The 144,179-nt window shown below is 38.4% G+C and overlaps 1 protein-coding gene and 1 pseudogene across 8 annotated transcripts; one reads left to right on the top strand and one right to left on the bottom strand.

The window, feature by feature from the left end:
* The first annotated feature begins 36,944 nt into the window (after positions 1–36,944).
* On the top strand, positions 36,945–117,441 carry LOC101432025 (zinc finger protein 596-like). Of its 8 annotated transcripts, XM_058299332.1 has the most exons (8): positions 37,438–37,571; positions 66,369–66,505; positions 101,244–101,335; positions 102,848–103,036; positions 103,865–103,941; positions 108,554–108,680; positions 110,424–110,515; positions 110,957–117,441. In XM_058299332.1, the coding sequence occupies exons 5-8, from the start codon at positions 103,930–103,932 to the stop codon at positions 112,448–112,450; spliced, it is 1,725 nt and encodes a 574-aa protein (XP_058155315.1). In that variant the 5' UTR covers positions 37,438–37,571; positions 66,369–66,505; positions 101,244–101,335; positions 102,848–103,036; positions 103,865–103,929; the 3' UTR covers positions 112,451–117,441. The 8 variants fall into 8 exon arrangements, 7 of the variants coding, with proteins under 7 accessions (XP_058155318.1, XP_058155317.1, XP_058155316.1 ...); XM_058299334.1 differs by lacking the exon at positions 102,848–103,036 and having other exon boundaries at positions 37,414–37,571; XM_058299333.1 differs by lacking the exon at positions 66,369–66,505 and having other exon boundaries at positions 37,431–37,571.
* Positions 81,486–82,462, bottom strand: LOC101437629 (zinc finger and BTB domain-containing protein 44 pseudogene; annotated as a pseudogene).
* Positions 117,442–144,179: the final 26,738 nt, after the last annotated feature.

Here is a 144,179-nt window from a genome sequence, read left to right as displayed (position 1 = left end):
CATTCAATGCAATCCCAATAAAAATCAACGCAGCCTTCTTTAAGGAACTAGAAAAACTAACTATGAAATTTATTTGGAAAGGAAAGAGACCCCGAATAGCCAAAGACATACTGAAAAAGAAAAACGAAATTGGAGGAATCACACTACCTGACTTCAAAACATACTATAAAGCTATGGTGGTGAAAACAGGATGGTATTGGCATAAGGAAAGACACATAGACCAATGGAATCGAATTGAAAGCTCTGATATAGAACCTCACATATATAGCCACATAATATTTGATAAAGCCACCAAACCCTCTCAATTGGGAGACAGTGGCCTATTCAACAAATGGTGTCTGGAGAACTAGATAGCCATATGTAGAAAAATGAAAGAGGATTACCATCTCACACCTTATACAAAGATCAACTCAAGATGGATCAAAGACCTAAATATAAGAGCCAAGACCAGAAAAACCTTAGAAAGCAGTGTAGGGAAACATCTACAGGACCTTGTAATAGGAAATGGATTTATGAATATCTCACCAAAAGCACGAGCAGCAAAAGAACTAATAGATAAATGGGACTTCCTCAAAATTAAAGCCTTCTGCACCTCAAAGGAGTTTGTCAAGAAAGTAAAAAGGGAGCCCACACAGTGGGAGAAAATATTTGGCAATCATATATCTGATAAGAAACTTATAACTTGCATATATAAAGAACTCCTATATCTTGAAAATATAAAGATAAACAACCCATTTAAAAAATGGGAAAAAGACTTAAACAGACACTTCTCCGAAGAAATACAAATGGCAAGAAAGCACATGAAAAAATTTTCCAAATCTCTAGCTATCAGGGAAATGCAAATCAAAACTACAATGAGATACCATCTTACATCCATAAGATTGGCAGCTATGAAAAAAACAGAAGAATACAAGTGCTGGAGAGGATGTGAAGGAAGGGGAACACTCATCCACTGCTGGTGGGAATGCAGAAGGATCCAACCATTCTGGAGGACAGTATGGCGGTTTCTCAAAAAACTAGCCATAGATTTGCCATATGACCCAGCAATACCACTGCTGGGTATATACCCAGCAGAACTGAAAACAAGGACACAAACCGATATATGTACACCAATGTTCATAGCAGCATTGTTCACTATTGCCAAAAGTTGGAATCAACCCAAATGCCCATCAACAGATGAGTGGATCAATAAAATGTGGTATATACACACAATGGAATACTACTCGGCTGTAAGAACAAACACACTACAAACACATGTGATAACATGGATGAATCTTGAGAACCTTATGTTGAGTGAAGCAACCCAGGCATTGAAGGACAAATACTACATGACCTCAATGATATGAAATAAACAAGCTGCCCTAGATAGCAAGAGACTGAGCGATAGGCTTACAGGAAATCGGAGGGTGGAGGAAGGATATGAGCCGATGTCTGCAGGGGTGGAACTTAAGACGAGATGGTGGTAAGTATGAACACAAAGAAGAGATAAAATGGGGGCAAGGGGTTGCCTTTGGTTGGGGCTTTATGGGTTTGAGGGTGGCTGGGGAGGGACGGTTGGGTAATGTTGCCCAAAAGTGGGGGGAGGGAGGGGTAGCATACGAACACAGGAGAGGGTTAGGAGGTGGTGGATAGTAAAATGCTGAGAGAATAATATCAAAATATAATAAAGAGGGTTACCTGTTTAGAATGCTCGGAGGGGAGGGTCTGATGCAGGACGGGCTCCTGGGGAATGTCTAAATTCTCATTCTGCCAGAGTGGGTGACACCATGGGGTAGAATCCCAAGTAGTGAGAGTGGGGGTGGACCCACATCCTGGGGAGGACTAATGCCACCAAATAGAGGGAACTCTATCCCTCGAGAGAAAGGGTGGCTCCCAGGGCATTGGGGCAGATGAGCAAGTTAGGCCCTAAACACTATTCCATCTATCTCTGGAAGTGGCTCCTCAGGAAACGGAGGTTGACTGTCACTGTGGGCACCAAGGTGGAAGGGAAAATGGACGTTAAATGTGTGGAACCAAAGTAAATGGGGGGCAAGGGAGGAGTTTCTTGAGAGTACACAAGGATGGATATAAAACATGTAATATTACACCATAACATATAGGAGACGACAGACTGATAATGTAAACCATAATGTAAAACATAGGAGAACTAAAAATGTAAAAAACTGTGTATCCTAAAGTATGCACCATAATGTAAGCACAGATATTACCATGTTAGAAAGCTAATATCTCAGACTCTGTACATCACCTTAAGTAAATATGATGTGAATAGGGTGTAAGAGTATCGCTGTGGAAGGAAAAAGGTGTTGTGGTGGATGTATGGGAGTGCTGTATATTATATATATGTATTGCTGTGGTCTAGGACTCCTACGAAGAAACGCTGAATAATTAGGGGGGGGGGGAAAGGATAGGATGTGGAATTTTTTCAAGTCAACATTCTTTATCTAAGTTCTTTATCTAACTTTATCCAAGTTCTTTATCTATCCTTTAAACCCATCGCTATATGCCATTCCCTAGTAAGGGACCATGACATTATATTGGGCTTCAAATTTTGGGGAGTTCTGGATCACAGAGTGTTTCAACAATGGCAATGGAGGGATACTGGTATGGGATACCAATGACAGGTGATATATGGCTGACAGGGAGCTGTACAGAACATATGTCCAGGGTGCATGGTAATGATTGGATATACTCATAGTGGCAACAATTAAAAACCCAGCAGGGGGGGTACTGGGTTCCTGGCCAGTGGTGCTCTGTCGTGGTCCCTAGGGGAGCAGCGATAGTCTCCCAGGTACAGCGGCGGGGACCGGGAGGGAGTGAGGGTTCAACAGTGAGCCCCTGATGCTAATGACTATGCTTGTGAGCTGATAAACCTAAAACAAGAACAAGGCCTAGAGCAACATTGTGCCTGGGAATTTCCTCCTGTCAGCCTTCATGTTACTCAAATGTGGCCAGTCTCGAAGCCAAACTCAGCATGTAAATGCAATGCCTTCCCTCCAGCGTGGGACATGACACCCGGGGATGAGCCTCCCTGGCAACGAGGGACCACTATCAAATACCAACTGATGATGCAACTGGAAAAGGACCTTATATGGAAGGTTCAATGCGGATCAACAGAATATCCATGTCTACATAAAACAACATGACTTTAAAATGCTGTTTGACCTAAAGTAAGGGGGAAATGGAAAGGAGAAATGAGTTTATATGGCTACGAGTTTCTAAAAAAGAGTCTGGAGGCTGGCAGAAGGATTGCCCTCATGCACAACTGAGCAGAGTCAGAGAGACAGATAAAGCAGATACAACCCCCAGATATTGGTTCCTATGAAGGCTAAAGAGACCCATGAGAGTTATGGTCATGGCCGATGGGGTTTACTACCAGGGCAGATGGCCCCTCTCTGGAAATGGTGTTTATGTGTGATGAATCTGGACTCAGATGGGATCTCCCTTCATAAGACTTTCATACTAATCTGCTGGAGGTGCAGTTAACGTTGGGGTTTAAGATATAGTTAGGGGATTTGAATCTCTGGACTGATAATGTGATAGCCAGGTCCTGAGCCTCAACAGACTCCAGCACCTACAATCTGATTTATTGGACTTACCACACTCAGCTAAGATGGAGTTGAAGAAGGACAATCACCACACCATGGAGCCTAGAGTGATTACAACTGAAAATGGGAGGATGGCAGCCAGCATCCATGTGGAATCTGAGCCTCCTCTCAACATAGAGGTGCAATGGACACAACCAATCCAATGTCCACATAGAAGAGGTGGCATTGGATTGGGAAAAGTGGACATGGTGGACGATGGGTATGGGGAAGGGCAGGAAGAGATGAGAGGTGGGGGCGTATTTGGGACGTGGAGCTGCCCTGGATGGCGCCTCGGGGGTGATCACCGGACATCGTGGATCCTCACAGGGCTCACTGGATGGAATGGAGGAGAGTATGGGCCATGATGTGGACCATTGTCTATGAGGTGCAGAGGTGCCCAAAGATGTACTTACCAAATCCAATGGATGTGTCATAATGATGGGAACGAGTGTTGTTGGGGGGGGGAAGAGGGGGGGTGGGGGGGTGGGGTTGAATGGGACCTCACATATATATTTTTAATGTAATATTCTTACAACGTCAATTAAAAAAAAAAAGAAGAGAAAAAAAAACACACAAAAAAAACCCAACTCAGCATGTAAATGCAATGCCTTCCCCCCAGCGTGGGACATGACACCCGGGGATGAGCCTCCCTAGCACCGAGGGATCACTATCAACTACCAACTGATGATGCAACTGGAGAATGACCGACCTTGAATGGAAGGTTCAATGCAGATCAGCAGAATATCCCTGTCTACATAAAATAACATGACTTTAAGATGCTGTTTGACCTAATCTAAGGGGGAAATGGAAAGGAGAAATGAGTTTATATGGCTACGAGTCTCTAAAAAAAGAGTCTGGAGGCTGTCAGAAGGATTGCCCTTATGCACAACTGAGCAGAGTCTAAGAGACAGATAAAGTAGATACAACCCCCAGATATTGGTTCCTTTGAGGGCTAAAGAGGCCCTTGGGTGCTATGGTCATGGCAGATATGGGGTTAACTGCCATGTCAGGTGGCCCTTCTTTGGAGCTGGTGTTTATGCGTGATGAATCTGGACTCAGATGGGATCTCTCTTCTTAAGACTTTCATGCTACTGTGCTGGAATTGTAGTTGGTGTCGGGGTTTAAGATATATGTAGGGGATCTGAATCTCTGGACTGACAATGTGATAGCCAGGCCCTGAGCCTCAACAGACTCCAGCACCTACAATCTGATTTATTGGACTCACCTCACTCAGCTAAGATGGAGTTGAAGAAGGACAACCACCACACCACGGAGCCTAGAGTGCCTGCAACTGAAAGCGAGAGGATTGCAACCAGTATCCATGAGGAATCTGAGCCTCCTCTTGACATAGAGGTGCAATGGACACAACCAATCCAGTGTCCACAGAGAAAAGGTGGCATTGGAGTGGGAAAAGTTGACATGGTGGCTAATGGGTATGGGGAATGGCAGGAAGAGATGAGATGTGGAGATGTCTTAGGGACTTGGAGCTGTCCTGGATGGTGCTTCAGGGGCAATCACCGGACACTGTAAATCCTCACAGGGCCCACTGGATGGAATGGGGGAGAGTATGGGCCATGATGTGGACCATTGACCATGAGGTGCAGAGGTGCCCAGAGACGTACTTACCAAGTGCAATGGATGTGTCATGATGATGGGACTGACTGTTGCTGGGGGGGGGGGGGGGGAGTGGTGGGGTGGGGGGGGTGGGGTTGAAGGGGTCCTCATATATATTTTTTTAATGTAATATTTTTACAAAATCAATTTAAAAAAAAAAGAATATGAGGTTCCTGTATACCCCCCACCCCCTCACCCCACTCCTCCCACACCAACAACCTCCTATACCATTGTGGCACACTCATCGCACTCAGTTAAGTTTATATTTTAAGGGTACTATTATCTTAACTTTCTTACCTCTGTAATCCATGTCACTTTTTTTCTTTTTAAATAAAGGCATTTGTATATATTAAAAAAACATTTATTACAATGTCAATAACTATTTAAGGTAGGTGTTGTTTTATATGCTATCTCATTCTTTTAATCCTTTGATGGAGGTACAAACTCCCTTTACAGGAAAAGCCCATATTTGAGGCGGATTATTGCTTCTGAGAGCTGACTGGTAGCATCCATGTGAGATTTTTAGGACAAAAACATAATTCTTCTTCACAAACATTAATATGCATGTGAATCCAATGGGGAACCCTGTTAAAATGTTTATGATACAGATATTCTGGGGTGAGGCATTTAGAACTAGCTCTCAAAAACTTGGTGAGCAGAGAAGTGGACTTGGCCCAGTGCTTAGGGCATCCTTCTACCACATGGGAGGTCTGTGGTTCAAACCCCGGACCTCCTTGACCTGTGTGGAGCTGGCCCATGTGCAGTGCTGATGTGCACAAGGAGCACTGTGCCATGCAGGGGTGTCCCCCACATAGGGGAGCCCCACGTGCAAGGAGTGCATCCCACAAGGGAGCCACCCAGCGCGAAAGAAAGTGTAGCCTGCCCAGGAATGGCTCCACACACATGGAGAGCTGACACAGGATGACGCAACAAAAAGTAACAGAGATCCCCCTACTGCTGACAACAACAGAAGTGGACAAAGAAGAACATGCAGTAAATAGACACAGAGAACAGACAACTGGGGTGGGGGGAAGGGGAGAGAAATAAATAATAAAAATTAATAAAATCTTTAAAAAAACAAAAACAAAACCTGGTGAGGCTGCTCATCTACGGAAAATATTTTGATAGCAAAGATCGACAGGTTATAATAGGCCACTAATCACACATGCAAAAATTCTTTTAAAAAACTAAACTTTTTTTTTGCTTAATTCACTAATTGATATTCTTGTGTTGAACCACCCTTGCATATCTGCATAAAACCCTCTTGATCATGGTGTATAATTTTTAAAATGTGTTTTTGGATTCAATTGCAAGTATTTTTTTGAAGATTTTTACATCTATATTAATTTAGTATATTGGTCTGCAATTTTCTTTTTTCATAGTATCATTATCTGGTTTTGATTTTAGGACAATGTTGGCTTGGTAAAATGAGTTTGGTAGCATTCTTTCCTGGACAATTTTTTGGAAGAGCTTGAGCAATATTATTAGGTCATCATTGAATGATTGGTAGAATTCACCTGTGAAGCTATCTGGTCCTGGGCTCTTCATCTTTTGGAGGTTTATGACAACTGTTTCAATCTCTTCACTTGTGATTGATTTGTTGAGGTCTTCTGTTTTTTCTAAGGTCAATGAAAGTGAATCATGTGTGTTTAAGAATATGTCCATCTCATCTACAATGCCTAGTTTTTTATCATACAGTTCTTCATAGTATCCTCTTATGATTTATCTTATTTCTGCAGGGTCAGTGGAAAAGTCCTCCCCGCCATACTTCTGATTTATTTATTTGCGTCTTCTCTCTTTTTTTGTCAGTCTAGCTAAGGGTTTGCCAATTTAGCTGGTCTTCTCAAAGAAACAACTTTTCATTCTCTCTACTTTTTTTTTTTGTTCTTGATTTCATTTATTTCTGCTCTGATCTTTACTATTTCTTTCCTTCAGCTTGGTTTGGGATTAGTTTGCCTTTTTAATAGTTTCTCCATGTGTGCAGTTAGATGTTCAATTTTAGCTTCTTCTTATTTTTAAATGTAAGCATTCAGGGCTATATATTTCCCTTTCAGTACTGACTTTGTTGTGTTCCGTAGGTTTTGATATATTTTGTCTTCATTTTCATTCATCTCAAGATATTTCCTTGCAATTTTTTCTTTGGCCTACTGAGTATTTAAGAGTATGTTGTTTACTCTCCATATATTTAAGAATTTCCCTTTTTCTGTCCATTATTGAGTTTCAACTACATTCTGCTATGATAAGAGAAAGTGTTTTGTATAATTTCAATCTTCTTAAATTTATTGAATCTTGCTTTTTGACCCAACATATGGACTAACTTGGAGAAGAATCCATAAGCACTTGAAAGAATGTATATCCTGCTCTTTGGGGATGCAACTTTCTACAGATGTCTTTTACTTCTAGTTCATTTATCATATTATTCAAGTTCTCAGTTTATTTATTTATCTCTGTCCAGATGTTCTACCCAATACTTAGAGTGGTGTATTGAACTTTCCAACTATTTTCATAGAGACATCAATTTCTTTCTTCATTTTTGCCAGTGATTGCCTCATATTTCATGGGGCATTCGGGTTAGGTGTTCCAAATGACATTACAAGGACAGATGCAAGCCATTATATAATCTTATCAGAACTTACAAAATTGTGTGGGAGAGAGCTTAAACTATAATGTAAATGATCATCCACATGTAGTTGCAATGCTCCCATCAGTGTTCATGAATTGCAAAAAAATTAGCACAGGAAATAATGATGTTGTTAATGTGGGAATGTGTGGGATTGGGAGTGAATCAGTGGGGCAAATGGTAATCCCCTAACTTTTTCATGTAACATTTTCGTGATGTAAGTATTTTTTTAAATAAATAAAAAGCAACAACAAAAAATAGATACATCATTCATTCACATCATTACAAAAACTAATTCAAAATTGCATAATTCCATTTATTTAATATGCAAATATAAATCAATTTATAAGGAAAATAGATTAGTAATGTTGGGTTATGACAGTATAGAGGGATTGTGAGTGAATGCTAAGGGATGTGGAGTTTTTCTTTATGGAGTAGTGAAATTGTTCTAAAACTATTTTGGTGATGAAGGCACAATATTTTCATTATACTAAGACCCACTGACTATACACTTGGGATCAATTGTAAGGTATATGTCTATATCTCAATCAGACTTGTCTAAATTAAATAACTAGGCAAAAACAAAAAAGCCAAATAAAGCAGCTATGGACATCAGGGAAATCATAGAGAGATTGAGAGGTGATGAATTTTTTTTCTTTTTGTTTTTTTAATTATTATTAAAATTATGAAAATGTCCTAACAATGATAGAAGTGATGAATACACAAGTATGTGATTATGCCAAATACCACTGACAGTACACTTTGGATGGACTGTATTCTCTCCTAATATACATCAATAAAATTGATTTTAAAAAACTTAACTGTAAATATTCAATATTTTCATGCTCTGGAACTTAATATTACAATAATTAATGTGAAGGACAGTATTTCCAAATGCCAACTATCATAATGCTATTGCCTATGGGACATGGAATATTTTGTAATCTATTAGATATTTTATTAAGAAGGTGATTATTGCAGTGCATTTTTCCTGGATACTACTGGGAAATTAATGACGGGCAGTGTGAATCATCTGGACCATTGCTTGGCATAGCGTATGACTGTGTGTATGAATCTCACACCAACTGAAAAAGATTCTAGTCACAGAGATGAAATATTGTTTCCTCTAATATTAGGAACAAAGTATCCAGATCTGTTTCTCCCCTTCAGATATTTAATCACTGACCCAGGGAAGGCAAACAGAAATCTAAATTTATTTATGTGGAAAAGACTCCAAAATACAGACTTCACACATTCCCCTATCCCCAGGCCTATAAAATTTCCAGTTGATATCCACAAAATCAGCCATCAGATACCCAATTATTTGCCCAAACCACTCAAATGATATCCAGCATAAAAACAAAATTGCTGATGCACAGATGCCCAATCTGTGAATAAATGATTTCCCATGATTTTTCATTGCACTCCACAATGAATTTTCTGGAAATCCCTCAAGGTTTCATCCTCTTAATGAAATCTTTTTCCTCTTATTTAATGTTTTGTGGTTATTCTTAAACTCATTTTTCCTTTAGTAGAATAACTTAGCTTTGACTGAAAGATAGTGCCGGGAAACGGACTTGGCCCAGTGGTTAGGGCATCTGTCTACCACATGGGAGGTCCGCGGTTCAAACCCCAGGCCTCCTTGACCCGTGTGGAGCTGGCCCATGCGCAGTGCTGATGCGTGCAAGGAGTGCCGCGCCACGCAGGGGTTTCCCCCGCGTATGGGAGCCCCATGCGCAAGGAGTGTACCCCGTAAGGAGAGCCGCCCAGCATGAAAGAAAGTACAGCCTGCCCAGGAATGGTGCTGCCCACACTTCCCGTGCCACTGACGACAACAGAAGCGGACAAAGAAACAAGACACAGCAAATAGACACAGAGAACAGACAACCGAGGGAGGGGGGAATTAAATAAATAAATAAATCTTAAAAAAAAAAAGTTGACTTAAAAAAAAAACAAAAGAAAGATAGTGCCAGTGATTAGAGACTTAGTGTTTCACTCTTTTGGAATTCACTTAATTTCAAGGCTAAATTTGGAATTAAGGGAATTCAACATTGAATACAAGTGTGGAATTCCTTACATGTGACTTTTCTGATTAGTTTATTACTTAGAATGGTGGGAGAGGACTCTCCAGTCCCATTATATTTACATCATGTGTTTTCTCACACAGGATACTATTTATCTATTAAAGGCTTTGCTACATAAATGACATGCATATTATTTCTCACCAATACGAATGTCATTAGGTTGTCTGAAGTAGTGTGGATGACTATAGGAACTTCTGAACACATTAAAAACAATTTCTTCAGAATGTGAATTTTCTGATATGTTTAAAGGTTAAAGCTATGGCTGAAGTCTCTTCAATATACAAAAGATTTATAGTGTAAGTTGTTATATTTAAAATAAGAATATTGACTGATGACATTCTCAAATTAAGTGTTCTTAAAATACAATGTTTTCCCACAGCACAAAGTCAAAACAATTAATGACCTTTCTGAGACACTTCATCCTTCATTTAGCTCAGATAATAAAACCATTTTAAGTGTTAAATCAGGAAAGGGCATGTATAGGAATGGGAGGGCAATAGCACACAGTCTCAAGCAATGAGGGCAATTGTTCTCTGAAATACCCTGTAAATTTGATGAGCCGGCACTGATGATAATCGGATTTGGGTGTGGCAAAGACAACTTCTAAACAAATACTTCTTTGGTTTTAGTCACAATTGTGAGAAGGGGCAAAATTATGAAATAGTCTCTTAAGGAAGCAACTATGTAGAGCACACCTTCCCCTGTTCCAAGGAAAGGGCTTAACCTAGGAGTGCCTGTTCACTCTGAATATTGTTGTCCTTATCCAGGGGTGAATTTCAGATTACTAGAAACAAGAGAGGAAAAATGGACTGCTGTGAGCTGCCCTCTGTGGGGGAGAGATCTGTGAAAGTACATCTGCTATTCCTGCCAATAGCAAAAAGTGTCTATCACATCCCTGCCCACTCTAACACCCCTCTTTGGAATGTTGAGGCAGATGCCTTCAAGAAGATCTGGAGCCATACCACTGAGATCTGAGAAAGAGGAGAGTGGGTCCACAGGAAAAGCAGACATCATGACTACCAGACCCTGTGGTGCCTAGCCCAGCAGTTCCAGGTGTCTGTCACTTACCAGCAACTTGTAGAGATCACCCACAAGTGTTCATCATGCTCACACCAATGGCTGCCACAATTATCTCACCAGATGGGACATATTGGCTGTACAGAGACTCCGGTAACATGAGAGGACATGCATTACATCAATCCCTTTCTTCTCTTGAATGGGGCAAGGCATGATTTCACTGCCACAGATACTGCCATGGATATCTTGAAACCAACATGCTAGCATTCATTGCCTAGAATATGTGTCCTATATGGGGTGTCAGCCCAAATTGACAGTGACCAAAGAACTCCTTTTACCAGTCAACTCATGCAGTCTTGGGCTATGGACCAGGTTATTGTTTGGATGTTTTGTGGAAAGGATGAATGGCCTTTTAAAGGAACAAATAAAAGACAACAAGGGACCTTTACAAGGAAATAAGAGGCCTTATCCAACCTTGGTCCTTTTAATTCAGCATGGCCTCTGCTTCAGTTTAAATGCTAATAGAAGGACCAATGTAGTCATTGAGATTACAAGTAAAAGGGTCAGCCAGCCTGCAGCCCAAAAAGGGAATTAATAATCTGTTGTTGCCTTTGCCTCAAACCAGACAAACTGGGGAAAATGAGGTCATTTTGCTATGGTACTGGCATATGCAGCATCATGGGTTGGAAATTATAAGCCCATGGGAAACAGGTTTAACATTTTAATAAGAAAATAGTTTATTTTTAAAATGCCAGTAAAAATCTTTATTAGTAATCTGAGGTCTTCTATTCCCACTAGAACCCTATGTGTATCTATGTGGACTCTCCTTATGCTTAAACTAGTGTTTAATGTCATTATAGAAAACTCAGAGTATTTAGAAGGGTAAAATATACAATATTGGAAGCCTCCTAATAAGACCTGGTACTTTGTTATCTACTTATGGAAATGTTGCTTGTATAGTCTTAGATGAGCATGAACTTCTCCTTATTTTTTACCCATAGACATCTTTCTGTCACCCTAGATCAGGTGGCCCTCTCCATAAGGAACAACCAAAAACAATCTGTAATATGGTGTGGTTACGCCCCCCCCCCAAATTATGTAATTTCACTGTCAAGCACTAATGTTCAATATTATGTATTATGCCAATTATTCTGTTGTCTTTTATACTGTTGCATCTGGATTTAATGTTCCAATGCCTTAAATACCCAGGTAATACCTTGGAAGATGGGTACATAAAATGGAAGGTGGAAGAGGCATTGAGGCATTGGGGTGAAGTGTGGGGAGACAGAATGTTCACTTTCTCCTCCTACCAGTTATCTGTGTAGATTGCTGTGAATGAAGTTGTTGAACTGGCCAGCAACCTGACACTCTCATGTGGAATGACAGTAAATGGGTGACAAGATATCTAACCTGTATTTATGCACATAGGGTATAAAAAAGTTTATTTTTAACATTACCTATTAAATTATATCCATTACCTATGCCCACTGTTCTCTATATGAGCACTCCCCCTCCATTGCATTTCCCTATATAAATCTGTAGCCCCCAAGAAGTGGCATGCTATCTCCCAACTGGCCACCATTGGATCCTGTAAATATTAAAGGCATGTCTATTCCTGCTGGCCTCCTGTGTGGTTTCTTTGAAATAGTGAAACATTTGGTCAGGCCGATAAATCTCCCTGGGCTTGACCTTCTGTGTTACAACATCTTATATCATTTTTGAGAAAAATGTATTTTATTTTTGTGTGTTTGGAAAACAAGAAGGGTAAAACATGGTTGTATAATGTGAAACTACACAATTAAGTACTGTGAACTTTTACAGAATATATTTTAAGATTCATTCTTTGCTGAAAGTTATGTGAAATAACAAAACACAATAAGAGGAAAAGTAATTTGGTGTTGCATAATTGGAACAAATTTTGATAGCCATTATGGGGGAAGTACTGCAATTATTTCTTATGTAATTTTTATTAATAGTAATGTTATTGTAGCTGTTTTATATTCACTTTTAAAAAAATTAAAGTTAATAGATCACAAGGAATGTTACATTAAAAACCATAAAAAAAACCATAAGAGGTTCCCATATAACACACTCCCCACCCCTCACCCCATCATTTTTGTAAACTGTATTTTTTGAAGATATATACATCACAAAAAATGTTACATTAAAAAATATAAGAGGTTCCTGGATACCCCCCCACCCCACTCCTCGCACACCAACAACCTCCTCTCATCATTGTGGCACACTCATCGCACTTGGTGAACACATTTTGGGGTGCTGCTGCACTATATAGATAATAGTTTACCCTGTAGCTTGTACTCTCTCCCAGTACATTCAGTGGGTTATTGCAGGATATATAAAGCCCAGCATCTGACCCTGCAATATCATTTAGGACAACTCAAAATCCCCAAAATGCCCCCATATCACCTCTCTTCTACCCTCTCCCAGCCCTCAGCAGCTACTGTGGCCACTTTCTCCACCTTGATGCTAAAATTTCTTCAATTACTTGTCACAACAGTTTTATAGTAGAAGATCAGTAAGTCCACTCTAGTCCATATTTTATTCCTCCATTCTGTGGACCTTGGGATGATGATGTCCTCTCCACCTCTAATCAAGAGGGGCTTAGATTCTACATGGATGATGGATGCAATTCCTCTGCTTGCAGTTGTAGGCACTCTTGGTTCCCTGGTGTTGTCATTGACCATCTTCACCTCCCTGTTAGCTGACCTGCGTAAGACCAACAAACCGGAGTCACCACTCTGCTGAGGCTCAGGGCCCAGCTGGCACATGGGCAGTCCAGAGATTCAAGTCTCCTGAGTATGGACCATCCCTAGCGCCAACCACAGGTGCAGTAAATGTGACAGAAGAGGCATGTGTAGAAAAGTCACATCTGAGTCCAGCTCCATCACACTCAGAAGAACAAACTCCAAAGTAGGGCCCTCTGACATGGCACAGAGCTCCAAATACATCTGCCATGACCATATACCCTGTGGATCTCTATAGCCTTCAGGAGAACCAGTACTTAGGGTTGTATCTACTTGGACTTTTTTTGGGGTTTTTGTATTCACTTTTAAAGGTTTTCTAGTATCATAAACATCCTACTTCAGTAAGACCCATTTAAATTCAGTTGAGTTTTAGAAGAGATCTTTTACTGCAAACATATATTGCCTTAGAAAATTGCTAATTGGCTATACATGTTTTCAAAAGCAGTTAATTGGCTTTCAATTCTTGTCCTCTTTATTTACAACAAAATATATTCTGTACAATTTTGTACCATATTTTTTAGAGAGGTGTGTGTGTTTGTTTAGAAGTTAGGAACTTTAAATACTGGTCTTACATTCCATTTGGAGTCTTTATTGCATCGTCTCCTGTTATCAAAAAGAAATTTTGCCAAGAATTTTACCCTATATATCCAACATAATTTTATTTTATTTTATTTTTTTCCAGGCCACAGCTTTTATCATTGGATTAATTGGGCAGAAAAGTACATTTCAACACATATATTCAGAACAAGCATAGGAAAAAAGAAAAATTCCGGAAACCATTCACTGAAAGTGAACAAACAGGCAATAAATACAGAGTCATTACACTCATAACTCATTCTGCAGTTTTAACCAGGTTATTCTTACTGTTTTTTTTTCTTTTTTTCTTTTTTTAAAAATATTTATTTATTATTATTATTATTTTTTAATTACATTAAAAAAAAATATATGAGGTCCCATTCAACCCCACCGCCCCCGCCCCCCACTCCCCCCACAGCAACACTCTCTCCCATCATCGTGATACATCCATTGCACCTGGTAAGTTCATCTCTGAGCATCACTGCACCCCATAGTCAATGGTCCACATCATAGCCCAGACTCTCTCACGTTCCATCCACTGGGCCCTGGGGGGATCTACAGTGTCCCGTAATTGTCCGTGAAGCACTATCCAGGACAACTCCACGTCCTGAAAACGCCTCCACATCTCATCTCTTCCTCCCGTTCCCCACACCCAGCAGCCCCCATGGCTACCGTTCCCACACCCATTCCACATTTTCTCTGTGGACATTGGATTGGTTGTGTCCATTGCACATCTATGTCAAGTGAGGGCTTAGATTCCACATGGGTACTGGATGCACTCTTCCCGCTTCTAGTTGTAGACACTCTAGGCTCCATGTTGTGGTGGTTGACCTTCTTCAACTCCATGTTAGCTGAGTGGAGTAAGTCCAATAAGTCAAAGTGTAGGAGCTGAAGTCTGTTGAGGCTCTGGGCCTGGGTGTCATATTATCAGTCCAGAGATTCAAATCCCCTACATATATCTTAAACCCAGCACCAACTACAATTCCAATAAAGTAGCATGCAAGTCTTGTGAAAAGAGATCCCCTCTGAGTCCATTTCCATCACGCAGAAACACCAGCTCCAAAGAAGGGCCATCTGTCATGGCAGTGAACCCCTTCTGCCATGACCATAGAACCCGTGGGTCTCTTTATCCCTCAAAAGAACCAATACCTGGGGTTGTATCTACCTTATCTGTCTCTTAGACTCTGTTCAGTTGTACATAGGGCTATTCCTTCTGACAACCTCCAGACTCTTTTTTAGAGACTCACAGCCTTATAATCTCATTTCTCCTTTCCATTTCCCCCTTACATTAGGTCAAACCGCTTCCCGAAGTCATGTTATTATATGTAGATAGGTATATTCTGCTGTTCCGTATTAAATCTTTAATTCAAGGTCATTTTCTAGTTGCTTCTTCAGCTGGTATGTGGTAGTGATCCCTCGGTGCCAGGGAGGCTCATCCCCGGGTGTCGTGTCCCACGCTGGGGGGAATGCATCACATCTACACGCTGAGTTTGGCTGTGAGAGTGGCCACATTTGAGTAACATGAAGGCTGTCAGGAGGAAACCCCCAGGCACAATGCTACTCTAGGCCTTGTTCTTATTGCAGGTGCATAGGCTCAAAAGTGTAGCCCAACATAATTTTATTAAAAAATTCAAAAAATCATTTGTTTTTATTTTTTTAATTTTGTTTTATTTTTTTTCAAAGGTTTATTTATTTATTTATTTCTCTCCCCTCTCCCCGCCCCACCCCGGTTGTGTGTTCTCTGTGTCTATTTGCTGCATCTTCTTTGTCTGCTTCTGTTGTTGTCAGCGGCATGGGAATCTGTGTTTCTTTTTGTTTTGTCAGCTCTCCGTGTGTGTGGTGCCATTCTTGGGCAGGCTGCACTTTCTTTCACACTGGGCGGCTCTCCTTTTGGGGCGCACTCCTTGCGCGTGGGGCTCCCCTACGCAGGGACACCTCTGCATGGTGCGGCACTCCTTGCCGCGCATCAGTCAAGGACCAGCTCCACACGGGTCAAGGAGGCCCGGTGTTTGAACCGCGGACCTCCCATGTGGTAGACAGATGCCCTAACCACTGGGCCAAGTCTTTTTAGATATATAGTAAACTTTTCTTGTATGCACAATATTTAACTCATAAAGTTGCAAACTCAGAATATGAGGAGGGCATTATATTTTTATACTCTCAAGATGGTTAACTTTACCTTTGTCATGGATTTTAGCTAAAACTTATGTCATTTATAACCTGGTTAAGTAAATTAGTAGGTAATTGAAATTTCATAGAATCAAGACAAATATAAATTTTTAAAACTTCTTGAGTTTCAAACTTACAGTTATTGAACATAAAGCACACTAAAAATGCATGATATCATCTACAATAAAAATAAGTAAAAAGATGAAGACAAATATTTAGTCTGACACAGAATTTTCATTTTAATAAGCCCCTCCTGATTTTTAGTTTCTAGATGTTTTGTAGACATTTTCTCTTTGCAGTTGAGACTGGAAACACTTGAATGAAGATCTGGTCTTACAGGGAAGTGGGAAACTTGGTCCTATATCAGAAATGCTTGCCTCTGAGTTAAAGAGTTTCCTTGATATGGGCTATAGAAAGGCCATGTTTTTACTCAGCCTTTCTCCTACAGAGTAATCAGCAGGTCTTACTTGGTTTTACAACTTTGTTCCCCATGTTTTCAATCATTTCCTTATAACTTAGAAATTGTAAGGAGCTGCGTTTAGTTTTTTTTAAATGTGGGAAGATAAATCAGATTTAACATGCATGTAAGGTCAGTTCTCTAAGAGTAAAAATATGCAAAATAACAAAAGTGGGACCAGGTAAAACATGTAGTCCTTATTTTTTTCAAAACATGACCTTGGGAAGTGGCTGTGGCTCAATCAGTTGGGCTCCCATCTACCATATGGGAGGCCCTGGGTTCATGTCCTGGGGCCTCCTTGTGAAGGCAGGCTCACCCGCATGCTGTGGAGAGCCACTGGCCTGCAAGCACCACAGAGCGCCACCTGGCCTGCAAGTGTCATGGAGTGCAATACAGCCCACAAGTGCCACGGAGAGCCACCCAGCCTGCAAGTGCTACAGAGCGCCGCCCAGCCCACAAGCACCATGGAGAGCTCACTCAGCAAGGTGATACAACAACAAAAAAAGGAGACAAGTAAAAACACAGAAGAGCAGACAGCAAATGGACACAGAGAGCAGACAGCAAGCAAGCCACAAGGGGGGAAGGAATAAAATAATAAAAATAAACAAACATATCCTTTGTCTTCTTTCTATCTCTTTTATGCTATTAAAGTAAATATGTCCTTTATGTAAACACAAAGTATTTCTTCTTGATTAAATTGTAGATGTAGTAGTTAAGACTTCAGATTATAATTCAATAATGAAAAGGTAATTAGTATCTAAAAACTTTATGCTAATTTCCTAAGTGATGAGTCTTAGTATATCAGATTGAGCCAAGTTTCCAGCCCAAGGATTCCCTCACCGATTCTAAAGTTTCACTGATGCAAACTTGCTTTAATGCTGATGCCCCATGTGCAGTCTTTTTTGCCTCCTAGAATTGCCCAGAAACAAAACGTGTAATGAAAATCTGTGGAAAGAGCATGCTGGCAGTGTGTGTTCCTCTCTTTATGCACATAGTGTTTCTTTTCTACCCCTCCCTCCTTCCACCTTGCCACCTCCCTACCCCAACCTCCAAGGCTACTTGCCAATGGCAGTTAAGGCATATATGCTTGCAGAGGATTTTTCTATTCTTTTTGCTAACCTTCTAACACCTACAGTAGGCACATCGGGTTTCATTCTTTTGAAATACTAGGGAAATTCATATTCCTAATCTGGAGCTTCTGTAAGCCTTCAAGATTACTAGTAAAGCTCTCGCAAGTGCCACAGCTGCTTGGTGGGTTCCTAACAGCTGACCTTTCAGGAGGCCACAACATATGGAAGAATTGGAGTTTCTCCAAATAATAGCTACACTACCCTTGGACATCCAGGTCATTTTTTCAGCTCCTTTAAATATATTTTTCCAAAGGTCTCTTGTTTCTGTTGAAGTATACACATATTAGGTAAATACTATCAGCTATAGCTCTCATCTGGGTGAAAAGATTGTGAATGTTGATGTGAAGTAGTAAATCTTAAGCTGTTAATTGTGCCATTACATGCCAGATGGCTTTCACTGTGTTTAAAAATACATTGAGGAGAGTAGATACAGCTCAGTGGTTTGTGTGACTGCTTCTCAAGTATGAGGCCTTGGTTCAATCCCCTGTACCTCCTTCAAAAAAGTAACTACACAGCTTATTAGGGAGATAATGTGGCTCAGTGGTTGAGCACTGGCTTCAAACATATGAGGTCCCAGGTTCAACCCCTGGTCCCAGTACCTCAAAGAATACATTGAATTCCAAAAAGAAAAGAAAACTTACTATAAAGCTATTGTGATTAAAACAGTATGGTAATGGTGAAACAATGGAAAAGAAGATAATTGGAAAGAATAAAGAGAAAAGAAGTATATTCACATGTATATAGTTAACAGTCAACTAATCTATGACAAAGGAGCAAAGGCAATTTCAAAATGTAAGGACAGTCTTTGCAACAAATTGTGCTAGAAATAGTGGACAACCAAATGCAGAAAGAATATAGACAAACACTATATACATTTCTCTAAAACAAGCTTAAAATGAATCATAAATCTAAAATTAAAAAAAATACAATTTTATTAGATTAAACATTGGTGAATATCTAGGTGGCATTGGGTTGAATAATGAGTATTTATGCACAATATCAAAAGCATTATTTATTGAAAGAAAAAATGATATATTGGAATTCATTAAAAATTGTAAGAACTATATTCAGCAAATGTCACTATTAAGTAAATGACAAGATAAAGTTTGCAAGGAAGTAAAAGAAAACCACATATCTGATAAAGTGTATCCAAAATATACTAGGAATTCTTAAAACTCAACAATAAGAAAACAAACAATCCAATAAAAAATGGGCAAAGGATCAGCACAAAAACCTCACCAAAATAGACATACAGGTGGAATAGAGGCATATGAAAGGATTTGCAATATCATGTCATTAGGGAAATACAAAATTTTGAAAATGAGATGCCACTATGCAGCTATTTGAAGAATTGGAAACTCAAAAACTGACAACTTCAAATGCTGGTGAAGTTGCTGAGAACAAAACATTCAATTCACTGCTTGTTGGAAACCAAAATAGTACAGTCATTTTGAAAGAGAGACTCAGTTATTAAAAAGCTAAACATAGGCTTGCCACAAAATCCAGCATTAATATAGCTTATTTACACAAATTACTTGAAAATGTGTATCAACACAAAAACCTGCATAAAGTGTTAATAGCAATCTATTCAAAATTGCCAAATATTGGTAGTAATCAATACATCATTCGAGAGTGTGGGCTATGGTGTGGACCACAGGCCATGGGGTGCAGTGATGCCCAGAGATGTACTCACCAGATGCAATGGATGTGTCATGATGATGGGGGAAAGTGTTACTGTGGAGGGAGTGGTGGGGTGGGGAGGGTGGGGGTGAATGGGGACCTCATATTTTTTGAGTGTAATATTTAAAAATAAATGAATAAATTGAGTAGAAGTTGAAAAAAATAAATAAATATTTTAATGACATTCAAAAATATATATACCATTCAACAGATGAAAGGAGAAACAGTGTGTGATACATGCACAGAATGGATTGTTTTGCAGTGATCAAAAAATATTAATTATCAAATCATGAAAAAGCATAGAGAAATCTTAAATGCATACAAATATGTGAAAGAAGCTGCTCTAGAAAAGCCTACATATCATGCATGCTATTCTGGAAAAGGCAATACTACAGCATCAATAAAATATTCAAGGTTGCCAGGGTTTCAGGGGGAGGGAGGGAAGGGTACATTGGTAGAGCACTGGTATGTTTAGGTGAGTGAAACCATTCTGTAAGGTACAGTAATGGACATAAAACTTAACAATTTTTTCAAAACCCATAGAACTATACAACACAAAGAGTAATTGCTAATATAACTTAGGAACTTTCACTGATAAAAATGCATCAATATTGATTCATCAAATGGTAAAAATGTATCAAATTAATGCAAGATGTTATTAAAAAGACAACTGTGGGCAGAGGGTGTAGAGGGGTGATATCAAAAGTAATTAAATTTTCTAAAAACTTTTTCCATAGAACCAAAATTGCTCTGAAAAAAAAATTCTATTGTGAGAAACTAGAATCTAGGTTACCTAGGTCAGGGTGAGTGGAGGGAATGGAGATAATTTAAAATTGTATACAGTTTATATTTGGGGTGATAGAAAAATTTGGGTTGTGCATGGTAGTGACAATATTGTGACTATAAATAACACCATTGAATTTATATTGTAAAATGTTTAAAATTAACATTTTAGGTTATATATATGCTACCAGAAGAATCATAGACTTGTACAACAAAAACTGAATCCTACCGTAAACTATAGACTACAATTAACCATTAATTCTCATAACAGGTTCTCATCAAATTTAATGAAATTACCACATTAATGCAAAGTGTTAATAGGGAAATCTGTGTGTCAAAGAAAGATGTATGGGAATTCTGTACTTTATGTGTGATGTATCTGTAAGTTGAAACTTCTTTAATAAAATAATTTTTTAAACTTTACTAAAAATACAAAGTAATGCACCATTAATTCAATAAAGAAAAAAAATTGGATCATAATGAAAACTATTTGAAAAAATTAAATAACCATGTATGATTAAAAACAAACAAAAAAGCAAACCAAAGTAGGAATATATATTAAGCATCTTAGTTGGGAAAGACTGAAAGCTTTTCTAATATGTTTAGAAACAAACCAAAGATGACATCTTTTATCACTGTTCTTCATCATTGTTCTCAATAAACCAGACAGAAGAATTAATCTATGAAAATAGAATAGGCATCCAAATGAGAAAGGAAGAAGTAAAACTACTGCTACTTGAAGATAACATGATTTATATATTAAAAATCCTGTAGCATTCAAAAAAACACTTTTAGAGCTAATAAACATTATCAGCAAAGTTGCACAAAATTTTATTATATTTCTGTACAATAGCAACAAATAATATAAAAAGGAAAATTGAAAAGCAATTTATTGTACAAGAGCATCAAAAAGAAAAAAATACTTAGGAAGAAATTCAACCAAGGAGGTGGAAGATTTATAACTTGAAAACTACAAACCATTTATGAAATGCATTAAAAAGGGGAGCCTGGGAAAATCATTTTAGGAAGGTAACTCTAATGAAAAGTTAATAGATATGTGTTAGAGGTAAAAAAGTAAACTTATTTAACACCGTCACTGATTCATGAGAAATTGTTATACACTGCAATCATGCCAACTGAAAATGAAATGAGCCTTGAGAACCGGCAAGATGGCAGCTGAGTAAGGAGCTCCTAGAGTCAGTTCCTGCTACAGGGCAGTTAACAAACACCCAGAGCTCTCTGAAACTAGCTGAAGGACCTGTTTGTGGGCTCCAGGAGACCAGAAGAGCATCCTGCAATGTCCTTGAAGGGGTGGGAGGAGATTGCCCATCTGCAGAGAAGACTCATAAGTAGAGTATTCCACGATGTGGAGGCCAGTGCCCATCCTCCACTGGAGGGACAAGCCGCCTTGGGAGGAGCCCCGTGACTGGAATTGAAAGCTCCATTTCCCCAAAATGGGGAGAGGAAGAGATGGTTGGCATCAATTTCAGCTACTGATGAGTAAATTCAGCAGGCTACAATATAATCCTGAGAACAGCTAAAGTTTGAGCCTGTCTAAGTCAGAAAGAGGCCAGGAGCTCCTATCTAAACTCCATACCTGGCACAAGGGGAAATGGGGGGACTGGAAATCCCAGTGCTGTTGGGGACCAGCTTCTTTCCATCCAGATTATATTGCAATTCTAGCCTAGGCTCCAGTGCCACCTCCAGCAGGGAGGAAGCTGTGGTGATCTGCACCAGCCTCTTCGGGAAACTGCCAGCCAAGACACAGAGGTCGGTGATCATCATACTATGGTTGCATGAGTCACCCCAGGAGCTGTTCTGTGGCTGGAATTGGAAGCTCCATTTCCCAGGAACAGGGGAGGAGGAGACGGTTGGCTGCCGATTTCAGCTACTGATTGGTAGGCTTGGCTGGTTAAGACATAACCCTGGGAACAGCTGGGATGTGAACTAGCCAAAGTCAGAAAGAGGCCAGTATTCACCATTCTGACTCCACCCCCAGACTGCGGGGAATCCGGGCTGACGGAAAATCTCAGTGTCAGCAAGAACCAGTTTCTTTCACACAGATCAGCCTGCAGCCCTAGCCTAGGCTTCAGCCTTGCCTCTGGTGGGGAGGAAGCTGAGAAGCCCTGCACCAGCCTATACAGGTAACTGCAGGTAACTTTGGCTGGCATAGACTGAAAAATCAGAAGTCTACCAGGGCAACTGTGGTCATCTTGGACTCACACTGCATAGATTGCTGCCCACGCTTGCAGCTCCATCTGTACCCCAGGCAGAGAAGAAAGGGATGTGAATCTTCATCAGTCTCTCTGGGCAACTACAATCTAGGCCTGCACTTGGATTATTCCACATAGCTATGACTCTGTCCCTACCCTAAGCAAAGGAGAAAGTTGGAAGAAGCTTCACTGGTCCCTGGCACAATGAGTGCAGCTTGAGCCTAAACAGCTTACAGAGCCAACTACATGTTTGGCTCCTACTGCACAACCAGCAAGGGAGAAAAGATAGGAAGCCCTAAACTAAAGAGAAATACTGTACCCAGAAAAAATATTCCAGTAAGCCAGATGTGAAGATACCCACGAAAAATTGCAATCCATACCAAGAATCAGGATGCTATGGCCCAGTTAAAGGAACAAGATAAGCCTCCAGATGACATAAAGGGGTGGAGACAACTAATCACATATGTTCAAACAAATCTCCTTAATAAATTCAAAGAGATGGCTAAAGAAATTAAGGATATCAAGAAGACATTGGAGGAGCACAAAGAAGAATTTGAAAGCATACATAGAAAAATAGATCTAATGGGAATGAAAGGTGCAATAAATGAAAATAAGAAACATTGCAATCATATAATAGCAGATTTGAGGAGGCAGAAAAAAGGACTGGTGAGCTTGAAGAAATGGCCTCTGAAAGTGAAGATACAAAAGAACAGATGAAGAAAAGAATGGAAAAAAATTGAACAAGGTCTCAGGGAACTAAATGACAGCAAAAGGCATGCAAACATACATGTCATGGGTGTCCCAGAAGGAGAAAAGAAGGGAAAAGGGGCAGAAGGAATATTTGAAGAAATAATGGTAGAAAATTTCCCAACCCTATTGAAGGACAAGGATATCCATGTCCAAGAAATACAACATACTCTCATCTGAAAAAATCCAAATAGACCAACCCCAAGACACATACTCATCAGAATGTCAAAGGCCAAAGACAAAGAGAGAATTCTGAGAGCAGCAAGATAAAAGCAATGAATAACATATAAGGGATATCTAATAACATTAAGTGCTGATTTATCACCAGAAACCATGGAAGCAAGAAGCAGCGGTCTGACACATTTAAGATACTACAAGAGAAAAACTTACAGCCAAGAATCTCATATCCAGCAAGACTGTCTTTCAAAAATGAGGGTGAAATTAGAATATTCACAGATAAACAGAAACTGAGAGAGAGAATTTCTAAGCAAGAGACCAGATTTTCAGGAAATACTAAAGGGTGTACTAGAGGCTGAAAAGAAAAGACAGGAGAGAGGGGCCTGGAAGAGAGTCTAGAAATGAAGATTATTTCAATAAAAGTAACTAAAAGAGTGGCAAAAATAAAATATAACCGATAAAAATCAAATAGTCAGGAATAAACTTAACCAATGGTATAATGTACTTGTATTCAGAAAACTGCAACTACATGTTAAAACAAATCAAAAGAGCACTGAATAACTGGAAGAACATTCCATGCTTATGGATTGGAGGACTAAATATCATAAAGATGTCAATTCTACTCAAATTGATATACAGATTTAATGCAATCCTGATAAAAATTCCACCAGCATTAAAGAAAAAAAATGAAAACATGATCATTAAGGGTAAGGCATCCTGAATAGCCAGAAACATCATAAAAAGGAAAAATGAACCCTCATCTCCAGACTTTAAATCATAATACCTACCTGTAGTAGTAAAAACAGCATGGTACTGGCCTAAAGACAGACACAATAGGCCAATGGAACCATAAGACCCTCACAGGTATGGTCAAGTGATTTTTGACTAGCCTGTCAAACTCGCATAGCCCAGGCAGTACAATCCATTCAACAAATGGTGCTGAAAGAATTGGATATCCATAGCCAAAAGAAGGAAAGATGACCCCTATCTCACACCTTATCCAAAATTTAACTCAAAATGGATCAAAAACTAAAAACAAAAGCAAGAACCATAAAACTTTTAGAAGAAATTATTGGAAAATATCTTCAAGATCTGGTGGTAGGCGGTGGATTCTTAAAGATAAGAGGACTAAATTGACTACTGATGTTTAATGTATGTTGGAGTTTTAATTAGCTTTACTATAAAAGTGTGGAAATGTATAGAGTGGATGGTAACATACAATGAGTAACAGCTAGCTTATTCATGAGGATGTGACTGAAAATGACAGTCTAGTTACATAAATGCCAATGGACAGAATGCTAGAGAATAATCTAGGAACTGGATAGTACAGTAAACGAAGAGGTGGATGAGACTTGTGGTTGATGGTACAGATGCAAGCATGTCCTTTGTTACCTAGAACAAATGTATATCACTGCCACAGGGTGTTGGGAATGTGGAGAAGCATGGGAAAAATACAGCTGGAGTGACCTGTGGACTGTGGTTAGTAGTAATAATATAATATGTGAAAGATGTACAGTGTTGATACTGAGGCAGTATGGAAAATGTGAGCCAAATGTATACTATGGGCATGGTAACAATCAGATGATATTATTTTATCTGTAGCAAATGGAACACCACATTGTGGTGTGTTGATGGAGAGGTGTTGTTTGGGAATTCTGCACATGTGCATGATTGTTTCATAAGTTTACAACTTCTGTCATAAAAAACATATATTTAAAAAATAATAATACGGTGGGTTGCAGGAAAAACATATCAAATGTAAGATAAGAACTATGATTAGTAGTAAGATTTTGACAATATTCTTTCATAATTTGTAACAAACATCTCATGACAATGCAAGGTGTTGGTGGAGGGTTGATGTATGGGATCCCTGTATGATGTTATGCATGTTTGCTTTGTAGGTTCACAACTTTCACTATACACTTAATTGTTTATGTATGTTCATATATAAATGATATAAAAATAATAATAGAATTGGTTAGGGGAAAAATACTCTGTTTAGTAATAATATTTTGACAATGCTCTTTAATCATTAGTTAAAAAGGTTAAAAATAATGGAAGTTATTAGTGGTAGGATGAGATGTTATATATGTTTGTTTGATGTTATATATGTTTGTTTTGTAAGTTCACAATTATTATACACTTGTTTATGTATGTTTATGTATGAGTGATATATTTCAATAAATTAAAAAAAAGAAATAAGCCTCATAATAATATATGAAAATACTTTTGAAAGGTTCATTTTTACTAAATTCATGAAATAAAATGTAAAATATTCTATTCTTATATATAAAATTTTACACTTAAAATATTGTTTTATTTTAAATTCCATATACTTCTCAGTTTTAAATGGTTTTCCCTATTTTAATTTTCCAGGAATTTTTGCCATTAAAACTCAATAAAACCATCCAGGGAATCAGATATGGTTTAAGCCCTTGGATGCCCACCTACCACATGGGAGGTCCTGGGTTTGGTTCCCAGTGCATCCTAAAGAAGACAAGCTAGAAAGCAAGCTGAAGTGATTGACTGCCATGGTGAGCTGACAATGCAACAAGAAAACCATGCAATAAGATGACAACAGAAGAAGATAATGTTGCAACCAGATGATAATGTAACAAGAAAACACAAAAAACACAAGCAGGGAGCAGAAGTGTTTCAAGCAACTGGGCACCTCATTCTCATATGAGAGGTCACTGGTTCAGTTCCTGGTGCCTCCTTTGAAAAATGAACACAAGCAGAGAGTGAGTTCAAAACAACAAGTGGGGGAGAGATAAAATCTATCTTTTTGAAAAACATTTAATAAAGGGCACCCATGTTCCCCTTCTCCCTGGGCTCCAATGTGGCTCATCTGGTCCCAGTACGTCCCCAATATACCTTACTGAAAGATTCCAATGATTTGTATATTTGAGTTTCGACTGTATATGCTTTCCCTTTCTCTTTGAATCTATATGAATTTTACATAAAAACAGCCTAATTCAGCAAAAGATACTGCAGAATACCTTGACTGGAATCTTGCATAAGTCTTGCTAAAGTATTCAATGACAAACTAAAGAATAAATTCCAGGGAAACACTCCAGAAAATGAAATGTTTTGTTCTCCTGTCTAAGAACAATCTTCTCAGAAACCACATGAAAAAGCCCCCTCATCATGAACAGAGTATCTTTTACTCACTGAGGAAATATCTAGGAATAAATCTAACCAAGGATTAAAGGACTTATATACAGAAAAATGTAAAACGTTGCTAAAAGATATCAAAGACGACCTAAATAAATGGAAGGACTTTCTGTGTTCATGCATTGGAAGACAAAATATTGTTAAGTTGTTAATCCTGCCCAGAGCAATATATAGAATAATACATTCTCAATCAACACCAACAACCTTCTTTTCAAAAATGGAAGAGCCAATCAACAATTTTATGGAAGGATGAGAGTTTCCAAATAGGCAAGACCATCTTGAAATAGATCAATGCAGTTGGAGGAGTCACATTTCCCAATCTTAAAACTTATTAGAGGGAAACAGATGTAGCTCAAGCAATTGGGCTCCTCTTTACCATATGGGAGGTACAGGGTTTGCTTTCTGGGGCCTCCTGGTGATGGCAAGCTAGACCACATAGAGACCTGACCCATGTGGAATGCTGGCCTATGTGGAATGATGACCCATGCAAAAAGCTGGCCCATGCAACAAGCTGGCTGGAGTGGAGAACTAGCACAGCAAGATGATGCAACAAAAAGAGACATAGAGGAGAGACAATAGGAGATGCAGCAGAACAGGGAGCTGAGGTGGCACAAGAGAATGAGCACCTCTCTCCCACTCCAGAAGGTCCCAGGGTCAGTTCCTGGCACCACCTAAAGTAAAGACAAGCAGACACAGTAGAACATAGCATGAATGGACATAGGGAGCAGACAAAAAGGCGGAGAAATAAATAAATAAATCTTAAAATAACTTATTAGAAATTCACTGTAATTAAAAAAGCATGGGGAAGTGGATTTGGCTCAACTGCTAAAGCATCTTCCTACCATATAAGAGGTCCAGAGTTCAAACCCAGGGCCACCTGGCCCTTGTGGTGAGCTGGCCCACACACAGTGTTGATGTACACAAGGAGTGCCCTGCCATGCAGAGGTGATGCCACATAGGGGATCCCCATGTGCAAGGAGTGTGCCCTGCATGGGGAGCCACCCCATGCAAAAAAGGCACCACCTGCCCAGGAGTGGCACTGCAAACATGGAGAGCTGACGCAGCAAGATGACGCAACAAAAAGAGATGCAGATTCCCAGGGCTGCTGACAAGAATGCAAGTGTACACAGAAGAACACATAGCGAATGGACACAGAAAGCAGAGTATGGGGGGGTGGGGTGGGGAAGGAGAGATATAAGTAATGTACATCTTTGAAAAAAAACCAGCTTAGGCATCTTTGCCTAGAGAAGCCTGTACCAAATCTTGGTTTGTATTTCCTTTTTTCTCTCCCATTTCTTAGCATGTTCTGTTCTTTTCCCAATAAATTCCCCAATACATTTATTTTACTGGCCGAACTAAACTGGTGTGCTCCTATATTCATTTAGGCAAAACAGCCAAGAACCTAGAGGAACCCAATGTTTCTCCATCTTCATTTGGATAACTATACTCTGGAGAAAATTAATGAGTGTGGCTCCCTGATCCCCATCAGAGAATGCTGGTAAAGTTAAAGGAATTTCCCAGCTGGGGGCACTTAACCTGAGTGAAGCCAGTTTGCCAGGGAAGTGCCAACTCACCAGAAGCACCTGATGGGACATATGAGTGCCAGAAATACATCACCAAGAGACAAAACTATGTAGTGTCTACGTTAAATCCAGCTGTTCCCCCTAACTCTAGCCCAAACACCTATTGCTACAGGAAGGCAAGCCAGACACCCCTTAAGAAATCTTACCTGTTTTCATTTCCTATAGTTTCTCACTATATAGTTACTAAAGAGGAAATGTCTCTTCTTTCCCCCCTCTTAACTGTCTTAAACATAACCATCACCATGGAAAACTGGGCCTGGCAATTTAAACCAAACCCTTTATCTATTACAAACTCTCTAGAGCTAACTAACAGAATAGCAGAAATTGGCACCCCTTTGCCAGACTATTACGACTCCCCAATCAAATGATGTAGAATGACAGAATGGATAAAAATATGAGTCATCTGTTTGTTGTCTATAAGAGACTCACCTTTGGCATAAGGGCACAATCAAGCTGAAAGTACAAGTATGGAAAGAAATATTCCATGCAAATAGTAATGAAAAAAGATCTGGAGAAGCAATGCTAATATTAGAAAAATATATTTAAAAAGCAAAACTTAAAAGAGATTAAGAAGTGGCTATATATAATAAAAGGGACAATTACCAAGAAGAAATAGCAATAATAGATATTAGACATCTAACTTATGTGCCCCCAAATGAGGTACACACTGACAAAACTGAAGGGAGGGATATATATATCTACAATAATTGTTGGAGAGGTCACACTACTATCAGCAATGGGTAGAACATCTGACCAGAGAAAAAGTAAGGAAATAGAGAGCTTGACAAATATGATAAATGAATTAGACCTAGCAGACATTTGTATTACATTCCACCCCCAAACATTTGGATGTATATATATACTCCATTCAAGTGCTCATGGATTTCTCTTCCTGATAGGCATTATGTTGGCAATTAAGTCAGATCTCTATAAATATGGAAAGAGTGAAATTATAGAAAGCACTCCTTGATCATAATAGAATAAAGTTGGAAGTTAGTAATGGGAGGAAAAAGTAGAAATTCATAAAAATATGGAGATTAAACAATACTGTTAAATACTTAGTGTTTCAAGGGAAAAATTGCAAGAGATATCATAAATATCTCAAGATGATTGAAAACAGGAAGACAGCATATCAAAACATGTAGATACCAAAGGCAGTGCTGAGAGGGAAATTGATAGCTCTCAATGCTTACATTAAAAATGAGAAAGAGTTATAATCAAAGATCTAACTGGAAATCTAGAGGAACTAGGAAAAGAACAGTAAACTAATCCAAAAGCAAGCAGAAGGAAAGAAACAATAATGATTAGAGCAGAAATAAATAAAATGTAGAATTAAAATCAATACAGAAAATCAATAGAACCAAAAGCACATTCTTTGAGAAGATCAACAAAATTGACAAATCCTCAGCTAGACTAAAAGTAAAAAAGAGAGAAAATGCAAATAAATAAAATCAGAAATGAGAAAGGGGACATGACCACTGAGCCAGCAAAAATAAACAGGATGCTAAAAGGATACTATTAAGAGCTGGACACCAAAAAAGTAGACAATACTGATGAAATGGACAAATTCCTGGAAACACATGAGCAACCCACACTGATCCCAGAAGAAACTGAAGACTTCAAGAAAGTAACCAAAAGCAAAGAAATTGATAGAATCAACAACCTCCCCAAAATGAAAGCCCATTACCAGATGGCTTCTCAAGTGATTTCTATGAATTATTTAAAGACACTCTAATACCATTCTCCCTAAAACTCTTCCTAAAAATTGAAAATGGAATGCTAGCAAACTCAATCAATGAAGCCAACATCACTTTAATGCCAAAGTCAAATAGAGATATTATGAAAAAAGAAAATTATAGACCAGTTTCTCTAATAAATAAAGATGAAAAATCCTCAACAAAAATATTTTCTAACTGAATTCCAAAGCATACTGGAAAATTATTCATCATGATGAAATGGGTTTTATACCTGGAATGCAAGTGTAGTTGAACATAAGATAGTCAATCAGTGCAATATACCAATAAAAAATAAAATGAAGATGAAAAAAATCACAGGATCATCTCATTTGATGTAGAAAGGCAGAAACAAAATGCCACATCCCTTCTTTATGAAAACACTCTGAAAGATAGGAATAGCAGAAAAATTACTCCATATGAGAAAGTGCATATTGGAAAGAATCCATGAAAATATCGTAATCAGTATTGAATGACTGAAAGCTTTCCCATTGAGATTGGAAAAAAAAGACAAGGATGCCCACTCTCTCCTCTGTTATTCACTATTGTGCTAGAAGTTCTATCTAGATTAATTAGGCAAGAGAAAGAAATAAAAGTCACAAAATACTAAAGGAAGAAGTAAAACTTTTGCTTTTCATGGACGATGTAATCCTTTTTATAGAAAATCCCTTAAAATCTACAACAAAACAACTAGAAATAATAGACTATTTCAGCCTTGATGCTTAATACGCAAAGAATCAATAGATTTACTATACACTGCTAATGAGAAAAACTGAAGAGAAAGAACAAAATTCTTTTTAAAATAGCAACTGAATGAATCAAATATTTAGGAATAAACTTATACAAGGACATAAAGGGCCTGTATTCAGTGACTTACAAAATATTGGGAAAAGAAACTAAAGAAGACTTAAGTAAACTGAAAGACATTTTTTATTACTGGGTTGGAAGACTGAATATCATTAACATGTTAATAGTACTCATACTAATCTAAGGATTTAATATAATCCAATAAAATTTCCAACAACTTTCTTTGTAGAATTGGCAATGCCAATTATCAAAATTATCTGGAAAGGAAAGGGGTCCTGAAGAGCCAAAAATATCTATTAAAAAAAAGAATGAATTTGAGAGACATACACTCCAAGTCTTGAAGGTATATTATTATTTAGGTACAGTGGTAAAAAAATAGTGTGTCTTTGCATAAAGATTGACAGACAAAATCAAAACAAGAGTTCAAAAACAGACCTTCACATCTATGGCTAAGTGTGTTTTTTTACAAGACTATCAAAAAACTTAGTTGTGTCAGTATAGCCCATTTAAAAAATTGTGCAGCGAAAAATGGGTATTCATATCTAAAAGAAAGAAAGAGGACCCTTATTCTAAATCTTATACAAAAATTATCTCAAACATAGGTCAAGAAACCAATTCTAAAATCTATAACCATAAAATACCTAGAAGAAAATGTAGTAAAACATTTTCAATTTCTTGTGGTAGGTGATGGCTTTTTGGATTCCACCAAAAGGATAAAGAAAGAAAGAAAAATAGTTTTATTGTACTTCCTCAAAATTAAACACTTTTGCTTTTCAGATGATTTTTGTTAAGGGGAAAAGGCATCCTACACAACAGAAGAAAATCTTTAGAAACCACATAGACAACAAAGGTTTTGTCTGCATGTTATAAAAGGAGAGAAAGACAAGCAACCTAACTAAAATACTGCCAAAAGTCATGAATAGACATTTTACCAAAGAGGAAATACAAATAATCTAAAAGCAAATGATAAGATGCTCAACATCACTAGTTATTAGGGTAATACAGATCAAAACTCAAATGAAATACCATTCCATAACTTACACAATGACAACCTGAAAGAAACAGAACTATGGATGTTAGAGAGTTGTGGAGAAATAGTATCACTCCTTCACTGTTTGTGGGATTGTAAAATGGTATATCCTCTGTGGAGGCAGTTTACTGGATGCTCAAGAATCTAAATGTAATACTGCCTTATGACTTAGAAATCCTGCTAGTAGCTATATATCCAGAAGGACTGAAAGCATGAATGCTAATAGGTATTTCCACGACAATTTTCATAGCTGCATTACTTATGTTTGCTAAAAGACAGAAATAACCTAAGTGATCAACATCTTACCATGGATAAAGAAATGTGATATATAACTATGAAGGAATACTATTCAACTGTAAGTAGAAAGAACTGGGAAAGTATGTGACAACATGGATGAACCTTGAGGATATTATGTTGAGTGAAATAAAGCAAACAAAAGGATGAATATTTTATGTTCTCATTGATATGATCTAAATACCTTTAGTAAGTTTAAGGAATTAAACTATAGATTATAGGTTACCAGGAGACAGAATGTTGGTCATAAAGGGGGAGATGATACTAAATGTATGTAGAATGTGTAACAAGGTTGAATGTAAATACGTTGTAATGAATAGAGTTGAGAGTGACATATTATAATGAGTATAACAAACATTCATTATTTATAAATGGAATTACGGCTTAAAGGAGTAGTTTATGGAGGTTAATGTTAACTGAAAGACACCTAGAATATAATCTTTATGATGTATAACAATGATTTTGGTGGTAAAAAAGGATTGTGATTAGTAATATAAACACAAGAATGTTTTTCTAATAAATGGTGCTAAGGATATGGCAACACATGGGAAAAATGTCACTAATATAACCTAGAGACTATAGTTACCAATAATATTGAAGCAACAGCAAAGAACGTATAACATGAAAAATATTATACGGGGTTTAAAAATCAAAACAAGAATTTAAAAATAGACCTCCATATTTATAGGTCAAGTGTTTTTGACAAGACTGTCAAACCAAGCCAGCTGTGTCAGAACAGTCCATTCAATAAATAGTGCTGGGAAAACTGGATATTCCTACATAAAAGAAAGTGGGTCATTATAACACACCTTATACAAAAATTACCTCAAAGAAAGTCAAGGAACTAATTCTAAAATCTATAACCATAAATTTTCTAGAAGAAAATAGATTTTAGAATATGATATTAATATGATTAAGCATTTTTTTCTTCATTAACAAGGGGACCTTGGTCTTGTCAACCAATCTGTGCTCATTTATTTTTTTTGGAAATCTGGAGAAACAATTGTTTGTTTTTAGAATTAAATAAATTAAATGAGCCCGGATAGAATATTTTTAGAGTAGTGCTTCCATAATTTGTTAACCTGCTTTTTGTCTCTTTTAATTTTGAAGATGAAATGAAGTTAAAAAAATCAGTGGTGGAGGGTGTTAGGCCCAGGGCCCCCATCCTGCCCCTGTTCATTTCCCCTCTCCCAGTAGCTGTGAAGCACTAATTGATATGAAACCAAATCTCCTCTTCTTGATCCCTCCCAGGTCCCTCCATAAACATTCAGGTCTGAGAGTAGCAACCCATGTCTCAGGGATGCAGATGAAACTACAAAGTCTATATGAGTTATCTTGCCCTGACATTAAAAATGCAAAGCTATCATAAACCATCACAAACTAGTCCCTCTGTAGTACAGCCCCCAAAAGAGTTATAAATACACCCCTCCCCCTCCCCCTCCTTGGCTTCTGCAGTCTGTACTAACTCAGTCCTGCCACAGGAATGAAAGACTCATACACCAAAACTCATATGAATGGAGGGCCCCTTCTGGTTTATTTCTCTTGCTAATATATCACATATTTTTGGATTCAGCCAAGGGCTGTGGTTAAAGTTAAATTTCTCAAGGACATTTCGTCTTGGAACAAGAAACCTGGTCCCTAGACTCACATCCTAGCTAGTGGCAGAAATGTAAAGAAAAGCCATTTTCAGACTTCAAGTGAAAAGAGATAGCTTGTGCAGAAATAGCAAGGAGAGAGCTGTTTTTGCTCTGAAGTAAGAACAAATAAGCTTTAATAAATTATTTAACCATGCCTGTGCTGAGGTGGTGGAATTAATCCCCACAACTTCCCCCTTTCTCTTATGAGCAGGTGGTTTTATTGAATACCTGCGTAGACGGTGGCCAGGTACTCAAAGAGTTATGTGGTACTCTGCTTTAGTTGGAAGAAGCATGGGCATCCTATAAATAAAACAAGACAGAGCAAATTAATCTTCCTATTGTTGCTCATCATTTAAAATTTAGATTGGAAAACCATGTTGAAGGGTCCAGCCATGAACTGTTCAGCTAAGATTTTTAGTGTGGCTTGTTGAGTTTGATTTTTAAGTTCCATAATTGCCACCCCAATTGGAGATGGAGAGCTTCTACTTCATCTGATAAATGAGGAGAATGTACATTGAAGGTGTGTTTTTATTTCGTTCCAATTATAACGGGTGTCATTCCATTTTAAAGGAGTGACACAAATGTTAGAATGCCTCCAATCAATTTCATTTATTTGTGGTCCTGCAGGACAGTACCCCCCTGTCCATGTTGAATTATTTGAGGATAACAGGGACTCAGGATTACACCAGAAGGTGACAGAAAATAGGGGTGGATCTGTTATATGGGCCCAATAGGTGTGATTCGGTTAAAAGACATAAGGATAAGCAAGATACTCATTTTCCATATTCCTACTTTATCAGAAGCAGTAGTGACTACTGCCAAGTAAACTAAAGAAGTATTTTCAGACACTTTAGGGCACCCAACTCACGCCATAAGAGTTTGTGCTTGTTTTCCCAATTTTTTAAGACTCCCCCATGTAACAGGTTCAGCTCCTTGGGGAGTCTTTACGGAGATGTTAGTAATTGCAGCTTGAAAGCTTCCAGCCTCAGTTTTGGGTTCTGCAGCAGATTCCAACAGGCCAAGGTCTGGTTTTACATGCTTTGCTGGAAGCCAAAGAGGTCTTCCTTGCGAGAGAACACTTGCATACCCTTGTCCCCAAGTTAATAAATTTACTGAACCATTAGCTTCTTGTCCATCCAGGAGTTTGTATAACACTTTAGGATAAATTTTTACAATCGGTATCTAAAAATGTTCTGCTGATATATAACCATCCTCATTGTGATTTTAAAAATTTGAAGTATATAAACTTATTTGTACAACATCCTTTGGACTGGTTAGACCTAATACCTTATTCCCCTTTTTTGTTTTATAAGCATAGTTTTAAGGTGGAATGAGATAATTCTGTAAAAAGAAAAAATTTGTTAACATAATATTATTAATATAGCATACTTTTTAATACACTGATTAGTCAGGAGAAAAGCTCCTTGTAAACTTTTGGTAAAACAGGCTAATGGTTTAAGAAACTTTGAGAAAGAACAAAATTTAACTTTGCATTAGTATACTATTTGATACTAAAGCTTTTAAAATTAGATCCATCAAATTTTTATTCAACTTTAAACATAAAAATTCCTTTCCTGCAGACCTTCTGCACTTTCTGTATTTATTCAGGTTTTGTCCTAAATTTTACTCTTTCTTAATAACTAGTAATTTTATCTTAGGGCAAAATTATTTTCTCTTTCCTTAATAATAAAAAAACAAATTCTATATACTTTACAGATATAAGTTACCAAATGATTTTGGAAACTGTCTTTAAGCAAACTTTTTAAAACAAACGGTTACTATCAACACTAAACAAACTTGTCAAAATAATGATTAATTTGGTTATATGCAAATATAACCTTTTCTTAATTTCAAATACTAAGTAGCATGCAATACTAGAAATAGTTTTTAGAGGCAAGATGGCAGGGGGATGCTGGCTGCTAATAACTTTTCCAGTTATGAAATTACTTTTTTGTTATTATTATCAATTCAGTTTCTGTGTCATAATGACTTTTTGGAATTAGCTATTTAAAAACATCAATTCAAACAATGCTTCTACAAACTCCTTATGATTATTCATAACCACATACAGTATAATCATTTATCTTCTGTCAAATTTTACCGTCACAGTACACATTCTCTCATTGAATGCCTCCACAATACTTTTTACAACTTGCCATATGCACTTAAGTTTTGTCCTGCATATTTCATTTCGATTTTATGAAAACTAGACATTTTATTTTAGGACAAAACACACTTTTTTAAAGAAACTTATCAAATTCCAGTTAGCATTTCCACAAGATAAAAATCTTTTATCTTTTTTAATATTCATTTAAGTTTTACATCCTTCATTTTATCCTGTGAAGAAAAATAAACTATTTATTTCAATTTCAGTAAAAATTATGTTTTATGAAGAGACTTGCAGTAATTTCATTAATCAAGACTTACAATTTTTATCATTATAGAGATATTGTTGGCATTTATACTTATGTATTAATATAAGCACTTATTTTTTTATTGGCTATTTGAATAGAGCTCCCCTAGAAACTTCTATCCCTTAATTTACAATTACCATCCGGAGGCACGAAAATACACACTGACATTGAACAAACAGACAAACACAAAAACAATTATAACACACCAACAGAAACAAAGTTTATAATTTGACCCATAATTCTAGGTCTAGAGTTGTTATAATTCAAATCATTGGGGAAGTATGGACAAACGATCTATACTCTGAGCAATGTAATGCTTTGTTCTTTTTTCACTTTACAATTAGCTGCTTTCAAGTTGTTGTAAGGTGCAGAGAGAGATCTCCTGTTGCCTGGATAATGTATCTCCTATGTTATATTAGCGTCTGCCGCCAGCTTTCCTCTCAGGGCAGTTGATGTCCGGTCTCTGCGGGATGCATGGTCCAGACTGATCTCACTAGGCAGACATGTTTCTTTGAATGAACCCAGTGAGCAGCTTACCTCAAGGGCGGCTGTGATCGCTGGCAGTGACGAACGTCCGGACTGTAGTTACACTGGGGGTCGTCCAGAAAAATTCCCCTAAACTAGGGAGAAAATCAGCTACCCCGTGTTTGGGCTCCAATTGCCATGGAAACGAAAGACTCACATACCAAAAGTCATATGTAGGGAGGGCCTCATCTGGCTTATTTCTTTTGCTTATATATCATGTGTTTTTGGATTCGGCCAAGGGCTGTGGGAAAAGTTAAATTTCTCAAGGATGTTTTGTCTTGAAACAAGAAGCCTTGTCCCTAGACTCGCATCTTATCTACTGGCAGAAATGCAAGTAAGAAGCCGTTTCCAAACTTCAAGCGAAAGGAGATAGCTTGTGCAGAGACAGCAAGGACAGAGCTATTCTTGCGCTGAAGTAAGAACAGATGAGCTTTAATTAATCATTTAAGCATGCTCCTGCAGAGCGGGTGGAACTAATGCCCAGAAGTCCTACTGCTAAGCCCTCTCTCTCTCAGTAAAGACTTGGCTTAAACTGATTCCAGCTCCTTGTCTGATTAGTAAGACAGCTCCCTCCCTCCACTTCCCCCCGAACCTAAAAGAGGGTTGACGTCATCAACACTGCGACGGAAGACATCCCGTGAAAAAAATTCAGAGAGATCATTCAGTGACTATAGGGGCAGATTCTAGAGCTCTGGAGGATGGTAGAAGCTGGAGAAGGACTCCACAAATACTGAATTGAAGAAAGAGAAAAATATCAGGTGGGAAAATTCCATCCATGACCTGCCGGTCCTCTTCCCTTCCCTCTCAATATGTCTCTTGTAATGCTTGGGAGTTCTCCAGAGGCGGGCAGCAGCATGAGTTCCCTCTCACTGAAGAAAAAGATTTTAGAAGAACTCACAGCAGTGAGTTAGAACCCCATGCATATCCAGGCACATAGACCCGAGTCCATCCACAGAGACTCAGGGTGGAAAACAAGCCTCTGAGGAGTATTGAAAATAAAAGTGTCCGTGGGTGGAGGAGGGGAAGTGAAAACATGGCAGAATGCTGGTAGCTAAGTGGTGCAATCATGCAATCTAGTTACTGCTGGTGGGATTCTAAATGCAGAATTGACTTTTCTGGAGGGACCACCTTACTGGAATAACTCCATCTGACTCCCAGGGTCAGTGTTTTCCTAGCAGGCAAGAAACCTGAGGCAGAAAAGCCTAATGAAGAAAATAGTGGGGAGGGTTTAACTGAACTGCTGTGTGATGAGACGGTGTCAGAAATAAAATGTGTAAGGAAAGTGGGGTACTGAGTGAGGAAGAGAATTTAAACAAATCACAGGAACTGGTGACAGAACGCTGCACAAAAATAAACAGAACTGATCAAGTTTCCTGCTGAAGGCAGGGAGGAAAGAAGTTGGAAGTTTAAGTAGGTTGTTCTCACGTTTCAGGCTCTAGGAAAATGAGAACTTACAAGAGATAGGACCTTAGTTAAGTTTCAGTTTGCTGGAAGAGGGCTTAGTATGAGGGAAACCAGCTAGGGCATAAATTAATTTATTTAACAACTTCCCCCATTTTGATCTGGCTTTCAGCTATTGATCAAAATTTAAGGTATTGAACTCATTTTCAGTTACTGCCTAAGCTCTTGGAGTATTCCTTACAGGTTGTTTTCATATTAGGCACATAATCATGATGTAAATGTTTCCTTGATCATCATTTTTATGTCACTTCAGACATAAAGAAATAATTTGCTGTTTCACAAGTGACTGGTGACATGCATTCAAAACTCTTGAGGGAAAACTGCACCAGGGAGACTGAAACAAGAACTATGAATAAAAAATGCCCAAATGCCCACCTCATAATATGCACCTAAGCCCAAAGCCCATGTTTTTAACCAACTGAAAGCAAAGTAATCAAATCATGGCCTTGAGGAAGGTCTTACCTGTTTAAACCATGAGGCATGTTTTAATTTTTTCATAGTATTGTGGTATGTGTGGAAAAACTTCTCCAGAAGTGTTTACTCAAGTAGAGCAGGTGGTATTGGCAATGGCAAAATACTCCCTTGTTCAGATAAGTAATCAAGTTTGGCAATGTATTGTCTAAAACAAGTTAAGCAGAAAATTCTAATGACTTGCTAGGCTGTGATAGCTCTAGTAGTAGATTTAATATTTTCTCCTATTGTGATTGATAAATCCTGTTTTTATTTGTTTTAGCCACAGGGCAAGGTAGCAAATATCTGCCAAAAGAGGCCAAACCAGAATTATTACCTCCCTATGTTTATCCTGTTTTGCTTGAGAATATAGATTGAAGGAAGTAATCCAGTTAGAAGTTTCAGATTGATTATAAAACCCTAAGGGGCTGTGAGGAGATCAAGTGCACATTGCCCAGAATTTACCAGCTATTAAGGCAATTTACTGCCCAGGCAAATATCCTATAAAATTTCCACAATAAAAGTTTCCACAATAAAAGAACATCCAAAGTGATTTTGTTTAAAGATCCATTACTAGGAATACTTTCACTTGTCAGTTGGATCCAAGGTTCTGTGGTATTCAGAGTATAAATGAGCAGCTGACCAAAATTTACTTCTGTTGTGAATCTTCTGCAGATCCAGTACCTTAACCCTGAAAGTGGACATGAGTTTTTAAGGTAACTTGTAGTTCAGGAGGCATACAGTCTATTTTGTAAGGTTTCCATGCTCTTTTATGATATTTTTAATCATCTAGACCAGTTGTGTCTATAGAGTGATTGATACTGAGCAAAAGCAGTCTCTTTCTTCCCAATTCACTTTATTTTTATTTATTTTTAATTTTATTTTTTGTAGATACCTAGATCACGAAAAATGTTACATTAAAAAAAAAAGAGGTTCCCATATATCCCAAGTCCCACCCCCCACCCACCCCCTACATCAACAACCTCTTTCATCATTGTGGCACATTCATTGCATTTGGTGAATACATTGTGGAGCACTGCTGTACTGCATGGATAATAGTTTACATGATAGTGTACACTCTCCCCCAGTTCATTCAGTAGATTATGGCAGGGTGTATAATGTCTAGCAGCTGTCCCTGCAATATCATTTAGGAAAACTCTATGTCCTGAAAATGCCCCACATAACATCTCTTCTCACCTCTCCCTGTCCTCAGCAACTACCGTGGCCACTTTCTCCAGATCAATGCTACAATTTCTTCTGTTACTAGTCACAATACTTCTATAGTATAATATCAGTAAGTCCATTCTAATCCATATTTTATTCCTCCATCCTGTGGACCCTGGGATGGTGATGTCCACTCCACCTCTATATTGAGAGGGAGCTTTGATCACACATGGCTGATGGATTCAATTCTCCTGCTTGCAGTTGTAGGTGCTCTTGGTTCCCTGGTGTGATGGTTGACCATCTTCACCTCCCTATTTGTTGACCTGGGTAAGTTCAATGAACCGCAGAGAAGGAGTTGCAACTCTGCTGAGTCTCAGGGCCAGTCCAGAGATTCAAGTCTCCTGAGTATACACCAACCCCAGTGCCAACCACTGGTTCAGTAATGGTGACAGAAGAAGCCTGTGTAGAGAGGTCACATCTGAGTCCAACTTCAACACCCTCAGGAACAAATTCCAAAGTAGGACCCTTTAACAAGGTGCTGAACTCCAGAGCCATCTGCCATTACCATAAACCTGTGTGTCTCCATAGCCATCAGGAATACCAGTACCTGGAGTTGTATCTTCTTGGCTGTCTGTGCAGTCCTCCTGAGGCATGCATAAGTGTAACTCCTGTAATGACCTCTGGGTTCTTTTCTTTTTTTAAGATTCATTATTTATTTTTCTCCCTCCCTGCTATTTTCTGCTCTCTGTGTCCATTTGCTGTGTGTTTTTCTGTGTCTGCTTGCATTCTTGGCAGCACTAGGAATCTGTGTCTCTTTTTTTTTGTTGCGTCATCTTGCTGTGTCAGCTCTCCATGTGTGAGGTGCCACACCTGGACAGCTGCATTTTTTTCATGTGGGGCAACTCAGTGCGGTGTGCACTCCTTGTACATGGGGCTTCCCTATGCGGGGGACACCCCTGCTTGGCAAGGAACTCCTTGCATCCATCAGCACTGCATGTGGGCCAGCTCACCACACAGGCCAGGAGGTCCTGGCTTTGAACCCTGGACCACCCATATGGTAGGTGGACACTCTATCACTTGAGCCAAATCCACTTCTCCCGATCTTTTTTGAAGACTTTTTTTTTTTAAGATTCATTTTTATTTATTTCTCTCCCCTTTCCCCCCGCCCTGCCCCAGTTGTCTGTTCTCTGTGTCCATTTGCTGCATGTTCTTCTTTTGTCTGCTTCTGTTGTCAGCGGCACAGGAATCTGTGTCTCTTTTTGTTGTGTCATCTTGCTGTGTCAGCTCTCCGTGTATGTGGCGCCATTCCTGGGCAGGCTGAACTTTCTTTTGCTCTGGGTGGCTCTCCTTACGGGGCACGCTCCTTGTGCGTGGGGCTTCCCTACGCGGGGGACACCCCTGCATGGCACAGCACTCCTTGCGCGCATCAGCACTGCACGTGGGCCAGCTCCACACGGGTCAAGGAGGCCCGGGGTTTGAACTGTGAACCTCCCATGTAGTAGACGGACACCCTATCCATTGGGCTAGATCCACTTCCCTTGAAGACTCTTAAGCATATTAACTCATTTGTCTTTACCAATTCCCCTTTCCTTTATGATCTTTTTCTAGTTGCATCACAAGTTCATGATTGGTAGTAATCATTGACACCAGGGAGGTTCATCCCCAAGTGTCATGTCCCACACTGGGGGGAAGGTAATGCATATACATACTGAGTTTGACCATATTTGAGAAACATGGAGGCTCTCAGGATATAACTCTTAGGCACTCTGCCTCTCTAGGCCTAGTTCAAATTTCAGGCACACAGGCTTAAAAGCATAATCATCAGTATCAAGGGCTCATCATTGGACCTTCCTTTTTCACTGGTCTTTGCCCTTGCACTTGGGGGATTGTTGCTGTTCTGTTGTGGAATGTGACAGAGTTCCCCTGGTTAGGAACTTAGCACTCCCTCTATTGTCATTTGTAACTGTAACTACTATGAAAATACCCAATGAATATCTGAACATTTTTATATACCTTGTATACATGCTGTGAGAACTCCCTCACAAGCATGTGTCCCCCTTCAACAATACCCCACAGCAGCGTTCCTCCCCTGACATAGTTGAATCCCTCTGTGCTCCAAACTCTTCAAAAATGAAGTCTAATATATTGCCAAATTCAATTAGTAGGAAAATGAAATAGTAATGGTAGAATGAAAGATTCGAAATAGAATACATACTAATTTAGAAAAACTAAAATAAATTGGGGTATTCAAAAATGAAAAATAGCATAAAACTTTGTTTTTGCAATTTCAACACTGTGATAGGTGTTGCCCTGTATGTGCAGTGGTAAGGCAATTTCTTTCATTCTTTCTCAGGGACTTTATCCTACTTTTAAATATTTAATATTGTCTTCAAAAAGTTTTAGATGACAAAAAAGTCACATATACAATATAGGGGACTCCCATATATCCAACATCAAACCCTTTTCCCCCTTCCCCAGAAATGATCTTTTTTTTAAAAAAAAAATTTTATTAAAGTTAATAGATCACAAGGAATGTTATATTAAAAAACATAAAAAAACAAGATACATAAGAGGTTCCCATATAACCCACTTCCTACCTCCCACCACATCATTTTTTTGTAAATTGTAATTTTTTGAAGATATATACATCACAAAAAAAATGTTACACTAAAAAATATAAGAGGTTCCTATATACCCCCCACCCTCCACCCAACTCCTCCCACGCCAACAACCTCCCTGATCATCGCGACACACTCATCACACTCAGTGAACACATTTTGGGGTACTGCTGCACTACACAGATAATAGTTTACCCTGTAGTTCACACTCTACCTGAGTACATTCAGTGGGTTATGGCAGGATATATAAAGTCCAGCACCTGACCATGCAATATCATTAAAGACAACTCAAAATCCCCAAAATTCCCCCACATCACATCTCTTCTATCCTCTCCCTACCCTCAGCAACTACTGTGGCCACTTTCTCCACCTCTATTACTCATCACAATAGTTTTATAGTAGAATATCAGTAAATCCACTCTAATTCATATTTTATTCCTCCATTCTGTGGACCCTGGGATGGCGATGTCCCCTCCACCTCTAGATCAAGATGGGACTTAGAGGAGGAAGAGATGAGATGTGGAGCCATCTCGGGACTTGGAGTTGTCATGGGTGGTGCTGCAGGGACAATTACCAGACACCGTATGTCCTCCCATGCCCCACTGGATGGAACATGGGAGAGTGTGGACTATGATGTGGACCATTGACCATGAGGTGCAGCGGTGCTCAGACATGTATTCACCAAATGCAATGAATGTCTCATGATGATAGAGGAGATTGTTGCTATGGGGAGAGGAGTGGGGTGAGGGGGGTGGGGGGTATATGGGGAACTCATATTTTCTGAATGTAATAAAAAAATAAATTAATTAAAAAAAAAAAAACGATGGGGCTTAGATTCCACATGGATGATGGATGCAATTCCTCTGCTTATAGTTGTAGGCACTCTTGATTCCCTGGTGTGGTGGTTGACCATCTTCACCTCCCTGTTAGCTGGCCTGGGTCAGACCAATGAACCAGAGAGTAGGAGTCACCACTCTGCTGAGGCTCAGGACCCTTTTTACATGTTCATATTTTATTTGCTATAGCTGATGTACAGATATTGATACATAGGGACCATACATGGGTCCATTTTGGTTTACATTATGGTTTATATATTAGACTATCCAATTTTCTAAAATTAGGTACATTATGGTTTAAATTATGGTTTACATTTTAGCCTATATATTTTATACATTTTTGTTGAAATTTAACATGTTCTGTATCCATCACTGCACGATCTTGTGGAACACTTCCATTATCCACCATTTACCCTGCTTCCTTGTACTCTATTCCTCTGTACCCCTCCCCTTAGGGCCCACAGTAATAACCAAGCTTCACTGCTTAAAGTACTAGATTCACAGATATTTGCAACAATGCTGAGAGCTTGGCACACTAGACTGTCCTACCCCATTGGGAGCCACCAATTCTCTCAAGAGACACAATTGCCTATGTTTAAGAACATCAGGCCTCCCCAGGATGGGGGTACACCTTCCCATACATTGTATAGGTTTCCACCCTATGTTATAACACAATATGACAAGATAAAGACTCACACACTAGTTAGAAGCCTGCCCCTGAGACAGATGCCCCTCATTAAGCACCTTAAACAGTTAACACTTCCTTATTATATTTTCTAAAGAGTTTTATCAACATTATAGTTTCAACCACATGCCTGACAATCTCCCATGTTCATCTGTTCCCCCCAACCCTACCCCCAATTCTTTGGGCCATCTGAACCTTCCTCCCAACACTAGCCCCTCTCAAGCCTGCAAAGCCCCACCCAATAGTACCCCATGCCCTCATTCTATCCCTTCTCTGTACAACTACTTACTTCCACTTTATCATAGATTTCACTCATGTAGGCATCAGCTCACAACCTTTCTTTTGCCCCCAATTTCCTATAAGCCCATTATCCAGTCTCTAGCTCTCTAAGACAGCTTGGTTTGCTTATTTCGTATCAGACAGGTCATGTAGTATTTGTCCTTAAGTGCTTGGGCTTGCTTCACTCAACATAAGCTCACAACGTCCATCAAGATTCATCCATGTTATCCCATGTGTTTGTACTGTATTCCTTCTTATAGTTGAGTAGTATTACATTGAATGTATATTCCATATTTTGTTTATACATTCATCTGTTGATGGCCATTTGGATTGATTACACCTTTTTGCAAAAGTGAATAATAATGCCGCTATGAACATTGGTGTGCATATACTGATTTGTGTCTCTGTTTTCAGTTATTCTGGGTATATACCCAGGAGTAGATGCCTGGGTTATATGGCAAATCTATAGCTAGTTTTTTGAGAAACTGCCACTGTTATCCAGAAAGACTTGATGCTCCTGCATTACCAGTGGATGAGTGTTCCCATTCCTCTACAACCTCTCCAACACTTGTAGTCTTGTGTTTTTTTTAAGGCTGCCAGTCTTATGGGAGTAAGATGGTCTTTCACTGTAGTTTTGATTTGCATTTCCCTAATAGCTAGTAATTTTGAGTATCTTTTCATGTGCTTTTTAGCCATTTGTATTTCTTCTTTGGAGAAGCTTCTGTTCAAATCTCTTCCCATTTTTTAAATGTGTTGTTTGTCTTTTTAATTTTGAGATATAGGATTTCTTTATATATGCAGGATATTAGTTTTCTGTCAGATATGTGGTTACCAAATATTTCTCCCATTGCTTATACTGTCTTTTCACATTCTTGACAAACTCCTTTGAGGTGCAGAAGGCTTTAATTTTGAGGAGTTCCCATTTATCTATTTGTTCTTTTGCTGCTTGTGCTATGGGTGTGAAATGAAGTCATTTCCTAATACAAGGTAATGTAGATATTTCCCTACATTGTTTTCCAAGATCCTTATGGTCTTGGCTCCTATATTTAGGTCTTTGATCCATTTTGAGTTAAATTTTGTATATGGTGTGAGATGGTAATCCTTTCATTCTTTTGCATATGGATATCCAGTTCTCCAGGTAACATTTGTTGAAGAGGCCATTCTCTCCAATTGAGTGGTCTTGGTGGCCTTATCGAATATCAAGTGACTGTATATGTGAGAATTTATATCAGAACTCTCAATTCGGTTCCATTGTTCAGTTATGTCTATCCTTGTGTCAATACCATGCCATTTTCAACACTGGAGCTTTGTAGTATGTTTTGAAGTCAGGTAGTGTGATTCCTCCAATTTCGTTTTTCTCTTTCAATATGCCATTGTCTGTTTGGGGCCTCTTTTCCAACTGATTTCATAGTTAGATTTTCTTCTTCATTAAAAAATGTTGTGCTGATTTTTATTGGGATTGCATTGAATATGTAGATCAGTTTGGGTAGGATAGACATCTTAATGATATTTAGTCTTCCTGTCCACGAACAGGGAATATTTTTCCATTTATTTAAGTCTTCTTTGATTTCCTTGAACAGTGTTGTGTAGTTTTCTGTGTATAAGTCTTTTACTTCTTTAGTTAAATTTATTCCTAGGCATTTGATTATTTATTTACTATTGTATATGGTATTTGTTTCTTGATTTCCTCCTGAGACATTATTGAGCAATCTCAAGAGGAAATACTACTGATTTTTGCACATTGATTTTATATCCCGCAACTTTACTGAACTCATTCATAATTTCTAGAAGCTTTGTTGTAGACTTCTCAGGGTTTTCTATATATAGGATCATGGTGTCTGCAAATAGTGAATTTAGACTTCTTCCTTCACAGTTTGGATGTCTTTTATATCTGGTTCCAGACTAGAATAACCCTCACAACAGTAAGTATACACAAAGCAGAGTCGAGTTTTAAATAACCGTAAGTAAGGGTAAGGTTGAGCTAGCCAAATTCAGTAATTTCAGGTATTAATTTTTGGATATTCTGTATTATACCAAAAAAGGAAAAAATACATTTATGTAACAATTCATTAACCATAAACATTTATTATTATAATTCTTAATTCTTAGTTACAAAGTTTTAGTTCCAAGAAAGCTTAAAGCAGAATAAAGAGGTCCTTGGTTCTAGTATTTATATTTGATATAAAACAAAAGTGCAGTATGATCCAAAGAGACATGTGATGCTTAGTCTAATGCCCTAATAGTTTATTTGGGACAAGAAAGAAATTTGTTATGAGTAGAACGATGAGGTCTCCTGTGATGTGTGTAGATCAGCATTTTTGGTGACAAATCCAACAGCCTTGTGATGTTACTTCCCTTTGAAATGTCCTTAGAGAAGCATAAAATGGCATTGTCTTTCCAGGCCAGTGAAGGAAAAAGCACATGAAAACATATGCATTATAAGTGTTATTTAATGTCTTTTTGAGATCTCATTTATGTGAGCACTTGATCTGCCACCTTGGGAATGAGTAGTCTACCACATTACATTGTCTACTTCATTTCCTGGCCAGTTTGATTTTAAAGTTTCCAGAGCTAGAACAGTTCCAGGAGTCTGATGGAACTTTTTTTAGTTGAGAGATATGGACCCATGACTCAACACCCTGTCATTAAGATGCAGTGTCAGAAATTAGGAGTAAATGGCAAGGTTCATTTTAATGAGGATCTGGGCTGCCTTTTTTCTGTGTCATTTCCAGTATCCATTATTCTGGTGTCATATTAGGATTAATGGGGTGTCTGTCATGTGGGACAGGAAAGGTGTCCTTTATCCATTGAAGATAATCTTTGGCATAATGTCTTCAGAATTTACAAATTGTGTTATATCTCGATGTGACAAGGTATCACTTCTCAATTTTATTCACAGGAACAGGTCTGTTAGGAACAATCTCATATGGGAAGAGTTTGTGTTCAACAGCGGGAATTGTATGATTAAATATGATGGCCAAAGGTAAAATTTTGACCCAGGGAAAGCCATATTGTTCAGTTCATTCACAGACAATTTTAATTTAAGTTTATACTAACAGGCTTTTAGTACTGGCTATTTTCACATGAAAGTATGCAAGAATGTTTGAAGAAATAATCAGACTCATTCTTTTTTTATGTGTATCTATCTTAATGATGGCAACCATATTTGGCAATAAATTGGCAGAAAGGAGATAATTGTCCTCAATTTTCAACTGGCATTCCAGAAAAATTTGGAACCCTCTTTGTTTTTATTGCATGCTGAAATCATGAATTGAAGCAAAAGTATATCTGTTAACCTACAGATGTTAGAATTTCCTTCACATAGAAGGCAGGTTTCAGTAAGAGCATAGAGTTCATCCTTTTTGGCAGAAAAAAATTGTGTAAGTCTACATTATTGAGTCAGTAAGTGGTAACCACATATGCAGCTTGGAATGTATCATGAAATTTCTAGCATAAGAAGCATTAACAACAAAATGACATCTGGATTGATCATAACAGCATTAATGGGGTTGTTAATTTTGAAGTTACCAGTTTACAGTTAGGGGAACACCCTCACCAGATAAATGTAGCAGAGTAGCAGGGTTAAAAACATTGCAACATTTTAGATGAAGGTTAAGAGGCAAAGTAAAAGGATTTCAGGAGTCAGTTTTATAGAGGGAAAATGTTAGGTATACTCAGAGTTTAGCTTGCTGAGGCTTTAACTAATTTGGCAGCTTCTGCTATAGCCTTAACACGATTGGGGTAATCACGGGCAACGAAATCAAGGTGCAGGCTCTAAAAAGCAATGTATTTGCAATTTCCTCTGTGTTCCTGAGTTAACATTCCTAGCACTTGGCTACATAACCATTAACTCCAATTATTTCCTGATAACAAGGACAGGGAAGCGGTTGTGGCTCAACTGATAGAGCATCTGCCTGTCATATGGAGGGTCCAGGGTTCAATACCCAGGGCCTCCTGGCCCATGTGGTGAGCTGGGCCATGCACACTGCTGCTGCATGCAAGGAGTGCTGTGCTATGCAGGGGTGTCCCCTACGTAGGGGAACCCCATGTGCAAGGAGTGTGCTCTGCAAGGAGAGCCGCCCCATGCGAAAAAAGTGCAACCCGCCCAGGAGTGGTGCCACACACACACAAAGCTGACACAGTAAAATGACACAACAAAAAAAGCAACACAGTTTCCTGGTGACAGGAATGCAAGCAGACACAGAAGAACATACCGTGAATGAACACAGAGCAGACAATGGGGGAGGAAGGAGGGAGAAATATAAATAAATAAACAAACAAATAAGGTGGACAGATCCTGATATAACTATGCAACTATTTGTATTACCATAATACAATTATTATTATGATGTATTACATAAAACCATAAATATAAGAATATACTATGAGTTTTGAAAATCTGGTAGAGTCTGCATAAAGATAGAATAAAATATGCATGTTTTATGAATTATAGATAGCTTAATCCTTTGTATCTAGAAAATAGAACAATAAAATATCAGCAATAATCCAAGCAAAACTGTAATTATTATTTATCAGTTCATTTAGCCTTAGGCAATTAATCCTTCTTTCATTTGATCTGTTATCAATCTCATGAATTTATCAACTTTTTCACCAGAATTCTGGAGATCTTGACTCAGTATAGTGGTATGCTCTCATAGTTATTTAAAATGTCATTAAAATTTGGTGTCCCAGAAAAGTTGACGTAGACTTTTCTGTAGGTCTCTGAGACAATATTTTTTGTTCATAGCACACTGGCCTGTAGCTAATTGTGTTTTCATGGATGCATCTGAGCAAAAATTATTAGTAGATGACTGAAAGTCCTAAAATGTCCATAGTTAATTTATTGCTGTTTTAGAAAAGTGAACAACGAGATGAGAGTTCATGAAATATTATTTTAAGAACAACAGAACTTATGAATAATAATACTGTTGTCAATATCAGATATATCAATACTTAGACAACTCCTGGACATTGAGGTTATTGACAAGGCACTAAGAACTTTATATATAATTTCTAAAATGTTTATATTAACAATTTATCTTATAAATGTAACCAACAGAATGTTACAAAATCCTTTTTAATTTGGTAACACTTCCTATGCAACTAACATATCAAATAAAACTAGTTTTAACACTTCTCTTTTTACAATGTAAAAGAAAACATCATTTTGACATTTTCCAATTGGCCTCTGGAAAATCCCAAGAGTTTGAGTTCAAGAAGTTATCACTTATCTTCAATTTTTGTAAGGAACATGTCAAAAGTTGTCAGATTTTAACGTTTTATTAAATAGGATTATGTTAAATTGTGAAACAGTATTTAACTACCAAATTAATGAAAGTAACAACAAAAGATTTTAAAATGAAGGGAAGATTTAGCATGATGGTAAAAAAAATAATTTCAAAAGTAAAAAGACTTGTTCTCTTAAACAATAAAGGATAAGATCAATATAAAACACAGATTTTTTTGATAAAATACAAAATCTTTACTTTCTAACAAGTTACTCAGACATTTTAGAAAAGCCTTTTTTAAATTCTTATTATGAGCAGACCAATTATCCAAGAATACTTTGTAATTTTAACAGAAAGAAAACAGAATAGTTTTGCAAGGAGACACTGTCTGAAAAGAAAACTCTTAAAAATCTTACAAGCCTATCAAATCTTAAACATCCATGACCATGACAAATAAAACCTCTTTTCTGTTAACTTTCTGTAACTTTCTATATTCAGGATTGTCCTACATATTATTGCTTCTCATTTGGTAACAGCAGTCATTTTAACTTAAGACAAAATTCTTCTCCTTTCTTTTAACAAAATACATCCTACATACCTTACATGTTTAAGTTATAGAAACTCTTGCAAACTATCTTTAACACAACATCCTTTTGAACACAATTTACTCTTTTGATCAGGTTAAGGTTCTAGTGGATATAATGCTTTATTATTTGATTAGAAAACTAAAAATTTAGGGAGAACAAATCAAATTAGAATAAAATTATGCTTGTTCTTAGTATTAATAATTACAAAGACATAGTTATTTTTATTTAAGTAACAACATTAAAGCAGTCTTCTTTGCCTAGGTTTTACCTGAATTGTGTAATCTTCAATTTTCTTCAAAAATTTGAATTCATGTCTAATAATATTCTGTTTTCACTGAAAATATTATTAGATTGTTTCCTTAATTTCAGAACAATAGAATTAATTTATTTGTATAAGTGCTTATTTTTTCTGCCAACTTGAATAAAGATTCTTTGAAGGAATTTCAGAAGTTAATTTGGTAATACCATTTAGAGGTAGGAAAATATCATACACCAAACATACAGACAGACACTAATAGAGAGCTTATAAGTTCAATTAAAAATAAATTTGGGGGAAGCGGACTTGGCCCAATGGATAGGGTGTCTGCCTACCACATGGGAGGTCTGCGGTTCAAACCCCGGGCCTCCTTGACTGGTATGGAGCTGGCTCATCTGCAGTGCTGATGCGCGCAAGAAGTGCCATGCTATGCAGGGGTGTCCCCTGCATAGGGGAGCCCACGTGCAAGGAGTGCACCTGTAAGGAGAGCCGCCCATCACGAAAGAAAGTGCAACCTGCCCAAGAATGGTGCCGCATACATGGAGAGCTGACACAATAAGATGACACAACAAAAAGAAACACAGATTCATGGTGCCACTGATAAGGATAGCAGCGGTCACAGAAGAACACACAGTGAATGGACACAGAGAGCAGACAACTGGGGGGGGGGGAGAAATAAAAATAATCTTTAAAAAATAAATAAATAAATTTGGTGGGAAGCAGATTTGGCTCAATGGATAGAGTGTCTGCCTACCACATGGGAGGTCCGGGTTCAAACCCAGGACCTCCTGACCCATGTGATGAGCTGGCCCATGTGCAGTACTGATGCATGCAAGGAATGCCGTGCCATGCAGGGTGTCCCCAGCATAGGGGAGCCCCACATGCAAGGAGTGCATCCCATAAGGAGAGCTGCCCTGCACACAAAAAGTGCAGCCTGCCCAGTAGTGGCACCACACACAAGGAGAGGTGATGCAGAAGATGATGCAACGAAAAGAGACACAGATTCCCGGTGCTGCTGACAAGAATACAAGCAGACACAGAAAGAAAAACACACAGCAAACGAACACAGAGAGCAGACAACTGGGGGGGAGGGGGCAGGGAAGAGGAGAGTAATAAATTAAAAATAAAACTTAAAAAAGTAATAAGTTTGGCATTTGTCAAACACAAAATTATAGAAGTAAAGAAATATAGAAATCCTATTAGCTAATAATTTCTCATTTCTTTTTACAAAGACTCCTTTAATGAAACTATTGTCAAGTCTTGTGATATCTGAGTAAACTCTGACTACTAATTAAAGTGGACATTTAATTCAGGTTTTCCGTTTTAGAGCTTTTCTTCTGTAGTGATGAGTAATTTTGTCTAATTGGACGATCCCCAGAACAGACCCTGAAAATCCGGCTTGTCTGTCTTTCAAGAGATTTTTCCTATTTGTTAGATTGGCACAGCTTCCAGCCCCATAAACTTTGAATATGTAATATGCCAGAGTATAGGGAATCAAAGTTCTTAGATAAAGATAAGGATCTCCCTTTATCATTTTACTTATCTTGTGCACAGGACAAAGAAACCAATTGTGGAAGGTATGAATCTGGCATACCAAAATGCTAGGAACTCAGTCCAACCTCAAAATTTGGACTTTCTCATCAATAAGATTGACCCATTAGCCTTTGGACTGAGAGCTAGCAAGTCAGAGAGCTAAAATGCAAAAATAGTGGAGCTCAGATCTAGAGAAACTCATCCATGAACCTTGGAAATGGCGGGGAGAAAAGAAAACACAAAGGATTCAACAAGCATTTTTGTCTCTTTCTTCTTGTCTCCAATGTCCTTAGCAGTCACCATTGGATCCTGTCCTCCTATCCAAAGTTTCCAAAAGTAAAACCACTAAAAATCCCAAGGAAATGAACTTTTTTTGTCTGACAGCCTTTAAAGCTTTTCACGAATCAGATAAATACAAGCTATAAAATGGAAGGGGTTCTGAAGTGTGAGAGCTAGAAGGATTCTATAGGCAGAAAAGTTAGTGTTAAAGAAAATGATCTTATTGATTGGCACAGGATAGTTTTCATACCTTGGCTTAACCTTCACTATGAGGAAGGAACTAACCTACAGAAGAAGAAGGCAGCTGTTGCATTATGATTGGTTCTTCCCAAGATTCAGGTTCTGGGACAGAAGCACTTACATAGATAGGAACTTAGTTAAGCCTTGGTTTCCTGACATGCGGCTTAGCACGGGGGAACACTATCTCAGTCTAATGTACTCTATTTAGCATCATGTAAGCCTCTATCTCCTCTTGTTTTGACAATAAAAATCCTTACTACTTTCTCAAAAGTACAATAATTTGCACAATTATTCAACAAAGTATACATTAAGGAACGGCACACCAAAAGAAAAAAAATTTACCTTTAAAGAACTCTTGGACCCATGATATAAATGTTTTGTACAATAGGATGGTTGCAAACCTCAAAACTTTGAAAGGAATGAACAATATTCCCTATTCAAAAGAAAATCCAGAAAATAAATGGTAAACATGGAAATTATAATCTATGAATTGAAAAAATTGAGGGTGAAAATTCTTCTGAATAACATTGCACAAATAGTAAACATACATTAGGAAAAATAAAAATAATTGTTGAATATTTTACATATTACCAGAGTCACAAACCTAGACCAATAATTCTGAGGTAATTATTGGTCTTGTATTGGGTCAAATACTTATATAAATTAAAATGCATAAATGATATAAATACCTACCATAAACGTTAAATAAAGGTAATCATTACTGGAGTGTACATATGGAATGGAATTAATAGAGAAGCAAAAAATAAATCATTTATACCTTGAGAAAATAGAAGAAATATCTAGTTGCAGATCAATGTGCCTATTATTTCTGCAATGAAGATAGTGTTCTATATCTGTATACTCCATTACAGCAGCTGATAGCCATGTACAGTTAGTTATTGGGCATGAAATTTAGCTAGTACTATTAAAGCACTGAAGTTTTAGTGTTATTTAAATTTAATTAATTAATTTTAGTAACCATGTATGGCTATTGCTTACAGTATAGAAATGTAAAGACCTAGAATCTTGGACAATGTAATTAAAAGTAATGAAATAGATTTAAAACAAAAATGAATATGGGACAAAAGTAGTACAAAACTGGCAATGTGAATGGTGAGAGAAAAGTTGATACAATAAAATGGAAGACAGTTTTTTGGTATTAAAAAATTCTAAATATAGTCAGGACTTATAAAAGTATAAGTAAATGAGGCCTGCTCCCATTTACTGTTTGGAGAATTTACCAGAACAACAAAATTGGGGACATGGTGAAGTTCAGCTAGGTTCTGAATCAGTTTCCAAAATGAAGCAGGACTTTTATTATTTGTTGATGTTCAATTGTTCATAGTATCATCTTACAATCTTTTAATTCTTATAGTCAGTAGTTATGTACAATTTCATTTCTGAATTTAGTTATTCATGTTTTCTCTTTCTTTTTCCTGGTTAGTGGAGCTTAAGTTTTGGTAATTTTACTGTCAAAGAACCAACGTTTGGTTTTGCTGATTTTTTTCTGTATTATTTTCTCTCTTCCCTGTTCCATTCATTTCCATTTTAATCCTTATTATTTCTTCTCATAACATTGGGCTTAGTTTGCTTTTCTTTTCATAGTTTCTCAAGATATAAGGTTAGGTTTTTGGTTACTGATTTAATGTTTTTCTCCTTATTAAAGTAACTGTTTATACATAAAATTTATCCTGTGAACACTTCTTTAATTTCATCCCATAAATTTTAGTATATTGTCATGGTTTTAGTTCATCTCAAAGTATTTTTTAATTTCCTCATGATTATTTTTGAATCGTTGGTTGCTTAAAAATGTTAATTTTTGTGTATTTGTGAGTTTTCCAGGTTTCTTTCTGAAACTGAATTTTACTTTTATTCCATTATTGTTCAAGAATATATTTAATATTTAAAGTTTTTTTTAGATTTTTTTTTGACCAGATATATGGTCTACCCTGTAGAATAACCCAGGTACACTTGAGAAAAATGTGCATTCTGGTACTGTTGTTTGGCATGACTTGTAAAGATCTTCCAGGGTTAAAGTGGTTTATAGTGTTGTTCATTTCCATTGCTTTAGGGTTTGTGAGGCAACATAGGTGTTTCTTTCCTCTAAAAAGATCATTAGTGACTTGTCTATGATGTTTTTATTGTTGGTATACTTTACAGCAACATCCAGGATGGCTTTCTTCCCAGTTCTGACCTATATATAACAATTTTGAAAACTTCCTTGAATAGTCAGTTCTAAGACTAGTGCCAGTCTAAAGCTTAACAGAACCTCTGTGTTCTACCAAAGTCTGTATCACTATAAAAATACACTTCTTGACTACATCTTCCAGTAGGCAATGAACACCAAGTGGTCAGGAGTCTAGCCTATCTGTTTTATTTTCACCATCAAAGTATGGTATATGAAGAAGCTCAGAAATGTTGAGGACGGAATGATAGACACTGAATTGGGTATTTGTTATTTATTAAAGCCCAAGTATTGGGATTAATTTTGATGGAAACCACTTGGGACAGAAGTAATTTAAGAGCTGTGAAGAAGTTAGTAACCAACCAAAGAATGTTGGGCATTAATGTGGATGTATATAGGGGATACCCATGTACATAAATTGAGTCAGTTTCAAGGATGATTGAATAAAAGCCATCAATGTTAATTAACCCAAAACCTTTCACATAAACCCGAACTGAGATTGGTGATGGTCAAGTAATAAAATAGTATGTAATCCAAACTGTGTAAGTTTATAAATACTTAGGCTCCTTATTTTCAGGATAAAAATCATTTAATACAAAATTTTATCAATAACAATGTAAATTTTCATTGGGAAGTCACATATTTGTAGGCAAGTTTAAAAAATATTTTTTGTCCCAAACTCTTTAGGGACCTATTAAATTATTTCAAAGGATTCCCCTTTCCTTTTTACCAAAATAATTTTTGTGTTTCATATCAAGTTTATGATAAATATTTGCTGGATTACTTAGTTTACTTTATGGCATTTATTTTTAGTTATTTTAATACCATCAGATTTTCTAATATTGAAGATGGAAATGTAGCCATAAAATGTCATTTTCTCAATTCATCCTGTGAGGTTTTGATGTTGGTAGAATTATTACTTCCAGGAATTAATGACATGGAGATGTATGATACTATTTAGAAAATTTGGAAAATTTTGAACAATGCCCCTTCCTTTTCTAAGGATGGGCGTATTGTCTATGATTGGTATATTTTAATCAGTACTCTACTGTTTCTATACAATTCTCTTCAACTTCCATGCACAATTTTCTAAATTGATAAAATATCTTAGGACTTAAACTTATAGAGAAGACATGAATGGGAAGACCTTGAACATATAAAGAGCTTCAGGGCCTGAAAAAAATATATAAATGATGATAATTATAAAGTATCAAATCAAATATCATCATTATATATAACTACAAGGAAAATATATGAAAAATATATCCAGTTAGAAATTACCAAATGGTACAATACAGGAAATCAAATTAATATGGAAGTTGCTATTAATGGAAGAATCAAAAATATGTAACACTCACAATTACTAACAAAATGGCAGAAGATAACCCAGCATTACCAGTAGTGACTTTTAATTCCATTGGTCTTGGATGGTTTTTTAGATTCTGCTTTTCTACTATTCTTCCAGACATCCTAATACTGTAGATCCACCTACCACACATTATACGTACAAGGAATTATTTGGGGTCACAGGGAATTTGTTCCTTAGAGAATATATCCTCAACTTTGATACCAATAAGAGTCATACTTGCAGTTTTCAATCTCTCAACACCCAGACCACACATGGGAACAATTAAATAATGATCTCAGATGCTAGGACCCCAGCATTAGAAATTGTTAAAGTTTCCAAAAGTTTTCAATATGCTGATTCTTTTGAGATCTATGCCCTTAGAGTGCATGATGCAATATGGGAAATGTTTACATTAAATGTGCAAATAATCATAAGCACAATCACATATTTTTAATAAAAGGAAAATTATTTTGATTTGTATATCACTAGGTTTATATAAACTAGTGTTTTCTTTTTTTAAATTTTATTTTATTTATTTATTTAATTCCCCACCCCTCCCCCCGGTTATCTGTTCTCTGTATCTATTTGCTGCGTCTTGTTTCTTTGTCTGCTTCTGTTGTCGTCAGCGGCACGGGAAGTGTGGGCGGCGCCATTCCTGGGCAGGTTGCACTTTCTTTCGCGCTGGGCGGCTCTCCTTACGGGCGCACTCCTTGCACGTGGGGCTCCCCTACGCGGGGGACACCCCTGCGTGTTGCAGCACTCCTTGCGCGCATCAGCACTGTGCATTGGCCAGCTCCACACAGGTCAAGGAGGCCCAGGGTTTGAACCGGGGACCTCCCATGTGGTAGACGGACGCCCTAACCACTGGGCCAAGTCCGTTTCCCTGTTTTTCTTTTTTTTGTCTTTATTTTTTTTAATGTTACATTCAAAAAATATGAGGTTCCTATATACCCCCCACCCTCCTCACCCCACTCCTCCCATAACAACAACCTTCTCCATCATCATGGGACATTCATTGCACTTGGTGAATACATCTCTGAGCACTGCTGCACCACATCAATGGTCCACATTATAGTTTACACTCTCCCCCAGTCCACCCAGTGGGCCATGGGAGGACATACAATGTCCAGTAACTGTCCCTGCAGTACCACCCAGGATGACTCCAAGTCCTGAAAATGCCCCACATCACATCTCTTCTTCCCACTCCTTACCCTCAGCAGCTACCATGGCCACTTTCTCCATATCATTGCTACAGTTTCTTCCATTACTAATCACAGTAGGTCCATAGTGTTTAAGTTCAATGCTACATATTCTTCGATTACTAATCACAATAGTTCATGAATAGAATATCATTCTAATCCATACCCTATTCCTCCATTCTGTGGACCCTGGGATGGTTATGTCCACTCCACCTCTATATCGAGAGGGTGCTTAGATTCCACTCGGATGATGGAAGCAATTCTCCTGCTTTCAGTTGTAGGCACTCTTGGGTCTCTAGTGTGGTGGTTGACCTTCTTCACCTCCTTGTTAGCTGGCTGGGGTAAGTCCAATAAACCAGAGGGTAGGAGTTGCAAGTCTATTGAGGCTCAGGGCCTGGCTATCACAGGGACAGTCCAGAGATTCAGGTCCACTGAGTATACACTAAACCCCAGTACCAACCACAGGTTCGGTAAAAGTAACAGGAGATGCTTGTGAACAAAGATCACATCTGAGTCAAACTCCATCACACTCAGGAACACAAACTCCAAAGTAGGGCCAACTGACATGACACTGAACTCCATCTGCCATGACCATAGAAACTGTGGGTCTCTGTAGCCCTCAGAAGAACCAATACCTGGGGTTGTATCTACTTTAGCTGTCTCTAGGACTCTGCTGAGGTGTGCATAAGGGCAACCCCTCTGATGACCTCCTGGCTCTTTTTTGGAGACTCATAGCCATATAAACTCGTGTGTCCTTTCCATTTCCCCCTTTGAATCAAGGTCAAAAAGCATTTTTAAGTCCTGATATTACATGTAGGCTGAGATATGCTGCTGGTCTGAGTTGACCCTTTTATTCAAGGTCATTTTCTAGTTACATCATCAGCTGGTACTTGGTAATAATCCCTCAGTGCCAAGGAGGCTCATCCCCAGTAATCATGTCCCATGCTGGGAGGAAGGCAATGCATTTACATGCTGAGTTTGGCTTCGAGACTGGCCACATTTGAGCAATATGGAGGCTCTCAGGAGGTAACTCTTAGGCATCCTGCTGCTCTAGGCCTAGTTCTTATTTCAGGTGCACAGACTCACAAGCATAGTCATTAGTATCACCACTCATTGTTGGACTATCCTTCTTTTTTGTTTTTTGCCGTTGCACTTGGGGGATTGTTGCTGTTCCATTGGGGATTGTGATAGAGCTCCCCTGGTTAGGAACTCAGCACTCCCTCAGTTGTCATTTTTAACTGTAACCACTATGAAAATATCCAATCATTTTTATGTACCCTGTATATATGCCATATAGAACTCCCTCCCAATAATGTGCCCCCTATCAATAATATCCCACAACATTGTTCCTCCCCTGCCATTGTTGAACCTGTCTGTGATCCAAAACTTCTTCAAAATGAATCCTAATACATTGCCAGGTTCCATTAATAGTAAGATGGAATATAGTGATGGGTTTAAAGGTTAGATATAGAATACATACTAATTTAGAAAAAGTAAAAATAAACTGGGGTATCAAAAAATGAAAAAATGAAAAAGCTTTGTTTTTGATGTTTTGCCTTCCATAACTACAGTAAGTGTTGCCCTGTATGCACATTGGCAAGACAACTTCTTCCATCTCTTCCTCAGTGTCCATGTCCTTCCTTTTTCTTTTTTCTTTTTCTAATTATTAAGCTTATCTTCACAAAAGTTTTAGATCATAGTAATTCATATATACATTATACGGTACTCCCACATATCCAACATCAGACACTTTGTCCCTTCCCCAGCAATAATCTTTTTACATGGTCATACTATATTTACTGCAACTGATGTACAGATATTGATACAATAGTTTTCAAACAAGGTTACACTTGGTTTTTCATTATGGTTTATATTTTAGGCTATACAATTCTCTAAATTTTTAGTTATCTTATGTTTTACATTATGATTTACATTTTAGCCTATAGGCCCCTATTCATTTTTGGTGTAATTTAACATGTCCTATATCCATCCTCACATAATCTTGTGGAACACTTCCATTGCCCCACAGTTACACTGATTCCATCTACTCAATACCTCTTTCCACCTCTCCTTAGGGCCCACAATGACAATCAGTCTTCATTGCTTGAAGGGCCATATTTAGAGATACTTGCAACAATGTTGAGGACTTGATATGCTCAACTGCCCTAATGCATTGGGCATCACCATTCCTCTCGAGAAATTCAATTCCCTCTATTTGAGAACATCAGTTCTCCCCAGGATGTGGGTATACCTTCACACTCATTGTAGGGGTCTCCATCCAATGATGTAATCCACTGTCACAAAATGAGCACCCATACACTCCCTAGAAGCCTGTCCTGTGTCAGATTTTCCCCTTTAAGCATCTTAAAAAGGTAACCTTACTTATTGTATTTTTGAAAAAGTTTTCTCAGCATTATACTCTGAATCCCATACTTGACAATCTCCTATGTTCATATGTTCCCCCACCCTCCCCCCCAATTTCTTGGGCCATATTACCCATCCTCCCATCCCTAGTCCCCCTCAAGCCCACAAAGCCCCACCAAAAGGTATCCCTATGTCTCTCTTTTATCCCTTCCCTGTACAAATACTTACCTCCAGTTTATCATAGATTTCACCCAGGTAGGTGTCAGCTCGCAACCTTCCTCTACCCCCAAAATTCCTTTAAGCCTATTATCCAGTCTCTAGCTCTCTGAGGCACTTTGGTTTACTTATTTCATATCACTGAGGTCATGTGGTATTTGTCCTTCAATGCCTGGGTTGCTTCACTCAACATAATGTTCTCAAGATTCTTCCATGTTATCACTGTGTTTGTAGTGTATTCATTCTTAAAGCTGAGTAGTATTCCATTGTATAGATATATACCACATTTTATTTATCCATTCATCTGTTGATGGGCATTTGGGTTGATACCAACTTTTGGCAATAGTGAACAATGCTGCTATGAAATTTGGTGTGCATATATCAGCTTGTGTCCTTGATTTCAGTTCTACTGGGTATATACCCAGCATTGGAATTGTTGGACCATATGGCAAATCTATAGCTAGTTCTTTGAGAAACCGCCAAACTGTCCTCCAGAATGGCTGGATCCTTCTGCATTCCCTCCAGCAGTGGATGAGTGTTCCCATTCCTCCACATCCTAACCAGCACTTGTAGTCTCCTGTTTTTTTCATAGCTACCAATCTTATGTGAGTAAGATGGTATGGGATTATAGTTTTGATTTGCATATCCCTAATAGCCAGAAATTTGGAGCATTTTTTCATGTGCATTTTAGCCATTTGTATTTCTTCTTTGGAGAAGTGTCTGTTTAAATCTTTTTCCCATTTTTTAAATGAGTTGTTTGTCTTTTTATTTTCAAGATAGAGGAGTTCTTTATATATGCAGGTTATAAGTCTCCTATCAGATATATGGTTACCAAATATTTTCTCCCATTTTGTAGGCTCTTTTTTCACTTTCTTGACAAACTCCTTTGAGGTGCAGAAGGCTTTAATTTTGAGGTAGTCCCATTTATCTATTTGTTCTTTTGCTGCTCGTGCTTTAGGTGTCAGGTTTCATGAAGGTCCTGTAGATGGTTCCCTACATTGCTTTCCAAAGTCTTTATGGTCTTGGCTCTTATATTTAGGTCTTAGATCCAACTTGAGTTGATTTTGTTTAAGGCATAAGTTGGTATTCCTCTTTCATTCTTTCACATATGGATATCCAGTTCTCCAGGTACCATTTGTTGAAGTGGCCATTCTCTCCCAGTTGAGATGGTTTGGTGGCCTTGTCAATACCATATGGCTGTATGTGTGAGGATCTATATCATAACTCTCCGTTCGGTTCCATTGGTCAGTATGTCTCTCCTTGTGCCAATACCATGCCGTTTTCACTATTTTGTAGCTTTGCAGTGTGTTTTGAGTCAGGTAGTGTGATTCCTCCAATTTCATATTTCTTTTTCAATATGTCTTTGGCTATTTGGGACCTTTTTCCTTTCCATATAAATTTCATAGCTAGTTTTTCTAGTTCATTAAAGAATGCTGTGTTGATTTTTATTGGGATTGCTTTGAACGTGTAGATCAGTTTTGGAAGGATAGAAATCTTAATAATATTTAGTCTTCCTATCCATCAACAGGGAATATTGTTCAATTTATTGAGGTCTTCATTGATTTCCTTAAACAGTGTTGTGTAGTTTTCGTGTATAAGTCTTTTACCTCTTTAGTTAAATTTATTCCTAGGTATCTGATTTTCTTATTTACTATTGTAAATGGTATTTGTTTCTTGATTTCCTCCTGAGATTGCTCATTATTGGTGTACAGAAATGCTACTGATTTTTGCGCATCTATCTTATACCCTGTGACTTTACTGAATTCATTTATAAGTTCTAGAATCTTTGTTGGAGACTTCACAGAGCTTTCTATGTATAGGATCATGTCCTCTGTAAATAGTGAAATTTTGACTTCTTCCTTTCCAATTTGGATGCCTTTTATATCTGGTTCTTGCCTCAGTGCTCGAGCAAGTACTTCTAAAACAATGTTAAATAGAAGGAGTGATAGTGGGCATCCTTGTCTTGTTCCTGATCTTAGAGAGAAAGATTTTAGGATTTCACCATTGTAAATGATGTTGGCTGTGAGTTTTTCATATATACCCTTTATCATGTTCAGAAAATTTCTTTGTATTCTGATCTTTTGCAGTGTTTTTATTAAGAAAGGGTGCTGTATTTTGTCAAATGGTTTTTCTGCATCTATAGATAGGATCATGTGATTTTTTTCCTTTAATCTGTTTATATGGTGTATGACATTGATTGATTTTCTTATGTTCAACCATCTTTGCATACCTGGAATGAATCCCACTTGGTCATGGTGTATAATTCTTTTAATGTGTTGTTGAATATGATTAGCAAGTTTTTTTTTTCTTTTTTTAAAGATTTATTTATTTTTTTAATTTATTTAATTCCCCTCCCCTCCCCTGGTTGTCTGTTTTCTGTGTCTTTTTGCTGCGTCTTGTTTCTTTGTCCGCTTCTGTTGTCGTCAGCGGCACGGGAAGTGTGGGCGGCACCATTCCTCGGCAGGCTGCTCCCTCCTTTGCGCTGGGCGGCTCTCCCTATGGGTGCACTCCTTGCGCGTGGGGTGGGCGGCTCTCCCTATGGGTGCACTCCTTGCGCGTGGGGCTCCCCTACGTGGGGGACACCCCTGTGTGGCACGGCACTCCTTGCGCACATCAGCACTGCACATGGGCCAGCTCCACATGGGTCAAGGAGGCCCGGGGCTTGAACCGCGGACCTCCCATGTGGTAGACCGATGCCCTAACCACTGGGCCAAAGTCGGTTTCCCTGATTAGCAAGTATTTAGTTGAGGATTTTTATGTCTAGGTTCATTAGAGAAATTGTTCTGTAATTTTCCTTTCTTGTGGTGTCTTTGGCTTTGGTACTAGGGTAATGTTGGCATCATAGAATGCATTAGGCAATGTTCCTTCTGTTTTGATTTTTTGAAGAGTTTCAGCAAGGTTGGCGTTACTTTTTTCAGGAATGTTTTGTAGAATTCACTTGTGAAGGTATCTGGCCCGGGGCTCTTCTTAGTTGGGAGGTTTTTAATGACTGATTCTATCTCTTTACTTGTGATTTGTTTGAGATCGTCAGTTTCTTACTTCATCAATATAGGCTGCTTTTGTGTTTCTAGGAATCTTATGTCCATTTCCTCTAAATTATCCTTCTTGTTGGAATATAGTTTTTCAAAGTATCCTCTTATGATAATCTTTATTTCTGTGGATTCAGTGGTGATAGCTCCTTTCTCATTTCTTATTTTGTGCATTTCCATCTTCTCTCTTTTTTTCTTTGTTATTGTAGCTAAGGGTTTGTCGATTCTATTGATCTTCTCAAAAGAATACGCTCTTGGTTTTGTTTATCTTTTCAAGTGCTTTCTTATTTTGTATTTCATTTAGTTCTGCTCTTATCTTTCTTATTTCTTTCTTTCTTCTTCCTTTGGGTTTACTTTGTTGTTTTTTTTGCCAATTCCTCCAAGTGTATAGTTAGTTCTTCAATTTCAGCTCTTCTTTTTTGATGTATAAATTTATGGCTGTAAATTTCCCTCTCAGTACTGCTTTTGCTGCATCCCGTAAATTTTGGTATGTTATGTTATCATTTTCATTAGTTTCAAGGTAGTTATTAATTTCTTTTGAGTTTTCCTTCTTGATTCATTCTTTTTCTAAGAGTGTGCTGTTTAATTTCCATATCTTAGTGTGAAATCTGGGCTTCTGGCCCTTGCAGACTTCCAGCTTAACTCCACTATGATCAGAGAAATTATTTTGTATGATTTCGATCTTTCTGAATTCATTGAGACTTTCTTTTGGCCTAAGATATGGTCTATCTTGGAGAAGAATCCATGTGCACTTGAGAAAAATGTATATCCTGCTGTATTTGGGTGTAATGTTCTGTATATGTCAATTAGGTCCAGCTCCTCTGATATACTGTTCAAAGTTTTTGTTTCTTTATTGATTCTCTTTTGAGATGTTCTATGCAAAGTTGATAGTGTTATATTAGAGTCCTCCACTTTAATTGTGGAGTCATCTGTTCTTTCACTTAGTTTTTCCAGTGTTGCCTCACATATTTGGAGGCGCCCTTCTTAGGAGCATAAATGTTTATGGTTGTTCTTCCTTCTTGAAAGATTATCCCTTTCACTAATATTTAGTGTCCATCTTTGTCTTTCACAACTTTTTAGCATTTAAAGTCTGTTTTGTCTGATATTGATATAGCTACTCCTGCCCTTTTTTGGTTATTGTTTGCTTGTGAGATTGTTTTCCAGCCATTCACTTTCCACCTCCTCGAATCCCTGGGTCTAAGATGTGTTTCTTGCGGACACCATATAAATGGGTCATATTTCCTTATCCAATCTTCCAATCTGAATTTTTGACTGGTGAGTTTAATCCATTGACATTCAGTGTTATTTCAAGGAATTATTTATGTTAGCCATGTTTTCTTTGGACTTGTGTTTGTCATATTTTGTTTGATTTTTGTTCTGTTTTTGTCTTTTTTAGTTGCTCTTACACCCTCCTCCAGCTCTGCGTCTCCTGTTTTTTTCTTTCTTCCTGCAGAACTCCCTTTAGTATTTGTTGAAGGGCAGGGTTCTTGTTGGCATACTCTCTTAGTTTCTGTTTATCTGTGAATATTTGGAAGTCTCCATCATTTTTTAATGCTAGCTTAGCTGGATAGAGTATTCTTGGTTGGAAATCTTTTTATTTTAGTACCTTGAGTGTGTCATACCACTGGCTTTTTGCCTCCATGGTTTCAGATGAGAAATCAGCACTTAATCTTATGGAGCATCCTTTGTATGTGATGGTTCTCTTTTCTCTTGCTGCTTTTAGAATTTTCTCTTTGTCTTGAGAATTGGATAATTTGACAAGTGTATATCTTGAGGTAAACTTGTTGGGATTTATACTGTTTAGGGTGCGTTGTGCTTCCTGGACATGTATATCCATTTCCCTCAGGAGATTCGGGAAGTTTTCAGCCATTATTTCCTCCAACACCGCTTCAACACCCCTTTCCCATCTCTTCTACTTCTGTGATGCCTATAATGCGTATGTTCGTGCTTTCTGCATTATCATTCAGGTCCCTAAGTCCCAGCTCGATTTTTTCTATATCTTTTATTGCTCAATTCTACTATCTGTTTTATTTCAGATGTACTGTCTTCTACAGCACTAATTCTCACCTCTGAGTCTTCTCATCTTCTGTTATTTTCTGAGAGTGTATTTTTGATTTCTTGAATTGTGCTGTTCATCACCATCATATCTCTTATCTTTTTGCATGTGATTGCAATTTCTTCTGTGTTCTCTCCAAGTGTTTCCATTTTCTTAATCTCTTCCTTCCCTTCATTAAATTGGTCACTAATATATGTTTTGAGAGCTTTAATTACTTGTTCAATATTCTGCTCCTCCTCCTGGTTTTTAGTTTGTTCATTTGATTGGGGCATGTTTCCTGATTATTGGTTTGGTTTGTAGTTTTTTGTTGCTGTCTGGTCATCATTTTATCTTGACTGGTTTAATCAGTTCCTTAGCTTCTTCATGTAGTCTTGGGGTTTAATTTGTTTTTGTTTTTGCATACGTGTTATGTCTTCTCTTTGTCGCTTTGTTCTTCTTCTTCTATTTTCTTGTTGTTGGCTAAGTTCACTTTGAAGGAATATATTAGGGCCAGGGGAAGCAAAATAAGTAAGAAAAGAAAATGTACAAAGAAGTATTGATAATAAATGTTAACGGAGGAACCATATGAGTCTAGGAGAATGGATATTAGACTCCTGTAAGCTGTGTAGAGTTATAACAGTAAGTAGTATAATGAGACAGTCAACTGAATATGAAGAGGAATATAGTATGGATTAAAAGGCCAGTGTTTTCATGAGAGAGGGAAAGAGAAAAGAAAGACAATAATATAAAGTGAATAAAAGACAGAAAACAGAACAAATGTATTAGAAATAAAATGTCAGACAATTTGGGGGCCAAACACAGGGAGGTGGAATGTAAGAGAAACAATAGATGATGGAGAATAGAAAGATGTAGAGGAAAGGGAATAGTGTTGGTGGCCAAAGTCAATACACACAGAAAAGAGGAAATGCAGGATGAGGAAACATAGCAAATTTGAAGTGCTTCCTGCATCACCTATTATATATTTTAAAAAAATAAAAAGGAAGACAAAGGAAGAAAATAGAGAAAAAGAAAAGGGGGGTACAGAAAGGGTGGGGATGCAAGCAAGAAAAAGAAAAAGTGAAAAAAGAAAAGAAAAAGGGCCTTGTGGGAATAAAGAGGAATAAGAAACCAGGAGACAATGCAACAGTAACAACAACAAAAAAAATCCAAAGGTTCCAGCTAGGAATCCTCTTTGCAGTTAAATAAAAACACTTAGGAATCTGACGTTCCTTCTTTCTCTTTTCCTCACTTTCCTCTCTCCCAGGGCAGCAGGAAAGCTACGTGAAGGGTCCAGTAGGAGATTCAAGTGGGTCGTTGGTGAACCAACTCACCACAGATGACAATGACTCTGTATTTCCAGCGAGAGCACCTACACCTCATCAGAAACCCCAAATATGCTACTGGAAGCTTGGAAAGCATGTCCTACAGTCCCTCCCCCTTGGGTGTGCTAGGGGAGGGCTAAATGATATTCTGACTCCACTTTCTCCCAGACTAAGTTTCCTATCTCAGGGCATTTGGGTAAATTGGGCTTTCTCAGAAGATTCACCTCTCCTTTCTTCCCAGGCTCTCCCCAAGCCAGCTGGTATGCTCCTCCAACCTCAAAAAAAGAAAAGTGTGGGCTAGGACAATCACAGACCTCAGACGGACCTCAGGGCATGCTGGATTTGGGAATGGGGAGTCTGGGATATTGCAGACTCAAGGTATGTGAATGTGAGGAGCATGGGCTATCGGGGTTTAGGAGATATAGACCTGGGAACCATGCATTTGGTAAACATGGGGTTTGGGAACACCGTAGCACAACCAACAGGTTTCAGGGATCGCTGTGCCCACCAGCCCTAGGGGGAAGGTTCCCACCCACAACTTCTGACCTCTGTGTCAGAAACCCAAAATTCTACCTCTTGCAAGAACCTCTTCTGTCACTGTCTCACCAAATCGACGTCCAGACACCTCCTGCCCTGCAAGGCCCTGAAACAGCCCACTCCATCAGGACTCTGACCCTACTCAGTCGCTTCTTTGCAGGAGAGATTATGAGGTGCACTCACTCAGATGCCATCTTGCCCCGCCCCTAGAGTGTTTTTCTGGTGACATTTGTAACCATATTCAGAATTTAAAATCCACTAAATTAGGAAATTTATAAAAGTGAAATCTTTCAATTCCATTTAAACATAAATTCTCATTATTAGTAAGAAAACCATAAAATTGCATAGCCCTCTATGGTAGTTAAATTTTAACTTTTAACCTACAAAACAAAATTATAAAACAGGTTTCTCATTTTATGTTAGAGTTAGTAAGAATAAAGTGTTTTTGAGACTATGTGGCCTCTGCCCTAACATTCCCCTCCTCCATGCTCCATAACACTAACCAGTTTCATTTTTGTCACACAAGTAATGTCAATCACAAGTATTCATATTTCTTCATCTTCACTATATTTATTCACTTATTTATTTATTTTAGGAGTTACTCAGTATTGAACTGATGACCTGATACATAGGAAGCAGATGTACAACTACTGAGCTAAATTTGCTACACTTCATTTTCTTTTTTTCATGGTAGATACACAATTATTTTTATTTCTTCTTGTTTAATGGCCCTGGGTAAAACTTTCAGTATAATATTTAATAGAAGTGATATAAACAAGTATCCTTGTATTATTATTTATCTTAAGGGGAAAACTTTAAGGCTGTCCCCATTGGTATGTGTTTTTCATAAATGTCCTTCATTAAGTTGAGTAAATTTCCTTCTATTCCAATTTTTCTGAGTGTTTTATAAAATATGTATTTTTTATGTTTTAAAAGATACTTAGATTACATAAATATTACATGAAAAATATAAGGGATTCCCATATGCCCCACTACCTATCCAACCCACATTTTCCCACATTAACAACATCCTTCATTAGTGTGGTACATTTATTATAATTGATGAACACATTTTGGAACACTGCTATTAAGCGTGGATTATAATTTACTTTGCATTTTACACTCTCACCTGCACAATTTTCTAAGACATGGCAGTATATATAATAGCCTGTATCTGTCATTGCAATGTTCTTCAGGACAATTTGCAAGTCCTGAAAAAGCCCCCATAATATACCTGCTTTTCCCTCTCCCTCACCTCAGAACCTCCAGTGGCCACTTCCTCCTCTTCAGTGATAGAAGTTCTTCCATTCCTAGAATCAAAATAAGTCTATACCAGAACACCAGTAAGTCTATTCTAGTCCATTTTTCATTCCTCAATCTTGAGGAATCTGGGATGATGATATCCACTCCATGTCACACCGAGAGGGGCTTAGATTCTATAGGGCAGATGGAGGGGATTATTCTGGTTCAGTTGCAGATTCTCTGTCTTCCTTAGGATGGTCATTGTTCATAATTATCTGTTTAGTTGTTCTGGGTTAGTCAAATGAAATAGAGAGTATATGTTACAATTCTATTCAGATTCAGGGCCCAGCTGACACATGGACAGCACAAAGATTTAAGTCTCTTGGACATACAGGGATTAATCTAGAACTAATTACATTCAAATAGATGGGGCAGCAGTGCCATGTGTTGGGAAACCAAAACTGAATCCAGCTCTCTCATACTGGGGAACATAAATTCCAAAGTAGGGCCACTGGCAGGTCACAAAACTCCAGGACTTTCTGCACTGCCTATAGTGTCTGGATGTCTCTGCTAGTTGAGGCAATTATTTACTTAGGCAGCCAATGAGATCCTGTTGAGAGGTTCATAAGTGTAACCTCCGGGATGTCCTCCTGACACTGAAATTTCTTAGCCATATAAACTCATTTGTCTAAATATTTTATCCCTTTTGGTCAAGGTCTTTTTCCAGTTGCATTGCTAGTTGGTGCTTGGTAGTTATCCCTAGGTGCCAGGAAGGCTCATGCCTGAGAATCATGTCTCAACCTGGTGGGAATGTAATGCATTTATATGCCAAGTTCAGCTTAGAGAGAGGCCACATTTGAGCAACAGGGAGGCTCTCAGGAGGTAACTCTTAGGCACCCTATAATACTAGGCTAAGTTTCAATTTCAAAATCAAAGGTTCCTAAGTACAGTCATCAATATCATGGGCCCATCAATGGACCATCCTCCCTCACTTATCATTGCCCCTGTACTCAGGGGATTCTTGCTGTTTATTTAGAGAATGTGGGAGAGCTCCTCAGGATGGGAATTCACCATGTTTTTATTGTTTAAATCTGCACCCACCATGGTCATGTCCCATGAACATTTGAACAAATTTATATGCTTTACAGGTGAACCCCCTCCCTTGTATCCCCCATCCATGACACCCCATACCAATGATACTCCCCTATTATAGTTGTCATCCTTCTGTGATCCAAAACTTCTTAAAAAATAAAGCTAACAAAATAATCAAATACATTTAATAAGAAAATTAATTGTAGCAGTTTGCTATAGTTATGAATTTCAAAATAGATATTGGATTATGTTTGTAAACTGGCCTGTACCCAAGCAAGAATAAATTATGATTAGGGCTTTGGTTGGGCTGTGTCATTAGGGTGTTGAGTCCCTACAACTTGTTGGCTGGGGCTCACTCACTGATAAAAGGCATGGCAAAGGACAGAGTTGGAGTGTTTTTGATGTTGGAGTTTGATGCTGAAGTCTTAAGCTGGAACCCCAGGAAGTAAGCACACAGAGGAAATAGAAGCAAGCCCCAGGAAGAGAGGAACTCTAAGCCAAGGAAGAAGCAAGCCCTGGAAAGACAGGAAACCAGGAAGCCTGAACTGTGGGCGATGTTGGCAGCTGTCTTGCTCCAAAATGTGTAGTAGACTTGTACGGGAAGTAACCTATGCTGCCTGGTATCTGTAAGCTCATACCCCAAATAAATACCCTTTATAAAAGCCAACAGATTTCTGGTATTTTGTATCAGCACACTTTGGTTAACTAATACAGAATTACTTATAGTTTTTAAAATGAAAATAAAATATAAGAAGTTAAATAAAAAAATTTGGAGTAATGAGAAATAATGAAAAAATATTTAAAAATTATTTGATAGTGTCTTTCATTACTGTAAGATCTGTTGTCTTGTATGCACAGTGAATTTTTCCACCATTTATACTCCCAGTTTCTTATTTTTTCAGCAGCGTCTTCAAAGAAGTTTTAGGTTACGGAAAAGTCATGTACATAATATAGGGGATTCCTATAAACACATCTTCCCCCCTTTCCCCTTTCCCCTATTAATATTTTACACGTGGATCATACATTTTTTGCAACTGATGAATAAATGTTAAAACATTGTTACTAATCATGGTCAATAAATTATATTATGGTTTACATTTTGGACAATACACATTATAAATTTTAATGAAATTTAATGTGACCTGTATTCATGTTTGCAAGATCATGTAGTACAATTCCATCATCCCCAAATGCCCCATGTTTTTTCTCTTCTATCACTCCCTCCCCCTCCCCGCAGGACCCATGGCACAACCAAACTACTCCCCTTGAACAAAAGTATTCATAGTTACTTGCAACAATATTGTGTGCTTTACATACTGGCCTGTTTTCCCCTCTTAGGCACTGCCTATGCTCCTGAGAGACTCCTGCCCCTCTATTTGAGATCATAGCATGACTTCCAAGGATAGGAGTCCAATACATTCCCACTCATTATGTGTGTCTTAACCCACTGATATAAGCAATTATGATAAGAAAAACACACGCTCCCTAGATGTCTACCCCATGTGTGCCCTTTCCCACATGTCCTCCACATCCAACATCCTACACCAATAACCCTCCCCTGCCATATTTGTCAAAAGAACATTCCCAACATTGTAGTTTCAACCATATACCTGCAAATCTCCAATGTTCACATGCTCATCCCCTAAAACTCCCCCAGTGCCATGGACAGTCCAACCCACCCTCCACTTCCACAGCTTCACAAAGCAGCACCTCCCAACCCAGTAGCATTGCTGCACCACTGTCATGCCCAACCACTGCACAGCAACACACTTCAACATTATCATAGATTTTGCACATATGGGCATTGACTCACAACATTCTCCCTTTCTGTCTCCTGTAAACCTAGCTTCCAGACTCTAGCTCTGTGAGTATTCTCAACTTGCTTAATTCATATTAGTGAAGTCATGTAATATTTGTCCTTCAGTGCCTAGCTTGCTTCACTCAACATAAGGTCTTCAAGGTTCATGCATATTATCCTCTGTTTTAATGGTGCATGCCTTCTTACAGCTGAGTAATACTTCATTGTACGTACATACCACATTTTGTTTATCCACTCATCTGTTGATGGACATTTGGTTTATTTCCAACTTCTGGCTATAGTGAGTAATGACTCTATGAATATTGGTGCATATATCTGTTCATGTGCATGGTAAAATTCTTATGCGTATCTCCCAGCAGTGGAATTGCTGGATTATATGGCAGTTCTACAGTTGGCTTCATAAGGAATTGCCAAACTGTCCTCCACAATGGCTTTAACGTTCTACATTCTACACTCCTACCAGCATTGAATAAGAGTTACCATTCCTTCACATCCTCTCCAACACTTGTAACCCTCTATTTTTTATGAATTGTTTCCAGTGTAATGGGTGTAAGATAATATCTCATTGTCATTTCGATTTGTAGTCCCCTAATATCTAGGGATATTGAGTATCTTTTTATGTGCTATTTAGCCATTTGATTTTCTTCTTTGGAAAAGTGTCTTTTCAAATCACTTGTCCATTTTTTAAGTAGGTTTTTTGTCTTTTTATTTTCAAGGTGTAGGATTTCTTTATATGTCCTGGATATTAGGCTGCTGTCAGATATGTGGTTACCAAATATTTCCTTCCATTGAGTAGACCACCTTTTCACTTTCTTGACAAACTCCTTTGAGATCCAAACATTTTTAGTTTTGAGGAGGTCTTATTTATTTTTTCTTTCATTCTTCATGCTTTTGGTATAAATTTCATGAAACCATTTCCTAATACAAGATCCTGTAGATGCTTCCTTACATTATCTTCCTAGATCTTTATCATCTTGGCTCTTATATTTAGATCTTTGATTAATCTTGAGTTAGTTTTTGTATAAGATACGGATTGATGTTCCCTTCTCATTCTTTTCAATATGAACATTCAGTTTCCCAAGCACCATTTGTTGAAGAGACCCTTCTCTCCCAGTTGAATGGGCTTGGTGCCTTGTCAAACATCATGTGACTATATATCCAAGGATCTATATCAGACGTCTCTGGTTCCATTAGTCTGTATGTCTGTCTTTGTGCCAATACCATGCAATTTGGACCACTGTAGGTTTCTAGTATGTTTTAAAATTAGATAGTGTGATTCCTCTGATTCCACTTTTCTTTTTCAATATGTCTTTGGCTATTCAGGGTCTCTTGCCCTTCCAAATAAAATTGAGTTAGCTTTTCCAATTCAGTAAAGAATGATCTGGTAATTTTGATTGGGATTCCATTAAATTTGTATGTCATTTTGCATAGTATAGACATCTTAATGATGTTTATTTTTCCTATCTATGAACAGGAAATATTCTTACATTTATTTTGGTCTTTGATTTCCTGTAACATTGTTGTATATTTTTCTAAATACTAATCATTTACATTTTTGATTCCATGGTATTTGTTTCTTTTGGTTGCTATTGTGAATGGAGTGTGTTCCTTGATTTCCTCTTCAGATTGTTCATTATTGGTGTACAAAAATGCTCTAAATTATTGCTCATTGCTTTTATAGCCTGCCAATTTACTGAACTCATTTATCAGCTCTTGAAGTTTTTTGTAGATTTCTCAGGACTTTCTAGGTATAGGATTATGCTATTGGTAAATAGTGAAATGTTTACTTCTTCCTTTCCAATTTGGATGAATTTTATATCTTTTTCTTGCCTATGTGTTTCAGCAAGTACTTCTAATACAGTGTTGAATAAGAGCATTAAATGTGGGCTTTCTTGTTGTCAGATGGTTTCTGTATTTTGTCAAATGCTTTTTCTGCATCTATAGACATGATCATGTGATTTTTATATTTTGATCTGTTAATGTGGTGTATTACATTGATTGATTTTCTTATTTAGAACCAGCCTTGCATGCCAAGAATGAAACCCTTTTGGTTATGGTGTATATTTCATTTGATGTATTGATGAATATGATTAGCAAATATTTTTTGATGATTTTAGCATCTAGGTTAATTAGAGAGATTGGTCTAAAGTTTTCCTTTCTTGTGGCATCTTTGGCTTTGGTATTAGAGTGATGTTGGCATCCTAGAATGAGTTATGCAATGTTCTCTCCCCTTCTATTTTGTGGAAGACTTTAATCAGGATTGGTGTTAGTTAATTCTAAGCGTTTCATATATATCACCTGTGAAGCCTTATGGTCTTGGGCTCTTAGTTGGGAAGTTATTGATGACTAATTCTTTTACTTGTGCTTTGTCTTATGAGTTCATTAATTTCTTTCATAAATGTAGGCTTCTTGTGGGTTTCTCAGAATTTACCTTTCCTCTAAATTATCCATCTCTTTGGTGTACAATTTTTCAAAGTATCTTCTTATGATACTCTTTATTACTATGTGGTCAGTGGTGATATCCCCTTTCTCATTTCGAATTTTATGCACTTGCATCTTCTCTCTATTTTTCTTTATTAGTCTAGGTAAAGGCTTGTCAATTTTATTAATTTTCTTGAAGAACCAGCTTATGATTTTATTTTTTCCAGTGCTTTTATTTTCCGTTTCATTTAGCTCTCCTTTAATCTTTTTTATTTATTTCTATCTACTTGCTTTGGGGTTAGTTTTTCTTTTTCTAATTCCTCCAGGTGTGCAATTAGGGCTTTGATTTTAGCTCATTTTTCTTTTTTAATGTAGACATTTATGGCCATAAATTTCCCTCTCAGCACTGTTTTTCCTACATTCCATAGGTTTTGTTCTGTTCTGTTGTCTTTTTCATTCATTTCAAGGAAGTAACTGATTTCTTTTTTAATTTCCTCCATGACCCACTGTTTAAGAATATGTTAACTTTTTATCTTTGTACCTAATCTGCTTCTCTGCCCCATGCTGATTTCCACATTCATTCCATTGTGGTCAGAGAAATTACTTTGTATAATATTAATCTTTCTGAATTTATTGAGACCTGTTTTGTGGCCTAGCATTTGCCTATCCCGGAGAATGTTCAGTGTGCACTCTAGAATATGTATCCCACTGTATTTTGGTATAATGTTCTGTATGTGTCTCTTAGTTCCAGGACCTTTAATGTATTATTCATGGTCTCTGTTTTTTTATTGTTCCTCTGTCAAGATAATTAGGTCAAATGGTGATAATGGTGTATTAATCTTCCACACTATAATTGTAAAGGCATCTATTTTTCCACTTAGTTTTTCCAATGTTTTTCTCATGTATTTTGAGGCACCCTGACTAGTTACTTACATGTTCATGATTGTTCTTTTTCTTGATAGCTTATCCCTTTTATTATATATAGTTTCCTTATTTGTCTCTTACAAATTTTTTAAGCAAATTTTTATTGTCTTTTTTTAATGGTATATAAATCACACAAAATGTTACATTAAAAATATGAGGTTCCCATAAAACCCACACCCCCCATTCCTCCCACATCAACATCTTTCATCAGTGTGGAGCATTCATTGCATTTGATGAATACATTTTGAAGCCCTGCTACACTGCATGGATTATAGTTTACATTGTAATTTACACTCTCCCCCAGTCCATTCAGTGAATTATGGCAGGATATATACTGTTATGCAATATCATTCAGGGCAACACTGCGTCCCAAAAATGCCTCTATTCATGCACCTTGCAATAGTTTTACATCTAAACTCTTTTGTCCAATATTAGTATAGCTACTCCCACCATTTTCTGATTATTGATTATATGTAGAATGTAATGTTGTTTTCCAGCCATTCACTTTCAGCCTCCTTCCATCCCTGGTTCTAAAGTAAGTTTATTGTAGACAGCATATAGATGGGTCATATTTCCTTGTCCATTCTGTCAATCTTATGTGGCTTAATTTTCAGTTTGATCATGTAATTGAAAAGAATACTGCAAAGCAGTATTCTACTAACAACATTATTTGATAATCAGACAATGTCCAGGTTTAATCAAGTTTACTGGTCAATAGTTTGATTGGCTCTAGTTATATCAGTGGTATTTAAAGTTCTCCCATTTTTGCTTTTCTTTTATAAAATACTTTAAAGCTTTCCAATCAGTAAATTGTAAGGCAGATACTGCAAAGGTAATCTAGAAACGCTTGAATTTGCCAGCTGTCTATAGACTCAAGAATTAGACTGGCTTATAGGTTAGCATAAGAATTAGCCCATTGGAGAAAGAAATCTTTTACTTGTGATTGTACAATTAAGTTAAGGAGAAAGAGCATAGCAATGGGTTGAGTACTCATGTTAAGAGAATTCAATATTGAGGTAATCCTAAATAAATAAAATTTAATTATCCAGGATCCCAAGTTCTAGAAAAATGAGAAAAATGCAATTAACAATAAACACAACAACCACCAGTTCCTAATGAATTTTTTAAAACAAATGTTTGAGTCCATCCAGAGGTTCACAGATATACTTGAGTTCTGGATCTCTGGGTGGGTCAATGGCAATGGCTGCTTTTTGAGTGAGTGGTGGAGAATCATCTTGTAGGATTGGTTGTTGCTCGATTCTGGTATGATGGATCCATGGTTTTAGGTCCTGTGACTTAAGAGAAGGATGAGTGACAAGCAACACCCATTTGGGATTTAATTGTCCTTGTAGTGTTGTTCTTCATGTATACATCCATACCCAGGCTCCAGGTGGATAATTGTGTAAAGGACTATCAATAGGGAATGTAAGATAGGTGGAAGCACATTTATTTTTGAGTTAGGGCGGCTCTTAAACGGATTTCATATATTGTATGGAGGATGGTTCAGTACTAGGATGCATGTTGCCAGCATATTCAACTTTTAGAAATGGCCTTCTTTAGATCATTTCATAAGGGTTTAAACCTAGTACACTTCAGGATGCTACTGTTATCTTCAGGAGGGCTTTATTCCATTTTATTTGTGTTTCTATTCATGTTTTTTCCTAGATATTCCTTTAACGTTGAGCTCATCTGTTCTGTTTTTACTGTGAATTGAGGCCCTTAAGAATACATCTTTGACTACTTTAGAGTGGAAAGTAGCACCACTGACACAGAATGGAGAGAGGGAGTCCAAACCTAGGAATAACTTCCTTTAGTAGACATTCAACCACTTTATGGGATTTTCCTGTTTGGGAAAATTTCCATCCATCAGTAAAATTGTCAGCAAACACTTAGTGATATCTAAAATTTTCTAGGGTCTTTGGCATCAGAGTGAAATCAACTTGCCATTCTGCTCCACCCATCCCTCAATATTGCACTCCTTTTGTTTATGTGGGGATTTGATGTGGGGTCAAAGATTTACTTGAGTGCAAATTACACATTGGTCAGTTATATTTTGAATCATTCATCATAACCTGGGACCCACCAGGAACTAACTAAACTGTTTATACAGTGTTTCACATCCATTATGAGTAATTTGATAAAAGTATGTTATTATCAGTTTAAGGAGTCCCTCTGGGACAATAATTTTATATAAATATCATCAGGTTTATTACTAATTTCTAACCATCTTTGTTCTGTCTAATTTGTTAATTCCCATTCTTTGTCCTTGCCATGCTTTTTTTGAATATTGAAAATTCAAAAGTCTTTCAAGCTTAGGTCCCTGCTCACTGGAAAGTAACAATGGGGGCTTTGGATTAAACTTGGCAAGAGTTGCAGAAAGGGTTTCCTTCTTGGCCACTTCTTGTGCTGCCCTATCAGCTAGCCTATTGCATTTGGCATCTTTGCTATTTTTAGACTGATGTCCTTTAGAGTGGATAATCACCAGTTCTTTTGGTTGTAACACTGCATCTATCATGTTTGTAACATATATGACCTTAGACTTTCCCTTTAAACCACTACCATAATCACATTATAGTATTTCAGGGTATGAAATATGACTATGGATAAAATTGCACTTATGTCATTTTCATTGGAACTGAACAAATATATGTTAATACACAAGATTTTAATATCAGACAAAAACACCAAAATGCTAAGTGAAAGAAATGAGACACAAAGTACTAAATATAGTATGATTCCATTTATATAAAATATAAATATAAATCAATTTAAAAGGTAAAATTAGATTAGTGGTAATGTAAAACTAGGGAAGGACTCCCAAGGGATGTGGAGTTTCTCTTTTTGGAGGAATGAAATTATTCCAAAATTTTGTGGTGATGAATGCACAACATTGTGATTAAACTGAAAGCCACTGATTATACACTTTGAATAGATCATATCATATGTAACTATATCTTAATAAAACTTCTAAATAAATAAATACTTGTGCAAGAATGGACAGAAATAGCAGATATGTCCAGCAGGGGAAGTATAGAGAGATGGAAGGGTGAAGAATTTTCTTGTGTGTTTTTGTTTATTATTATTACTATAATAATGAAAATGTTATAATGATTGAGATGATGAATGCACAACTATGTGATTATACCATTTTCATTGATTGAAAAAAAGACTGCACCTAGCAGTAAGTAGCAGGATTAAATCATTATGTTTAATATCTTTATTGGTATTGGTTAGGAAACTACACTCTCTCCAAGTAGCTCCATAGGCATGCAGAATGGCATATTTTCTTTATGTCCTGCATTCAATAGCAGGGCAGTTAATTGTCTCTTTGTGCTGAAGTTCCTGGGAGCAAAGATCTGCTTCTAGTATTTCAGTTGGAATCACTAATGGGTAGTCTGCCTTGTACTTTCCTTGATCCATATAACTGTTTCCTTAGAGGAAGAGTTCTGCTGGGTCTGATAGTTGGACATTAGTCAATCTGTTAGCAGAAAGCTCTGGGTTCTGGGCTTCTCTATTCTTGGCTTATGTCACATAAAATAATTTAAGGGCATGCCATAGGGTAGGCAAGGGAGCAAACAGTTTAAGAAAAAAGAAAATGAGAAAAGTACTTAGTTCAAGGCATGGACTGTGGGCATGTTTCAGAGTGAGATGTGTGTGTGCGGTCCCAGGTCAGACCTTTTAAAAGTTTTGCTCTTACCCCCATAATGTTGGTTGTCCCATCTGTTAGCTATCAGGGGCCAATGGTTAGGCCTTTTGTTTGAAGGGATCTGGGGCTCTCCCTTGACCCTGAACAGGATCTCATTCCAATCCTGTTCCAAATGGGATTCTTGTACTGGTGTCTTGTGGGATCTCTCCAGCTTTATTCTTGGCAGCATTCTTTCTTCAGAGAGTTTCTGGTTGGTGTTTCATGACCACATGTCTCATGCCCAAATTTTCTACCAGGTCTCAGCTGTTACTCATTTCCCTTCTCCCTAAACTAACCTGTCTCAAACCCAAGACTTGTAAAGTATACCTCAACAAGAAGTTGTATACAATCATGTCTGGAAGTTTTCCTTTCTGGTCTTTCAATTAATTCAGGTAGTAAAGAGGCCAGGTGGAGTTTATCTATAGTTTTCAGAGTGATATTTGGGTTGTTTGTAAAATGGCTTGATATTTGCTAAAATGAGGGCCCACTTTTTGTTCTAGGATAGTAAGAATATAATATGGGGTGAAAACTCACATGGGAGAGCCCAATGTGAATTCTGCTATGTGGAGAAATTCACAGGTGGGAAGTACAGCTAGCAAGCAAGAGGGCCATACTCAGGTACAGAGTTGAGCTGCTTTGATACGTAAACAATTGATCTGATGTTTCTTCCAAATTCTTATACTGATTGTCGCAGTGTAATGCCTTATTCATAAACAAACAACATAAATTCTTTTTATTAGGTCAGGGAGTCTCAGGGGTAGGGCTAAGAGGAGCTTATCCTTAAGCTCTTGAAATTCCAGAGAACATTCTGGGATCCATTCTAAAAGATTTTTATCTTCCCCCTTTAAGGCTCCATATAGGGATTTAGCAATGAGTCCAAAGTTTGGTATCCAGAGCCTGCAATAACCAGCCATACCTAGAAACCATCTAAGTTTCTTTCTGTTTTGGGGCTTTGACACTTATTGAAAAATTTCCTTTTTGCTGGGCAGCAGGGCTTATAGTCCTTCTGGTAAATAAAACTCGAGGTATTTGGGTTTTGAGGGAGGGGGCAGGTGGCTGAACTTTGACCCCTGGGCAGAGGGAGGAAGAGCAAATAGGATAAGATTTCAAACAATTCCCTTAATTAGTGTTCATCAAATCTGATGCCTTCCAGCTAACATACCCAATTAACATAAAATGCTATTCCAGCTTCCTAACCCCAGCCAATTCTACCTGGCAGAACCCAATAACTAACCAATTAGAGCATTGCAATTTACGGCTCCAACCCCAGGGTGGCTGCACAATGAACCTATATCTATAGCATAGCCCCAAAGCCCTGGACACACTTCCATGTGTGGGTGCACTGGGTGCACTTCCATTGTTACCTCGGCCTGGCTTGAGCTGTAACACTGAGGGCACTTCCATACTCATCCTAGCCAGGCTAACGCTTTGAACTCAAGCTGTAACACTGAGCTGTAATCAAATAAACATCTTGTCACTGCGTTAAGGTCACATTTCTTCCTTCTGAAGTCTGTTTGAACCAATGATCAAAAGTGGCAGTAAAAAATTTGAGTTTTCTTTTCAGGTATTTTATATCCTTTCTTTGCTAGCCTCTTTAACATTTTTTTTTTTTTAATTTTTGATTTCTTGGATTTGCTGGCTATGAGTATATCATCAGCACTCTGAAGGAAATGTCCTTATTGGAGGCATATGCTTTGTAAGTTCTTCGATAGTATCAGTCCGAAAAGAGTTGGGACAGTTTTGAATACTTGTGGCAAAACAGTCCAACTCTATTGTTGTTTTAGCCTGGTATTGGGATCCTCCCATTCAAAAACAAAAGCATTTGCGATTCTTTCTCTAAGGGTATGCAGGAAAAAGCATCTTTCAATTCTAAAATGGTGACTCAAACTTAAGCATCTAAGGTCCTGACATGGAGTATATGTCGATTAGGCACTATTGGGTAGATGTCTTCTAACACTTGATTAACAGCTCTTAAGTCTTACAGAAAACTATTTTGTATGCCAGGTTTCAGGACTGGAAAGATGGACATGTTAAAATCTGACAAGCAAGGTCTGAGTAGGTCCAAAATGTGGAGTATTTTTTATTTATTTATTTATTTCTCTCCCCTTCCTCCCCCATTGTTTGCTCTCCATGTCCATTCGCTCTGTGTTCTACATCTGCTTGCATTCTTGTCAGTGGCATTGGGAATCTGTGTCTCTTTTCTTTTGTTGCATCATCTTGCTGCGTCAGTTTTCCATGTGTGTGGCACCACTCCTGGGCAGGTAGCACTTTTTATTTTTCATGTGTGGTGGATCTCTTTGCAGGTCACACTCCTTGCATATGGGGTTCCCCTACATGGGGACACCTCTGCATGGCATGGCATTCCTTGCACACACCAGCAATGCATGTGGGCCAGCTCACTGCATGGGTCAGGAGGCCCTGGGTTTGAACCCTGGACCTCCCATATGTTAGGCGGATGCTCAATCAGTTGAGCCAAATCTGCTTTGCAACCCAATGTTATTGTTTTTACTTTAGAATTAATATAGTACCAACTTTGCTTTTGCTATAAGAACATTAAAATATTGTTAACAATAGTCCCTAAAATAGTTATATTTTTCCCATGTACAACCATTCTTAACACCTTGAAGTAGAACTTTCCTTTATTTATATTATTAAGTACTGTCCTTATATATTTCCAAAATCAATGCTATACATTCCCAACATTTTCCTCCAGCTATTCTCCAACTAACATTAATCTTCTTAGACTACTCATTTCAGCCACAATCACATCCATAAACTAAAAGTGTTTGTTGTATTCATTATAATGTGTTACTATCATTTCCAACCAATATATATTTACATTTAACTTTATTAAGCATACTACAAGCATCCACTATCTTCTCTCCCTTCTTATCCCATTCCATCTCTTACCAACCTTCACTTCATAGACCAACTCCATAAGTCTACACATTGTATTTAGTTCATATCAGTGAGACCAAGCAATATTCCTCCTTTTGAGTCTGCCCTGTTTCTTTCATATAGTATCTTCAGGGTTACTCCATGTTTTCATGTGCTTTCCCAATTTTTTTCTCTTAGAGATGAGAGATATTCCATCATATGAATAGAGCAAATCTTGTTTATCCATTCATCAGTTGGAGGACACTTAGGTTGTTTCCCTCTTTTAGCTGTTGTGAATAATGCCATATGAATATCAATGTGCAAATGTCTGTTCAAGTCATTGCTTTCAGTTCTTCTGGGTATATTCCTAGTAGTGGGATTCCTGGATCAAATGACATTTCTATATTTTGTTTCCTGATAAACTACCAGATCATCTTCCACAGAGGTTGAACCATTTTATATTCCCATCAACAGTGAAGGAGTGTTCCTATTTTTCCACATCGTCTGCAGCACTTGTAGTTTTCTGTTCTTTTTTTAAAACTCATGTTTTTATTCTTTTGCATTGAAAATAATTCACAATTCATACCTTCTGCTTTTGGCCCATCAGCTGTTATTCAACTGTATTTTCTTCCCCAATGTGTAAATAAAAAAATATTGCAATGCTCTTAGCATTTTTAAAAAAATCTAATTTATCATATTTTACCCTTCTTTACATTTCAAAGATATCTAATAGGCACATAAAAACATTTGCTGAATTGGTTTTATTGTATCATGAAAAACACAGAAGATGTTACTCCTATAGAGGAAGACTATGAACTAATGAGAAGGTCCTCTTGAACTTGTTCACTTCCTGGTATTATCTGCTGATCACTCAGTGAAAAATGAGATCCACTGACAGGCTGGGACACTTCCTTATGAATCTCCTCAACACTTAACATTTGACTTTGACACAGACATTTCAGTACCCAGAGGCAAACTAGTTATTGTGCTCTCACAAATCACATAATCAGCCAATCTTCTATATGGGTCAGACGGGCCAGGAAATTCTAAAGTCTGGGTATTTTCCACGTGCTTACCATATTCAGACTGCATCATTTGATCAACTCCAAAAGATAAAGTCGGGAAAAGCTAAAGAATCAGCTAGTTGATTTATACCTTCTGAGTAGGAAGCTGAAAGAATTCAATACTTGGGGATAACTTGTTTGCTATACTTTCCAGGACTTTCAGAGGCATAACTATGTAGCTTTTACACTTTCTCTGTGAGTCTTGGCAAGCAGGAATGATTCTTTCTACCACACTGCACTCTGAAGACAAAGGAAAAATGCTTCCATCTCAAGAAGTAAAATTGCAGTTGGAATTTTTTTTCTTGTCCTGCACCTAGACCCTTTCTGGTTGGCTGTTGGGCGTATTCCATAAAAGAATTGATTTCATGAACTCTGAGCAGGAACTGGCAAATTTACATATTTACATGTAGCTGGCAACAGCTAGAATATCAATAATATTTTCTGTGTTAATTGACAGAGTGTCTGTGTAAGCATATTCTAAAAGCTAGACCCACAAGCTTGGTGCAAAAGAAATCACTGGAAGCCAATAGGACCATCTTATGTGCCCAGAAGATTTTGTCCTGGACACATATAGTGATATTACCAAAATGACCATCATTTTGCAGCATATTTAGCTTTCCAAGGATTTCCTGGCTCTGGGAAGAGGAGCTATGAATGAATGTTTTCACACCCATCTTCTGCTTACTCTTCTACAGATGCTCTTCAAGATGCAATGAGTCAGAGGTATCCTATGGCAGTGGTGCAGGGCCCTTAGGCCTACAGCTTTTGCTGCTCCTCCTCCTGCTGGGTTAGGTGGTGACCCAAGGGAGGGTGGGGTATGTGGCTCCCTTCTGGTCCCCCCAGGGGCAGAGGCCCTATCTCTTGCCACTGCATAGAGGCTTTTGCATGGCCTTGGGCTGGAGCATGGTGGCCCATGCTGGTGGGGACTGTGCACAATGGGTGGTGGTGGTGTAGTCCAGCTGGCCATTGGGCTAGAGGGGAAGTAGTGAGGGAGCTGCCCAAGATGGAGGTGGATTTGCTCAGCCATGGGCAACATGTAGTTAGAGTAGCACATGGTCCTAGCAGAGCCCAGTGGTGAGCAGGAGGGGGAAAGAGGAAAGATAGGGGAGGTTGGTGAGGGGGAGCCACTGCTGCACATGCCTCTACATACTGAGTTTGGCTTAGAGAGGGACCACATTTGAGCAACATGGAGGCTCTCAGCAGGTAACTCTTAGGCACCCCGCAGCTCTAGGCCTAGTTCATATTTCAGGCACACAGGCTCATAATTGGAGCCATCGTTATCAAGGGCTCATTGTTGGACCATCCATCTTTGTTGGTCTTTGCCATTGCATTTGGGGGATTGTTGTTCCATTGGGGGATGTGATAGAGCTCCCCTGGCCAGGAACTCAGTACTCTTTCAGCTGTCATTTCCAACTGAGACCACTATGAACATATCCAAATCTTTCTATGTACCCTGTATACATGCCCTGGAGAACTCCCTCTCAACCGTGTGCCACCCACCAATGACACCCCACACGAGTGCTCCTCCCCTGCCATAGTTGGACCTGTCTGTGGTCCCAAACTTCTTCAAAAGGGAAGCCCAATATATTGCCAGGTTCCATTAATAGAAAAATGGAATATAGTGATGAGCTTAAAGGTTAGCTATAGAATACATAGAAATTTAGAAAAGTTAAATAAAGGAAAAATAAATTGGGGTATCGAAAAAATGAAAAAGCTTTGTTTTTAATACTTTGCCTTTCATCACTGCTACAGGTATTGCCCTGTATATACAGTGGCAAGGTAATTACTTCCATTTTATCCTAAGTGTCTACCTCCTTTTTTTTTTTTTTTTCCTGATTATTAAGTTTCTCTTGATATAAGTTTTAGGACACAGTAATTCACATATACAATATATGGTACTCCCACATATCAAACATCAAACCCTTTGTCCCTTCCCCAACAGTGATCTTTTTACATGTTCATATGATATTTGCTGCAGCTAATGTACAGTTATTGAAACGATAGCTTTCAAATGTGATTCCATTTGGATTTACATTATGTTTTATATTTTAGACGATACAATTTCCTAAATTTTTAGTTATCTTATGTTTTACATTATGTTTTACATTTTAGCCTATAGGCTTTTATACATTTTTGGTGTAATTTAACATGACCTATATCCATCATGGCATGATCTTGTGGAACACTTCCGTTGCCCCACAGTTACCCTGATTCCATGTATTCAACACCTCTTTCCCCCCTCCCCTCAGGGCCCACTATGACAATCAGTCTTCATTACTTCAGGAACCATGTTCAGATGTACTTGCAACAATGTTGAGGGCTTCACATACTTGACTACCCTAACCCATTTGGAGCTGCCAATTCTCTCAAGAGATACAATTCCCTGTTTGAGAATATCAGTCCTCCCTAGGATGTGGGTATACCTTCACTCTCATTGTATGAGTCGCCACCCAATGACATAGTCCACTATGACAAAATGAGCACTCATACACTCCCCTGAAGCTTGCCCTGTGTCAGATGCACCCCCCTTAAAAATCCCAAACAGAGAACCTTCCATATTACATTCTGTAAAGAGTTTTCTCTGCACCACAATTTCAACCACATATCTAACCATCTCCCATGATCAAATGTTCCCCCCACCTTCTCCCCAATTTATTGGGCAATCTGACCCATCCTCCCATCCCTAGTCCCCCTTTCACCCATGCAGCCCCACCCAAAGTTATCCCTATGCCCCCATTTTATCCCTTCCCTGTACAAATACCTCCAGCTTTATCATAGATTTCACCCAAGTAGCTGTCAGCTCACAACCCTTCCTCTACCCCCCAACTACCTTTAAGTTTATCATCCAATCTCTGCTCCCTGAGACAGCTTGGTTTACTTATTTCATATCAGAGAGGTCACGTAGTATTGTTCCTTCAATGCCTGGTTTGCTTCACTCAAATAAAGTTCTGAAGTTTCATCCATGTTATCACATTTGTTTGTACTGTATTTGTTCTTATAGCTGAGTAGTATTCCACTGTGTATATATATATATACCACATTTTATTTATCCATCTGTTGATGGGCATTTGGGTTGATTCCAACTTTTGGCAATAGTGAATAGTGCTGCTATGAACATTGGTGTGCATATGTTCATGCTTGTGTCCTTGTTTTCAGATCTTCTGGGTATATACCCAGCAGTGGAATTGCTGGGTCATGTGGAAAAATCTATAGCTAGTTTTCTGAGAAACCACCGAATTGTCCTCCAGAATGGCTGGATCCTTCTGAATTCCCAACAGCAGTGGATGAGTGTTCCCATTCCTCCACATCCTCTCCAACAATTGTAGTCCTCTGATTTTTTGATAGCTGCTAGTCTTATGGGAGTAAGATGGTATCTCATTGTTGTTTTGATTTGCATTTCCCTAATAGCTAGGGATTTTGAGCATTTTTTCATGTTTCTTTTTAGCCATTTTTATATCATCTTTGGAGAAGTGTCTGTTCAAATCTTTTTCCCATTTTTTAAATGGGCTGTTTGTCTTTTTATTTTCAAGATATAGGGGTTCTTTATATATTCAAGATATAAATCTCTTATCAGATATATGATTACCAAATATTTTCTCCCATTGTGTAGGCTCTCTTTTCACTTTCCTGGCAAACTCCTTAGAGGTGCAGAAGGCTTTAATTTTGAGGAAGTCCCATTTATCTATTTGTTCTTTTGTTTCTCATGCCTTTTGATGTGAAGTTCATGAAGCCATTTCCTATTACTAGGTCCTATAGATGCTTCCCTACTTTGCTATCCAAGGCCTTTGTGGTCTTGGGTTTTATATTTAGGTCTTTGATCCGTCTTGAGTTGATTTTTGTATAAGGCATAAGTTGGTAATCTTCTTTCATTCTTTTAAATATGGATATCCAATTATCCAGGCACCATTTGTTGAAGAGGTCATTCTCTCCCAGTTGGGAGGGTTTGGTGGCCTTGTCAAATACCATATGGATGTATATATGAGGATCTATATCAGAACTCTCAATTCAGTTCCATTGGTCAGTGTGTCTATCCTTGTACCAATACCATGCCGTTTTAACTACTGTAGCTTTGTAGTATGTTTTGAAATCAAGTAATGTTATTCCTCCAATTTCATTTTTCTTTTTCAATATGTCTTTGGCTATTCGGGGCCTCTTTTCCTTTCCAAATAAATTTCATAGTTAGTTTCTCTAGTTCATTAAAGAATGCAGTGTTGATTTTTATTGGGATTGCATTGAATTTGTAGATGAGTGTTGGTAGGACAGACATCTTAATAATATTTTGTCTTCCTGTCAATGAACAGGGAATATTGTTCCATTTATTGAGGTCTACTTTGATTTCCTAAACAGTGTTGTGTAGTTTTCTGTGTATAAGTCTTTTACCTCTTTAGTTAAATTTATTCCTAGGTATTTGATTTTTTTATTTACTAAAATAGTAAAAATACTATTTTATTTACTATTTGATTCCTGATTTCCTCCTCAGATTGCTCATTATTGGTATACAGAAATGCTACAGATTTTTGTGTATTTATCTTGTAACCTGCGACTTTATTGAACTCATTTATAAGTTCTAGAAGCTTTGTTGTAGACATCTCAAGGTTTTCTATGTATAGGATCATATCATTTGCAAAGAGTGAAATTTTCACTTCTTCCTTTCCAATTTGGATGTCTTTATGTCTGGTTCTTGCCTGAGTGTTCAAGTAAGTACTTCTAAAACTATGTTAAATAGGAGGGGTTATAATGGGCATCCTTGTCTTGTTCCTGATCTTAGAGGGAAAGATTTTAGTATTTCACCATTGTAAATGATGTTAGCTGTGGGCTTTTCATATATATTCTTTATTGTGTTCAGAAAGTTTATTTCTATTCCAATCTTTTGCAGTGTTTTTATCAAGAAAGGGTGTTGTATTTTTTCAAATGCATTTTCTGCATCTACAGATATGATGATGTGATTTTTTCCCTTCGATCTGTTTATATGGTATATTACATTAATTGATTTTCTTATGTTGAACCATCCTTGCATAGCAGGAATGAATCCCACTTGGCCATGGTGTATAATTTGTTTAATGTGTTGTTGAATATGATTAGCAAGTATTTTGTTGAGAATTTTCATGTCAAGGTTCATTAGTAGACTAGTCTGTAATTTTCCTTTCTTGTGGTGTCTTTGTTTGGCTTTGGTACTAGAATAATGTTGGCATCATAGAGTGAGTTAGGCAATTTTCCTTCTGTTTCAATTTTTTGGAAGAGTTTAAGCAAGATTGTTGTTAGTTCTTTCTGGAATATTTTGTAGAATTCACCTGTAAAGCCATCTGGCCCATTGCTCTTCTTAGTTGGGAGGTTTTTAATGACTGATTCTATCTCTTTACTTGTGATTGGTTTGTTAAGATTGTCAACTTCCTCTTTTGTCATTGCAGGCTGCTTATGTGTCTAGGAATTTGTCCATTTCCTCTAAATTGTTGTTTTTGTTGGAATATAGTTTTTCAAAATATTTTCTTATGATAGTCTTTATTTCTGTGGGATCAGTGGTGATATCTCTTTCCTCATTTCTTATTTTATTTGAATCTTCTTTTTTTCTTTGTTAGTCTAGCTAAGGGTTTGTCAATTTTATTGATCTTCTCAAAGAACCAGCTGTTGGTTTTGTTTATTTTTTCAAGTGCTTTCATATTTTCTATTTCATTTAGTTGTGCTCTGATCTTTGTTATTTCTTTCTTTCTTCTTCCATTGGGTTAGTTTCTTGTTTTTTATCTAATTCCTCCAAGTGTGCATTTAGTTCTTCAACTTTAGCTCTTTCTTCTTTTTAATGTATGAATTTATGGCTATAATTTTCTCTCTCAGTACTGCTTTTGCTGCATCCCAGAGGTTTGGATATGTTGTATTATCATTTTCATTAGTTTCAAGGTAGTTATTAATTTCTTTTGAGATTTCCTGCTTGACCAACTGTTTTTCTAAGAGTGTGTTGTTTAACTTCCAAATCTTGGTGCCAAATCTGCATCTCTGGCCCTTGCAGATTTCCAGCTTCATTCCACTGTGCTCAGAGAATTATTTTGTATGATTTCTATCTTTCTGAATTCATTGAGATTTTTCCTTTGGCCTAGCATGTGGTCTATATTGGTGAATGATCCGTGTGCACTTGAGAAAAATGTATATCCTGCTGTATTTAGGTGTGATGTTCTGTATATGTCTGTTAGGTCCAGCTCCTCTAATATATTGTTTAAAGTCTTTGTTTCTTTATTGATTCTCTTTTGAGATGTTCTGTCCAAAGTTGATAGTTGTGTATTAAAGTCCCCCACTATAATTGTAGAGTTATCTATTCCTTCACTTAGTTTTTCCAGTGTTTGCCTCACATATTTGGAGGCACCCTTGTTAGGAGCATAAATGTTCATGATTTTTCTTCTTGAAAGATTATCCCTTTCACTAATATGTAGTGTCCATCTTTGTCTTTCACAATTGTTTTGCATTTAAAGTCTATTTTGTCTGATATTAATATAGCTACTCCTGCCCTTTTTTGGTTATTGTTTGCTTGTGAGATTGTTTTCCAGCCATTCACTTTCAACCTGCTTGCATCCCTGGGTCTAAGATGTGTTTCTTGCATACAGCACATAGATGGGTCATATTTCCTTATCCAATCTCCCAGTCTGAGTCTCTTGACAGGTGAGTTTAATCTATTGACATTCAGTGTTATCCCTTTCAAGGAATTACTTATATTAGCCATATTTTCTTGGGATTTGTGTTTGTCATATTCTGTTTGATTTTCTTTTTCTGTTTTTGTCTTTTTTAGTTGCTCTTACACTCTCCTCCAACTCTGTCTCTCTTGTTTTTTTTCTTTTTTCCTGCAGAACTCCCTTTAGCATTTGTGGAAGAGCAGGATTCTTGTTGGCATACTCTCTTAGTTTCTGTTTATCTGTGAATATTTTGACCTCTCCATCATTTTTGAATGCTCACTCGGCTGGATAGAGTATTCTTGGTTGGAAATTTTTCCTTTTAGTACCTTGACTATGTCCTACCACTGTCTTCTTGCCTTCATGGTTTCAGATGAGAAATCAGCACTTAATCTTATGAAGCGTCCTTTGTATGTGATGGTTCTCTTTTCTCTTGCTGCTTTTAGTATTTTCTCTGTCTTGAGCATTGGATAACTTGACAAGTATATGTCTTGGTGTAGACCTGTTGAGATTTATGCTGTTTGGGGTGCATTGTGCTTCCTGGACATGTACATCCATCTCCCTCAATAGGTTTGGGAAGTTTTCAGCCATTATTTCCTCCAACACCCTTTCTGTCCCCTTTCCCTTCTCTTCTCCTTCTGGGATGCCTAGAATATGTATTTTTGTACATTTTGCATTGTCATTCAGGTCCCTAAGCCCTGCTGGATTTGTTCTATCTTTTTATCAACCAGTTCTACTATCTGCTTGATTTCAGATGTACTGTTTTCCACATCACTTAATCTCTCCTCTGCCTCTTCGAGTCTGCTGTTATTTGTTGAGAGTGTAGTTTTGATTTCTTGAATTGTGCTGTTCATCACAATCATATGTGTTTTTTGCATATGATTGCAATTTCTTCTGTATTCTCTCCAATTTTTCCTTCATATTCTTAATCTCTTCCTTCACCTCATCAAATTGGTCCCTAATATATGTTTTGAGATCTTTAATTACTTGTTCAATGTTCTGCTCCTCTTCCTGGTTTTTAGTTTATTCATTGGATTGGGCCATGTATTCCTAATTTTTTTTGTTTTGTGGTTTTTTGTTGCTGTATGGTCATCGTTTTATCTTGACGGGTTTAGTCAGTTGCTTAGCTTCCTTGTCTAGTTTGGAATTTAATTGTTGTTTTTGCATGCATGTTAAGTCTTCTTTTTGTCACTTTGTTCTTCTTATTCTATTTCCTTGTTGTTGGCTAAGTTCACTTGAAGGAAAATATTAGGGCCAGAGAAAGCAAAAGGAGTAAGAATAGAAAATGAATAATAGTATTGTTAGTAAATATTAACAGAGGAACCATGTGAGATATAGTTGAATGGATATTAGACTCATGTAAGGTATGTAGACTTATAACAGTAAGCAAAGTAGAGTACATAAAATGAGATTGTAATCTCAATATGGGGAGGAATACAGTGTGAATTAAAAGGCCTGGGTGTTCAGGAGAGAGGGAAAGAGAAAAGAGAGGACAATAATACAAAGAGTGAATATAAGGCAGAAAACAGAACAAAGGTGTTAGTAATAAAAAGTCAAAAAAATAGGGGGGCAAACAAAGTGAGGTGTAATGTAAGAGAAAAAATCAATGATGTAGGATAGAAAGATGTAGAGGAAAGGGAATAGTGTTGGTGGCCAAAATCAGTGCACAGAAAAGAGTAAATGGAGGATGAGGAAATGCAGCAGCTTGCTCGGTCGGTAGAGGTGGGGTCTGGCTGCGGATGAGGGGTCGGTCCAGCTCAGGACGAGGGGTCGGTCCCGCTTGGGACGAGGGATCAGTCCCGCTTGGGACGAGGGGTCGGTCCGGCAGTAGACAAGGGGTCGGTCTCACAGGGGTTGCGCGGTTCGGCTGATGGGGTTGTCCGGCAAAGCTGGCGACGAAGGGGTCGCCCGGAGAAGCAGGCGACGAACTGGGGACAAGGGAGGCCAGGCCCTTGTTGGGGGCTCTCAGGACTGGAGGGCGCACGGCAGAAGAACTACCGCGGAGACAAGGTAAACACACAAGTCCACTTTATTGAGGGAGAGGCAACAGTTTTATAGGGGCTGGGGAAGGCTGATTGGTCGAAGCCACGCCCTGTTCTGATTGGTTGCTGGCGAAAGGTCAGTGGGCGGTACTGGACGGGGGAGGGGTGGTGATTAGGGATTGGCTGTCCCTGTTGCTGGGGGAAGGGGCAGGGTTTAGGGATTGGTGGCTGCTGTTGCTGGGGTGGAGGGCAGACTGGATTTTTCTGCCCACGCCTGGCTGTTGCTGCTGTCGGGGGAGGGGAAAAGGGCAGACTGGATTTCTCCGCCCACACCTGGCTGTTGCTGCTGTCGGGGGAGGGGAAAAGGACAGATTGGAATTTTCCGCCCTGTGCCTGCACAGGGAGAAAGAAGAAGAAGGGTGCCGCCCCACAGGCATCGTGTGGCGCGGTCCGGGAGGAGGGGCGGCCGCGGAAGCATGGCTGCCGAGAAGGGGAGACCCGAGGGCACTCTGCGCCCATGCCGAGCTCCCTTCAGGGGTGGCGGTGAGTCCGACCAGCCACCCTATTATGGGGGCAGCGGCTTGGCCTGCCGCAGCTGCTCCCCCGCCAGGCCAGCAAACCACACTTCAGCCCGAGGGGTGACCGCAAGGAAATACAGCAAATGTGAAGCTCTCCCTGCAGCACCTAATGTAAAAAGAATAAGAAAAAGAAATAAGAAAGCAGAGAAATGTAAAAAGAATAAGAAAGCAGAGAAAGAAAGAAAAAAAAATGGGACAAAAGGGAGCAGGGAAGTAAGCTGGAAAAATAAAAGAGAAAGAAAGAAAAAAGGGCCTTGGAGAGATAAAGAGGAAGGAAAAACAAGGAAAAACCGATCAAATACTAGCAAAAGTTTCAAGCAAGGAATCCTGTTTGTAGTTAAATAAAACACTTAGGGATCTGACATTCCCCCTTTTCTCCCTTCCTCACTTCCCTCTCTCCCAGGCAGCATGAAAGCTGCCTGAGAGGTCCAGTAGGAGATTCAAGTGGGTCCTTGTTCAATCAGCTCTGCACAGAAAACAATGACTCTTCATTTCCAGAGAGAGAACACCCACACCTCACCAGGAACCCTGAATATTCTTTTGGAGTCTTGGAAAGCACGTCCTATAGTCCCTCTCCTTTAGGTGTGCTATGAGAGGACTTTTTGATTTTCTGACTCCACCTTCTCCCTGACCAAGTTTCCTATCCCAGGGTATTTAGGTGAATTGGGCTTTCTCAGCAGATTCACCACTCCTTTCTTCCCAGACTCTCCCCAAGCCAGCCAGTATACTCCTCCAAGCACACACACAAAAAAGAAAAGAATGAAGGGGGGGGAACCCCAGAAAATTGAGCACACGCTAGCCAGGCCTCCCTGCTGCACCCCCCACCAAATTCCTCTGACCCACAGAGTCAGTCCAAAACCAGAGGGCTAAGGCAATCCTGGACCTCTGGGAGAACTGGACTTGGGAAAGGGAAGTCCGGGACTCTGCAGACTCAGGGCATGTAGGTCCATGGAACACGGGCTACAGGGGCTCAGGGGACACTAACCTGGGGACCATGCATCTGGGTACCACGGGAACCAGGAATGCCACTGCACAACCAACAGTTCTCAGGAAACACCATGGCTGCCCTTATGTTCTTTTAATAATGGCTATACTATATATTGGGAGATGAGTTTTGATGTACATTTCCCTAGTAGCTAGTGATTTTGAACATCTTTTCATGTATTTTGATGATTTTTATTTCCACTTCAGAGAAATTTTTGTTCAATTATTTTGTCCATTTTTAAAATGAGGTTGCTTGTCATTTTGTTGATAAATTATGTGATCTCTTTATATACTATGGAAAAAATGTCATCAGGATGACATTTCACAAGATTTTTAATAATTGATTAGGCTGCCTTTTTACTTTCTTGACAGTTTTTTGAAGAACTGAAGTATTTAATTTTGAGACAGTCCCATTTATCTAGTTTTTCTTTTGTTGCTGTGCTTTGGGTGTAAGGTCTAAGAAACCATCACTAGCCACAAGCTCTTGACAGTGTTTCCCCACATTTTCTTCTAGGAGTTTTATAGTTCTTTTTCTTTATAGTTAGGTCTTGATCCATTTTTTATTAAAGTTTTTATAAGGCATGAGATAAAGTCCCTCTTTTTTAGATATGGATATTCAGTTATCCAGCACCATTTGATAGATAGGCAATTATGATCTATTATGAGTGTGTTCAACATTCTTGTCAAAAATCACTTGACCATAGATTTGTGGGTATATTTATGAACTCCTGATTTGACCCATTGGTCAGGTTTTCTGTCTATACAAGTACCATGACTTTTCTACCACTGAAAGTTAGATAATATGTTTAAAGTTTGGAAGTGGGAATCTCTAACTTCACTCTTTTTTATCTTTAAGATATTTTTGGCTATTTGGGGGCTTTACATTTGTATAAAAATTTGGTAATTGACTTCTCCAATTCTAATTGCATTAAATCTGTGGATCAGTTCAGATCAAATTGACCTCTTAATGATATTTAGTCTTCCAAACCATGAACACAGAATATCCTTTTATTTAGATCATCCTTGATTTCTCTTTGCAATGTTTTATAGTTTTCTAAATACAGGTTCTTATGTCCTTGGTTAAATTTATTCCTAAATATTTGATTTTTAGTCAATATTGTAAATCAAAAATTTTTTCTGGCTTCCTCCTCAGATTAATCATTAATAGTATATAGAAACCTATTGATTTTTGCATATAGATCTTGAATCCTCCCACGATATTGTCTATAAGTTCCAATTGTTTTGTTGTTGGATTTTGGGGGATTTTCTAATGATAAGGTGATATCAACAGCAAATAATGTTTTACTTCTTGTATAATATTTGGATTCTATTTACTTCCTTTTCTTGCCTAATTGCTCTAGCTAGAACTTCTAGCACCATATTGAATAACAGTGGGAAGATCGGCATTCTTGTGGAAAAGCTCTCTCTTTCACCATTGAGTACATTGTTACCTCTGCGTTTTCCATATATGCCCTTTATCATGTTGGAAAGTTTCCTCCTATTTCTACCTTTTGGAGTGTTTTTATCAAGGAAAGATGCTGTATTTTGTCAAATGCCTTTTCTGCATCAAATAAGAAGACAATGCATTAATTCTTTTTAAATTTATTGTTGTGCTGTATTATATTGATTGATTTTCTTATGTTGAAACACCTTGCATACTCAATATAAAACTCTCTTGATCGTGATGTATCATATTTTACAGGTGTTTTTGGATTTCGTTAGCAAGTATTTTTTGTGGATTTTTGCATCTATTTTCATTAAAGAACACGTGCAATAATTTTCTTTTTTCATAATACCTTTACCAAGCCTTGGTATTAGGGCAATTTTAGCTTCATAGAGTGAGTTGGGGAGCATTACTTCCTGCTCAGTTTTATGGATGATTTTGAGAAATATTTGTATTAGATCATCTTTAAGTGATGACTGGAATTCACCTATGAAGCCATCTTTTTTGGACTTTTCAGTTTTGGAAATTTTTTAAACAAATCAGTTTTATTTATTCATGTTTATAAAATATCAGTCCAACCAAAGATAACAATCAGTGCTATTTACTCTATTTTTCATTTATCACTCCAGTCACTCCCAGAACATTTTCATTATTTTGATAATAATAATACTAAAAAACAAAAACCAACCAAGCACACCAAACTCATTACCTCTCATTCTGTCTATGCTTCCCCTGATACACATAGCTGCAATTGTTTCCTTCTCTCCAGTTCATTTGTATTTATATTTTGTTAAAACAGTCCTATATATGCAATGTTACTCATTCATATTTTACATGAGAGTTCACTATTTTATACAGTTACTTTTTTTAGCTTTCTTTCTAGTAATAAAAATGTTCTTAGGCCTTCCCTTTCAACCACTGTCATTCTGGGAATAATTTTGATGACTATTTCAATTTCACTTTTTTTTTGTTTGTTTGTTGAGGTCTTCTACTTCTTTTAGTTTCAGCGTGGTTTGTTCATGTTTTTTAGAAATTTGTGCACTTCATCAATGTTTTTCTAGTTGGTTGGCATACAGTTTTTAGTGTGATAGTATCCTCTTATAATCTCTTTTATTTCTACTGTGTCAGGGATAATGTCCCCCTTTTCATTTCTGATTTTATTTATTTTTTGTTAATCTAGTGAAGGGTTTATTGATTTTTTTGTTCTTTTCCAAGAAACAACTTTTGGTTTTGTTGATTTTCCCTATTGTTTTTAATTCTCTATTACATTTATTTCTGCTCTGATTTTTATTATTTCTTTCCTTCAGCTTGTTTTGGAATTGATTTCCTATTATTTTTTTAATTCCTCCAGGTGTGCAGTTAGATCTTTTATTTTCACTCTCTTTTCTTTTTTAAAGTGAGCATTGAAGTCTATAAATATCCCTCCTACCATTCCCTTTTCTGGAACCCTTAGTTTCTGGAACCCTTGTGTTCTCATTTTCATTTGTCTTGAAGTATTTACTGGTTCCTCTTGCAATTTCTTCTTTAAACTGCTGCTTATTTAAGAGTATATAGTTTACTGTCCATATATCTGTTAATTTTCCTTTTTAATACCTCTTATTCATTTCTTTTATTTTTCCACTATGATCAAAGAAAATGCTTTGGATAACTTCAATGGTTTTAAGTTTATTGAGATATGACTTATGTTCCAATATTGGTCTATTTTGGAGAAAGATCCATGAGCACTTGAGGATATAGCCTGCTGTTTTGCAGTGTAATGTTCTATAAATATCTATTAGACCTAGTTCATTTATCACATTAGGCAAGCTTTCAGTTTCCTTAATTATCCTCTGTTTAGATGTTCTATCTAATGCTGACTGACAGTGTTGAAGTCTAAGAATTATTGTAGAGACATTTATTTCCCCCTTCAGTTTGGCTAGTGTATGCCTCATGTATTTTTGGTAAACTATGGTAGGTGGATAAATATTTATTATTGTTATTTTTCTTGGTAAATTGCTCCTTTTATTAATATATTGTACCATATTTCATCTCTTATAACAGATTTCCAAGTAAAATAAATTTTATCTGACATTAGTATCACTACACCTTCTCTTTTTAATTGCTAGTAGCATGGAATATCTTATTCCAACCTTTCACATTCAACCTTAATGTATCCTTGCATCTAAAGTGAGTCTTCCGTAGAAAGAAAAGATGGCTTATTTTAAAAATTAATTCTATCTATGTCTGTTTTTTTGGCCAGGTTATAGAATATGCACAACTTTAATCACATATTATTGCCAAGTCACTTACAAAATGGATGCAACAATATAAATCTCAGAAAGAGAATTTCATTTATTCTATATTCCCACAAAAGGTTATGAAAAACTGATAATTTATGAATTTGTCAGATGTGAATCATACTGTTTTGCATTTTAATATTACTGACATGAAATATTAAAAATACTTTCATGTGATTGTGCTTATTTTCATTTCATTTTGTTTTCTTTATTTTTGAGGATGGTAAAATGTTTATTCACATCTTTCCCATTTTTATTCTGGGTTGCTTATTTTTCCTTTAATAATAGTTCTTTGTATTTTATATTTTTAAAATGGGCAGTTCCATGTACTATAAATTCAAGCAAATTATATGAATGGAATCTTACAATATGTGGTATTTTTGAATAGCACTTTTTGTCTCACCATAATTCCATGGAGATTGATCCAAGTTTTTACATGTATCAGTAATTGTTTTAGTTTATTTTTTAGTTTTATTCTATAGAATGGAAGTATACAACACAAGTATAGTTTGTTTAACCATTACCCTTTTAAAGGACATCTAGGTTGTTTACAGTTTTTGGCTAATAAAATAAGACTACTACTAACATATGTGTTCAGATTTTTGTGTGAACATAAGTTTTAATTTTTCTGGGATGAATTCCCCAAGAGTGTGATTGCTGGGACATATGGTAGCTGCAAGCTTAGGTTTTTTCAAAAGAAATTGCCAAACTAATTTCCAGAGCAACCATTCTGTTTCACATTCCCACCACCAATGTATGCATGGTCTAATGGAGGAGTTTCTTTTCTTTTTTAAAAAATTTTTTTCAAGTATATCACTCATACATAAACATAAATAAACAATACATATATAGTAATAGTTATGGACTTATAAAACTAACATATATAACACCATACAAGACTCCTGTACCTCACCCTAACAGTCTACGTCTTTTAATTGGGGAGTCAACATATTCAGTGTTACTACTCTAAAAGCATTACTTATTTTGTACATTTTATCCTTTTGCTTTCTGTTGTAATACTCTTATCTACTAACTGTCTTTTAACCCTTTTAGTTTCTCTTACTTATGTTCTACATTTCTACAGTCTTGTCCAAGGCTCTTTTCCTTGTCTTCTCCTTTCAGGCTGTAACACAGTCTTTGATATCTCTTATAGATTTTGTCTCTTGGTAACATACCCTCAGTTTCTGAGTGTCTGTAAAAACTTTAAACTCATCATTTCTGAAGGATAGTTTTCCACATAATGAATTCTTGGCCGACAGAATTTTCTTTGTGTACTTGAAACATTTTGTGCATTCTTACTCCATAGTTTCTGAAGACAGAAAATCACTTAGCTTTATTACAGCTCCCTTGTAAGTAATACATTGTTTTCCTCTTGCTGCTCTCAAAATCCTTTTTTCTTTTAATTAAAATTTTTTTTTAATTTTTTGTCTTTATTTTTTAATATTACATTAAAAAAATATGAGGCCCCCATATACCCCCACCCCCCTTGCCCCACTCCTCCCCCCATAACAACGATCTCCTCCATTATCATGAGACATTCATTGCATTTGGTGAATACATCTCTGAGCACTGCTGCACCTCATGGTCAATGGTCCACATCATAGCCCACACTCTCCCTCAGTCTACCCAGTGGGCCATGGGAGGACATACAATGTCCAGTAACTGTCCCTGCAGCACCACCCAGGACAACTCCAAGTCCCGAAAATGCCCCCACATCTTATCTCTTCCTCCCACTCCTTACCCTCCGCAGCCACCATGGCCACTTTCTCCACACCAATGCCACATTTTCTTCTATTACTAATCACAATAGTTCATGAATAGAATATCAGTAAGTCCATTCTAATCCATACTCTGTTCCTCCATCCTGTGTACCCTAGAATGGTTATGTCCACTCTACTTCTATTTCAAGAGGGGGATTAGATTCCACATGGATGCTGGATGCAAGTCTGCTTTCAGTTGTAGGCACTCTTGGCTCCCTGGTGTAGTGGTTGACCTTCTTCATCTCCATATTAGCTAAGTGGGGTAAGTCCAATAAACCAGAGTGTAGGAGCTGAAGTCTGTATAGGCTCAGTCCAGAGATTCAGTTCCCCTGGGTATACATTAAACCTCAGCACCAACTACAGTTCCGGTAAAAGTAACAGGAGAGGCTTGTGAACAAAGATCACATCTGAGTCCAGCTCCATCACACAGAAATACAAACTCCAAAGTAGGGCCAACTGACGGTACTGAAGTCCATCTGCCATGACCATAGAACCTGTCAGTCTCTGTAGTCCTTAGAAGAACCAATATCTGAGGTTGTATCTACTTTATCTGTCTCTGGGACTCTGCTGAGGTGTGCATAAGGGCAACCCCTCTGATAACCTCCTGTCTCTTTTTGGAGACTCATAGCTATATAAACTCATTTGTCCTTTCCATTTCCCCCTTTCATTCAGGTCAAAAAGCATTTTTAACTCCTGGTATTATATGTAGACTGAGATATTCTGCTGGTCCAAGTTGACCCTTTTATTCAAGGTCATTTTCTAGTTACATCATCATCTCAAAATCCTTTCTTTATGTTTGGCAATTGACAATCTGAATAGTAGGTGCCTCAAAGTAGTTTTTTTAGGAATCATGCACTTTTGGGTTCATTGTCCATCTTGAGTATTGACATTGTTCCTTCAGTTTCCAATTGGGGACCCTGTTCCTGAGCACAACGATTATGCAAGCTTTGTAATTATACAGTTTATTTCAACCCCCTTGTTCATTCAGGCTCCAATTGGGGTCAGTTATTTGAACTGTCTGACTCCCAAGGGCATGAGCAGCTTTGTGAGGTTTACTACTGGCTAAAATTCTGCATAATCTTGATCCTTTTCTAGTACAATTTGCTTTTCATCTGAGGTTACAGTTATATTTGGTAATGATTTGATATCTGCCCAGTTTGTTCTGATGGTTCCAAATATAGATTTGAAAAGATTTTCTACATTTCTAGTGTCCTCTCTGTAGCAAGGAACTCAATCTTTCCAATTATATGGGTCTGTTATTGAAAATGGAATATAGGTATATAGATAGCCGTTTTGTTTTCCGTATTCATCCAATCCTGCAGGTAGTTGTCAAACAGGGAATTGGCCCTGAGTTTGCTCTTCTAACGTAGCGGCATCCTGACAAACATTCCATTCCTCTGAGTGTAGGGTAGGGAGATAATTTCTGAGGGATCTAATGGTAATTCAGGGTCATTTCTATCACTCTTAACTGGCAGCGGAGGTGATACTGGAATTGTGACAATCTCAAGTATCAATGTATTAGAAATGATGGTACCTAAAACATCATCAGAAATAAAACATCAGTGCAAAAAGAAACAGGGAGGATTTTTCTGACTTTTATTAACCCGTCCTTGCAGCTATTTAGCTCCTGCTTTGGTTTAATGGTTTAATTCCTTTCCTGATTAGTGTGGTGAACCCTTGCCATTTTTTACTTTAAAGTGTTGGGGATATAGGTCCTGACTAATTGGCAGTACGCCATGACTGAAACAAACTCTCAAGATTTTTATTTTGGACTAACTCCATAAAATATTGAATCTAAGGAATCTCATCACATTAACATAACCTTCTTCAGAATAGATCCAATTACAGAACAGTATTGTACTCTAAGGATGCTTGTGCTGGTCATTTCTGTTCATCCTTTAATGCATACTGAAGCAAGATTTACTTACAAAGAGAGATCATTCACTTGTCAGTTCATTCCCAACTTGTTCACGATGATTAATAATGCAACCTGTTAGGTCGCTCTGTTTTTCCCTCAGAGTTCTAGTTATTTCTCACTTCAATAGTTTGGCTAAGCAAGTTCCAAGAAACCTAAGCAACCAATGTTAGTAACACCTCCTGTATAAGTAACACCTCCCCAAAACCAAGCATGACAAATTTCCACTTACAGCTTCAGCCAGAGCTATTGTGCTGCTGAAAAAGACAGTACAACTTCACACACAATACAAAGAAGAGAACATGTTTCCCTTCATTTCCTGCCTCCTTTAGGGATCCTATATATCCAGGGCAAGAAACTCATGTTCCAAGTCTCAGAATAAAATACTCTGGCAGCTACATAGCCAAAACCTATGAACATCTAATCTTTGGAGACAAAGCAGTGCCCTTATCATGAGGACACCAGTCCATCTCGGTTGACAAATTGAAGGTGACCAGAATGGTCCACTTATCATCACATGGCACAGTAGAATAGGAAGACACACTAAACTAGGCTAGGGAGAAAAAGTGATTTTATCGGAAGGTGGATTGCAGGAGATCTAATCAATCTCTGTCTATGAAAATAGAGGTCTTCATTGTCATTTTAGGGCTGAGAGTGCAATAAATGGAAGTAATTGAATAAATGTTTGAGAATATCATGACAGTTACAGAAATGGGAGAGAAAGGGGCTACAATTGAGTATGAAGATGTTCTAATAATATAGTTTAAAGAGTAGCATGCAGAACACAAAAGGAAGAAATAACTAGACTAGTTTGAATATATTCAGGGGACTAAGATCTCAGAGAAGCCCAGAGAAAAGAAAGTTCTTAAAAGGTCTGATTCTTTAATTCCAAGTTATAGAATGAAGTACACTAACTGGATTTATTCATAGGGAGCTTACTGGAGATGATAGCATGATTTTTAAAGAGGAAGACAGTGATGTTATTAAGTCATCATTTTAGGCTGTGTGGTGACAGGGTAAAATGCTCATGCAGATTGATTATGAGAGGAGGAAGATATCAGGAATGAGAGGAAATGGGCACAAGTTACATTTTCATTCTTAACAGAAGAGAAACAGTGATGTTAAATGATAAGATGATTATGAAAAGAGACAGATGTTGCTTGTAAAGATTTTAGGAAGAAACAGGAAAGATGGTAATTCAGTTGGAGACATTCAATCAGGTGATGCGATACTTCATGAAAGAGAAGGATTAACTAATGGGTGTGAATGTGGAAATAGTGAATCCAGGAATATTATGGTGTTGAATTGAAGTGATTTCTCAAATTACATCATTCAACTGGTTTTTAGAAGGTAATATGAAATGTGAGAGTGTGTGATGTTCAAAACTATAGTATGTGAAGTGATTATGGAATATGGAAAATTGACTCAATTTTCAAGCTATAGTCTGTTTCCCAGATGTATTTGAAAGCACTTGGAGTAGTGATTCTGCATTGAGACCTAAAACAAGAGATTAGTAATGTGCTGTGTCAGATGAGTAAAAACAAGACATAATTAACAGTCACCTCCTAAGAGGGTAGGAGTAGTAAATAGTAAGATATTTATTGACAGATAAGGTAAATAAAGCAACATCAGGAATGTCATTCTCAGGAAGAATATGTTGAAATAAATATGTTTGGATTGATTGGTAATAGACATTAAGTGAGTTAGAATCTGATATTTTGGAACTGGGTCCAATGCAATGGAGTTTTCCTTGTGATAGGAAATTGTGGGCCTGGGGTATAACTGTGGTTACAGACTATATAAAGAGAATACTCTGAAAACATGGTGAGGGTCTGATTTTTTATATGAGTGGTGACATTCCAGGTAATACCCAGGAGTGGCATGCAACACTTGCATTATTTGAGATTGGGATACAGGAAGAAAAAATTCAAACTCCAGCTTCCTTTTCTGGCCAAGTAAGTTTGTCATATTTTTCTTTCTGAACCTCTCTTTATGAAACTTGTTAAATTGGTAAATTAACATTTATCAGCAGGGTTAGTGTAAGGATTAAATTTTTAAAAATATGTGATTCTCCAAGCATATTGACTGCAACCATTTTCTTCTTGGACTTCAGGTACAAATAGCTAAGTTAAACCTAGCTCTGTTTATGATGCCTTCTCATTAATTATCCATGAATTGGATATAATTGTTAATGATAGTTTAGAGGAGAATTTAGAGTATACACATTTTCTCAAATAAATATGAAATCTAGAGATGTTGTAGCTGATGATGATTAATATAGGGCAAGATTTCACTGATCACTTCAAACTGTTCAGATGTATTTTGTTCCCAGTTCCTTCATTCTCCATCATCTGAGCCTTCTAATCCTATGAGGATTGTGGGAAATGACTAAAACATTATTACCTATATACTTATGCTATTTATTGATGCAGGGGATTTTCGTGACTAGATTTGCTTGAGGGAACCATTGATCCCTCACAATTGATGAAGAGTTTGAATTGATCAATCCCATAATAAAATAAGTTCATAAGTTTTTCAGTTGATTTTCTTTTAATTTTAAATAGATTTTTAATTTATATTTTAAAGATTTATAGATTAAATAAAATGTTACATTAAAAAAAGAAGAGGATGCCATATACCCCACTCCCTACCCACCCACTTCTCCCACATCAACAACCTCTTTCATCAGCATGGCACATACATTGCATTTGATGAATACATTTTGAAGCACTGCCAAATGGCATGGAATATTGTTTACATTGAAGTTTATACTCTCTCCCAGTCCATTCAGTGAGATATGCCAGTGTATATAATGTCCTGCATCTCTCCCTGCAATATCATTCAGGACAACGCCAAGTTCCAAAAATGCCTCCATTTCACACCTCTTCTTCCCATTCTCTGCCCTCAGCCACTGGTTGTCACAGTCTCCACATCAATGACACAGTTTCTTCCATTGCTAGAGTCATAAGAATTCCATAGTAATGTCCATAACAATGACATCAGTGTCACATACAGAATAAAGGGGACACCCTTATAGCCAACATCCTCCCCATTTTCCCCTTCCCCTATTAATAGTATTTTATACATGGATGGTACATTTGTTACAACTGTTGTACAAATATTGAAACATATCTACCAACCATGGCCAGTGGTTTACATGATGGTTTATATTTTGGACCATATACTTTCATAAATATTGATGAAACTTAACATCCCTTATATCCATCATTGCAAGATCATGTGGAACACTCATTGATTGTCAGATTAGACACTACCCCAAATAGCAGGTCTCCTAAGGGCTCTGGAGACACATAGGCACTATAGTCAGGGTAGATACCTTATGAGGTTGGTACCTCGCCAGGGGACCCTACTTTGGGGTTTGTGCCCCACAGTGTGACAGAATTGGACTCAGTTGTGGTTTCCCTATGCATGGCTCTTTGGCCCCTTCTGTTTGCTCCTATATTTAGTGTTGGAGTTGTTAGGTGTACATCTGACAAACTTGAGTCATTGGACTGTCCATGTGCCACCTGGGCCCTAAGCCTCACCAGAGTTACAACACCTATGCTTCAGTTCATTGGATACACCCAGGACAAATAACAAGGATTTGATGATGGACAACCACCATACCAAGTAATGAAGAGAGTCTACAATTGCAAGTGAGTCCCATCCATCAGCCATATGGGAAACCCTCTCAGTTAGAGTTAGAGTGAGCACCACCATCCAGGCATCCTCAGGATTGGGGAATGAAATATGGACTAGAGTGAGTTGGCTAACTGGTATTCTACTATAGACTTAATGTGATTCTACAGTGAAAGAACTTATATCATTGATGTAGAGGCAGTGGCCACTGGAAGTTCTGAGGTCAGGGAGAGGGAAAACAGAAATAAGACAGGGGCATTTTCAGGAGTTGGTAATTTTCCTGAATGACATTGAAATGACAGATATAGGCCATTATATATCTTGACATAACTTACAGAATTTTGTGGGAGCAAGTGTAAACTACAATTTAAACTATAATCCATACCTAGTGGCAATGTTCTAAAATGTGTTCAATTGCATTGAATGACCACATTAATGAAGGATGTAATTAATGGGGGCAAATGTTGGTGGTGTGGGGAGCAGGGCATATGGGAATACCCTATATTTTTTATGTAACATTTATGTAATCTAAATATTTTTTAAAGGTTAAAAAAAGAAAATCTCTGAACATCTTGGGCTAATTAATAAAATTAATGGATTTTCATGTTCTTACCTGTACAATGAGGGTATTCATATCATCTTTATTAGCTGGGGAAGACAAGACCTCTGGCTGCTTGGCCCTCAGAAAGGGAAGTCCTTCCTTTATTTCCCTTGGAGGACACTTCATGTTCCTCTTGTTGACTGGGCTGGGGTTATTACCAGGTGAAGTGTTTGGCATTCATGACAATTGGACCTGGAATTTGTGGTCAAGTCTTGACTCTTAAGGCTTCTTTCTCCATTCTTAGCTTTCCTCTCCTTCTGCTTGTCTGGATTTTCCAGAGGAAGATAAATTCCAGCTGAGGTATTGACAATGGAATCACAGGTGAGTTTGGAATTCTTTAACTGAAATTGCACCTCTTTTGACAGCAAATGGGGAGATTTCTCCTACTGGCATGGATTATCCAAGTGCATTCATGAGTTATTCAAGGATCTGGTCTTAAATTATTATACAGGACTCTAGAATTATGGTAAGTTAGGGACTGATCTTAAATTATTATACAGGACTCTAGAATTATGGTAAGTTAGGGACTGATCAATAAGTAAACTTCCAACCATTACAATAGTTGTTTCCAGCTTCCACAAAGGCTGTGTATTCTCTTGAAAGATAAGACATGTTTTCTTTTTCTCTCCCAACCTATGGCCTCATTAGAGAAATAATATATTCATGAATCTTGCTAGTGTCTGAAATTGGTTTAGCATGCAGTAATTAGAGGTGATAGTGGTGAGTAAGAATGTAAGTATTACAGTTAAAAAAGAGGCTGAATTTGAAACTGGTGCATTGAATCAATGCAACATTATAGATACTACGGTGAAACGCTAAGGATATTCACCAGAAGCACAAGAGAAGCTTAGGGAATAAAAGCAAATGAGGTGGAGATGTGGCTCAACAGATAGAGTGTCCACCTACCGTATAGGAAGTCCAGCATTCTAACCGAGGATTGCCTGGCCAGTGTGGTGAGCTGGCCCATCACATTGCTTCCATACACAAGAAGTGCCATGCCACACAGGGAAGCCCCTACATAGAGGTGTCCCAGAAGCAAGGTGTGTGCCCTGTAAGGAGAGATGCCCCATGTGAAAAAAGCACAGCCTACCCAGGAGTGGCACCAGAACACAGAGAGCTGTTGCAGCAAAATGATGCAATGAAAGAGAGACACAGATTCCTGGTGCCACTGAGAATGCAAGCAGACAAACAGTGAATGGACACAAGAGAGCAGACAATGCCGGGGGGCGGGGGGGGGGGGAGGGAAGAGGGGGGAGGAGTGGAAGGGGAGAGAAATAAATTAAAAAAGTAAAATCTTTACATAAAAAAAGGAAATGAGGAATCATTTATTTATTTTCCCCAATTTTAGTTGTCTTTAAAGTTTGTATAGAATATAGTTGTTCATTTTGAAATAGTCAGAAATTCTCCTTACCACTGTTCTCCAAATTTCCCAACTTCAATTCTTCTAAATCAAATTTATACAAATTTTATAAATGGATGCAATGTTTAGAAATTACTTTTTCCTTTATTGTGGCTGTGAATTCAGATTTCATATCATAAGCAGAATAAAATTTATGTCCCTGTGAAAATTTTTGAAGATTTGTAGATATCAGAAGCAAAGAAGAGGCTTCTCTTAATCTTTATCAGACAGAAAACATGAAGAAACAGGAGAGACAATGAAAACTGATATTTGTAGTCCCCAGAAAATGTTGAGATTGATAAAGTTCCCTACCATAGGACTGGTCTGTCTAAGGCCAGTTTCAGTACAGTGGTTTCAGAAATTCATGGCTTGTGACCCTGATCCATCTATACTTTCACAGTATAGTGAATACTTGAAATATGTAGAGTTGAAGCAAGCAGATCTTATTGAATCTGAGTTCTGCATGAAAACTATTCTGCATATTTCTGGAAATTGCTTCAGAGCTCCCTGCCATTTTCATGAATAATAGACATGTGAATTTAATTTGGGCAGAAAGCACTTCACACATTAGCTGGTTGGATTTGTCAAAATGCTAATATATTCTTTAAAAATGTTATAAATGAAAACAAAATGATGTTATATATACATTTATAATCTAAACATACACATTTTCTTTTAAAAACTATTTTGAAATACTTTCAAACTTACAGGACAGTTAAAATAATATTGATGATGTCTGTAAGTTAACTTAAAATTGGTGGGAAAGATTGTTTTAGTTATGAATGCTTGAGTGAAAGCTTTATAATCAGATGTAAGAAGTCATAATTACAAGTTTATTGTGAAGTTTCCAGGTGTATATCATGTATTTCATGTGATATTCTTTAACTATAGAGTTTTATGCATTCGAAGTGTATATGTGACTGTGAGCATATCAGAATGGCAGATGACAGTTCAGCATTAATAATAATTATACTGGAAGCCCACACACATAGAGTTTTACATGCACAGTCTCTGCTTTTTAGTGCTGGGTGGTTTTTTTTTTAACTTTTCTTTTTGGATAATAAATTTTATTTTTGAAGAGGTTTTAGATAACAGAAATGTTATATCAAAAGTATAAGAGAGGGAAGTGGCTGTGGCTCAATCAGTTGGGCTCCCGTCTATCATATGGGAGGCCCTGGGTTCATGTCCCAGGGCCTTCTTGTGAAAGCAGGCTCGCCCGCACGCTGCAGAGAGTCACCCGGCCCATAGACACCATGTAGCACAATCCGGCTCACAAGTGCCATGGAAAGCTGACTCAGCAAGGTGATGCAAACAAAAAAAAGGAAGACAAGCAAAAACACAGAAGAGGGAGCAGCAAATGGATACAGAGAGCAGACAGCATGCAAAAAGCCACAAGGGGAGGTGGATAAATATTTAAAAAAATAATAAAAGTAAAAGAAAGTATAAGAGATTCCCATATACCCCAATTCTCCCTCTCCCACATTCTCCCTATTAACATTTTACATTAGTGTGGTACATTTGCTGCAACTAATGAATAAATATTTAAACACTGCTACTAACCCAGGTCTATATTTTACCGTAATGTTCACACTTTGCACCACATAATTTTATGGTTTTGAAAAAATGTCTAAAGGCCTGTATCCACCATTGCAATATCATGAAGGACAATTCTAATAGCCTTAAAATGCCCTATTTTCCACCTATTCTTCCCTTCTCTTCCCTTCAGAACCTCTGGTAACTACTATATTTATGTCAATTTTACAAGTTCTTCCATTGCTACAATAATAATGTCTACTTTGGTCCTTGGTTGCATTCCCCCTTTATGTTTATTCATTCCTCAATCTTGAGGATTATGCAATCGCAATTTCCAATCTCCTTCAGATTGAGAGGATACTTAGATCTTGTGGAACAGGTGGAAGAAACTGTTTTGCTTGCAGTTGTATATCCTCCCTGTTTGGGGAGATGGGGTTTTCTAGCATGCATCAACATTATGTTAGCTGTCATATGTGAGTCTCATGAACTGGAAATTAGGTCTTGGCTGCACCTCTGCTAAGATTCAGGGCTCAGGTGACATATGAACAGTTTGAAGATTCAAGTCTCAGGCATATATATTTAATTGGTAAGGTGCTGTTCATTGGCTCAACCAAAAGGGGTAGAAGAATCGTGTTTAGGGAAATTATAAATGAATCTACCTCCCTTACATTGGGGAAATTGGTTGTCATATGTTGCAAGGTAATTCTCACTGATGTGAGGGAATTGATATAAGAACACTCATCCACTGCTAGTGGGAATGTAGAATGGTGCAGCCATTTTGGAGAACAGTTTGGTTGTCCCTCAGGAAGCCAAGTATCGAACTGCCATATGAGCAAATGATTCCAATATTAGGAATATACCCAGAAGAATTGAAAGCAGGGCCATTAACATATATATGCACACAAATGTTCATTGCAGCATTATTCACTACTTTGAAAAGTTGGAAGCAACCCAAGTTTACATCAAGGGATGAATGAATAAACAAGATATGATATATAATATGATGTAATATTATTCAGCTGTAAGAAAGAATGAAGTATTGACACATGAGACAACATGGAATAATCCCAAACACTTTATGTTGAGTGATATAGCCAGTCACTAAAAGAGGAATATTGCATGATCTCAGTGATATTAAGGATATTTGACAGACCCACAGAGATATATTCTGGAAGATAGTTTGCCAGGAAATAGAAAGGGAGTAGAGAGTGGTGAGGAGATGCTCAATCTGGGGAGTAACTATGATAAGGTGGATGGGTTTGGTTTGGCAAAATATGGGCTAATGGTGGAGAAATAGTGTGAGTGGGGTCAGTGGCACTGGAATGTGAGTATGTGAAGGGTTGAAGGACAGCTTGGGCTCTCCATGGAATTGAGAGGAGGACAGGAGTAAGGAACAGGTTAACTTTGGGGAGGTGGAGGACTGTAGTTGATAATGCATTGTGGGATAGTTATTTTGGCACATATGGCAGGAGAGGGTCACTGATGCTGGGTGTTGTAAGTGTAGGGAATGGGGAAAGGTGCACCTGGAACATGTCCCTTTGGAATATGTGTTCCAGTAGGCATAGAATATTATCTTAAGTGGGTAGAGACCCACACAATAACAAAATTTTAATCTCCCATCCTGGAGATTCCTGCTATATTCTCAAACAGGCAAAAATCTCTCAAGTACATAAGCAATGCCTAATAAAAGAAAACACACAAAATGCCAAACGACTGATGAACAAATAAAAGCACTACTTTATCCCCTGCATGGGGCATGAATTCCAGGGATGAGACTCCCTGGTACCAAGGAATTAATAGGAAGCACCAACTAGTGATGCATTTGGAAAAAGACCTTGGCCAAAATGGTGAATCACTAAATATGAAAGAGTTTGTATGGTTAAGAGAATTCAATATAACATGTAAGTTTATTCGAGAGGTTAGTGCTGTTAATTTGAACATCACACTCAGGACATTGTTACAGATAGCCCCATGTGAACCCAAATTTCTGTGATCTTTTAGGAGTTAGTTACCTTCAAAGATGTAGCTGTAGACTTCACCCAGAAAGAGTGGGACATGCTAGACTCCTCCCAGAGAAAGCTATTCAGAGAAGTGATGCTGGAGAATATCAATCACCTGGTCTCAGTGGGTAAGAATCTAAAAATGTATTTATCATCTATATCTATCTCTGTTTACCATCTATCTTACCTATGTATCTAGTATTTACCTATATATTTACTATAAATCACCTTCCATTTATTAATTCAAATATCAAGATCAGCTTTTCCATATTATCATATAAGCATTTTTTCTATTTTATATATTATAATTTAAATATATTATTTTATAACACATACAGCTGCCTAAATGAAATTTGTTCCTTTAACTTACCTCTATTTCAACCCAATTTAATTTAATCTTGACCACAACTTAATATCTTTTGTGAATCTTCGTTTCCAACACTCAGTGCAGTGTGAACTCAATGAATACTTTTTGAATGGATAAATAATTAGCCATTGTGAAATAAGTGTTCTTTTCCAAGGACTATGCTTTGTTTTCAGAATATTTTTTTAAAATTGCATATACACGTTCCCAGATAGAATTTAGATAATTCTGATGGAATTTGTTTATTGGATTTTTTAGCATGAAATGCATCTCACGAAGCATAGAGAGATTGAGAGGTGATAAATCTTTTCTCTGTTTTATGTTTATTATTATTAAAATAATGGAACTCCTTTAATAATGATTGAAGTGGTGAATGCACAAAGATATGATTATTCCAAATACCATTGATTGTATACCCTGAATAGATCATATGTTTTACTAATATGTATCAATAAAATTGAATTGTTTTAAAAAGTATTCAGTCACTGTGGAAACATAGATTTCTTCCTATTTAGAATTAACAGGACGGTGGACTTGGCCCAGTGGTTTGGGTGTCCATCTACCACATGGGAGGTCTGCGGTTCAAACCCCGGACCTCCTTGACCCATGTGGAGCTGGCCCATGCACAGTGCTGATGCACCCAGTGAGTGCCCTGCCACGCAGGGGTCTCCCCCACGTAGGGGAGCCCCACGTGCAAGGAGTGCGCCCCATAAGGAGAGTCACCCAGCACGAAAGAAAGTGCAGCCTGCTCAGGGTGAGGGAAGGGGAGAGAAATAAATAAATAAATAAATCTTTAAAAAAAGAATTAACAGGATTCTTTACTTTCTCTGAAGCATCACTAATATAATTAGAGCATTTTCATTATTTCAATAATTGTAATAAAATCCAGACACACAAGAAGATTCTTCACTTCTCAATTTATCTATGCTTCACCTGTTGTACATAACTGCTATTTCTGGCTATTTTTGATTATTTATTAAACAGTTTTATTAAGATATATTCATATACCATACAATCTATTCAAAGTATATAATGAATAGTTTTTAGTATAACCAAAATGTTGTGCATTCATCAACATAAAAAAATTTTTGAACAATTTTATTACTCCAAAAAGAAAATCTCCACTCCCTTTAGCAATCCTTCCCAGCCTTACATAATGAGTAAACTAGTTTCTTTATACATTGATTTATATTTACATTTATAGAAATGGAATCATATATAGTATTTTGCATCTGGTTTCTTTCACATAGCATAATGTTTTTTGCCTGATTTTAACATCTTGTAGTATTAACATACATTTTTTAGTTTCAACAAAAAAGTCATATATGCAGTTTTGCTGACTATATATGGGTATAATATTTTTTTACATTTAAAGTATTCAACTTTATACTCTTTTCCAGATAATTCTGAATGTTGGAAACATACTGAGAGAAATACTTGAAAATTTCAAACATTTTCATGCCCCAAATCCTACTCTAACATGTAATTTTTCCCCCAATTATTACAGGCTGCAAAAGTGTCTCTAAAAAATGGGAAATGATAGAAATGATATTCCACCCACCAATCTGTAGGAAAGACACTTCTGAAATCATGTCATTGGTAAGCTTCATTGCATGAACCCTAGTTACTACATAGATACCTGAAGATGGAATAAATTAGCAATTCAGTAAAGTACCGTAGTTGTAATCAATTTTGAAATTAAATGCTAATCCAGCAAAAAATCTGAGTTTGAATTTAGGGAAAATTAACCTAAGCCAAAACCCCTAACCTGAGAAAACATTAAAAAGAATTGCATAAACAGGTTTCACATACATAATCTTTAATACATAATGAAGGTCAAACTATATCAGATCTGAAATTGGATTGCTATAATAAAGAATATCTCTGTGTATGGAGAATAATGTATTTATGAATGTAGCAAGGGAATCATTTAATTGGATTCTCTCAGTGAAGGATTAGTCTAGAATTCATATGCAGGGAAATAAAGAAATTAATGTATATGGACAAATGTTTTACAGTCTCTCATCTATTTCCCCACAGCAGAGATCTGACATTAAAAGGAATTCCTTCAAGTGCAATCATTTGCAAGAAGATACCACTGACAGATCCACAGTGACTCAATATGCTTTAATATGCAAGGCAAAGAAGCCATATTTTAGGAGTCCAATGGCAAAATTACACAGGGACCATTCAGCTATCAATCAGCATAAGCAGATTCATGAATGTCACTATTCTCATTTTAGAGAACATGAAAGAACTCAAACTACCCAGAAACACTACTTATGCCATCTTTGTGGGAAATATTTTGCTCATTGCTCTTCCCTTAAACAACATGAGATGACTCACACTGGAGAGAAACCCCATCAATGTCATCTTTGTGGCAAAGGTTTCAGTCAATCTTCTAACCTTAAACAACATGTGTTAACTCACACTGGAGAAAAACCCCATGAATGTCATATATGTGGTAAAGGTTTCAGTCAATATTCTAACCTTAAGAAACATGAGAAATCTCACACTGGTGAGAAACCTCATGAATGTCATCTATGTGGCAAAGGCTTCACTCATTGCTCTTCCCTTAAACAACATGAGAAGACTCACACTGGAGAGAAACCCCATGAATGTCATCTATGTGGCAAAGGTTTCAGTAAGTGTTCTCACCTTAAACAACATGAGAGGACTCACACTGGAGAGAAACCCCATGAATGTCATCTGTGTGGCAAAGGTTTTAGCCAACTTTCTCATCTTAAAAAACATGTGAGATCTCACACAGGTGAGAAACCCTATGCATGTTATCTATGTGGGAAATGCTTCACTGATTCCTCTTATCTTAAACGACATGAGAAGACTCACACTGGAGAGAAACCCCATGAATGTCATCTGTGTGGCAAAGGCTTCCGTCAACATTCCGACCTTAAACAACATGTCAGATCTCACACTGGTGAGAAACCTTATGCATGTCATCTATGTGGGAAATGCTTCACTGTTTCCTCTTCCCTTAAGCAACATGAGAGGACTCACACTGGAGAGAAACCCCATGAATGTCATCTATGTGGCAAATGCTTCAGTCAACATTCAAAACTTAAGCAACATGTGAGATCTCACACTGGAGAGAAACCCCATGAATGTCATCTGTGTGGCAAAGGCTTCAGTCAACATTCTAACCTTAAACAACATGTGAGAACTCACACTGGTGAGAAGCCCTATGAATGTCATCTATGTGGGAAATGCTTCACTGATTGCTCTTCCCTTAAACAACATGAGAGGACTCACACTGGAGAAAAACCCCATCAATGTCATCTATGTGGCAAAGGTTTCAGTCAATCTTCTAATCTTAAACAACATGTATTAACTCACACTGGAGAAAAACCCCATGAGTGTCATCTATGTGGGAAATGCTTCCCTAATTTCTCTTCCCTTAAAAGACATGAGAAGACTCACACTGGAGAGAAAACCCATGAATGTTATCTATGTGGCAAAGGCTTCAGTCAACATTCTAAACTTAAACAACATGAAAGAACTCACACAGGTAAGTAAAACCCATGAATATCATCTATGTGAGAAAGCTTTTAGTCAACTTTCTAAACTTCAGTGATATGAGAGAATTCATACTGGAGAGAAATCCCATAAATGTCATCTTTGTGGGAAGGTCATCACTGCATCCTCTTACCTTTAAATACCATGAGAAATGTCACACTGGAGAAAAACCCCATAAATGTCATCTTTGTGTGAAAGCCTTATTCAATCCTCTTCCCCAAAACATAATGAAAGAACTTACATTGGTGACAAGCCCCATGAATGTCATCTCTGTGAGAAAGGCCACTTTCATCACTCTTCTTTTAAAAAACATGAAGGAACTCACACTGGAAAGAAATCTCATGAATGTCACTTACATGTGAAAGTATTCAGTCAATATTTTTATCTTAAAGGACATTAAAGATCTCACACAGCAAGGAAACCACATTGTTTTCTATACAGTAATAGAGATTCACATATCTGACCCTGGGTGATGGGAAGCCACACAATCAGCTCTAAGGGACCACAGAATCTGTTGAGGGGTAATCATACAGGTGGGTCTATACCCAGCCAGCTTAGAGTAAATAGAGCTGAATGAAACATGAGGGAGCTGAGGGAAATTAGCCAAAAGTGGGGTTTTTTTTTTCCTGTTTCTTTTTCTTTAAAGTTTTTTAAACATTTTTTCTTTAGGTTCTGGCAGAGAAGCTAGCTGTGGGTGGATTGATTGGCAGGCAAAAGCAGCTGGATAAGAGTAGACTAGTGAGGTCCTGGTGGCCTGAGGTTGGAGGCCTGTTTTTTTATATTTTTGTGGGGTGGTCAATTTGCCCAAAACAGGCAGTCTGAGTGCATCTGGTGGTCTGAAAGGGAGAACCAAACTTTTGTTTCCTTTTGTATTGTTTTGTTTTGACTATTTGTTTCTTCTCCTCTTCCTCATTTTCATTCCTTCTCCTGTTTTTGTATTTCTTTTTCTTCCACTTCTCTTAGTTTTTTTATTTTTCCCTATTTTCATTTTTAAATCTTTTTAAAAAAGAGACTCATAACAGAAAACCAAACAAAAATAAATCCCCAGACTAGAAAGAGAACTAACCAACTGAGAATCTCTAAATAAACTGATTTCTAGACATCAGCAAAAAAATTTAAGCCATATTAAGAAACCAGAATTCAAGGCCCAGTCTAATGAACAAACTAAAATGTAAGAGGAGTCACACATCATGGAAGAACTAATCAGAGATGTCCAAATATCCTTGCAAATAATATCCACCACACAACAATTTATACACCATGATCAAGTTGGTTTTATCTCATGTATGGAAGAATCACTCAACAGAAGAAAGTCAATATAATACACCACATTGACACATCAAAGAAAAAAATGAAGCAATTATCTCTATTGATGCAGAAAATGCAACTGACAAAACAGCATGTATTTTTGATGACAAACACTTCAAAAAATAGTCTTAGAAGCATACTTCCTCAACATGATAAAGGACATATATGAAAAACCATAGCTAACATCATACTCCATGATGAAATGTTAAAGGCTTTACCTTTAAGATCTAAAAAAAGGCAAGGATTCACACTGTTGCCACTCTTGTTTAACATTGTATTAGAAGTACTTACTTGAGCACCTAGATGAGAAAAAGAAAGAAAATGAATCCGCATTGGAAAGGAAAAATAAAAATTTCACTATTTGCAGATGACAAATCCTCTATGTAGAAAGTCCCAAAAATACACAAAAAAGATTGTAGAACTGACAATCTAGTTCAATAAACTGGCAAGATATAAGATGAACACAAAAATAAATAGCATTTCTGTAAAATAATAATGAGCAATCTGAGGGAGAAATCAAGAATAAATTACCATTTATAACAGCAACAAAAAGAAATATCTAGGGATAAATTTATGTATGTAAAGGATTTGTACACAGAAAACTACACAACATTGCTAATGGAAATTAAAGAAGATCCAAATAAATGGAAAAATCCCATGCTCATGGATAGGAAGACTAAATATCAGTAGGATGTCTATCCTGTACAAATTAACAAATTCAATGCAATCCCAATAAAAGTTCCAACAGAAATTTTTGCTGAAATGCACAAGTCAATTATCAAATTTATTTGAAAGGGCAAGGGGTGCAAACTAGCCTAAAACAACTTGAAAAAATCGAAATTGGAGGAATCATACCACCTAACTTTAGAACATACTAGAAATCCTCAGTGGTAAAACTTCATCATACTTTCACAAGGATAGACATACTGACCAGTGGAGCCAAATTGAGAGTCCTGATATGACCCACACATACACAGCCAAGTAATAATTGACAAGACCACCAAGCACACTCAAGTGGGACAGAACAGTCTCCCTAGTAAATGGGACTTGAACTGGATATCTATATCTTAAAGAACAAAAGAGGATCATTATTTCATGCCCTATACAATTTTAAGTAAAGATGGATCAAAGACCTTAATGTAACAGTCAAGATATGAGATCTCAGAGGTAATGATTTCATACACTTTAAACACAAAGAATAAGCAGTGAAAGAAATATAGATAAGTGAGGTATCCTGAAAATTAAAACCTTTTTTCTTCAAAGGAGTTTGTCAAGAAAGTGAAAAGGCAGCCCTCTCAACCATAGAAAATACTTGGAAGACACTTATATGATAAGAGCCTGATATCCAGCATATATAAAGAAATCATACATTTCAAAAATAAAAACAACCCATTTAAAAATTGAGCAAGTTATCTGAATAGACACTTTTCCATAGAAAAATAAAAATGGCTAAAAATTACTTGAAAAGATGCCCAAAATCACCAGCTGTGTTAGCCAAAAGAGTGCTGATACAAAACACCAAAAACCTCTTGGCTTCTATAAAGGGTATTTACTTGGGGGTAGAAGCTTACAGTCAAAGGGCCCTAAAGAGTCCAACTCAAGGTATCATAAGAGGTGCTTTCTAACCCAAAGTCACTTGCCACATGTTGAAACAAGGTGGTGAGCAGTGTCATTGAGGGTTCAATCTTCCTTCTTGTTAAGGCTCCATGGTCCCAGCTTCTGATGTCAACTGTAGGTTGGCATAAGGCTCATCTCTCCCCAAGGTTCATTTCTTCCTGAGATCAGCTACTCTGTTCTCTTCAAAACTTCAGGTATAGATTATCTGGCTCATCTTTCTTCCTGGAGTGTCTTCTGTGTTTTTGCACCATCTCTATTCCTCTGTGTTCTTCTGTATGTCTACTTTTGTGTGAGTCTGTTTTTTCAGGGCCTGAGTTCCACTCTAATGATGAAGCTGAATTAAATCCTTAATCTTAACAAAATTTAGTCACATGTCTCATCTGAATCTAATATAATCAAAGGGTAATCAAACCAACAGGTACAGACCAGTTTACAAACATCATCTCTTTTTGGAATTCATAAATAATCCCAAACAGCCACACAAGCTGTTAGGGAAGTGCAAATCAAAAACTACAATGGGATAGCATCTTACACCTATTAGCCTAACTACTATTAACAAAACAAAACTATAAGGGTTGGAGAGATGTGGGGGAATAGGAACACTCATCCACTGCCAGTGGGAGTGTGAAATGCAGCCACAGGGAAGGATGGATTTACACTTCCTCCAAAAACTAAGAATAATATTGTCATAAGATCCTGCAATTCCATTAGGAGAATTGAAAGCAAGGATGCAAACCTATACACACAACAATGTTCAACAAACCATTATTCACAATTGCTGGAAGATGGATGCAACCCAAGTTTTCATCAATGGATAAATGGGTAAATAAAATATATATGCATGTGGTGGAATATTACTCTGCCCTATAGAGGAATGAAGTATTGACACATGAGACAACATGAATGAATCTTGAAGACAATGTTGAGTGAAGTAAGCCAGTCGTTAAAAGACAGAAATTGCATTATCTCACTGATATGAGCTATGCATATTGAGCAGACTCCCAGAGCTAGAGTCTTGAATGTAGGTTATCAGGGGATGAAAAGTGAGTAGAAAGTGGTGAGCCAATGATCAATTTGAGGAGAATCTGTGATAAAGTGAATGGGTGAGGTTTAAACGTCAAACTGGGGTGTCCCTGAGGGCTCTATAGACACCTGGATAGTATAAGCAAAATAGATCCCCATTAAATCAGCATCCCACCACTGTGCCTTACCTTGGAATATTTGACAACCTATTTCACCACTGTAACAGAGTAAGGCTTGTTTATCATTTCCCTCAGAAGATTCTTCTTCCCCTTGTATTTGCACCTATAATTAGTACTATATATATTAAATGTAGGTGCCAGAGACTTAAATCTTCAGTCTGTTTATATGCCAGTTGAACCATGAATCAGCACTGTTGCAGCCAACACCTACTCTCCAGTTCATCAGCCTTGCCCAAGACTAAACAAATGATGATGGACAGCACCCATTCTAAAAAGCAGAGTAAAACTGCAAGTAAAACTGTTCTTTCCATCTTTCCCATATGTGTAAGCCCCTTTTCAGTCTGAAGCAGGGCAGGTGTCACCATTCCAAAATCCTCAGGACTGAGGAATGAGCAACCTAAGAGGAATGTAACCATGGACCAAATTAGACTTATTAATTTAGTAGTGGAAGAACTTGTAGCATTGATATGGAGAAGGAGTTACCAGATGTTCTGAGGGAGGGGGCAAGAATAGATGGAACACAGGGCATTTAAAAATGGAGCATTATAAATGGACATTGGAATTGTTCTGCATGATATTGCAATGATGGATACAGACCATTATCCATTTTTTCAAAACCCATAAAATTTTACACTGCAAAATGTAAACCAAAATGAAAACTCTTAACCATGGTTAGTAGCAATGTTTTGATATTTGTTCATCATTTTTATAAAAATGTGCCATATTCATGTAAGATGTTATTCATAATGGAAAATGTGAGAGGGGGTTGGGGTATATGGGAATCCCCTATTTTTTATGTAACATTTTGATTACCTAAAGCTTCTTTTAAAATAAAGTAAAAAAAGTAACCAAAAAACAAACATGTAATTAGAGGGAAATGTCTTTATTAGAGGAACGAAACCGCTTGACAATTTCCAGAAAATTCATGGAGGAGAATGTATTCAAAGGAAAAATCAGGGGAATCATTTTTTCAGAAATTGGGGAGGTGATGTGCATCAGTTATTGTGTTTCTGTAAGGGATAATGTTTGAAGTGTTTGGGAAAATGGGTATCTAGGGGCTGAGTTATGAAAATCTTTGGTAGATGTATAGGTTTAGGGGGTAAGAGAATGGATGGAGTCTCTTGATTTTTTAATCTTCTATGGTAAGTGAATATAGTTCCTTATATGGTTCTCCTAAGTCAGTGATTAAATATCTAAATGATAGGAAAATATATGCTTTTTTCCTGATCTGAGAGGACACAATACTTCATTTCAGTGATTAGAATCTTTATCAGTGGTTGTGAGGGTCTTGCAAATAGTATTTAACTTTGCAGAGGAGAGATCCAGATCATTCCCATTTCTCCCCATTAATGGCCCAATAGGAGTATCAGTCAAAATGCACTGCAATATTTGTATCATTAATAATCAAATATGTATGTGATCTTTGTTCACAAGCCTCTCATTACTTTTACTGAACCTGTGGTTGGTGATGGGGTTTAGTGTATACTCAAGGGACCTGAATCTCTGGACTGTCCATGTGATAGTCAGGCCCTGAGCTTCAACAGACTTGCAACTCCTACCCTCTGGTTTATTGGATTTACCCCAGCCAGCTAACAGGGAGGTGAAGAAGGTCAGCCACCACACCAGGGAGACAAGAGTGCCTACAACTGAAAGCAGGAGAATTGCATCCAGCATCCATGTGGAACCTAAGCCCCCTCTCGATATAGATGTGGAATGGACATAACCACTCCAGGGTCTACAGGATGGAGGAATAGAGTATGGATTAGAGTGGACTTACTGATATTCTATTCATGAACTATTGTGATTAGTAATCAAAGAAAATGTAGCATTGACGTGGAGAAAGTGGCCATGATAGCTGCTGAGGGTACGGATTGGGAAGAAGAGATGTGATCGGGCATTTTCAGAACTTGGGAGTTATCCTGGGTGGTACTGCAGGGACAGTTACTGGACATCGTATGTCCTCCCATGGTCCACTGGGTGGACTGGGGCAGAGTGTAAACTATAATGTGTACCATCGATTATGTGGTGCAGCAGTGCTCAGGGAGGTATTCACCAAGTGCAATGAATGTCCCATGATGATGGAGGAGGTTGTTGTTATGGGAGGAGTGGGGTGAGGGGGGTGGGGGGTATATGGGGACCTCATATTTTTTGAATGTAACATTTAAAAAAAGACAAAGATTAATAAATAAAATCAACTTTATATTGAAAAAAATAATAATAGATTCCAAAACCTATGGTCCTATGGGACTATAGGTAATGTCATTATGATGGTCAAAATTTGTAAATCCTGGCAGCGGACTTGGCCCAGTGGTTAGGGTGTCCGTCTACCATATGGGAGGTCTGCAGTTCAAACCTCGGGCCTCCTTGACCCGTGTGCAGCTGGCCCATGCACAGTGCTGATGCGTGCAAGGAGTGCCCTGCCATGCAGGGTGTCCCCCATGTAGGGGAGCCTCATGTGCAAGGAGTGCACCCCGTAAGGAGAGCTGCCCAGTGCAAAAGAAAGTGCAGCCTGCTCAGGAATGGTGCTGCACACTTGGAGAGCTGACACAACAAGATGACGTAACAAGAAGAAAACACAGATTCCCATGCTGCTGGCAACAACAGAAGTGGACAAAGAAGATGCAGCAAATAGAGAACAGACAACTGGGGTGGGGAGGGGAGGAGAGAGAAATAAATAAATAAATCTTTAAAAAAAAAAGATTTGGAAATCCTGTCCTGATCATTAATTATTAAAAAAAAAAAAAACTCAAAACTTGCAAATGTCAAAAACTTAGCCAATTTCATGCCTAGTTTTAAAAGGTTGAAGAATGCATGTTCTGTCATACTCCCAATCGTGAATTTGTTGGGATGTGGAGCATACAATTTTAGTAACTGCTGGGATGTGCAATGGTGCAGGATTTATATGTATAAACTTCATAAATTTTAAGCAATAATTATGGATTAACTATCACCACCTTGTCTCTGGTAAACTATCTTTAATATTCTGCATCTATGACTTAATTATTATCACTGAGATCACACAATTTTTAAACTTTGAGTCTACTTTGTTTCATTCAACATGATACCTTGGGTTTATCAGTATTGTTGAATGTATCAAAACTTATATTCCTTTTCAGTGCTTGAAAATATTCCATTGTGTGTATATAATTGGATGGTTAGGCTAATATGTCAGCTCAGCCAGGTAATTGTGCTCAGTTGTTTGGCCAAGCAAGTACTGGGCTAACTGTAATACATGGGTGTTTATGAACTTTTGTCACCATTGGCTTTACTGCAGTGGTAAATCATAGCTGATTACAATTACATCAATCAGGGAGATTGCTATCAGCAATGATTGATGCTTTATCCAGTCAGTTGAATGCCTTAAAAGGAGAGGTGATTCCAGCATTGAGTGAGAATTTCCCACCTTGTATGTGGACAACCAACATCTCTGAGGATGTGTCAAGACCCTTTATTGTACTTTCATTGGAGACCCTGGTTTCAGCCTGCTTGTGGAACCTGGACTTGTGCATCCGCATGGTCATGTGAGAAACTAAAAAAATTGCATACTGTTGACAGATATCTTTTGCTGATTCTCCTTCCCTAGAGAACACTGACTAATATAGCTTGGTACTGTGAGGGGTTCATGAGGAATATAGTTTTAATTATGAGGTGTCTGAGGTGGTTCTGGGTGACTTGCAATTGGCTGTAATTGGACTCAAAGGTATTGATGACTCCCTTTCCAATAATGAAAAGTCTGCTAACAGTCCATGGTGCAAGTTAGCAATTGAGATACTGAAAATATCATCACTGGATTTCCCTACTTCCTTGCTTATAAGTAACAAGGATCTGGGTGAGAGTATTTTCAACACCTTAACAGAGTTTTCTGGAGTCAAATGGTATAATGGTGTTGGCTGGCTCCTCCTATATAACCTGAATACTGTTACAAAAGAAAGAGATGAGTTGAAATCTTCAAATTTGAAACTTAAATGGTGCATGTATGATGGGAAAGTTTCTATGTGTGCTCTGAAAAAAAAAATCTTGTCACCTGAAGCTGCAGGCTCTAAATATCTGAGAACTAAACTCAGACTCTTATTGTACAAGTAGCACAGTTACAAAGGAAACTAAAATCTCAACCCCACAGGGTTTCTGCAGTTAAAGTGAAGGCTTTGATTGGAAAAGAGTAGAATCCAGAGACTGGATGGAGACATATAGGATGATGATAATATTGGTGGAGACATTGGAACCCTGAATTCTGCTGAGACTTTTACAAGATAAGCCTGCTATGGCCTGCCCAGTCCAGACCACACCTTGTCAACCTTGTATCATCCAGGCTCCAGCCTGCCCCAGGGAGTCTGAAAGTGGGTACCAGCCAAACCAAAGCCTGCATTGGCCAGTCTCTGGCCTGCCCTAGGGAGTCTGGACCTTCTCCCAGCCCTGAGGCACAGATCAGCCAAACTCCAGCATGCACTGCTGTGCCTCCAGTCTGCCCTGAGGAAACTGCCTTCCAACCCCTGCCTGAAGAAATTAATCTTGTCTCACCAGAAAAAATGCAAGGGACTGCCCTGAAGTCAGTAGCTTGCAAGGCATTTCTAATCCTTCTTCTTACCCACCACCACCACCTCTCTTGCCTTTGAGACCTATTACTAAACTAAAATCACAACAAGCCCCCAAAGGTGAAATACAAAGTGTGACCCATGAGGAAGTAAGGTATACTCAGAACTGCATGAGTTTCCAATTTATATAGACAGAAATCAGGGGAATGTGTGTAAGAATAGATGCTAAGTATATGGGATAATGGAAGGAATATAAAGTTGAATCAGGCTGAATTTATTGATATGGGCCACTAAATAGGAATTCTGCATTGAGCACTGTAGCTTGAGGGATTAGAAAGGTCTCTAATTGGGTGGTTGACTGAAACATGGACCAAAATATGGCCTAGCATGTCTGAGGTTGAGATGCCCAAAATGCCCTGGTATACAGTAAATGAGAGAATTCAAAGGCTTAAGGAGATTGGAATGCTAGAATGGATTTGCCATTTGAGAGCTGCCCACCCACCCCAGGAATGTCAAGAGGGCACACCTTTAACCAGGACTGTGGGGAATAAATTTGTAAGGCTAATTCCATCTTCCCTGAAGAGCTCTGTGGTTGCTCTTCTATGTAGTCTATTTCTGTAGGGAGAGTTGTGATGGAATTAGAATCCTTAAATATTATGGGAATGATCAGATGTCAGTCTAGTAAAAGTCAAGTTTTGGCACTTAATCACCAAAGTCAAAGTGGACATGGCTACCACAATGTAAGGCAGATTAAAGAAAACACTCAAAATAGTCTGAGTCATGTAAAATTATGACATTTTGTAATACATCATGGGGTACCTACCAGTGAAATAGACAGGCAGTCTACTAAATTTCTTCCAGATCTGTAAAAGCAGAAGAGTTCTAGGTCAAGTGAACAAAACCCTAACTCAAATTACAGACACAGAGAATCATGGTCCCTCAATCAATTCTCATACTTGAGACAGTTTACAAACCCAGAGACCCTTGAATGAGGAGAAGGCCCAGTCTCCTTGGGGAAGAATCCTATTAAACTGCCCAAAATTTATACTGCTAATCTTCCACCTTTCCCCAAGGGGATCTACAGCCTTTTACCAGAGTCTATGCACTGGGGAAAAGGAAATGATCAGATATTTCTGGGATTAATTCCAGGAGAATGTGACATTAATTCCAGGAGATGCAAAATGTCACTGTGGCCCACCAATCAGAGTGGGAGCTTATAGAGGTCAGGTGATTAATGGAATTTTAGCTTAGATCTGTCACAGTTGGTCCAATGGGTCCCCAAACTCATTCTGTAGTTATTTACCCGGTTCCAGAATGCAATTGGAATAGACATACTTAGCTACTGGCAAAATACCCACATTGGATCCCTGACTTGTAGGGTGAGGGCTATTATTGTTGGAAAGGCCAAGTGGAAGCAACTTGAACTACCCTTGCCTAGCAAAATAGTAAACTAAAAGCAATATTAGATTCCTGGAGGGATTACAGAAATTAGTGCCACCATCAAAGATTAGAAGGATGTAGGGGTGGTGATTCCCAGCACATCCCCATTCAACAATCCTAATTGGCCTGTACAGAAAAGAGATGGATCTTGGAGGATAACAGTAGATTATCATAAACTTAACCAGGTGATGCCTCCAATTTCAGCTGTCCCAGATATGGTATCCTTGTTTGAGGAAATCAACACTTCCCCTGGTACCTGCTTTGCAGCTGTTAATTTGGTGAATGCTTTTTAAAACAATTTCTATTAGTAAGGACCAGCAGAAACAGTTTGCTTTCAGCTGGCAAGTCCAACAATATACCTTTACAGTCCTGCCTCAGGGGTATAGCAACTCTCTGGTACTATGTCATAATATTTTCCACGGGCATCTCGATCACCTTTCTCTCCCACAAGACATCACACTGGTCCATTACAATCAGTTGACTGAGGAAGAGAAAACTCAGGCCTGGTTTAGAGATGGTTCTGCATGATATGCAGGTACCACCTGTAAGTGGACAGCTGCGGCACTGCAGCCCCTTTCTGGGAAATCCCTGAAGGACAGTGGTGAGGGCAAATCATCCCAGTGAGCAGAACTTTGAGCAGTGCACCTAATCATTCATTTTGATTTGAAGAAGAAATGGCCAGAAGTGCATTTGTACACTGATTCATGGACTATTGCCAATGGTTTGAGGAATTGGAAGGAACATGAAATTTGTGATAGAGGTCTGGGGAAGAGGTATATGGATAGACCTTTTTGAGTGGGCAAAAAACATCAAAATATTTGTGTCTCACATGAATGCTCACCAGTGACTTTAGCAGAGGAAGATTTTAATAATCAAAGGGATAAGATGACCCACTCTGTGGCTAATGCTCAGCCTCTTCCCAGTTATTCCTGTCATTGTCCAAAGGACTCATGAACAAAGTGGCCATGGAGACAGGGATGGAGGTTATGCATGGGCTCAACAATATGGACATCCCCTTATAAAGGCTGACTTGGCTGCAGCCACTGCTGAAGTGCCCAATCTGCCAGCAGTAGATACCCATTCTTATACCCAATATGCCACCATTCCTCGAGATGACCAGTCTGCTACCTGGTGGCAGGTTGACTATGTTGGACCACTTCCACCATGGAAAGGGCAGTGATTCTTTTAACTGGTGTAGACACATATTCTGGATATGGTTTTACATTTCCTGCGTGCAATGCTTCTTACAAAACTGCCATCCATGGACTTACCAAATGTCTTATCTACTTCCATGGCATTCCACACAATATTGCTTCTGATTAAGGAATACATTTCACAGCAAATGATGTGCAGGAATGGGCACATGCCCATGCAATTCAGTGCTCTTACCATGATCCCCATCACCCTGAAGCAGCTGGATTGATAGAGTGGTGGAATGGTCTTTCGAAGGCTCAATTATGGCACCAGCTATGTGGCAATACCTTGCAGGGCTGGAGCAATGTTCTCCAGGAGGCTGTGTATGCTCTAAATCAGTGTCCACTCTATGGTGCTGTTTCTCCAATAACCAGGATCCATGGGTCCAGGAATCAAGCGGTGGAAATGGGAGTGGCACCACTCACTTTTACCCCTAGTGACCCACTAGGAAAATTTTTGCTTCCTGTCTCTGCAACTTCATCTCTGCCTGTCTACAGGTTTTAGTCCCAAAAGGAGGAGTGCTGTCACCAGGGAACACAGCAATGATTCAATTGAACTTGATGTTAAAATTGCCATCTGGCCACTTTGTGGGCCTCTTACCTCTGAATCAACAAAGAAGGGAATTACTGTGTGGTTGAGGTGATTGCTCCTGACTATCAAGGGGAAATACAACTGCATCTATATAATGGGGGTAAGGAAGTGTTTGCCTGGAATACAGGAGATCCTCTAGGGCATCTCCTAGTATTGCCATGTTCCATGATTAAAGTTAATCTGAAATTGCAGCCATCCAAATCAAGCAGGACTAAAAATGGTCCAGAATCTTCAGGAATGAAAATATGGGCCACTCCTCCAGGCAAAGAACCACAGCCACCTGAAGTGTTTGCTGAGGGTAATAGAAACATGGAATGGGTAGTGAGAGAAGGTAATGATAAATATGAACTTTGACCACATGATCAGTTACAGAAATGAGGACTGTAATGGTCAAGAATCCTTCTTCCTAGTTTCACTATGATTATGATTGTATATGTACACCAAATAAATTTCTTTGTCTTCTTCCCTAAACTTTTCCCTTATCATATAACAAGTTGTATCAATTTCATATCATATTTGAGGATGTAAAGTTTAAGAGTGAATATTACCCAATAACTTGCATCATGTTCTGTATGGAATTAATGCATTTCAGTAGTACTCAGGAGAGTATATATTTGGTGGAAATATATATATATATAATTGTTTTTACTTAGAGACTAAGTATGGTTTAAAGTAATGTGCATGGTTGCCAAGTTGACAAGTGGCGTGATGCTTATTCTAATGTGTCAACTCAGCCAGATAGTTGTGCCCAGTTGTTTGGACAAGAAGCACTGGGCTAAGTGTAATACAAGGGCATTTATGGACCTTAATCACCATTGACTTTATTGCAGAGATAAATCATAGATAGCTGATTACAGTTGCATCAATAAGGGAGATTGCCATCAGCAATGAGTGATGCATTTTCCAATCATTTGTGTGCCTTAAAAGGGGAACTGATTCCATCATTGAGTGAGAATTTCCCAGCTCATCTTTGGACAGGCAATGTCTCCCAGAACTTGTCAAGAACCTTTATTGAACTTTCATCGGAGCCCCTTGTTGTAGCCTGCCTGTGGAACCTGGACTTGTGCATCCCTACGGTCACATGAGAGACTCATAAAATGACATACTTTTGACAGCTATATCTTGTTGTTTCTTTTCCCTAGAGAACCCTGACTAATACAATAATATTTTATTATGCATTCATTAATTGATGGACATGAGCTTCTTCCATCATTTTGGCAACTGTGAATAATGGCACTATGAACACCACTGTTCAAATATTAGTTTGGACTGTTGCTTTTCATTCTTTTTGGTATATACCTAGCATTGGGATTTCTTGGTCATATGGTGCTTCTATACTTAGCTTTCTGAGGAACTTCCAAACTGTTTTCCACAGGGCCTGTATCATTTTATATTGCCACCAGTAATGAATGAGTCTTCTTCTCTCTGTACATACTCTCGAAAACTTATTGTCCTTTTTTTTAAAGATAAGAAAACCATTCTACTAAATATGAAAGGGTTTTGATTTGCCTGTCGCTGATTGCAGATTATGTTGAGCATCTTTTCATTTGTTTGCTCACCATTTCTATATCTTCTTTGAAGAGATATATGTTCATGTCTTTTACCCAATTTTTAATTGGGTTGTTTGTCCTTTTGTTCTTAAATTGAAAGATTTTATTATATATACTGGATATTAATCCTTTATCGAATATATGCTTTCCAAATATTTTCTTTCATTGTATTGGCTGTCATTTATCACTTATGATAAAGTCCTTTGAGCAAAAAAATTTTTAAATTTTGATGAGTTCTCTTTTACCTGTTTTCTTTTTAACAAATCAAGTTTATTGATACATATTAAAAGTATTTGTTATAATCACATGGTTATATATTCCTCACTTCAATCATTATTAGAGCATTTTCATTATTTCCATAATGATAGTAATAATAATAGTAAAATCCAACGAGAAAATTCTTTCACCTTTCAATCTGTTCCCTCTGTAATACATAGCTCCTTTTTCTGGCTATTCTTGCACAAATTTTTATTTCTATATTAAGAATTTCTGAGATATATTCAAATACTCTATGAACTATCTAAAGTTGAATGAGTAATCTCTTTTTGTATAATCACAATATTATGCATTCATAATCAGAAAAAAATTTCAGAAATATTTCATTACTCCAAAAAAAAATCTCCATACCCCTTAGCATGCCTTTACTAGTCCTCCATAACCACTATTCAAATTTCATCTTTATAAATTAATTTATATTTATATTTTATATAAATGGAATTATACAATATGTTACACAATTTATTAACTTCATAGTAATGCAGTCATGCAGTATTTGCCCTTTTGTGTCTGACTTGCTTCACTCAATATAATATCCTCCAGATTCATCCATATCTTCATATGCTTTACAACTTCATTTCTTCTTATTGCTGAATACACCAGTTTGTTTATTCATTCAGTGGTTGAAGGACACCTGTTTTGTTTTCAACTTTTGGCAATTGAAATAACATCACCATGAACACAGGTGTGTAGACATCTATTCGTGTCACTGCTTTCTGTTCTTTTGGGTATATACTCAGTGGTGGTATTGCTGGATTACATGGCAAATCTATATGCAGCTTCCTTAGGAATTGCCAAACAGTCCTCCACATGTCTGTACCTTTCTGCATTCCCACTAACTGTGAAGAAGTGTTCCTATCTCTCCACATTATCTCCAACATTTGTAGTTCTGTCTTTTTCATAGTGGCCCTTCTGATGGGTGTGATATGATATCTCATTGTAGTTTGATTTTCATTTCCCTAATCATGAGTGATGTTGAACAATTTTTTCACTTTTCCATTTCTATTTCTTCCTTGGACAAATGTCTTTAGAAGTCTTTTGGCCATTTTTTAATTGGATCATTTGTCTTTTGTTGTGTAGTAATGTCTGTTTATACATCATGGATATTTAACCTTTATTGGACATGTTATTTTTTCAATTATTTTCTCCCATTAAATTTCCTTACTTTTCACACTTTTACAAAGTTCTGTGAGGGGCAAAAGTGTTTAATTTTAAAGAAGTGCATTTACCTATTGTGGAGATATGGCCAGAGGTTAAAATGTTTCCATAACACAAATAAGGGTACGGACCTTAGAGCATCAGGTCCTTTGAGGATGGAACACTGTCCTGAACTACCCATAATTGTTTGCAGAAAGAAACATTTAAACCTTCCATGGCATACATGGGAAAAATGTGGCTGAGATTACTCTGACAAAATGTTATCTAAAAGAATAAATAGTAACTATACTCCCATCCTTGAGATATTCAATCAATACGATATGGAATCTTGGGTAGAGGCTCTTAGTCCTTGACACTCTGAGTCCTCTGTTCCCATCTTTTCCTACTAGATATGTCTCTTTCCTAAGTTCTGCAATGCCCCCCATTTGAGCTGTTTCTTTGTAGAGATGGTCTGAACAATCTATAATTTCTTTTGTTGCATGTGCTTTGGGTGTAAGATCTAAGAAACCATCACATATCACAAAATCTTTAAAAGTTTCCCTATATTTTCTTCCAGTAGTTTTATGGTCCTGATTTTTTAATTTAGGTCTTTAATCCATTTTTGAGTTACTTATTATATAGGGAATGAGAAAGGTGTTCTCTTTCAATCTTTTATTTATAAATATTCAGTGTTCCCAACATGGTTTGTTGAAGACTCTTTTGTCACATTAACATAGACTTGGTATGTCAAAATCCAGTTGACCAGAGATGTGAGGGTTTATTTCTGGAGTCTCAATTCTTTTCCACTTGTTGATATCTATTTTTATGCCAATACCATGCTCTTTTGACCACTGTAGCTTTGTAATATGTTTCAAGGTCAGGAAAAAAAAATTCCTCCCACATTGCTCTTCTTAAAATGCTTTTGACTACTCAGGTGCAATTTCCCTTCCAAATGAATTTGGCAAGTGCCTTTTCTATTTCTGTGAAGTAAGTTATTGGAATTTTGATTCGTATTGCATTGAATCTGTAAATCAGTTTTTGTAGGATTGACATTTTCACAATATTTAATCTTTCATTCCATGAACATGGACTGTCTTTCCATTTGTTTAGGTTTTCATTGATTTTTTTAAGCATTTTTTTTTGTAGTTTTCTGCATATAGGTCTTGTACTTGTTTATTAAATTTGTTGGTAGGTGTTTGAGACTTTTAGGTGCTATTGCAGATGGAAATTTTTCACTGATTCACTCCTCAGATTGTTCAGTCCTAGTATATAAAAACTTAATGATTTTTGTGTGTTGTTCTTGTATCCCACCACTTTGCTGAACTCATTCATTAGCTCAAATAGCTTTGTTGTAGACATTTTAGAATTTCTAAATGTTAGGATCATATCAGTTGCAAATAGTGGGGGTTTTACTTCCTCTTTTCCTATTTTAATGTCTTTAATTTTTTAAAAATATATTTTTATTAGAGAAGTTGTGAACTTACAAAACAATCATGCACATGTCTGGAATTCCCATACAACACTCCTCCACCAACACACCACTCCAAAGGAGAACATTTGTTTCATCAGACTAGTACCACTCACCATGGTCCACAGTGTAAATTTGGCATATTTTTTCCATACCTCCCATTACTAACAGAGTACATCTTTGGCATTGGTGCAAGAATATTACAGTATTGCTGTTAACTATAGTCCATAGGTTACATTAATTGTATTTTTCCCATGCTTTTCCACATTCCCACCACCCTGCAGTAATGATGCACATCTGTTCTACTTCATAGAAATATATTCTTGTGTTTGTGCTATTAATCACAATTCTCATACACCTCTGAGCTCACTGTGTTATTCAGTCCCTAAGTTATTCTCTAGCTTTCTTTCACTTGACATTTACATTCCTAGACTGCCTGTGTCAGCCACAATCCCATTTACAAACCAGCTGCATTAGTCCTACTCACTATAATGTGTTATATCAATTTTATCCATTTCCAGTCAAGCTGATTAAAACTTGTACATACATTAAGCATCAGTAGTTATTCTCAACCCTCTTCTTTTTTTAAAGATTTATTTATTTATTTATTTATTTCCCCTTCCCACCCCCACCCTGGTTGTCTGTTCTCTGTGTCTTTTTGCTGCATCTTCTTTGTCCTCTTCTGTTGTTGTCAGTGGCACAGGAATCTGTGTTTCTTTTTGTTGCATCATCTTGTTGTGTCAGCTCTCTGTGTGCACAGCACCGTTCCTGAGCAGGCTGCACTTTTGTGCTGGGTGGCTCTCCTTATGGGGTGCACTCATTGAGCATGGGGCTTCCCTACGTGAGGGACACCTCTGCATGGAATGGCACTCCTTACACACATCAGCACTGTGCATGGGCCAGCTGCACATGGGTCAAGGATGCCCGGGATTTTAACCGTGGACCTCCCATGTGGTAGATGGACACCCTAACCACTGGGCCAAGTCTGCCGCCTCAACCCTCTTCTTATCTCCTAATAACCTATACTCTAGGTTTTATCTCCATGAATTTATTATTTGTGTTTAGGTCCTATTAGTGACACCATGCAATATTTGTCCTTTTGTGTCTCATAATGTTGTTTTATATTTTTCTTGTACTATGAACTGAGGAGCTCCGCTCACTTTCCCCAACAATTCATTTAAATTTCTTATTTAAAAAATAAGTTTATTTATCTATGAAACACTTAAGCAAACTTCTTAAAATCTCCAAGTCCTGGGTACTCATCTGTAAATTGGAAGAAGATTGTGGTGGAAACCATGACTGTTATAGGTTGAATTGTGTCCCCTCAAAATGATATAGTGAAGTACCAGAAATCTGTTGGCTTTTATAAAGGATATTTATTTAGGGTAAAACCTTACCTGCCCCTAAAGAGTCCAGAACAAGGTACCTAAGAGGTACTTCCTCACCCAAAGCCTGTTGCCACATGTTGAAGCAAGATGGTGGGTGATACCTGTGAATATTCACCTCTTTCCTCTTAAGGCTCTGTAGTCCCACCTTCTGATCTCAGCTAAAGGCTGGCATACAGCTTGTCTCTCTTCCTCTGGTTCTTAATCCTTTCCAGGCTCAGCTGCCCTATTCTCTTCACAAGGTCAGCTGTAAATTATCAGGCTCATCTCTCTTCCATGGGTCACAGAATCCTCTGTATGTCTTCTCTGTGTATCTACCTCCTTTTGAGAGTCTTTTTTAATCAGTCCACCAAGAGGGACGGGACTCAAGGCTGAGTTGTGCTGTAATGATGAGGTCAAATAAAAGCCCTAATCTTAACATAATTTGTGAGAAGACTCAGCTGAATCTAAAACAATCAAAGGGTTATCAGACCCAGAGGAAGAGACCAGTTTGAAAACAAAATCTATATCACTTTTGGGAATTCATAAGTAATATCAAACTGTTACAGACAACTAAGTTCTTTTCTTTCATGGAAGTTGAGAAATTTTCAACTATTATTTACTCAAATACTCTTTCTGCTCCTTTTACCTTCTCTTCCTCTGGAATACCCATGATACATATGTTGTCATGTTTCGTATTGTCATTAAACTCCCTAGGCTCCTGCTCATTTTTTCCCGATTTTTTTCTTTTCTCTCTTCAATTTCAGCTATTCTGTCTTTGGTATCACTTTTTCATTTTTTCATCATTTGAATCTGTTTTCATATGCGTCTAATGTGTTTTTTTTTTAAATCTCACTTATTGTGTCTGTCATTCCCATGAACTCTGTTACTTTTATATTCAGGATTACAAATTCTTCTTTGTGCTTGATCAATGTCCTCTTGATGTTGTTTTTCTCTTTAGCCATATTGTCCTTCAACTCATTAATTTGATTTTGTAAATTTTTGTGCATCTCATTAATTAGTTCTCTCAAATCCTGCATCTCTTGTGGGGTTTTATTCCTTTTCTTGGGCCACTCCTTCCATTTTTTTAGTATGGCCTGTAAGTTTTTTTTATGATGTGAAGGCATCTGATTAGGATGGTATTTTACTTGGATTCTTAATTTCTTTCTCTTTCATAGGGATTTAGTGGTGGGAGGCTGTGTGTTCCTGCTGCTATTTAATTCTTGGTTCAACCTGGACCTATTTTATTTTGTTGCTTGTGATTTGGGCGTAAAGTCTAAGAAAATACTTCTTGAGACAAGGTCATGAACATGCTTACCTATATTTTCTTCTTAGGAATTTCATAGTTATATCTGCTTTAATAAGGTATTTCATGCATTTTGAGTTGATTTTTGTATATGGTATGAGGGTGAGTACACATTTTTTCCTCCTTTGTGATGCAGTTTTCTCAGCACTATTTGTTTTGGAAACAATTCTTTCCAAATTGAGATGTCTTCTCTACCTTGTCAAAAAACAATTGTCCAGAAAAATGAGGGTTGACTTCTGAACTCTCAATACATCTGTCCTTTTGATTTTACCATGCTTTTTTAACCACTGTGATTTTATAATAAATGTTATAATTGGGTTATATGAGTCCTCCAAATTCAGTCTTCTTTTTCCAAGATTGCTTTAGCTATGTGCAGTCCATTACCCTTCCTTATACACTTTACCATTTTCCATCCCATTTCTGCAAATGTTTTTTGAATTTTAATTCAGAATGCAATGAACCTATATGTTCTGTAGGTAGTATTAATAATAGAATATCTAACACATGAACATGGACTGTCTTTCCTTTTATTTAGATTTTTAAAAATATTCTTTAGAAATGTTCTGGAGTATTCTGTGTACAAGTCCTTTTCATCCTTGGTTAAATTTCTTCCTTGATATTTGATTTTTTATTTGCAACTGAGAAGGGAATTTATTTCTTCATTTCTTCTTCCAATTGTTTTTGCTTGTCCATAGAAGCACTAGTGATATTTGGGTGTTGGTTCAATCTACTGAACTCATTTACTAGTTCTCAAATTAATTATTTTTGTGGACTTTTCAGAATATTCTGTGTATAGGATCATATCTGTAAATACTGAAAAACTTATTTCTTCCTTTTCAATTTGGATGCCTTTATTTCTTTTTCTAGCCTAATTGTTTAGGCAATAACTTTCAGTTCAGTGTTGAACAGTGATTATACTGCTCATCCTTATGCTGTTTCTGACCTTAGATTAAAGGTTTTCAGTCTTTCACCATTAAGTAAGATGTTAACTGTGTGCTTTTCCCATATACGCTTTTTTTGTGTGGAGGAAGTTTCCTTCTACTCCTAGCGACCTAAGAGTTCTGGTTTTGCTTCTAGAAATGGTGCTATATTTTGTCAAATGCCTTTTCTGCATAGAATGGGATGATCATGTGGGGATTTTCTTTCATCCCTTAGTGTTATGGATTATTAATACATTACTTGCATATCAGATATGACTCCCACTTGATATTTTTGACAGTTTTATTTTTGTGAGTCCCAAAAAGTAACAATTATGATTGTGATCTAATCATTTTATGTGGGTGTGATACACTTTGCATTGTTTTATTTTAAGGGTGGTTTGCTTAGATTACTTGATAAGATCACTTTAGGGCTTTTGAGTGGACTATGTCAGTGAGGCATGAGTCAGCTTGAGTCTCCTCCCTCTTACTAGGTCTGATAGAATCAGAGACACAGGCCAACTTACACAAAGGAAAAGGGAGCCATCATATTTTATACTGCAATGTGAGATAAAAGACTCCAGGTTTGCTCAGAGCTGAGCTGCATGGATAGAAGACCCTGAGAGACTCATATAACTGGGACCCAGGGATAGATGAGTCATATACCAGGTATTGTGTGAAATCAGGAAAAAAGTAGAGCATGAAGACTGAGAGAAGAGGCCTGGTAAGAGACAAAAAAAAAAAAAAAAGAGGAGAAACCACCTCTTTTTGCCATAAGTTGTACTATTCATTGCAGCGGCTTGCTCGGTCGGTAGAGGTGGGGTCTGGCTGCGGACGAGGGGTCGGTCCAGCTCTGGACGAGGGGTCGGTCCCGCTTGGGATGAGGGGTCGGTCCCACCTGGGACGAGGGGTCGGTCCGGCAGCAGACGAGGGATCGGTCTCACAAGGGGTTGCGCGGTTCGGCTGACGGGGTCGCCCGGCGAAGCCGGCGACGAAGGGGTCGCCCGGAGAAGCAGGCGACGAAGGGGTCACCCGGAGAAGCAGGCAATGAACTGGGGACAAGGGAGGCCAGGCCCTTGTCGGGGGCTCTCAGGACTGGAGGGCGCACGGCAGAAGAACTACCGCGGAGACAAGGTAAACACGCAAGTCCACCTTACTGAGGGAGAGGCAACAGTTTTATAGGGGCTGGGGAAGGCTGATTGGTCGAAGCCACGCCCTGTTCTGATTGGTTGCCGGCGAAAGGTCAGTGGGCGGTAATGGACGGGGGAGGGGTGGTGGTTAGGGATTGGCTGTCACTGTTGCTGGGGGAAGGGGCAGGGTTTAGGGATTGGTGGCTGCTGTTGCTGGGGTGGAGGGCAGACTTGAGTTTCCCGCCCACGCCTGGCTGTTGCTGCTGTCGGGGGAAGGGAAAAGGGTGGGCTGGATTTTTCCGCCCACACCTGGCTGTTGCTGCTGTCGGGGGAGGGGAAAAGGGCAGACTGGAATTTTCTGCCCTGCGCCTGCGCAGGGAGAAAGAAGGCATCGTGTGGTGCCATCCGGGAGGAGGGGCGGCCGCGGAAGCATGGCTGCCGAGAAGGGGAGACCCGAGGGCACTCTGCGCCCATGCCGAGCTCCCTTCAGGGGTGGCGGTGAGTCCAACCAGCCACCCTATTATGGGGGCAGCGGCTTGGCCTACCGCGGCCGCTCCCCCGCCAGGCCAGCAAACCACGCTTCAGCCCGAGGGGTGACCGCATTTCCCCCTTCTTTTCAAATAAGGACCAGGATGGCAGCAGCAACAAGTAGCTGAGGCCCAAGAGGCAGTAAGCAATGAGGGAAGCGGGGCTGAAGAGGGAGGTGAGTATGCCGGGGATAAATGTACAATTTGGGGGGCAGTATCTTGCCGTTGCAAGCAAGGGTGGCCAATGTCCAATTCTTGTTGATCTCGGTGGCTATAAGGTCCATCTGCTTGTTAAAAGTCCAGGATGACAGCGCGTTACAGGTAGTTGATCTCTTCTTGGCGGCGAAGAGCGGTAGAGGCAGACTGTGTGATGGTCTGGAGGATCGCAGCGGTGAGGACAAGTCACGTCAGGGCACCAGCGATGGTGGTGGCGGCAGCGTCGGGAGTGGTGGAGACGTAGGCGAGGACAATAAGAAGGCCAAAGTCTTCACAGGCGCGAGAGAGGCCGATGTTAATGGGGCAGGCAGATATGGGGCGGCCCAATCTGCAACGCAGTAGGGGTTCAAGCGAAAAAAGGAGGGGGGCGGGGGACGAGAAAGGACGCTTTGGATGGCTGAGAAGAGGAGTGAGGTCGAGACAGGAGGAAGCTCCGCAGAAGTATGGGGAGCTGTTAAAAGCAGAAACGTTATTAGATGCTAGAAAGCAGGCCGTGGGCTGGGGAAAGTGGGTTGCGGGCCGTTTAGTGGGGCTGGAGCTGCTTGAGAGTGATGGCGGCATGGGGGGCCGCGGTTACAGAAGACTTGGGGCTGTTTCAGAGAGATCTTACACCGGTGAGTGTCTAGGAGACCGGCGAGAGCCTGAACTTGTGGGGCTTGCTTAGCAGATAGGATGTTACCCATTGCTAATGGCCTTTTGGAGCCGATAAGAAAAGGGGCCCTTACCTTGAGAGCGCGGCGATGGGAGCCGAGGTGCGCGGTGAGACGAGGGGTCGGAGCCGATGGGACTCCGACGGTGGTCGCTGGCCAAGAGAAGGCCCCGACGAGGGGAGGGCGGGACGACGAGCAGTGGAGCAAGGCAAAGGGGAGCAAGCGCAGAGGGGAGGAGGCAGAGGTGAAGGCAGGGGTGGAGGTGCTCAGGCACGTGCTCCTGAGAGTTTTATTGGCGCCTCTTAATCATAGCAGGTCGGTATAAGCCCCCGACATGGAAGGAGAAAGCCATCCAGCGATTCTCCCAGACCGCCGTGGATCATATGAGGTCACCAAGGTTCAGGAGCAGCAATGCAGAGTGAAAAGATAGGGGTGAGAAAAGAGGAGGGCGTAGGGCTGTGGTAGGGTTACTTCAGACATGCAAGCGCATGCTCCCGAGAAATCCAAGGCTCCTCTTAATCATAGCGGGTTGGTATAAGCCCCCGACATGGAAGGAGAAAGCCATCCAGCGATTCTCCCAGACCGCTGTGGATCGTATGAGGTAGCCAAGGCTCAGGTAGCAGCAATGTTGCACGAGAGAAGTCCCAAGGTGAGAAGAGAGGAGGGCGTAGGGCTGTGGTAGGATTACTTCAGACGTGCAAGCGCACGCTCCCGAGAAATCCAAGGCTCCTCTTAATCATAGCGGGTCGGTATAAGCCCCCGACATGGAAGGAGAAAGCCATCCAGCGATTCTCCCAGACCGCCGTGGATCGTATGAGGTAGCCAAGGCTCAGGTAGCAGCAATGTTGCACGAGAGAAGTCCCAAGGTGAGAAGAGAGGAGGGGGGGGCTGCCAGGTTATGGAGTGAGGCTGTGGTGGGGTTGCCTTGCCCCACGTTGTGCTGTGGTGGGGTTGCCTTGCCCCACGTTGGGCGCCAGCTGCGGCGGCTTGCTCGGTCAGTAGAGGTGGGGTCTGGCTGCGGACGAGGGGTCGGTCCAGCTCTGGACGAGGGGTCGGTCCCGCTTGGGACGAGGGGTCGGTCCCACCTGGGACGAGGGGTCGGTCCGGCAGCAGACGAGGGATCGGTCTCACAAGGGGTTGCGCGGTTCGGCTGACGGGGTCGCCCGGCGAAGCCGGCGACGAAGGGGTCGCCCGGCGAAGCCGGCGACGAAGGGGTCGCCCAGAGAAGCAGGCGATGAACTGGGGACAAGGGAGGCCAGGCCCTTGTCGGGGGCTCTCAGGACTGGAGGGCGCACGGCAGAAGAACTACCGCGGAGACAAGGTAAACACGCAAGTCCACTTTACTGAGGGAGAGGCAACAGTTTTATAGGGGCTGGGGAAGGCTGATTGGTTGAAGCCACGCCCTGTTCTGATTGGTTGCCGGCGAAAGGTCAGTGGGCGGTACTGGACAGGGGAGGGGTGGTGGTTAGGGATTGGCTGTCGCTGTTGCTGGGGGAAGGGGCAGGGTTTAGGGATTGGTGGCTGCTGTTGCTGGGGTGGAGGGCAGACTTGAGTTTCCCGCCCACGCCTGGCTGTTGCTGCTGTCGGGGGAAGGGAAAAGGGTGGGCTGGATTTTTCCGCCCACACCTGGCTGTTGCTGCTGTCGGGGGAAGGGAAAAGGGCGGGCTGGATTTTTCCGCCCACACCTGGCTGTTGCTGCTGTCGGGGGAGGGGAAAAGGGCAGACTGGAATTTTCTGCCCTGCGCCTGCGCAGGGAGAAAGAAGGCATCGTGTGGTGCCATCCGGGAGGAGGGGCGGCCGCGGAAGCATGGCTGCCGAGAAGGGGAGACCCGAGGGCACTCTGCGCCCATGCCGAGCTCCCTTCAGGGGTGGCGGTGAGTCCGACCAGCCACCCTATTATGGGGGCAGCGGCTTGGCCTACCGCGGCCGCTCCCCCGCCAGGCCAGCAAACCACGCTTCAGCCCGAGGGGTGACCACAATTCATGGCCTTGGAACTATAAACTCTTACACCAAATAAATCCCCATTATAAAAGTCAATACATTTCTGGTACATTGGCAACCATTTGAAAAACAAACAATTATTTTAGTGTGCTCCTGGACTTGGTTTGCTAGTATTTTGCTGAGGATTTTTGCATCTAAATTCATGGGATTTTGCATATACTTTTAAGTTCTTGTGGTTTCTTTGTCTAGATTTGGTGTGGAGGTAATGCTGTCACCGTAGAATGAATTAGGTAATTTTGCCTTGCCTTCACTGTTTTGGAAGCTGTATTCTTTGAATATTTAAATTTTCTGGTGAAGTGTTGTGGTCCTGAGTTTTCTTTGGGTTATTTTGATTGTGGATTCAGTCTCTTTATTAGTAATTGGTTTGTTGAGATCTTCTATTTCTTCTTTAGTCAATGCAGATAGTTTGTTTCTAAGAATTTGTCCATTTCCTCTAAGTTATCTAATTTATCAGCATACATTTTGTGACAATTTTCATTTGTTTTATGACTTCAAAAAGAAAAAAATGATTGCTTTTGAACTAATCCATTCCTGAAAGTGTAGCGCCCTTTTGATTGGACTACATCAGTGAAGGATGACATAGGTTGGGTTTCTTACCCTCTTGCTGTGCCTTATATAAACAGAGACATAGAGAAAAAGGAAGCCACCATTTTTATTCTGCAATATGAGAAAGGACTTGAGTATCATTAGCAGCCAAAGCTTAAACACAAAGACCCCAAGAGACCAGGCCCACAGATCAGTTCAAGGATGAGTGGATGAGTCATATGTCTGATAGCCCACAGATAAACTTGGGAAGAAAGTAGAGCAGACAACAGTGGAGAGGAGGGCCAGAAAGAGAAAAGACATATACCTGGTTGCTTACATTTGGGCACCAGGAGACAGGAGATTCTGGAAGAAAAGGCAGGTACCTTAGTAGTGAAGGGTGGTCATCTTGCTTTGCCACATAGCAGAACTCCAGTATCACCAGTAGCTGACTTTGGTGAGAAAACGTCTCTGCTTATGCCTTTATCTGGATATTTCAGAGCATCAGAATTTGTTGGGGGCAGTAAAAATGAGCACACACCGAATTAAGCAGAGCCAGTAGCACGGCCGCCAGAGCGGAGCCAACTTTCCTATTTGAGTAAGCTATAATTAGTTCACCACAACATGGCGGGTCCCAAATCATGGCAGAACTCAAATCTGCCCTGTTACTTCCTCATTCTTCTTCCACCTCAGTTCTTTGTACTCTTGTCTTCCCGCCACTGCCCAGGCTGATAAGATAGTGCACAGGCTCAAGGCGCGAAACTAAGGTCTGCCTTCCACCCCGGCGACAGCAACAACCAATCCTTAGCCTCTACTACCTCACTCCCCGCTCCTCCCCCACCTGAGGGCATATATACTTTGCCCCCTTTAATAAAGTTGCAGTTTGATCAGAACCCTGTCTTGCTGTCATTCTTTGTGTCTCTTGTCCCACCAATCTTTCTCGGCAGGTTTCGGGTCTCCGTTGCCATCCCGCGGGCCGGGGCAAGAATTGTAAGCTTATATCTTAAATAAAATTTTCATTATAGAGGCCAACTCATTTCTGGTATTTTGCATCAGCAGCCTGTGGCAAACTCAGCCACATCTATTCATAGGACTCACTAATAATCCTTTTATATTTCAGTATGGATGGTAGTAATGCCTCCCTTTTCATTTTTAATTTTCATTATTTGTATTCTCTCTCTTTTGTTCTTGTCAGGCCAGCTAAATGGTTGTTGATTTTATTGATCTTTACAAGGAATCTACTTGGTTTTGTTAATCCTCTATTGTTTCCTTGTATTCTATTTCATTTCTCTCTGCTCCAATCATTTTTATTTCCTTCCTTCTGCTTGCTTTTGGTTTAGTCTGCTCTTCTAGTTCTCATTCTTCAAGTTTTGAGGTTAGGTGGCTGATTGAAGTCATTCTTCAGTTTTTGTTTTTTTTTAAAGATTTATTTATTTATTTAATTCCCCCCCTCCCCTGGTTGTCTGTTCTCTGTGTCTGTTCACTGCGTCTTGTTTCTTTGTCCGCTTCTGTTGTCGTCAGCAGCACGGGAAGTGTGGGCGGCACCATTCCTGGGCAGGCTGCACTTTCTTTCGCGCTGGGCGGCTCTCCTTACCGGGCACAGTCCTTGCGCGTGGGGCTCCCCTACACGGGGGACACCCCTGCGTGGCTCGGCACTCCTTGCGCACATCAGCACTGTGCATGGGCCAGCTCCACACGGGTCAAGGAGGCCCGGGGTTTGAACCGCGGACCTCCCATGTGGTAGACGGACGCCCTAACCACTGGGCCAAGTCCGTTTCCCCATTCTTCAGTTTTAATGTAAACATCTAGAACTATAAATTTCCCTCTCAGAACTTCCTTTGCTGTGTCAAAAGTTTTGGTGCACTGTATTTTCATTTACATTCACTTCAAAATATTTCCTAAATATGCTTCTGATTTACTCTTAGCCCCGTTGTTTACAAGCATATTGCTTAATTTCCACATATTTGTGAATTTCCCCTTTCTTTCTCTGTTACATATTTCTAGACTCATTCCATTGTGGCCAGAGAATATACATTCAATGATTTCTATATATATATTTAATTTATTGAGACTTGTTTTGTGACTCAATATATATTCTATCCTGAAGAATGGTTCATGAGCTCCTGAAAAGAATTTTCATTTTGTTTTCATTGAGTGCAGTGCTCTATATATGTCTATTAGGTCTGCTTGGTTTAGTGTGTCATTCAGTTCCTGTCCTTCCTTATTGATCTTCTGACTAGATATTCTATCCACCCATTTTTAAAAGTTTATTTATTTTTAATTATCTTTTTTAAAGTTAATAGATCACACAAAACATTTCATTAAAAAACAAGAGGTTCCCATATAACCCATTTCCCAAAACACCATCCCCATCATTTTTATAATTGTATTTTTTGAAGATAAATACATCATAAAAAATATTACGTTAAAAAATGTAAGAGGTTCCCATATAACCCCCACCACCCTCACCACATTCCTGCCACATCAACAACCACTTTCATCATTGTGGCACATTCATTGCATTTGGTGAACACATTTTGGAGCACTGCTGCACCACATGGATAACAGTTTACATTGTAGTTGACACTCCCCAGTATATTCAGTGGGTTATGGCAGGATATATAATGTCCAGCATCTGTCCCTGCAATATCATTTAGGACAATTCCAATTCCCAAAAATGCCCCTACATCACATTACTAGTCACAATCATTCTATAGTAGAATATCAGTAAGTCCACTCTAATCCATATTTTATTCTCCATCCTGTGGAACCTGGGATGGTGATGTCCACTCCACCTCTAAATCAAGAGGGGGCTTAGATTACACATGGATGATGGATGCAATTCTCCTGCTTGGAGTTGTAGGTACTCTGATTTCCCTGGTGTGGTAGTTGACCATCTTCATCTCTCTGTTAGCTGACCTGAGTAAGTCCACTGAATCAGAGAGTAGGAATTGCAACTCTGCAGAGGCTCAGGGCCCAGCTGGCACATGAACAGTACAGAGATTCAAGTCTCCTGAGTATACACCAACCCTAACACCAACTACGGGTTCAGTAAAAGTGACAGAAGAGGAATGTGTAGAAAGGTTACATCTGAGTTTAACTCCAATACATTCAGGAACACAAATTCCAAAGTAGGGCCCACTGACATGCTACCAAACTCCAGAGCCATCCATCATGACCACAGAACCGGTGGGTATCTGTAGCCCTCAGGAGAACCAGCACGTGGGATTGCATCTACTTTGACTGTCTCTGGGATCCTGCTTAGGCATGCATAAGTGTGACCCTTCTGATGACCTTCTGACTCTTTTTTAAAGACTCTTAGCCATATAAAGTCATTTGTCTTTGCCATTTCCCCATTTTATTCAAGGTCAAAAAGCAGTTTTTAACATATGAGCCTACATGAAGGCTGAAATATTCTGCTGGTCTGAGTTGACCCTTTTATTCAACATCTTCTAGTTGCATCACCAGTTAGTGATAGAAACCCCTCAGTTCCAGAGACGCTCTTGCCCAGGAGTCATGTCCCATGCAGGGGGAAAGGTAACGCATTTACATGCTGAGTTTGGTTTAGTGAATGGCCACATTTGAGCAACATATAAGCTCAAGAGGTAACTCTTAGGTACATTCAGCTCTAGGATTTGTTCTTATTTCAGGCACACAGGCTCATAAGCATGGTCATCATCAGTATCAGTGGCTCATCAGTGGGCCATCCTTCTTTACTGGTCTTTGCTGTTGCACTTGGGAGATTGTTGCTGTTCCATTGGGGAATGTGACAGAGCTTCCTTGGCTAGGAACTCAGCATTCCCTTAGTTGTCATTTGTAACTATAAATACTATGAAAATACGCAACCTATATCTGAACATTTTTATGTACCCTATATACATGCCCTGGAGACCTCCGTCCCAACCATGTGCCACCCAGCAATAACACCCCCACCAGTGTTCCTCCCCTGCCAAAGTTGAACCTCCCTGTGATCCAGAACTTCTTCAAAAATGAAGCCTAATATATTGCCAGGTTCCATTAATAGTAAAATGGAATACAGCGATGGGTTTAAAGGTTAGATATATATACTAATTTAGAAAAAATCAATGAAGGAAAAGTAAATTGAGATATCAAAAATGAAAAAATGAAAAAGCTTTTTTTTGACAATTTGACTTTCATCACTGCTATAGGTGTTGCCCTGTATATATAGTGCAAGGCAATTTCTTCCATTTCTTCCTCACTATATACATCCTTTCTCTTTTTTTTTTCAAATTAAGTTTGTCTTCACATAAGTTTTAGATAAGAATAATTCACATATACAATATATGGTACTCCCACATGTCCAACATCAAACCCTTTGTCTCTTCCCAAACAATGATATTTTCACATGTCATATTATATTTGCTGCAGCTAATGTACAGATATTGAAACAATAGCTTTCAAACATGGTTCCATTTGGGTTTACATTATGGTTTATATTTTAGACTATACAATTTTCTAAATTTTTAGTTATGTTTTACATTATGTTTAACATTTTAGCTGATAGACATACATTTTTTGGTGTAATTTAACATGTCCTACATCCATCATTGCATGATCTTGTGGAACACTTCCATTGCCCCACAGTTACACTGATTCCATATATTGAATACCTCTTTCCCCCTCTCCTCAGGGCCCACCGGGACAATCAATCTTCATTAATTAAAGGACCATATCCAGAGATACTTGCAACAATGCGGAGGGCTTGAAATACTCGATTGCCTTACCCATTGGGAGCCACCAATTCTCTCGAGTGATACAATTCCCTCTGTTTGAGAACATCAGTCCTCCCCAGGATGTGGGTATACCTTCATTCTCATTTTAAGGGTTTCCACCCAATGATATAACCCACTATGACAAAATGAGCACTCACACACTCCTTAGAAGCTTTCCCTGTGTCAGATGCCCCCCATTAAGCATCTTTAACAGGTAGTCTTCCATATTATATTTTCTAAAAAGTTTTCTCTACATTATAATTGCAACCACATACCTGACATTCTCCTATGTTCAAATGTTCCCACCACATTTACCCAATTTCTTGGGCCATCTGACCCCATCCTCCCATCCCTAGTACCCCTCAATCCTACAAAGCCCCACCCAAAGGTATCCCTATGCCCCCATTTTAACCCTGCCCTGTGCAAATACTTACCTCCAGCTTATCATAGATTTCACCCATGTAGGTGTCAGCGCTCAACCTTCCTCTATCCCTCAACTTCCTTTAAGCCTATCATCTAGTCTCTAGCTTTCTGTAACAGCTTGGTTTACTTATTTCATATCAGAGAGGTCATGTAGTATTTGTCCTTCAATGCCTGGGTTGCTTCATGCAACATAAGGTTCAAAAGATTCATCCATTGGCGCCTTGGGGGTGATCACCGGACATCGTGGATCCTCACAGGGCCCACTGGATGGAATGGAGGAGAGTATGGGCCATGATCTGGACCATTGTCTATGAGGTGCAGAGGTGCCCAAAGATGTACTTACCAAGTCCAATGGATGTGTCATGATGATGGGAACGAGTGTTGTTGGGGGGGGAGAGGGGGGGTGGGGGGCTGGGGTTGAATGGGACCTCACATATATATTTTTAATGTAATATTATTACAAAGTCAATAAAAAAAATAAAAATAAAAAAAATAAAGGAACAATCATAATTAAAAAAAAAAAAGATTCATCCATGTTATCACATCTGTTTGTACTGTATTTGTTCTTGTAGCTGAATAGTATTCCATTGTATGTATGTAACACATTTTATTCATCCGTTCATCTGTTGATGGGCATTTGGGTTGATTCCAACTTTTGGCAATAGTGAATAGTGCTGCTTTGAACTTTGGTGTACATATATTGGTTTGTGTCCTTGTTTTCAGTTCTACTGGGAATATACCCAGCAGTGGAATTGCTGGGTCATATGGCAAATCTACAGCTAGTTTTTTGAGAAACCACCAAACTGTTCTCCAGAATGACTGGATCCTTCTGCCTTCCCACTAGCAGTGGCTGAGTGTTCCCATTCCTCCACATCCTCTCTAGCACTTGTAGTCTTCTGATTTTTTTATAGCTACCAGTCTTATGGGAGTAAGGTGGTATCTCATTGTTTTGATTTGCATTTCCCTAATAGATAGTGATTTTTGGCATTTTATCATGTGTTTTTTAGCCATTTGTATATCTTCTTTGGAGAAGCATCTGTTCAGATCTTTTCCCCATTTTTTAAATGGACTGTCTTTTTATTTTTTAGATATAGGTAGTCTTTATATATGCAGGATATAAGTCTCCTATCAGATATATGGTTACCAAATATTTTCTCCTATTGTGTAGGTTGTCTTTTCACTTTCTTGAAAAACTCCTTTAAGGTGCAGAAGGCTTTAATTTTGAGGAAGTCCCATTTATCTATTTGTTCTTTTGATGCTCATGCTTTTGATGTGAATTTCATGAAGTCATTTCCTATTACAAGGTCCTGTAGATGCTTCCCTACATTGCTTTCCAAGGTCTTTATGGTCTTGGCTTATATTTAGGTCTTTGATCCGTCTTAAGCTGATTTTTGTATAAGATGTGAGGTGGTAATCCTCTTTCATTCTTCTACATATGGATATCCAGTTATCCAGGCACCATTTGTTGAATAGGCCATTCCCAGTTGAGAGGGTTCGGTGGCCTTGTTGAATACCGTATGGATGTATATATAAGGATCTTTATCAGAGCTCTCAATTTGGTTCCCTTGGTCAGTTTGTCTAACCTTGTGCCAATACCATGCTGTTTTCACTAGTGTAGCTTTGTA

Source organism: Dasypus novemcinctus, chromosome 6 (assembly GCF_030445035.2).
Source record: "Dasypus novemcinctus isolate mDasNov1 chromosome 6, mDasNov1.1.hap2, whole genome shotgun sequence".
Taxonomy (NCBI): domain Eukaryota; kingdom Metazoa; phylum Chordata; class Mammalia; order Cingulata; family Dasypodidae; genus Dasypus; species Dasypus novemcinctus.
This window is presented reverse-complemented; position numbering and strand designations above follow the sequence as displayed.

Coding starts and splice junctions, on each gene's coding strand:
- LOC101432025 (XM_058299335.1), top strand. Junction 108,681..110,423: donor CAATCACCTGGTCTCAGTGG/GTAAGAATCTAA, acceptor CAATTATTACAG/GCTGCAAAAGTGTCTCTAAA. Junction 110,516..110,956: donor CTTCTGAAATCATGTCATTG/GTAAGCTTCATT, acceptor ATTTCCCCACAG/CAGAGATCTGACATTAAAAG.